Source organism: Aotus nancymaae, unplaced genomic scaffold (genome assembly GCF_030222135.1).
Source record: "Aotus nancymaae isolate 86718 unplaced genomic scaffold, 86718_ANA_hifiasm-v0.15.2.pri h1tg000102l, whole genome shotgun sequence".
Taxonomy (NCBI): Eukaryota; Metazoa; Chordata; class Mammalia; order Primates; family Aotidae; genus Aotus; species Aotus nancymaae.
In genome coordinates this window covers 549,214-693,392 of record NW_026988517.1, presented here as the reverse complement: position 1 = coordinate 693,392, position 144,179 = coordinate 549,214, and the positions used below count along the sequence as shown (strand labels likewise).

The 144,179-nt window shown below is 41.9% G+C and overlaps 2 long non-coding RNA genes and 1 pseudogene across 3 annotated transcripts; 2 read left to right on the top strand and 1 right to left on the bottom strand.

Annotated features, from left to right (window-relative positions):
• Window positions 1-2,673: 2,673 nt before the first annotated feature.
• Window positions 2,674-8,180, bottom strand: LOC135272033 (uncharacterized protein C8orf90-like; annotated as a pseudogene).
• Window positions 8,181-27,306: 19,126 nt separating this feature from the next.
• LOC135272030 (uncharacterized) lies at window positions 27,307-69,286 on the top strand. Its single transcript, XR_010340137.1, has 7 exons — window positions 27,307-27,395; window positions 31,200-31,425; window positions 32,721-32,905; window positions 33,976-34,294; window positions 35,087-35,140; window positions 65,712-65,801; window positions 68,902-69,286. It is a non-coding gene; the product is annotated as an uncharacterized LOC135272030 (long non-coding RNA).
• An 8,849-nt stretch (window positions 69,287-78,135) lies between these two features.
• LOC135272028 (uncharacterized) lies at window positions 78,136-108,745 on the top strand. Of its 2 annotated transcripts, none has more exons than XR_010340135.1 (3): window positions 78,136-85,191; window positions 95,864-96,017; window positions 107,787-108,745. It is a non-coding gene; the product is annotated as an uncharacterized LOC135272028 (long non-coding RNA). The 2 variants fall into 2 exon arrangements; XR_010340136.1 differs by lacking the exon at window positions 107,787-108,745 and adding an exon at window positions 97,509-97,593.
• Window positions 108,746-144,179: the final 35,434 nt, after the last annotated feature.

The following is a 144,179-nucleotide window of genomic DNA, read 5'->3' as shown; positions in this document are numbered from 1 at the left end:
GCCACACATCCATGACTCCAAAAGACACCTGGGTTTGCAGCAGAACTGACGGGGCAGGTGGCAACCTAAGTGGGCACAGAGGACCCATGCTCAGAAGGGCCCAGCCAGCTTTGATGCACAGATACTGCCAAGCCAAATCTTGCTCATTTTTCCACAATGGCCTTGCATTGCATTTCACAGAGGGCCTGCACGCTTCACAGCCAGTCCTGCTTGCTGGATCCTTTGCTGCTCAGAAGAGGCTAGATTACACTGTGAGAAAGCCTTCCCAAACTCTCAGGGGCTGGAGCCACGACAGCTTGCCTCTCACCCACACAGCAGGTCCCTTGCCTTGGGCCAGCCCAGGACTCAGGTTGTGCAGGAGCCACTGTCTCCAGCACAACCAGTGGCAGACAGAAAGAGGGCTCAGAGGGTCTCACACTGGCCATAAATGCTTTAGCCCAGAAGTGAAGTGACAGATGTCATTGTGCCCACAACTCATCGGCCAGCACTGGTCACCTGCCGACTTCCCCCACCACAGGGGCCAGGAGGAGCGGTGTGCCCTGTGAAGTGCCAGAAGCCAGCACAGAAAGCACGCGATGAACTGCATGGGCTGTCACACTGAGCCCGCGGCCCCGGCCTTGGCGTTGAGGTCTTCATCCAGGCAGCTGCCTCCCGGCTCCTGGCCCTCGTTGTCATGTCAGCCCCTCACACCTTTGCCAAGGCTGAACATCTAAAGGGGAGGGACACAGAGTGGGTCCTCACAGCAACTCAGTTAATCCTCCATCAAAAATTCTCACACAATCAATTTGAGGAGCTGGCCGACATCATAACTCAGTAATTAGGAACAACTTTTAAACTCTGGGCTTCCTTTGAAGATTGTAATTGCAATTAATTAAACATCCTCGCTGCACCTCAGAGTCCATTCCCAGGAAACTGGAGCAGGGGCAGGGAGAGGGGGTGCCCAACCCTTGTCTCCAGTGGCCCCAGAATCAAAGGGGGAATCTGTCTCCTTTGAATATCGAAGGGCACGCAGTCTCCTAGGGCAGCTGGGGAGGTGGAAAGAACCTGGCCTCTCAATTCCAGCCAACACCCCAGACTCCTGCCCTCCCTCTGGGGCTCCACCTGTGCACAAAATGGGCGGGACCCCAGGATGCCCTAGCCCCTCTGTTCAGCAAGCTTATATCCCAGGTCACGTTGGCATATTCAGAAAATACTGACTGAGCGACTCCTGTGCACGGTCATGGTTCTCGGAGCAAGGCCTTCCAGGGAATGGAAGAGGTCCAACACCATGACTTGTGGGCTGCTGTGCCCTTGGCGACTCCAGCTCCCTGTCAAGGCTGGTGTGTTCTGGGCTGAGCCAAAGAGACAGCAAGCAGCCCTGGCTCTAGGGAGGATAAGAGGCACCCTGCAGGGCAGTTCTGTTCTCTGGGCAGAGGGGGTAGCCAGTGTGGGTAAAGAAAAGGGGACAAGTAATAGCCACATTTACTGAACATGGCATGGGCAGGTGCCCGTCTGGTCACACCAGCTCATCATGGCCATACACCAGACCTGCTTCTGACTCCCGTTTTACAGGCGAGGACATGGTACCTAAGAGATGTCAAGAGGCTTGTCCAAAGCCACACAGCCGCCAAGAGAGAGAACCTGTGTGCTTCTGACTCCAGAGCTCTCTAAATACAAGGGCCAGCTGGTGATGGGGAGAAGCCCATGGCCCCCTTAGCCCTGGGGAAGGTGTCCGTGCCAGCCTGCATGTGGGGCAGGGAGCGTGGCCCATCACGGGGAAACAACCGCCCTCTCTCTGTGGGGCTCTCACTGTGTGAGACTGGAATTGAAGCCAAGTTCTGTCATCTCGCAGAGTCTGTGCTCACAGCGGCTGGCTCCTGAGGAAATAGCCATGATATTCCCACATATGGAAAGCCAGGCAGCTGGAGGGGACCACAAAGCCAGAGTGAAGGTGCAATCTCCCCAAAATGGCATATTTAGGAAAGTCTGAACAACAGGGCACAAATGTGCTTTGAGCATCCCAGCAGCCATAGCAAAAAGGGCAATGTGAGGGCTATCTGGCTCTCTCTCTGTGATGGAGGGGAGCAGGGAAACTGAGTCCCAGGAGGCATTACCCAGGTTCTCATCCAAGGGGCAATGCAGTCAGTGTCTTGTCTTAATACCCTACCAGCCCTCCATCTGCCAGCTTCTGGCAGCAGGAAGCATCTTCCCTCCATGAATACCCAGCCTCAGCACCGGGCACAGCACAGAACACGTGCTGAGAAAACAGATTATCGACACTGCTCTGCAGCCTCGCCCCTTCTCCCGGCCCCCTCCCCATCCTGCTGCCCCTCTATCGTGGGAAATGGGAAAGCTGCTGGACTTGGAGTCTGCACATGGGGAACTAAATCCCAGCTGTTTCCTGGAGGAGTCGGGCCTTGATCTGCAGGTCTTTGGGATGGGGACACTAGTCCCCACTGAAGAGCTGTGGGGAAGATCCCAGGGCGTGGGCACTGAGGATGGAGCCCGGGCCCCCACCCAGCTTACCCGGGTCCTCTTCCCTCTGGAGGGTCTGCTTCGCTCGCGGTTCCCATTGCGAATGTGCTCACCGCGCCTTCGGACCCACGCGGTTTCTCAGTCCCTGCCAGGCCCAGCCGGCCAGGCCTGCCTGGGTGTGCGCAGCAACGCGCCGGGCTCGGGAGAGCGGATAACTTCTTACTTATTCTGTGCATTCTCGAGGCAGCGGCGGGGCCTGGGCCAGTCTGGGGGTGCCATCGTGGGGTGCACTGGCCTCGGGCTCCGGGAAGGCGGCGGCGGCGGGGCCGGGCGGCAGCAGGACTAAGCTGGGCCCGGGGCCACGCGCGCGGACATAGCTCAGGGCCAGCCACTCCAGGCGCCGCTTGCGCAGGGCTGCCTGTGCCGCGGCGTGCAGGGGCCGCAGCAGCGCTGGGGGCGAAGCGCCTGGGCCGCGCAGCAGGAAGTCAAAGCCCAAGCAGTCGCGGGGGTCGTAGAAGAGCGGCCCGCGGGCAGGGTCGGGTCCGGGCGGCCAGGCGAACGCGAAGGGCAGCGTGAGGTCCTCAGTGAGCAGATGAAGAAGTCAGCCTGCTTGCACAGCGCGCGGTAGGCGCGCCCGATGCCGCAGAAATGCGCCTCCCAGAGCTGCGCGTCCCCGCAGTAGATGTCAGGGAAAGCGGGCTCCGGAGGCACCGCAGGGCCTGCGGGCGGAGGGGACAGTGAACTCTCGGCAGGGCAGGGAGGGCGGGGAGAGTCGGGAGGGGGCCACCGTGCGACAGGCCGAGGCAAGGAGGCCGGGCGCGCAGAGCGGTGGCAAGTCTGGAAGTAGCTGGGAAATGAGCTGGAAAAGCAGAGCTGCGGACGGCCAGGGCCACCTGGTGATAAGGCGAGGTCAGGCCCCGCATTTCTGAAGGAGCAGCGCCAGCAAACCAGGAAGAGTGGGAGGTCCTGGGCGCACAGAAGGGGATGGTCACTGAGTACTCTGGGCAGAGCGTTCCCATGGGGAGGAGGCTGGAAAGTCTGGCCAGCCTGACCCTGTGGGGACTCTGAGCGAGCCTAGGATGTTGAGGTTCCTTCACCCTGAAGACTGGCCAGCTTGGGGCAGGTGGTGAAGCAGTCACTCTCAGTTGAAAGTGTATCCTGGCCGCTGTGCAGAAAATGGACTTTGGGAGCCCAGCGTCCAGATCTGGTCAGATCCAGGGGAGGGAAAGACGAACATGAGGATGGGAAACACCACCTGGGGAGAGGCTGCAGGGCCAAATCGACAGGACTTGTGGACCAAGGCAGGCAGGAGTGTGCGGGGACAGCCTAGTTCCCTGCCTGGACACAGCTACCCTGGGATCCAGAGGGAGGTGCAGCCCCAAGGGGAAGAGGAGGTGGAAGGGGAGTTTGGTTTTGGCTCAGTCATGCTCCCCTTGCAGCCTATCCATGGTCCCCAGAAGGCAACCAGGTTGCTGGCCCATGGTCCACACCCTGCCCGGGCTGCTGTGCCCACGTCTAGGCCCTCCACTGTGGAGAGACTGCTTCATTCTTTATTTCATTCATTCAGCAAATGTGCTTAGCTCTGGGGATCCTGAAGTGAGCAAAGCAGCCATGGGACCTCACTTGGGCACACAGTCCAGAGAGGAATGTAGTCAGGCCCCAGGTGGATGCAGGAGACAGAACAGGCAGCTCCCTGGGGAATGGCCACACTAGGAGGCTTGGAGATGGGAATGGAGGAACATGAATCCTCAGCTCCTCCTCCCAGCACCCCTGGGAGGGGTAACAATATTCAGTCTGGTTTAGTGGTGAAGATACAGACCCAGAGAAGTCATACACAGATGCCAAGCCAAAGCCCCTGGGCTGGGCAATCACTTTCCAGTATGCCATCCTCCTGGATCAAGGGCCTTCTGGTTAAGAGTCTCCTCCCTCCACACAAATACTCACTGAGCACCTACTGTGTGCTAGGCAGGCTCTGTTTGAGCCATCAGCTACAGTCGTGAGCAGCACAGACTCGGGGGCGGGGGTCCTTCCTTCTACCTGTCAGAGACTGGGCTAGTCTTTCACTTTCCATGAGCCTCTGAAAATGGGGCCAACCAACCTTGCAAATAAGATGACATTGACCAGCCTGTTCGAGCAACGGGAAGTACCTTCCAAAATCAGCACCGTGGACAGCGCCATGGTGGGGATAGGAGTGGAGCCCCAGCCTGGAAAGGGTCTGGCTCACAGGGAGCCTGGACTGTTTGGCGTGTAGCCTCTGACCTGCTGAGGCAGCCAGCCTGTCCTGACCACCTGGCCGACTTCCCCTACTGGAGGCTACCCTGACATCCCACCCATTGGCCTGGCTTCCCCTCAATCCCAGCTGGCGGGGCAGGTAGTCAGAAGAGAGGCTGTGGGGTGTTGCCGTAGGTAGGGCAGTAAGGAAAAGCTTTGGAGAAGAAGGGATTGTCCATGGAACCCCAAAGAGAGGAGAAGGCCACTGTTTCACTCCCCATTATGGCCCCAGGGCATGGGAAGAGTGACCTTCTAAGATCTGCATTTCACCAGGTGGATCTGATCACTGTCTTGCAGACAGGTGGAAGGGGGCAAGGGAACCATGAGGTCACCAGGACAGTCATTGTTGGGGAGAAGCTGGTAGCTTGGGCCAGAGCAGGGGTGAGAAATGCTCAGATTCTGAATATGACTTGAAGATAGAACGGGCAGGATTTGATGAGGGATGTAGGGCGGGACCATGGGGAAGAGGGTTTGGGCCTGAGCAACAGGAAGCAAGGAGGTGCTAACTGAGGCAGGGATGGCTGGGAGAGGGGCAAGCTGGGCTAGAAGGTCAAGGGTTTAATCTTGGGCAGGTGGACCTCTGGATGGGCAGGGGAAGGGGCTGCGGGGAAGTGCAGTGGTCAGGTGGCTGTATGAGTCTGGAGTTGGGGAGGGGTTGAGGCTGGAGATAGACATTGGGAGATGATGTTTAAAGCCACAAAACTGGATGAATCACTGAGGGGGTGTGGTTAGAAAGGGAAGATGCCCAAGCACAGAGCCTAGGGTCTTCCCTCCTGACAAGGTCAAGGAGATGAGGAGCCAGTTAGGGCACCGAGAAGGAATGGGCAGTGATGAAAGTCGGGCCTCCGGAAGCCAAGTGTGGGGGGGGCAGTGACCCAAGCCACCTGCTGCCAATACAGTACATCGAATGAGGCCCTGCAAGTGACCACGGACTCCCCAGCACAGAGGTCATTGGTGACCTTTGCCAGAGCTGCTTTAGTGAAGCACTGGAAATTAAAAGCTGGTGAGGGCGGGTTCAAGAGCAAATGGGAGTGGAGAACGTGGAGGCAGCAAAGACAAACGACCTTCCTGAGGTTTGGCTCTGAATGAGGAGCAGAGATGTAGGGCAGGAGCTAGAAGGGAAGTGGGGTCAAGGGACATGATAAATCGCAGCATGCTTTCATGCCAGCGGGAAGGATCTGGGAAAGAGTGGTGTCATGATGCAGGAGAGAGAGGATGAAGAGTTGCTGGAGTGACAGCGTGAGTGGGAGAGAGGGAATGGGAGAAGCTGAATGCTGGCTTTGGCTGAGAGGAGGGTCGGGGCATTCACAGGAGCAGGCCGGGGTGAACAGTGCCCAGGAGCACAAGGGCAGATGGGTGGGCACCTGCAGAGTCCTCTTCCAATGGCTTCAGCTTCTTAGGGAAGGAGGGCACAAGGCCAGGAGCACAATGTGAGGAGAGACAGGATGGGGGCTTAGAGGGAGAGAAGGTGTGAGGTGGTTGCTAGGCAAGGAGAGGCTGGGCAGACCAGGGAGGGCAGTGGAGCCGTCCTCCTTGCTGCTGCAGGCCCAGTCAAGTGCAGGCATTAGCAAGGTGGAGCTCACCCAGCTGCAGCCTGCTGCAAGGGCACAGGCAAGGGTAGCAGGGAGTTGGAGCTACCAGACTAGTACAGGAAAACAGAGGAGGGGCCAGCAAGAGAGTGGAGGGAGTGCTGGCCACAGCAGAGCTGTGAACAGGGGTGGATGGAAGGGGCCCTAAAGAGTGAGGAGGCCGGACACGTTGAAGACGTGTGGGCTTCTGTCTCACTAAAGGAGTGCTGGAGCTGGCCCTCGAGGGCAGGATCTGGGGCAAGAATCCCTAGAGTGTGGTGGGGACAGGGGGACTACAGTTTGGGTACAGTTTGGGGGACTGGGTGGCTGGATGGGAGAACAAAATCCTTGGAGGAGGCCAGGGGGCTGACAGAAATCACCAATGTGATGACAGGAGAGCTGTGGAGGGAAGGGCAGGGGCCAGGGTCTTCAAGAGAGAGGGCAGTGATTGTGGGCAAGGTACATGGATGGGTGGGCAGACGAGTTGTGGAAGGGTGGGTGGATGTATGGGTGGATGGGTGGATGGGTGGATGAGTAGGTGGATGGGTGGGTGGATGGATAGGTGAATAGATTGATGGGTGGGTGGATGAATGGGTGGGTGGATGGGTGAATGGATATGTGGGTGGGTGGATGGGTGAATGGGTAGCTGAATGGGTGGGTGAGTTGAGTGGATGGATAGGTAGGTAGATAGGTGAGTGGGTAAGTGGGTGGGTAGATAGATTTGTGGATGGATGTGTAGGTGGGTGGGGGGTGGATGGATGGATGGGCGGGTGGGTGGATGGATGGATGGTTGGGTGGATGGGTGGATGGACGGGTGGGTGGGTGGGTAGACGGACGGGGAAATGAGTGGATGGGTGGGTGGGTGGGTGAATGGTTGGTTGGATGGGTGGGTAGATGGGTAAGTGGGTGAATGGGTGGGTGGATGGATGTGGGGTGGGTGGATGAATGGGTGGATAGGTGAGTGGGTGAGTGGGTGGGTGGATGGATGGGTGGGTAAATGGGTGGGTGTGTGGATGGATGTGTGGGTGGGGGAGTGAATGGGTGGGTGGAGGGGTGGATGTGTGAATGAATGGGTGGGTGGTTGGGTGGATGGATGGGTGGGTAGATGGGTGGGTGGGTGAATGGATGGGTGGATGGATGGATGGGTGAGTGGGTAGATGAATGTGTGGGTGGGTGGATGAATGGGTGAATGGGCGGGTGGGTGTATGGATGGATGGATGGGTGGGTAAATGGGTAATTGGGTGGGTGGATGTGTGGATGAATGTGTGGGTGGGTGGGTGAACGGGTGGGTCGAGGGATAGAGGGGTGGAGGAGTAGGTGGATGGGTGAGTGGATGGGTGGATGAATGGGTGGGTGGATGGGTGGATGAATAGGTGAGTGGTTGCGTGGATGGATGGGTGGGTGGGTAGGTGAATGAATGGATGTCTGGTTACCCGTACTGCTGCCTCTGAGTTCCAGAGCTGGGTTTTAGAAGAGGCAAGGGCAAGAGAATGATCTGGAAGAGACCCTAAAAAGTAAGAAAGACCCTGCACACCTTCAACTCCTTAGATCCAAAGGCTTCAGGAAGAGAGCCAACCCCTTCCCTGTTAACTTCAGAGCATCGGAGCATTGAGGAGAGTAGGGAGGAGAAGGACCTTTAGGGGGAGGCTTTGATGCCTCCATCGTGGCCTGGCCCCACTGCCACTCTCCTTCACGACCTTGGCAGAGCATCTTCTTCTGGAAGATGGGTGAGAGGGCTGCTTCCTGCTCCCACATTTTCAGTAGCACAGGTGCCCCTGTCTCCCTTCCCCTCTACTCCTCTCCCTCACCAAGTGTCTCACCTGGAGTAGCTACAGAAGGAGGGGTCAGACCTGCCGGGCTCGGGGCCCCAGGACAGGGGGAAGCCATGCCAGCAGCCTGGGGGCAAGCTTCTGTTTACTTGGCTGCCCAGGAAACGGGGAGGGGCCTCCCAGTGGAGGACAGAATGTTACATTTAAAGGGCCTCCTCTCAGGAGCAGGCTGGGGTTGCGGGAGAGGCTGAGTGGGGACCTGTGGGCTTGGTGGCCTCTTGTGCACTGGCCTCTCCATGGGCACCCCTGCAACCCTCACTCAGCACCCTGCCTCTCACCTGGTCCCTGCAGGGGCACCCTCTGGGCCAGCCTCCCATCCTTAACCCTTCCCATTGCACTCAGCAACCCTCCAAGATCAATCCCCAGTCACATCTGCTCGCCTGCCCTGCTCAGGGACCATGAGAACCTGGCAGCCAGAGACCGCCAGCCTGTCACCACCAGCACTCTTCCTCCTGACTCACCTCGGGTCAGTCTGGTGTCCACACCTGCAGCCTGTGAGTGCTCTCAGGGCAGCCGAGGCCTTGATCCAGCCTCAGGCTGGCCTGTCCCTCCAGACCACAGAGCTCCCATATGCATTCCCGGGACCCTCAGAGCCCAGTTCAGCAGTCCCATCTTCAGCAACTCCAGAAGACCCTGTGAAGCGGGTCAGAGCTGGCCCCGGCCACAAAGAGCTCATGCAGGTTTCAGTTCCCCCAAAGTAGGATCAAGCGCTGGTGGGGGTGGGGACATGAGACAGAGAAGAGAACGAAGCCTGGGAAGACACATCCCAGCAAGGGAGGTGGCCTGGGCGGGGGGTCTCCAAGGACAAATGGGAACATGCACAAAGGAGTTTCTTTAGGAAAGTTGGGGGCAGGGTGCATTCCAGAAGGAAGGCACTGCCCACAGCCTCAAACCCGGCTGCAGCCTGGGAACCCCAGGGAGTCGTGCAGGGACAGAGAGAAGGAGCCTGAGAGGAGGCCAGGGGGCTGTCCCACCCTTGAGTCTGGTCCCTTCCTCACTGCAGGCGAACAGCAGGAGGGGGAATGGCCTATGCAAAGGCTTGGCGGTGGGACCCACGTGGCCCCTCCTGCGCTTCCTGCCCCCAGTGGGCGGTGGGATGCCACGCACCCCTACCCACGACGCCCCTTCTGTGGGTCCCCGGCTGGAGGGAGGGTGCAGCGGGGAGGGCGGGTCCTATCACCGCGGGCGCATGAGTGGGTGGCACGTGTGCCGCTCACAGGCCCTCTAGTCCGGGCCGCTGCCCTCCCGCCTGGGCCCCATCTGCTGGCCATGCCCCAGAACACAAACAGCCCCTAGGGTTGCTGGATGCTGGAACCCTTGTGACCTCAGGGGTGAGGTCAGGCCGGCCAGAGCGGGGGAGGGCCAGTGCTGGGGACACGGCCAGCCCACGGTCGTGAGGCCGGAACTAGTGGTGGGTGGGGGTCCGCACAGTGCCCCAACCATGGACAAGCAGTGTTCTAAAAGGCCACATAGCCGCATCCTGGTGGGTAGGACGTCGTCAGCCGTTTCCCCAAACCCCAGGTTAGCTCAGCCCCACCGGGGACCCCCGCCCCCCAACCGGTAATCAGCCTCCTCACCTGTCAGGGGAGCCTCCCTGTACACCATCCAGGGTCCCCTGTGCTGAGGAAGAAGGGTCCTGCCCCCAGGAGCAGCCTGGGGCAGTTGGAGTGGGCACCAGGTTGGAGGAGAGGAGGCCGGGAAGGCAGAAGCATAAACCAGAGTGAGGGCCCTGCCTGCATAGCCTGCACCTGTGTGACGGTGAGTGAGACCATGGCCTGTGTTGCCAACAGCACCTGCAGGCCTGCTGTGTGAATGGGCAAGTGAACGGATGGACAGACCATCCACCTGCTTCTCTCAGCCTTGGCTTCTATTCGGCAGGACGGAGATGATACCACAGCCAGTGTTTCTGCAGAGATTTCAGGGGCATGAGTAACGGAAGGTTCCACCACAGCTTTCCAGGGTCCCCAGGGTCCCCCAATGTCCCAGGACTCTGGCAGACATGAAGGGTATCTCCACCTTCCTGTGTCCAACAGGCAGGTCAGACCTGTCTGGCCCCATCCCAGAGCCCCGCCTGCCCCCTCTATGGGGACCCAAAGCAGGCTCCGCTGTCCAGACACTCGTCCACCGGGACTGGGGCCCACAGCCAGGCCCTGGGTTCAGAGCAGGATTCCTGGTTGCAATCCCTGACACAGTGGCTATTCTGGGAGTGTCTCGGTACCTGCCTGTGAACTCAGGAATCTCGGGGCCCTTGCAGTTCCCCGTCTGAATGTCCCCAGGCCTGCCTCCTTTGCCATAGCTTCTGTTGCTGCTAAGCTGAGAGCACTCCTCTGCAGATGTTTGCTAATAGTGCATTCACATCATTTTTCTATTTTTAAAAACACATTTAACTCCAACCACTTTGGCTCCCCCAGACTTTCATGTCCACTTCCTCAACTCAGAGAGACTACTGGGCTTTATTGGGCTCCCTCTCCCTGTGCTGCAAACTGGAAACTTCCCAGGCAGCTGGCTGTTTCCACGCTAGGCTCAACTTCTTGCTTTTCCAGTTTCACGGATCCTTGTCCTGTGCTGGTGTTGTCTGATGTCTGATAATCATGGTTTTGTATGTTTTTTCCAATTTTTGAGTTGTTTAAGACAGGAAGGTGAAGCTGGTCCTTGTTACTCGCTCATGAATGGAGGGTATCAGTGTCTTACATGTCATTTTCAGGACTTTGAGTTTTACTCTGAGTGAAATGGGAGACAGGGCAGATTCTGAGTGGCATAATCTGATATGCATCCCTCCTATGGTGGGACAAATGAATGGGTAAAATATTGAAAGATGAACTGGCTTCTAATGCACCACAGAATTCACTGATTTAATTTGCTGACTTTGTTTATCTCATTCATTGAGGTATTCCAGGAGAATGCCAGAACATGCCCCACCCATTGCAGGCACCTAGGAAGTGGGTACTGAGAGTGAACAAATGAATAAGGTCAGGAAGTGGGTGGAGCAGGAGGCTGTTCCTGCCCCAGCGGCCCATTGGCAGGAGTTGTGACAGGGGACCAGGCTTGGGCAGCATCCCCCAAAAAAATGATATGGTCTCTTTTGGCCCTTTATGGCCCCTAAAACGGTCTGAGGCAGTGCTTTCCTCACATTTGCAAGAGAAGAGGAAGGAGAGGAGGAGAAGGCAGAGGCCAGTTTAGAGGAAGGAGAGGAGGAGAAGGCAGAGGCCAGTTTAGAGGAAGGAGAGGAGGAGAAGGCAGAGGCCAGTTTAGAGGAAGGAGAGGAGGAGAAGGCAGAAATCAGCTCAGAGGAAGGAGGAGGAGGAGAAGACAAAGGCCAGTTTGGAGGGAAGAGAGGAGAAAGCAGAGGCCAGCCTGGAGGGAGAAGAGGAGGAGAAGGCAGAGACCAGCTTGGAGGGAGGAGAGGAGAAGGCAGAGGCCAGCTTGGAGGAAGCAGAGGAGAAAGCAGAGGCCAGCCTGGAGGGAGAAGAGGAGGAGAAGGCAGAGGCCAGCTTGGAGGGGCTGGATCTCCCTTGCTCTGTTCTCACTGCTTCCACAGCTCTCCCCACTTCCCTTGGGGACTCCTCCAGTGATGTCTGGCTGACCAGGGCAGTCTCACATGTGGTCTGAATGAGGGATGCCATACCCTGAGCCCTGCCATGTCCCATCAGCCATGTCTGTCTCAAACCCAACCTCAGAACGAGACGCCTGCTTGGAGGCCAGGTCCCACCAGGCCTGCAGGTGATACTACCTACTCAACAGTGTCCCTGAGGCCTTGAGACCCCACCCTCCTCCCAGAACCCAGCCAGTCCCTTGAATGGAAGGACAGACACATGGAAGGATGTAGCTGAGCCCAATGGAAGCCAGTGCAGCACTTTGCACCCCACACTAATGCGGAAATATGCGCACCCAGATGCCGACTCCCAGGACCCCTCCTCCATTTCAGAATCTCCCCCACTGTCTTCACATCCCCGAAGGACTCATCTTGCATGGAGGTACCCCAGGACTCTGCCTGCAGGGACAGACAGCCACACCCCACTGCCATCCTGCTCCACAAGTCACAGAGCAGCCAGACCGCACTCCTGCTGCAGGAGCACCAGGTGTTCATGAAGGAGGCCTGCAGTGCAGGTGACTGTCAGCCCCAGCTCAGACAAGACAGGCATGGGTTGGCCCTAGATGGAGTCAGGCTCCAGCAGATCCCACCCTGTCCCTCCAACAAAAGCAGTCCTGAGGGTGACAGCCAGAAGGAGTCTCCACTCCAGGACCTTGAGGGTGTCAAGCAGTGTGGACATAGTGAAGCTTTCAGCAGAGAGTCCTGCACACCCGGCTTGGCCTCTTCTTGCCTCCTGAGGCACCATCCAAAGCCCAAGCAATGCCCAGCTCACCCTACACCCCACCCTCTGCCATCCTCCCATTCCCTTTCACACCTTGGACCTCAGTCCAAGCCTGGCCCCTCCGTTATTCAAACACCATTGACTGCTGGATGACTGGATAGATGGTGAAAGGATATAGGAAGAATGGATGTGGGGAGGGAGGGAAGAATGCATGAGTGGGCGGGTGAACACATTTATGAATAGATGGATGTTGGGTGGATGGGCAGGTAGATGAATGGAAAGATGGATGAACAGGTGGATTAGTAGATGGAAGGATGGACAGACGGAGCATGTGGGCAGATGGACGGATGGCTGGATGGACAGGTGGATGAGGGAGGAGTGGGTAATGGGCAGATGGGAGTATGAATGGTGAGTGAGGACGTGCTCACACACCTGTGCTCCTGCTCCTTACCTAGGTTGAACCCCAGAAAGTCCATTTGGACCGAAAGGAGGTCCCAGACTTCTCGTGCATCCGTTCCCTAGTTCTCATTTTCAGAGCACTCCTTCCATCCCCAGACCCACTCTCCTGCCCACCCAGCCTTGCTGTCACAATGTGACCTACCCACAGCCTGCTCACGCTTATGCCTTCCTGCCCATCTTAGCTGTCTGCTTCAAGATGCTGCAGGACATAAGCAGTGCAGATCCCTTCCGCCTGAAGTACATCATCAAGAAGGTCAAGAACATGGCTCATGGCTCCCCGAGCCTGGTGATGGAAACCATCCACCACTACTTCATAGACAACTGGGAGGTGGGGGTAGCTTGGGCCACTGGGGCAGTCACAGGGGGCAAAAGGGAGGGTGGGACCCAGAGGTGGGCTCTAAGCCAGGGTCCTGCATAGAACAACCACATGACTTGGGGCAAGCCTCAATTTCCTCATATGTGAAATGGGCCGAGTGGGGAGGGAGAAAAGTGGACCCACATGCATTGACTGCCCTTGGAATGCACTCATGAGGTGGATATCCTGACCCTCACTTGGGGGAACCTAAGACTTAGGGAAGCCAAGGATTTGCCTGGAGTCACAGACCATGAAGTGGCAGAGAGAAATGGCTCCTTTGGACCCTCCCCATCCACACCTCTGCCCACATCTCCCGAACCATCTGACCTGATCTGTCCCCAATGCACCATTGCTCTGCCACCCACAGATCTCCAGCAGGCACAAGTTCCAGCTGTTCCAGATGCTGGAGATGGTCTTCAGGGCCAGTGACATCCTGGGAGAAAACCTTCACACAGCTGGCCCTGGATAACATGACCAAGACCATGGTAGGCCTCCTCTCCCCCAGCAAGTGGGTCAACCCCTCACAGGTTTTGGGAATGCCAGTGGCTGCCCCAGGGACACAAGTGTTGCCAGGTGTGCCCAGACTTGTGGCTTACCAAGCAATTCCGTCCAATGACTCACATTCTTGACCCCAGCCACTTCAGCGGACAAGCACACTTTTCCATCTCACTTTCCCATTTCAGGAAGGTGAGGCTCAAAAGAGGGTTCATAAGTGGGGGAGCTCTCTCCCACCAGGAGGTCTATCCCGACAGCAGGCTGTGGTTCTGCCTGCAGCCCAGCTTCTGAGAGGCCTCTGCAAGTCTAACCCAGTCCACAGGCTGTACCTCTGCCCTTGGCCTCCACCTTCCAGCTTCCTGGCCGATGGACACTTGGGGGTCTGGAACTGAACTGCCTCACCCACCCCACCCTGCCCCCAGCTTGCAGTCTGAGATCTGGCCCTGGCCACCAACAGTCTCCACTCTAGAAGCTTGGGAGCAGGTGGCTTAGACTGACTAGGCCAGGGTGGCCCCAGGGGATGCCTCAATACACACACACACTGGGGTGCCTCACGAAGCAGGAGTAGGCACCATTTACCCTTTGTGTGGTGCTGAGTCTTCACTCCTGAGGTCATGCAGAGGCAAACGCCACTGCAAGAATTTCTTCATACTCACAGCTCCCCCTGAAATGAGAGGCACAGCACACCACACTGGGCCACGCAGGCCTGCCCCACACAGGGGTCAGGAAGCAGACAGAGGCCAATCTGGACATGCCTTCAGGGCCATGGTGGTGGGAAGTAAGCAAGTAGAGACATCCCCTAGGAGCTACGGGACAGTGGCAGGTCAGGGCATTGTAACGGGACTTCCATGCTCCTGCAGAGATGTACGCAGCTTTGGCTGCTCATCTAGCCCTACAATTCAGCAAACTCAGGGAGAGGGTATTAGGAATAAGACATCAAACAGCACAGGGTCTGCAAGCATGGCCAACACACCCTCCACACAGGGATCTGTGGCCCCATTTATAGATAGAGAGGCTGGGGTTCAGAACCTTAGGGACTGGCCTGTAGTCACCACCCAGCTTGTGGACAGCAGGTGGGTCAAGCCCCTGAGCTCCCCTAGAGAAGTGAGTGAGGCCACCCTAGGTGTGAAGGACGGGGAACAGGGAGCATGGGCCACGTCCACCTGGTTTTTCTACCTCGTTTCTTGTTGCTTTGGAATCATGCGTGTGTTTCTCACACTCACTGTTGTCAAGACCATCAGGCACCTCTGCAGTTTACAGATTGAGGATCCTGGGGAGCTGGGGTCAGGAAGCAGTGCCCCTGGGAAGGCGAGGGCTTCAGGACACTCTCAGGGGTGTGGTGTGGCCTCAGCCTCCCCAAGGGTGGACAAGGCCCTCCTGGGGCTTCATGAGGAGGGGCCCCTGCACGGAGTCCCACATGAACGAGGCTGAGACCGGTCTACATTTTCTGCTTCTGAACATACCGCAGCCCCGCTCCAGCCGCCAGAGGAAGTGCACACTTCTGTGAGTCCTACCCGCCACCTGGGACACAGAGGGGCATCAGGCACTCTGGCACCTAGGTCAGGCCCCTCGTCTGCCTGCTCCCCGCTTCCACAGTGTGGTTGCTATTGTCGTTTTTAAAAAATCTCCTAAATGGAGTGTTAGCTGACGTAGGTTTTTTGAAATAACAAAATCAGACTCAATCACCATCTTCACGAAAAGCCCCCATAGCCATACTTAGCATAAATTAAAAATGATATATCCATTTCATGTGATGATTCAAGCTGCATGGCAGGGCTCAGAAACCCCCACTTTCAGACGCCCCCCAAGTGCAGGCAAGCCTCCTGCTCACCTGCCTCAGAGCCACAGAAGCTGCCTATGGCTCCCATGAAGACCGAGGAAAGTGGAATTCAAAACTGTATCAAGATCCAGAGGGAACCACACACTTGTTAAGAAAGGGCCTGGGTGTGATCACATAGAGCCTTGGGGCCCACTCAGGTCCTCCTGTTGAAGAAGCCCCTCCCCTGGACAATGGGGGCTTGGCCAGGGTCAGGGAGGCCAGGGTCCCAGGTAGCGGGGCTCTGCCCTTGAGCAGCTGATGCCCTGGGTCTCCTGGACGGGAACATGGCCTCTGGTTCTGAATTCATTGTGAAAGAATTAAAGGAGGTGACCTTATCCTTGGCCACCAGGAGCTCAGGAAGAGGAGAGGTGTTGTGGGCTAGAGGTTCAGGATGAGTGCCTGAACCCAGGCCTTGGAGCACGCTCTAAGGGGAGTGGAGGTGCAGGCAGGCACACAGCATGAGCCAGGGCGCAGAGGCAGGGAGGAGGAGGAGGGGGGGGAGGAGGGGCTCAGAGGCAGGGAGAGGAGGGGCACAGAGGCAGGGAGGAGGAGGAGGGGGAGGAGGGACTCAGAGGCAGGGAGAGGAGGGGCACAGAGGCAGGGAGGAGGAGGAGGGGCTCAGAGGCAGGGAGGAGGAGGGAGGAGGGGCTCAGAGGCAGGGAGGAGGAGGGAGGAGGGGCTCAGAGGCAGGGAGGAGGAGGGGGAGGAGGGTGGTGGTGCAGCATCTGGAGATGGAGCTCTTGATGGGTGTCTTCCCGCACTGCAGCCTCCTCTATGTGATGGGCATCCTGTCCTCCCATGGTATGTGGGTGCGAGGTTGCGGACAGGATGGGGCAGGTCATAGAGTGGCCCAAGAGGGGGGCTTTGAGGCCCCACATGGGCAGGGCACAGTGGCTGCATGTCACTTGTGCAACGTCAGGTAGCTTCATGCCGAGCGGGAACAGGCTGCTGCCCCAAGGATCCCCACTGTCCCCCACCCCTCAGAGGGCCCAGGCCGTGCTCAGGACCTCCCTGGAAAGAGCAACCCAGGCCTAGCCATGCCAGCCTCTCCGATGGCTCACCCACTCCTGCTGTCAGTATTGCAACAGCTGGGCCTGGGTGAAGCCAGGATGACAGAGGAGGGTGGGTCGGTGGGCTAGGCCAGGTGTGACGCTGGCACACGGCTGAGCAACTTCACGACCAGCTGCTGCCTCTGTCTCCTCCCTTGGCCACACATGGCAGGTGGGCACTCAAATGAGCCCTGGCATGTGAAAATGCGAGGGCTTGAAACAAGCCACTCGGAGGAAGAGACGGAGCTCAGAGAGGCAGCATGGTGGGCCAGGGCCACCCCCAGCCTTTGCCGCCTGCAGTGTCTGGGCCCTTCATCCACTGTAGCCATGGCCTCCAAGCTACGAGAAGGGCCGGCCTGGACAGTGGGGCCTCTGAGGACCCCAGAGGAAGGACATACAGGGAGGTGCTGACACAAAAGAGCACGCTGACTGAGCACCCACCCAGTGCCAGGCCCCCAGTCATACAGAGGTGAGGGCCAACCTTCATGAATTCACTCACTCATTCACAAGCACATGCTGCTGTGTTTTCCACTGAGAGGTCCAGGACTGCCTTGAGAGCAGCTGGGGGAGCCCAGAGAGGAGAGGGACCAGCTGCCCAGGAGCCAACAAGGAAGGCTTCCTGGAGGAGGCAGCCAGTGTAGGCCACATCTAGAGATATGCATAGGAGGGTGAGGAGGGAAGCTCCCTCTGCCAAGAGCCTTCAAGAGGAGTTGGTGGGCAGCCACAGTGAGGGGTGGGGTTGGGGTGTGGCAGGGCCTGTGACCTGTAGGGAGGCCCAGGTCCAGCAGGGGCATTTAGACCCTAAGGCTGGGGAGAAGCAGGACCCTGCTTGGCTTGGCCTTGCCCCCCACTCCGCCCCAGGATTGGCAGGCTGGGTGGAGGTCCCTCTGCACCTGGGGGTACTGCTGAGAACTACAGGATCTCTCCCCAAAGCAGACTCTCCCTCTGAGGTGGGTTCCAAAGTTCCCAAAAAGCTCTCCACTCTCACAATGCCTCCCTCCCAAAGCCTTATTTTCCCACTCTTGTGGGTCCATGCTTGGCAATTCCCCTCCATTCACCATGAGTGAGCCCAATGCCCAGAGAGGGAGTCCAGCCCACCTGAGGCCACACAGTAAGGGCAGCAGGGCCGCAAGCCCAGCCCAGCTCTCTGAACCCAGAGCCAACCCGGCTCACGTCCCTCCAGCTCCCATGCCCTACCCACAGAGCCAGGGTGGGCAGAGGCCAGCAGTGTCAGCTCAAGCCAGCACTAACGCGTGGAGGTGACGGTGTCAGACAGGCCCGTGACCCTTCCCTCCCCCCACAGAGGAGGTCTTCAGCCGGGAAGACAAGGCCTGCTGGGAAGAGCAACTGAGCCAGGTAGGGAAGGGGCCCAGCTCCGGGCCACCTGGCCTTCGATGGGGCCAGCAAGGGAGAGGTGGCAGGATGGGTGCCTGGGAGGAGAGGAAGGGAGAAGGAGGGAGGAGGAAGAGAAGGTAGAAGGAAGGAGAGAAGCAGAAGGCAGGGAGGAAGATGGGGGAGCAAGAGGGAGCAGGGAGGGAGGGAGGGAGGATCCCCACTCTGCAGATGAGCACACAAGTCTGGGAAAGGGAGAGGACCAGTCACAGGGCTGGTCACTGAGGCATTGGGATTCACACCTTGGCCAGAGCTGTGGCCATGGAAAAAAGGAAGCAGGCAGGTGGACAGAGGGTGCCCCAGCCAAGAATCAGGCTGTGCAGGCCCTTCTCTGAACACACCCAAGTGAGTGAGGGACTGACATGGCTGAGAGAAGGGACACGACACCCCTGCCGCCTGGGTCCAAGTCCATATTCAACCAGTCACCACTCTGTGACCTGGTGGACCCACTTCACCTCTCAGCACCTTAGTTTCCTCTCTGTCAAATGGGAATCCAAGCACTTCACTCAGAGGGTGGTTGTGACAAGGACAGGAAGTAATCCATGTAGTGTCGGGCACCGTGCCGGTGGCACAGGAAACCCTGGCTGATGGCATCATTGTCCTTTGGTGAGAGCTGTAGTGGTAGTGACAGGAGCAGCTGTGGCAACAGGAGAATAGTCGTATTGGAATGGTATCCAGTAGAAACAGCACCACAGCAATACAAGCAACTCAGAACAAGAAGACAAAACTCACTGAGGACAGAGAAAACTTGAACAAAACATTAACCGATTCATCTAATAAAGTGCAAATAAAATATCTGCCAGGGTGTGGTTGGGGGAAGCGGAGATGATTCATGGCTACAAAAAAATAGGAAGAATGAGCATTCCCTTTGAAATCTGGCACTAGACAAGGATGCCCTCTCTCACCACTCCTATTCAATATAGTACTGGAAGTTTTAGCCAGAGAAATCGGCAAGAAAAAGAAATAAAGGGTATTCAAATAGGAAAGGAGGAATTCAAATTGTCTCTATTTGCAGACAACATGATTGTATATCTAGAAGACCCCATCATCTCAGCCCAAAATCTCCTGAAACTGATAAGCAACTTCAGCAAAGTCTCAGGATACAAAATCAATGTGCAAAAATCACAAGCATTCCTATACACCAAGAACAGACTTAAAGAGAGCCAAATCAAGAACGAACTGCCATTCACAATTGCTACAAAGAGAATAAAATACCTAGGAATACAACTAACAAGGAACGTAAAGGACCTCTTCAAGGAGAACTACAAACCACTGCTCAATGAAATAAGAGAGGACACAAACAGATGGAGAAACATTCCATGTTCATGGTTAGGAAGAATCAGTATCGTGAAAATGGCCATACTGCCCAAAGTAATTTACAGATTCAACACTATCCCCATCAAGCTACCAATGACCATCTTCATAGAACTGGAAAAAAACACCTTAAACTTCATATGGCACCAAAAGAGGGACCGCATAGCCAAGTCAATTCTAAGCAAAAAGAACAAAGCGGGAGGCATCACACTACTGGACTTCAAACTGTACTACAAGGCTACAGTAATCAAAACAACATGGTACTGGTACCAAAACAGAGATATAGACCAATGGAACAGAACAGAGGCCTTGGAGGCAACACAACACATCTACAACCATCTGATCTTTGACAAACCTGACAAAAACAAGCAATGGGGAAAGGAGTCCCTGTTTAATAAATTGTGTTGGGAAAACTGGCTAGCCATGTGCAGAAAGCAGAAACTGGACCCCTTCCTGACACCTTACACTAAAATTAACTCCAGATGGATTAAAGACTTAAACATAAGACCTAACACCATAAAAACCCTAGAAGAAAATCTAGGCAAAACCATTCAGGACATAGGCGTAGGCAAGGACTTCATGACCAAAACACCAAAAGCATTGGCAACAAAAGACAAAATAGATAAATGGGACCTAATCAAACTCCACAGCTTCTGCACGGCAAAAGAAACAGTCATTAGAGTGAATCAGCAACCAACAGAATGGGAAAAAAATTTTGCAGTTTACCCATCTGACAAAGGGCTGATATCCAGAATTTACAAAGAACTAAAACAGATTTACAAGAAAAAAACAAACAAGCCCATTCAAAAGTGGGTGAAGGATATGAACAGACACTTTACAAAAGAAGACATACGTGACACCAACAAACATATGAAAAAATGCTCATTATCACTGGTCATTAGAGAAATGCAAATCAAAACCACATTGAGATACCATCTCTCGCCAGTTAGAATGGTGATCATTAAAAAATCTGGAGACAAGCCTGTAATCCCAGCACTTTGGGATGCCGAGGTGGGTGGATCACGAGGTCAAGAGATCGAGACCATCCTGGTCAACATGGTGAAACCCCATCTCTACTAAAAATACAAAAAAAAATTAGCTGGGCATGGTGGCGCATGACTGTAATCCCAGCTACTCAGGAGGCTGAGGCAGGAGAATTGCCTGAACCCAAAAGGCAGAGGTTTCAGTGAGCCGAGATCATGCCATTGCACTCCAGCCTGGGTAACAAGAGCGAAACTCCGTCTCAAAAAAAAAAAAAAAAAAAAAAAAAAAAAATCTGGAGACAACAGATGCTGCAGAGGATGTGGAGAAATAGGAACACTTCTACACTGTTGGTGGGAGTGTAAATTAGTTCAACCATTGTGGAAGACAGTGTGGTGATTCCTCAAGGACCTAGAAATAGAAATTCCATTTGACCCAGCAATCCCATTACTGGGTATATATCCAAAGGATTAGAAATCGTTCTACTATAAGGACACATGAACACGAATGTTCACTGCAGCACAGTTTACAATAGCAAAGACCTGGAACCAACCCAAATGCCCATTGATGATAGACTGGACTGGGAGAATGTGGCACATATACACCATGGAATATTATGCAGGCGTCAAAAACAATGAGTTCGTGTCCTTTGCAGGGACATGGATGAACCTGGAAACCATCATTCTCAGCAAACTGACACAAGAACAGAAAATCAAATACCGCATGTTCTCACTCATAGGCGAGTGTTGAACAATGAGAACACACAGACACAGGGAGGGGAGCATCACACACTGGGGTCTGTAGGGGGAAAATAGGGGAGAGACAGCAGGTGGTGGGGAGTTGGGGAGAGATAGCATGGGAAGAAATGCCAGATATAGGTGATGGGGAGGAAGAGAGCGAATCACACTGCCATGTGTGTACCTATGCAACAACCTTGCATGTTCTTCACATGTACCCCAAAACCTAAAATGCAATTAAAAAAATTAAAAAAAAAGGAACATAGTTGTAGTAAATCCCAAGCTCATGAAGGAGAGGATCTTCTAAAACATACAATGTGACCATTAAACAATCTGTATTTGAGGATCAACTCTATCTCCTTGAAGATTCAGTTGCTCTCAGGAATGTTGCTTGCTTGAATTTGTGTTATGCCCTCAGTTTATCCAGCCTCTTACCTGGGAAGACATAACTCAAGTTTGGGGTGCATAACCTTGTTTGACTTGGTACCATGCTGCATCTTAGTACCATGCGGCATGGTCCTCTCTTCATCTTCCCACCCTTTCACTTTTTCTACTTTATTAAGCCTTGTCTACAAAGTAGCTCTGCATAGTGGTTCCCTCCAAGAATACTAAATGAGAATCCCAAGCAAGATTCCACCTCACTTCCCTTATCTAAGAAAACTTATCATCTCTACCATGGCATGGAAAGGGAAAAATTTGAACAAAAGTATGACATTTCACTCCTGTGATTTCTTTTTGTTTATTTTTTCACAACTGTCTATGAGTGATTCCTTTTTCATTCTCCTTTTAAACAGCCTCTATCTACGACAAAGCACAAATATCCAGGCTATGATGTTATAGATGAGAGGATGCCTCTCAATAGTAGGAAAAATGCTATGAACCGAGACCTTTTTGACACACTAAATGAAGGAAAATTATTATAGAAAATATTTTATCAAAACAACTTGATGGTCTTTCACATTTTGTTACCTCAAAACCCTTTGCATTTATTTCAAAAATATTTCCAATCCTTGCCCTTATATAAGCAAGAGCACAGTCTCTTTTTTTATATACAAACTAATTTGGCAATGTCATAATCTTCAGCCTCCTCCTGTCTTCTTAATCCAAGAAAGAAAAAACAAACACAGACATCTAGGGCCCACCAGAAAGAAACTTTCATTAGGAGAAAGGCTAGCAAGAAAACTATCTTAAAAATGTTTAAAACACCTTCTTACAGAGAACTTCCTCCTTAGTCATTATGCATACGATTGACAAAGAATATGGATATAATTTTGCATTAAAAAGCTGAAATAATATGTAATTTGAGAAAACTTTAAGAAAACCAAATATCATTTATACATGCTGCATTTTTTTTTTTTGCTGTCACTTAGGAAAATAAATATTAAGAGAAAAACTCAATTTAGATTAACTTGTAACTTCTTTCCATTAGATAATCTAATTTCTCAAAATAATATTTAATGTCCCATAGCCATTTTAGTAAAAACATTGTACTATCAATCCAATTACAGGAAACAATTTCAGAGAACACGCTAATGGGGTAGGTTATGAACATGAATCCTAAAACTACTAGGAAATAGTCAATCTGTTGTAACAAATGTAATGTTAATCTCTGCACAAATCATAATGTGTACTGATTGATTAATCACTGAGCTGCTTGCAGACATGCAAATTATTGGGGATGAAAAGGTTTATGCTAACGGCATAATGTGGAGGTAAATAAAGCAGAATTAGCTCAATGAGGGCAGTGACTTTTTCTTGTTCACTATCGTTATATTTAGCCCAAAGCTTAAGGAGTCTTAACCAAACACTGAATAAATGCTTTTTTCCCCTAAAGAGAGAATATAATTTATAGTTTTCATATACATTCTCCACCATTGCTATGATAAGTTACCACAATGTTATTTATTATCTCACAGTTCTGTAAGTTGGAATTCCGACAAAGGTCTCAAAAGGCTAAAATTAAACCATCATTGGGATTGTGTTTCTTTCTATGCTCTGAAGATAAATCTGCTTCCAAGATTATGTCCTAAGAACGTAATGGAGCTAAAAATCTAGAAAACCAAGTGTGTGTGTGTGTGTGTGTGTGTGTGTGTGTGTATTTAAAATAGCTGTGGCAGTTTAGTGCAATATAGACTGCATAAGGGGGCATAATGCTAACAGACTAGAAAACAAAATAAGGAAATAATTTAGGTATTTAATAAATAGAACACCCCATGGTAAACTTCATAGCTAATGTAGTTCAACTCATTTTTATCTGTGAATGTCACAAATATAAATATAGGTTAAAGCAGAATTCAACTGATTCTTCGGACAGAGATTTTACTTTGGAATCAGAGTGGCTTCTTTATCTTCATGCTGCTTTTTCATTTTCTTTGCTCATGTTGGTTGGGCATATTTACTGCTTTCATATTTTAATTTTTATTCTATGCATTTACTTATGTTAGTGTCAAATTTTGGACGATAATTCAATTATGCACAGATATTTTTCCTTATTATTTCAGTATCAAAAATTTATTCAAGTATTAAATGATATTGATTCAATTCATTATTACTGATGAAAGCAAAAAATTGTCATCAGGTGAATTTGTGTTTACAATTCATGGTCATGGGAAGAAAAAATAATACAGTTCAGGAAAATGGATGCTAGTTAAAAAAGCATACTTTAAAAATCTGTTTGTATGTTCACAGTTAAAATAGTACTTCAAGGATATTACTTTATATGGATCCATGACAATAACCATCCTGCCATGAATTTATTTTGTAATTGCATCATAGTATTGCAAACTCATCACTGCTGATCTCAGACAGCTTTCACAAACGTGCACCAACAAACACAGTCACAACATGCTGGCCTTGTTCCATATGCTATTGATAAAACTGCATACCACCTCAATAAGAATAAGCAAGGGAATAATTGATTTTTAATGAAATACTGAATTTTTAAATACCTACATGACTTTAAATAGATAGCTTTGAGTTATTGTATTTTACATAAATTAAAAAAGCCTTTCTCTTTTTCTAGTGTATTTTATAGTACATGAACTATTATACCTATTTTACTGCATCATCATAACAGAAACAACAAAAAACAGAGAAAATATACAATAGATTGTTGGTTTTAAGATATATTTTTAAAAATCAATTAAACATCATATGTTTAATGTTTGTTAAATGACTTTAGTGCATCAGTTTTATTGTTACATATACATTTCACATTGGTTGGGGCAAGCAATAAAGCAAATAAGAAAAAAGTATAGTAAAACATAGGATGATATATACATGGAGAGGATGAGAAATAAAGCAAAAAATGGAACATGGATGGTCAAAAAATTGGGATATGGAGTGTGTGTGTGTGCATGCACACGCATGTGTGTGAGTGTGTGTGTGTGTATATGTGTGTGTGTGTTTTATGGGGTTGGATGCAGAGAAACCTTAAAACATTATAATTATAAATGGTGAAAGCTTTCTTGAGTTCCTGACATAGGGGTAAGACCTAAACTTTGTATGAGGATGAGCTTTGTAGATTTCTGGGAATGAGCATTCCTAAAAAAGAGAAAGCAAATGCAAAATCCTAATTTTAGAAGACAGCAGTGTGATGGTAAAGAGACTCTAAAAGATTAAAAAGCCATGCTTCTTGGTGATTGATAATTTCTATTGTGTAAATATTCACACCACAAATAATTTTCAAGCTACTGACGTAATACTTCAGAATTTGGAGTTGGAATGAGATGTACACAGTTGGAATGAGAGCTTGTTCCAGTGGCTTGAGCATGCCACTGGAATAGAGTAATAGGATTTGAATTCAAGGATGTAAGGGCCAGATGGGGATGAGATAATATAGAGGCTTCTAGTTCATTAAAGGTTCTGAGTTTTTCTCTGTGGAAATTAGAAAGTTATTGGACGGATTAAAGTCTGCTTAACTCACAAATGATATAGTATAAAACTATAGGAATCATTAATTCCCCAATTAGAATTTATGAAGTATTCCTTCCTCATTAAATCAAAAGAACTTGTGAAAGTTCAACAAATTTCAAATTTATAGTTTTAAACATCACACGGAGAGCCAGATTAAATGGTGAGTCAATTACGGAAAAAACTACAGAGGGCACACAAGGTGCCATTTACCTTGGTTTTTAATTTTGATGAAATCTACAAGAACTACTCATTTTCACCTTCCTGGTCATCAGTAAATTTACATTGAATTAATAATTAATGCTATAGGATCAGAGAAGCAACAACTGTTTACCTTGTTTACCATGGTTGGAAAATGTGTTGTGCTAAACATCATCTACATATTATTGATAGCTTCTTCTGCTTTTCTGATTGTGTCCATCTGAAAACGTAATATTTCATCAAGCCTACTATTCTTATTACACTCTGCCAAACATTCCTAATTGGCAGTGATAGCAAAGATTACCATGCAATATGACAATATGAATGACATCACCTTCATTATCTCATGTAAAAAAAAAAGGAGTCTATATCAATTAATCAGTCTCACATGACCCCTTAGTATCTCAAGAGAAGGTGGTCATTTTCTCCAAGGCCAAGTCTCCTACTTGTGCTCTACTTTCCTGTCCTTACCATTTGTCCCAATACTGTCTTCCATCATCTAGTTTATCAGTCCACCCATCAACAGGATCTAATATAAACATGATCAAATCACTGCAATATTGACAGAGATTCTTATCTATGTTCCATAGAGCTAAAGCGATCTGTTTCCCTTCATGATAAAGCTCCCAATGTGAAAACAGAGGTTGATATGGTTTAGATCTGTGTCCTCACCCAACTCTCATGTCAAATTGTAACCACCAATATCAAAGGTGGAGGCCGGTGGGAGTTGATTGAATCATAGGGCGATTCCCCCTCAGTTCTGCTCTCCTAATAGTGAGTGAGTGCTTATCAGATCTGGTTGCTTAAAAGCATGTAGCACCTGGCCTCTCTCTCTCTTCCTCCTGCTCTGGCCATGTGAAGATGTGCCTGCTTTTACTTTATCTTCCACTATGATTGTAAGTTTCCTGAGGCCTTCCTAGGCGTTCTTGCTGTACAACCTGTGAAGCCATTAGCCAGTTAAACCACTTTTTCTTATAAATGATCCATTCTCAGGTATTTCTATATAACAGTGTGAAAATAGACTAATTCAGAAGTTTTAATTTTGCTATTGCCATTCATAGATTATCATTCCACTGCCATCTGTCTTCCAACGCACTAGCTCACTGAATTCACTAACTGGAGTCATCAAGCATTTCTTTCTTTTCTTTTCTTTTCTTTTTTTTTTTGAGACAGAGTTTCGCTCTTGTTACCCAGGCTGGAGTGCAATGGCGCGATCTCAGCTCACCGTAACCTCCACCTCCTGGGTTCCAGCAAGTCTCCTGCCTCAGCCTCTCGAGTAGCTGGGACCACAGGTGTGTACCACCATGCCCAGCTAATTTTTGTACTTTTAGTAGAGACGGGGTTTCACCACGTTGACCAGGATGGTCTTGATCTCTTGACCTCATGATCCACCCGCCTTGGCCTCCCAAAGTGCTGGGATTATAGGCGTGAGCCACCATGCCCGTACAACAATTTTTAAAAAAGGACCATATGACTGGGTGTGGTGGCTCACTCCTGTAATCCCAGAATTTTGGGACGCGAGGCAGGTGGATTACCTGAGATCAGGAGTTTGAGACCAGCCTGGCCAACATGGCAAAACCCCGTCTCTACTAAAAATACAGCCAGGCGTGGTGGTGTGCACCTGTAATCTCAGCTGCTTGGGAGGCTGAGGCAGTGGAATCACTGGGAGTGACTGCTGCAGAGGGTACCAGAGTGGGTCCACGAAGGCCGCTGGTATCAGGGCAGGGGCCGGAATGGGAGGCAGCAGAGGTCTGGACATCCTCACAAGGCAGACCTCGGGAAGAGCTCTGGGTGGGCTCAGTAAAAATGGTGGGGTTGCGGGGAGCCATTGCGTGCGTGGCGGTTGGTGGGGTATGGGCGACTCCACTGACCAGACTCGCCCGCTGACCGGTCGGCGGGCGCAGCCAAGGCAAACACATCCTTCCGCCTTCAGTCGCGCCTCCCGAGGCGCTCCAGCGGACCAAGCCCTCACGCGCGTCAAGTCGCCCCCGCGCAGGCGCGTTTAACTCCTGCGCGCCTCCCGCCCCTTAGCAACCCTCCGGCATCGTTGGGCCCGGCAATAGCCAATGAGACAGGAGCCGCGAGTACACGGGCCAATCGGCGGCGGCGACAGTGCGGAATGAGGTTGCCAGGAGACGGGACGCCGCGGCGAGCCAGCCTCGCCACTCTAGCGATGGCGCCGAAGAGTGTGTAGGTCGTGGTGGGCGCTTCTTCAAGGCAGGCATGGAGTCTTCCAGCGACGACAGGTCAGATAGGGCCGTGGCAGGTCTCCTCCTGAGTGAGGCAGAGGGGTGAAGCCAGAAGGCGGAGGGGCGAAGCCAGAAGGCTGAGGTCCTCTCCGGGAGTCCTGCGGGGAGAGGGCGGGACTCGGGACTTGGCGACCCAGGGAGGGACTGGGTTCAACTGACCCCTCGCCCCACTCGCATGTGGGGACCCCTTTCTTCAGTGGAGCCGCATCTCTACATCTCGCGCCGTGGGCAGAGATCTTGGTTCAGGTCCCTACTTTCTGTAGTTTTCGTGTCGGGCTCCCTCGGCCCCTCTGGGCCTCGGGTTTCTCTCGGAGGAGACGCGCTGGCCCCACTCCACTTATACGCCCAATGGTGTCACAGCCGAGAGGGGTACCCAGCCCTTCCGGGGAGTCGGAGCGGGAGATTGCGGGTGACGTTTAGTAACTTGTTCTGACGCCGCTGCTTTGGACGGGTAACGCTGAATTTTATTTTTATTAGAGACCGTTTCACCATGTTGACCAGGATGGTTTCGATCTCTTGATCTCGTGATCCACCCGCTTCGGCCTCCCAAAGTGCTGGGATTATAGGCGTGAGCCACCGCGCCCGGCCCCCACCACCTATTTCTAACAACAACAACAAAAAAATTGGCTATGCACGGTGCTGTAATCCCAGCACTTTGGTAGGCTGAGATGGGCTGATTGCCTGAGCTCAGGAGCTCGAGACCAGCCTGGGCAACACGGTGAAACCCCGTCTCTACTAAAGTACAAAAAAAATTAGCCGGGCGTGGTGGTGCGTGCCTGTTGTCCCAGCTACTCGGGAGGCTGAGGCAGGAGAATTGCTTGAAACCGGAAAAAGGAAGTTGCAGTGAGCCGGGATTGTGCCACTGCACTCCAGCCTGGCGACACAGAGTGAGACTCTATCTCAAAAAAAAAAAAAAAAAAAAAAAAAATTCCTGTGATGTGTAGAAAATAAAGCTCTAACAAGAAAACAAGAAATATTTATTTATTTATTTATTTATTTATTTATTTATTTATTTATTTTTTTACTAAGCCATTAACAGTCTAGTATGAAATCCTTAGGAGGTATTTATTTTTATTTTTATAGAGACTGAGTTTCTTCATGTTGGTCAGGCCGGGCTCCAACTCCTGATTTCAGATGATCTGCCTGCCTCGGCCTCCCAAAGGGCTAGGAATTACAGGCGTGAACCGTAACACCTGGCCCGAAATATTTTTGAAATATGCTTCTGGAAAAATAAAGTTATTACTATTTAGCTTTGCAGGAAGCAACTTCAATAAATCTGCAAGGTAGGTATTATAATCTCATTTTACAGCGAGATATGAAACTCATATGAAAGGAGTTCACCTCCTTTCTCCCCAAATTCATTTAGAGCATCTGTGAGTTTCATATCTCGCTGTAAAATGAGATTATAGTGCCTACTTTGTAAAGATTATTGTGAGAATTAAATAATAGATATTTAATGTAATTTCTGGCATGCAGTATTAAGTATTCACTAAGTGGAACTGTACTTAAGTGCAACTAGCAGAGTGACAACATATTTTAACAGTGTTTCAGTAACAATACAACTTTTGACTTTCAAAGATTTATTTTTTTTTTGAAATGGAGTCTTGCTCTGTTGCCAGGCTGGAGTGCAGTGGCACATTTTCAGCTCATGGCAACCTCCACTTCCCGGGTTCAAGCAATTCTCCCTGCCTCAGCCTCCCAAGTAGCCGGGATTACAGATGCCTGCCACTATGCCTGGCTAATTTTTGTATTTTTAGTAGAGATGGGTTTTCGCCATGTTAGCGAGAAAAGCAAGTTTGATTGGTGTACAGAAAAGCCCATTTGTTTATGGATTGTCTGTGGCAGCTTTTGTGCTGCTGAGTTGAGTTGTGACAGATCCGCATGGGCTGTTAAGCCTAAAATATGTGCCATCTGCCTCTTTACAGAAAAAATGTGTTGACCTCTGTTCTGAAGTGTTGGACAACTACACTGTTTACTCATTTGTTATTCTACTATTTGTTTTCTGGGGGTTTTCTGTTAAGTTTGTTTGTTTTGAGACAGGGTCTTCTCTGTCATCAGGCTGGAGTGCAGTGGTGTAATCTCAGCTCACTGCAGCCTCGACCTCCTGGGCTCTAGTGATCCTCCCACCTCAGCCTCCGGAGTACCTAGGACTACAGGTGCACACCACCACATCTGGCTGATTTTTGTGGGTTTTTTTCCTCTTTTCTTTTCTTTTTTTTTTTTTTGTGGAGACAGAGTTTCCCCATGTTGCCCAGACTGGTTTCAAACACCTAGGCTCAAGCTCCTGCCTTGGCCTCCCAAAGTGCTGGGATTACAGGTGGGAGCCACCAGACCCATCCTATTCTGGTATTTGTATTACGTATCTTTAAAAGATTTTTTAAGACTTTAAGTCACAAGTGTTCTTTGCAGAAAAAGGAAAATACATGGAAAAGTATAAAAAAGAGGCCGGACACGGTGGCTCACGCCTGTAATCCCAGCACTTAGGGAGGCTGAGGCAGGTGGACCACTAGGTCAGGAGTTTGAGACCAGAGTGGTCAAGATGGTGAAACCCCATCTTTACTAAAAATACAAAAATTAGCTAGACATGGTGGCATATGCCTGTAATCCCAGCTACTTGGGAGGCTGAAGCAGAGAATTGCTTGAACCTGGTATGTGGAGGTTGCAGTGAGCCAAGATCATGCCACTCCACTCCAGCCTGGGCAACAGAGTGAGACTCCATCTCAAAAAAACAAATCAAAACAAAAAGAAAAAAAAGTATAAAAAGAAAATGGAAATTGCCCATAGCCTCACCAGCTAGAGACCACTGCTGATACCTTAGCATGTTTCCTTCAAGTCTTTTTTCTGTAAGATAGCATTTCTCATAGTCACAATTATATGCTACAGAGCATTCTGTATCCTGATTTTTTTACTTGACATTACAATAGGTATTTGATGATGCTGTGACAGACTCTTTGGCACAATCTTTTAAATGCATGAAATACTCCACTGCACAGATGCTCCCTTTAGGCTTAACTGTTCTTTTATTACACATGTGCTGGTTACAGCCGGGCACAATGGCTCATGCCTGTAATCCCAACACTTTGGGAGGCTGAGGCAGGAGGATCACTTGAGCCCAGGAGTTTGAGACCAGCCTGGGCAACATAGTGAGACCCCATCTCTACAAAAAACTTTTTAAAAGTTGGATGTAGTGGTGCACAGCTGTAGTCCCAGCTGCTAAGGAGGCTGAGTTGGGAGGATCACTTGAGCCCCAGGAGGCTGATGCTGCAGTGAGCTGAGATTACACCACTCCACTCTGACCTGGGCAATAGAGTGAGACCTGTCTGGGGGGAAAAATGGTATATATAATCTCCAAGTTGCTTTTTCCAAAAAGATATCTTACTGCATTTAAAAACTTGAATGTGGCTGGGTGCAGTGGCTCATGCACAGTGTAATCCCAGCACTTTGGGAGGCCAAGGCAGGTGTATCAAGAGGTCAAGAGTTCAAGACCCTCCTGGCCAATATGTTGAAACCCCATCTCTACTAAAAATAACAAAAATTAACGCCTGTAATCCCAGCTACTCAGGAGGCTGAGGCAGGAGAATCACTTGAACCCAGGAGGTGTAGGTTCCAGTGAGCCAAAATTGTGCCACTGCACTCTAGCCTGGGTGACAGAACAAGATGCCGTCTCAAAAAAAACTTGAATGTTGGTGATCTGGTCCAGAATGTGGTCAGTAGCTGCTCCAGGTGGCCAGGCATCTCAGTGAGATGTCTACAAACGACACTCATTCCTAAAATGCCCTTTTCATGCTCCCCTGCTGCCAGACTATCAGTCGTGCCTTCCTGAACAGGAGCTCGGTGGAACATGTGGTGGAGTTTGGCCTTGACTACCCCGAGGGCATGGCCATTGACTGGATGGCAAGAACCTCTATTCAGCCGACACTGGGACCAACAGGATCGAAATGGCTTGGCTGGACAGGCAGTTCCAGCAGGTCCTCATGTGGAGGGACCTGGACAACCTGCGGTCGCTGGCCCTGGATCCCGCCGAGGGGTAAGAGTTTGCCTGTCTGGGGCGTCCTCGTGTCTGCCTCTCTGTGTGAGACGGTGTAGGAGTGCCAGCTGGGAAGGTGGCAGGCTGCCCATGTGGCCCTCGGTGATCACAGCTGTACCAATGTCATTCACCCTGATGGTGGCCAGGACTAGTAGGCCCCTCGGAAGTCATGGAGTTCCTTCATGGGGCAGGTGCTGAGGCTGTGTCAGGCACAGTGCTGGCTGCTTTCACCTGGGCCATCTCACCAAAGCATCCACGGGGCCTGCATCGGGCAGCATCTGTGTCGATTTTACAGATGCAGAAACAGGCTCAGAGAAACTGAGGGGCATATCTAAGACACATACCCAGTTAGAGTGGAGCTGGGCCAGGAAGTGCTATCTCAGGCTCCCAACCAGGCCTCGTGGCTTTGCACCGTTTTGCCAAAACCAGGATCCAGAACTGGCTTTGAGGTCCCTGGACTTCAGGCCACTCTGAAATGGCCTCCTGGAGGCTGCTGAGCCACAGCTTAGGACCAACATTGAGAAGTAAGTGTGCTTTTAGCTGCCGGGCATCCTAGGGGCCCTGCCTTGGGCACTGGGGTCAGACAGGCCCCAGATGTGTGTGAGTGTGGGGTGTCTCTCTGGACTTGAGTTTTGTTTTCTGTGCAGTGGACCCAGTGCCCACCCCAGGAAGCATCTGTGTGTGTGTGGCAGCCCAATCCCTACCTGCTGCACATTCTATCAGGGAAGGAAAGAAGATGTCAGGATGGCAGGACATCAGAAAGAGGTCTGGTTTTAGAGCAAGGGCAGGTCAAACTTAGAATCTGGAATGAGGATCTGCATTTCCTCTTGTGGATCTGCTGAAGGAAGGGACACAGGGGCTGCTGGGGAGGAGCCCAGAGCTGAGTTTATATCCTGATCCTGCAAGGCCTCCCCTGCTCTGATGTCTTGTTTTCTTCTATGCTTGTGTTCATCCTGGTTTCTGCCGTGTCCCCGGCATCCGGCAAAGCTTAGGGGGGTATTCTAGCACACACTTGGCCTGGCTGTGTGCCTGTTTTTGTGTCTGTAAATGGGTGTTTCCTCACCTTACGAGTGAGCCACTGTGGGAATTCAGGGAGGTGGTACAGTGACTGCCCTGGAGGGATGTTTGTGTGGCAGGGGGAAAGGGTCTCGCCCTTCCCTGCTTCCTGCACGTGGCTTTCTCCAGGATGGGAAGGGCCGAGCTGAGGTGACAGGGAAGGTGCAGCCCCTCCCCACTCTCTGTTCTGTGGTGAGAGTGGACTCACTGAGCCTGCCCTTCTCCCTCATGCCTTCCAGCTACATCTACTGGATCAAGTGAGGCGGCAAGCCAAGGATTGTGGGGGCTTTCATGGACGGGACCAACTGCTTGATGCTGGTGGACAAGGTGGGCCAGGCCAACGACCTCACCATTGACTACACTGACCAGCGCCTCTACTGGACTGACCTGGACACCAACATGATCGAGTCATCCAACATGCTGGGTGAGGGCCAGGCTGGGGCCTGCTGGGCATGGAGGGTGGGGCAGCTGGGCACTGGCAACCTCCCAGCCCCACCACATGTGCCTTGTCGCTTGCAAGTCCCCAACCTGGCAGGAGCTGTGGCCACTTCCACAACTTCCCAGCAGCCTCACCCTCTGCTGTGGAGGTTGCCTCTGCCCACACCTGGGTGCCATTGCTGCAGTGGTGTCAGGAGAGGCTCTGGTGATGGCTGTTTCCTGTGCACCTGCTGGACACCAAGTCCAGCTAATCCCTGTGCCAGGAGTCTCATTTGACCCTACCACATGCAGTGGAGGTTTCCATTGCTGGGGAACTTGAGGCCCAAGGAAGTCACATGATTTGCTAAGGTTACAGAGATGCTGAGTTCTGGATCCCCCCGGGGCACCAGCACTCAATCCCCACCCAACCCTGAGCCCCACCATGTGCTGGGATTGTGCTGAGAGTGTCCACAGGCTGGGGACCCTGGGACTGGTGCTCTCACCTCCTTTCTCTAGATCCTGAGAATGAGGCTTAGGGAAGTTTGAAAAAAACCTGTTCCAAGTCACGCAGCAGCAGGAGCAGGATTTGAATCCAGGATAGGGGACCGCACACTCTGTCCTGCTAGAGTAGTTATGTAGCCATCCTGGGTGATATGACAGGGGCCACTGTGCTCAGCAAAGGAGCCCCCCCTACCCCCTGCCAAGTTGGGAGAGTGGAAGGTTGCGGGCAGAAGCTCTGAGGGGCCAGGTGCAGTGACTCACACCTGTAATCCCAGCCCTTTGTGAGGCCAAGACAGGTAGATGGTTTGAGCCCAGGAGTTCAAGACCAGCCCAGGTACATAGTGAGACCCCATCTCGACAAAAAATTTTTAAAAAAGTAACCAGCCATGGTGGTGCATGCCTGTAGTCCTAGCTACTTGGGAGGCTTAGGTGGGGGGACTGCTTGAGCCTAGGAGGTTGAGGCTGTGATGTTGCATGATCGTGCCACTGCACTCCAGCCTGGGCAATCAAATAATTAAAAGCAGCCAGAGATAGGGGAAAGCACATTATCTTAAACATTGACAACTGTTCTGACAGAATGACAGAAGCCAATAGACAAGAATGGACTCTTGACAAGGTGTCCCTGGAAGAGACAGCCCAATTCCCCAGTGCTCCACAGGGCTCCAGAGCAGCCCCCACAGCTGCATCTGACCAGCCTGACTCAGCTGCCATCACTGAGAAAGCCAAGAAGATAAAGAACCTAAAGAAAAAGCTCCGGCAGGTGGAAGAGCTGCAGCAGCGGATCCAGGCTGGGGAAGTCAGCCAGCCCAGCAAAGAGCAGCTGGAAAAGCTAGCAAGGAGGAGGGCACTAGAAGAGGAGTTAGAGGACTTGGAATTAGGTCTCTGAGGCTTTTAGGTAATAGGGAATGGACTGCAGAACAAACCATGGGGCCATCTGGGGTCCGGGGGAATATGGGCAACAGCAGTCAGGAGGGGGACCCCCATACTGCCTTACTTCCACTTCTTGTAGCCCAGCTCTGTCCTCCAGAGCCTAGCATCTCCCTCGATCCTTCCCTTGTCTTCCCAACTTCTACTTTTTGGACGTTCCCCCTCTTTTTCCCGGTGTTCAAAATCTCAGTGACTACCCAAAGTACATTTGCTGCTGATTTGGGTGTCTTGTTTAAAAGAAAATCAGGTGGGTGAGAATCTCTTGGAGAACTGAGGCTGAGGGTAGAGGTAGTATGCTCAAGTCTTGGAGTCTTGGTTCCTGTTTGCATTGTTTATGGGTTATTTCCCTCTCCGTCCCTCATCTTTTTTTTTAAAAAAAAAAACAAAAAACAAAAATAAGAATAAACACAAGTAAACATGTCAAAAAAAAAAAAGCAGCCAGCCGCTTACTTTTGACTTCAGGTGATCCGCCCACCTCAGCCTCCCGAAGTGCTGGAATTACAGGCATGAGCCACTGCGCCCAGCCTTTTCTTTTCTTTTCTTTTAAAACCAGTCCTTTATTCATGGACATTCAGGTTGTTTCCAATGTTTTGCCACCACGAACAATGCTGTGATAATAACAGCCAGCATGTCCTGAATGCTTACCGTGTGCCAGGCCCTTGTTAAAATCCTTCCTATATATCATATTTAATTCTCACTATAACTGTGACAAAAGCACAGGGAGGTGAATGTCTCAAACCACATCTGTTTTTATCCACAGCTGGGAATGTGTCCGTAAGATAACTTTCCAGATAAAGATTGCTGCTACCAAAAGGTATGTCCATTTTATTTATTTATTTATTTTTATTTTTGAGATGGAGTCTTGCTGTGTTGCCCAGGCTGGAGTGCAGTGGCGCAATCTCGACTTACCACAACCTCTGCCTACCAGGTTCAAGTGATTCTCATGCCTCAGCTTCCCGAGTAGCTAGGACTACAGTCACCATGCCTGGCTAATTTTTGTATTTTTTTGGTAGATATGAGTTTTACCATGTTGGCCAGGCTGGTCACGAACTCCTGGCCTCAAGTGATCTATCTGCTTCCACTCCCCAAAGTGCTGGGATTACAGATGTGAGCCACCATGCCAGGCCAGGTATGTCCATTTTAAAGTTATATAAATACTGCCAAACTGGCCTCATCAAGGATGTGCCCATCTGCATCTCACTGGCAAGTAGATATATGAGGGCCCATTGCCTTCCTCTCTCATTGTTGAAAAATTTCTTGATATCTGTGCTGATCGTTCCACAGGCTTGCCCCCTGCAAGTTGCACAGTGACCCTGAGTGGGCAGAACTTTCATTATCCCTGTTTTATAGAGAGGAAACTGAGGTGAAGGGGAGCAAGTAGCTTGCCAGGGGTCAAAGCATGTGGGTGGCTGAATCTGGATTACAGTTCAGGCCTGTCTGACTCCCCACTTGTGGGCTAATGGACTTTGTCTTCCCTTCCTCATTTTCTCAGCCCTTTCTCTTTCAGTCTCTAACTGCCAGTGACTATTTTGACTTCTAGGGGAGGACATAGGTCTGGATGCAATTCTGTTAGGGTCGGAGATATATGGGGATAACTGCAGAGCCCAGGATGCCTATCCAAGATTGACGGGGAAGGAGGACATTTCAAATGACAAGGACCCACCCTGGGTTATTATGTCTTAACACCTCTGAGGGGCCAGGGCCTGAAGCCACTGCCTACCCTGAATGAGGGCCTCACCTGCCCAGGGTAGGCAAATAGACAGGAGGAAAGCTGGGCAGGGTCTTCTCAGAGGCCCAGAAGGGAGAGGCTGTCTTCTCCACACCCTGGACAGGGTCTACATCCAGAACCCCTACCAATGGTTGCTAGGACCAGACCCTCCACGAGGGCCTATCACACACACCTGTGGAGCCCTTGCCAAGAAAGCTTTATGGCCTCCAGAGACCTGACTGTCACCAAAGGCAAAACACATTGTCTCTGTCTCTATTCTCTTAGCATGTGGATCCACAAAGACCTCTGCACTACAGACCCTGTGATGGAACTGAGAAACTGTAGATGAGGATGTTTCTAGAAGGAGGCTTCTCCTAAAATATAAATGAGGAACCGGCACAAGTTCCTTGTGGCTGGACTATAGACCAAGAGGCTGGGAATGGCAGGGCTGATGATGATGTGGGTTCTATGCCAGCCATGTTGTAGTGTTTGGTGGTAGTGTCTAGCAGTTACCGTCTGCAAAGTGGTGGGTTTACCTGCAAAGCAGACTTTCTGAAGATGGCATCTGAGGAGGTCCTGGAAGAAAGGCCATCAGGACCTTAGGATAACATGGCTGCAACCAGCAGTGAGAAGAAAGCAATGACTAGAAGTTAGGAAAGTGGCTGAACCCAATTCTAGGCAGATCCCAGAGAGGAGTAGCTTGAAGGCCAGTTTGGGGACAGGAAAATGTGAGAGGAGAGATTTCCTGACTTCTGCTCTACCCTCTTCTACTCTCTATAGCTAACCTCATCTGATTTCCAGATAACTGTCCAAGGTATGACCAGCAAGCCCCTAGTGAAGTCAGAAGAGGGGTCTGACCATTGGCCAAGAAGCCCACCATGGCCTGGACAGTTTTGCTGGGTCCTTCTCCAGGCAAACTGCAAGTTTAGAGGTGCTTGGGTCAGAGCCATTTGAGGCCTGTCACTCCCACAAAAAACCCAGAAACCAGTTTCCTCAGTTGACAGGCTAGTGGTTCCACTCAGGGAAGCCAGAGATCTCAGACATTTCGAGGAATCTAAGAATCAGCAAATCATAAAAGGTTCTGGGCCTCCTTGGAATAACAGGAGAAAATGATGGGGAGTAGGATACAGCCCCTCACACAGACACTCAAGCTCCGAGAGCATTATGGGTCCCGCAATACCCATGTCAAAGGGAATCAAGGAGGGAACCCTTTAATAAAAGTATTTAATTTGCTGCAGGGAGTGTTTACTTTATTGAGTTAGGAGAGTAACAGAGTGAAAATCTCAAATCCACAAGGAATTTTTCCAGTCGGTGCTTTGTCGGGAGTTATTAGTTTGGGGGATGTTTCAGGCCCTTGTGGGAGTCACTCCTGGAGGGATTTAAATGGCTTTTTGAGCTCTGCTGAGCCTTGCACCATGCACATAATGGGGACTGTGTGTGCGGCATCATTTCTAATGTGATCAATGCTGGTAGGTCAGGCTGTTAATAAGATAGATTTTTATTAACTCTGTCTCTGACATTCCCATGAGGGAAATGCAGCTGGCTGTTTGCTGATAATGACCTTGCCTGAAGGGAGGGCTAGATCAGGTTGGGTGGGGGCGACCATCTGACTGTGAGCAAACTATTTACCCAGAATTCCATCCTCTCTCATGCCCACCTCTGCCTGACTGCAAGTGGAGAGGTGGGAAGGAGAATGACCTGGCTTGGAACCTACCCAAGTATGGAGGGCTCCTTCTGGTTACTCAGAAATAACCAGAGCTTAGCGCCTCCCAAGAACTGTGAAAGCAAATTCCAAATCCAAGCTGCTTTGGGTCTCAGAGCAGACCACAAACACAAACTTGCCAGAAGATTCTTAAGAGATACATGCTTTGAGAACATTCTTGCAATGACCAGGAAGGGGCAGGAAGTGGGGCAGGAGAAGTGGGTCAGTTTGTTGGGTCAAACCAGATCAGTACATTTTTGAAAGCCCAGAATAGTTCTATGCACATAGGCAGGGATGCTTTCTCACTCCATACAGGATGGAGAAAGCTGAACTTTCTGTGTCAACCCTGAACTCACCCTCATTGAGATCCTGTATAGACCAGGTGCAGTGGCTCATGCTTGTAATCCCAGCATTTTGGGAGGCCAAGGTGGATGGATCATCGGAGGTCAGGAGTTCAAGACCAACCTGGCCAATATGGTGAAACCCTGTCTGTATTAAAAATACAAAAAAATTAGCTGGGCATGGTGGCAGGTGCCCGTAATCCCAGCTACTCAGGAGGCTGAGGCAGGAGAATTGCTTGAACCTGGGAGGCAGAGGTTGGAGTGAGCCAAGATAGCGCCATTGCACTCTAGCCTGAGCAACAAGAGTGAAACTCTGTCTTTAAAAAAAAGCCTATATAATGTCCTCTTAGCATCATTTCCCATCTTAATGTGTGGCAGTAGGCATCCCCAGCCCTTTGTCTCACACCCATCTGGAATCAACCTTTTGCTGGAGCCAGAGCTGCCTGCTTAATTTAAAGGGGAGTAGGAAGCTGAGAGCTCCCAGTGCAGAAATCAACAGTTTGTTCATTCATTCAATTAACATTTATTATCTGCAAGCCCTGAGCCTGCTAGAGATATAAAAATGGAACATGGCAAATGCTGCCCCTGCTCTCTTGGGCTCTCAGTCTCATTGGACACAGAGGCAAATAAGGGGGCATTTGGTAATGGGGGCACTGTGAAAGCAGAGCATAGGGGCATCTAATCCAGACAGGAGGGGTCCAGGAAGGCTTCCAGGAGGAAGAGATGTTCACATTGAGACCTGAAGCATGGGTCAGAGTTAGCCAGGAGAGGGTAGGGAAATGGAAAGAAGTCCCTGGAGCAGGGCAAACAGACACATAGAGGAAGAGGCATAAGTTCTCTGTGGCTGGACTATAGACCAAGAGGCTGGGAATGGCAGGGCTGGTGATGCAGGTTCTATGCCAGCCATGTTGTAGTGTTTGAACTTGGTGCTGAGAGCTTCAGAGGACCACTGAAGGGTTCTAGGTGGGAAAAGGACAGAATCATGTGTATGCTTGAGAGAGATCATCTGGGTTTGGTGTGGAGAATGGATAAAAGCGGGCAAGACATGGCCAGTTAGGAGGCTGGTCCAAGGGAGAGATGCTGGCATTGGCAATAAAGAGAAGGGTGGACTTGAGACAAATTGTAAAAGGTAGAATTGACAGGACTTGATAACAGATGACATGTGGGGGCAGATAGTCAGGGAGACTCCCAGATTTCCAGCCTGAGCTAGTGGATGCCTCATGGTAGCAGCTTAGGAAACACAAACGTAGTAGTAGTTTTGTTACATTGGGTATTTTTTGTTTTGTGTTGGGGGTAGTTGATAATGAATTCCACTTTGGATACGTTCTATTTGAGGAGAAACTCCAAGTGGAGATGTCCAGAGGCCATCATGCAGCCACCATGTCTGGAGTTGAGTAGAGAAGCATAAATTTGTGAGGCATCAGAATCTACATGGAAATCAAGCCCACAGAAAAGGATAAGGTTGCCTTTGGGTCTGTGAAGTGAGAAGAGAGCCCAGACAGAGTCCCCAGGAGCTTCAGTGTTTACAGGATGGGCAGAGGAAGAGGAACCCACAGAGGAGACTCAGAAGGGGCAACCAGGAGGTTAGGAGGGGAATGGAAGGAGGGCTTCATTCTGGAAACAAAGGGCAGAGAGATAGTCAAGATGGACCCGCTTCTGCAGGATGGGCATCACAGTCTGGGGAGGGGTAGGGCAGAAGCTAGAAGGCAGTAAGTTGAGAAGAGTCAAAAGTAAAAAACTGGGTTCACTTGGCAGTTGTTCCAAGATGCTTGTCTGTGAATGACAGGAGTGAAAGAAGCCTCTTAAGGGAAACATAGGCCAAGGGAGATCCTTTTGTTTTTGAAGGTCAGCAAAATCAGAACATACTGTAGGCTTACAAAAAGGGGCCGGGGAAAGAGAATGATTTAAAGGGAAAAGCAGCTCAAGGAGGCTGCTGGATGGAGCAAGGTGGCCCTGGGTGCAGGTGGAGAGGCTCCTAGCAGGGAGTTGAGAGAATTCCAGGCCGGTCTCTGGTTTGAGGAGACAGGTGGGGTGGAAAAGCAATTGTAGGAGCTGTGGATGGCTGGTATACATGAGCCAGCCAAGCAGCTCAGGCCTAGCAGCCATCACTCTCCTGTTTTATTGCAGTGGAGTCACACATGGAAATTTGTGGTCAGATGAAGGTTGTTAAGGTTGTTTGACTTCCACCTTCTGCTGATCTACCATTCTGAATAATGATACTCTTTGTCTTTATCAATCTGCTTTTATGTACAGTATCTAACTTGGTCCTTCTCTCTCTCAACACTAGTCCAACACTGATACTTGAGGCTTATGTTGGCCAAGTAGGAAAAGGGATTTTTATATGAATCAGAACCTGGATCAAGCCCCAGATAAAAGGCTCCCTGAAGCCTCAGAGGCCCTGGGTTCCAACCAGTGCTCTCATGGCTGGCAGTGTAAACATAGAATGGGGGCTATGCTAGGGGTTTTCATCCCTCAGGGACTTAGGATAACTTACAGTTAGCACAGCCCAGGGTGGGGCTGCATGAGAGACCATCAAAGTCCTGCAGTTGGACTGGGGAAGCACAAGTTCACACTCATGGGGACAGCCAGGCAGTAATTAAAGGCCATCACATGGTTGACCCAGGATAGAACGATCAGATTAGTTGGCCAGTGAGTGTGATTGGAAGGCTAATTAAGTGGCGAGAGATGGCAGGGGCTTGAGCACTCAGGGAGCTCTTCCCAGATAGGGCAAAACTGGCTGGCAGCTCCTTAGAACCCTTGGAGGTGGTCTGCAGGAGCAAATACCTCCCCCACCCAAGTCATCCCTGGATAGCTCGCTCAGTTGCAGCTGTCAGGAGGGGAATAACTCCACCATTAACCACCTTCATGTCAAAACCCCTACTTGATTTACCTAGTCATATATATATATTTATATACACAAGTATATATTTAAACTTTTTATTATGAAAACTTTTAAACATCAAAAGTAGAGAGAATGGTCCCCATCACCGAGCTTCATGAAAGATTCATATTTATCTATTTTCAACACTTTTTGTGTGTGCTTTTAGGGATTTTTTTGTCAGACTCCAGAGGTGCCAATGGAAGAGTCCTGCCTAAAAATCCTTTGGCAACAGTACTTTCTGTTTTGAGATAGGGTCCCACTCAGTTGCCCATCCTGGAGTGCAGTGGTGTGATCTCAGCTCACTGCAACCTCCATTTCCTGAGTTCAAGTGATTCTCCTGCCTCAGCCTCCTGAATTGCTGGGATTACAGGTACCTGCCACCACACTGGCTAATTTTTGTATTTTTGATAGAGACAGGGTCTCACCATGTTTGTCAGACTGGTCTCAAACTCCTGACCACAGGTGCTCCACCCACCTCAGCCTCCTAAAGTGCCAGGATTACAGGTGTGAGCCACTGCCTCCAGCCAGCAACAGTACTTTATGCTAGAGTCAAGAGCCCCCACCCAGCATGTCGACCTCTGGCTCCCATAACCTAATCTTAAGTGAGCTCTTGGGACCTGTGTGCAATGCCCAAGGGGAGAGAAATGCCAGTTACAGAAGCCCACTCAGGCTAACTCTTACAAATGGAGGGAGCATCACTGGGACACTGGAGTGACTTCATGGTCCCCAGGGGCATGATCTCTCAAGGGCTGGGCCTGGGAAGCTGGCTTGTCCTCTCTCTCTCTCTCTCTCTCTCTCTCTCTGCTTCTGGTCTCTGCTTCTCTTAGGGCATCTTCTTTACTCTTGTGCAACCAGCTTCTTCTGATTCTCCCTGCCTGTGGCCAATCCTAAGCTTCCATGTTTACATTCACCCTACTCGAGGGACCATCCCACAGCAGGTGGCTGTCTCCCAATCCCAGTTCCAAATTCTTCATGGAGAATCTGATCTGTCCAACTTTGATTGTTCTATCACTGGGACCCAGATCAGAGGACTGAGGAGGTATGGGGAGGCCTTGCTACATCCTGGAGAGCACATCCCCATGGAATACAGGCAGAGCAGACACCCCAAATATGTCTTTCATACATTGATAGTAATGAACTTCCTTAATGTAAGCAATCCTTTGGCCATGGTTCTGCCTCTAATACCAACCAGAACTTTCAGAATTCTTCAAGTTGCCTATGAGAGTATAGGTAGTGCGATTTTACAAACTCATCCTCCTCTTGGAGAAGAGAGAGACCACTCCCTATCTTTGTCCATGGAGATCTGCCGATGTCACTGCAGCACTACATCAATCCCTAGAGCAGTGGAAAGGTGGAAGTTCTAGCCTCTGAGTCTAGGAGAACTTTGGAAAGGTTGTTTTACCCACACCTCTCTTCTTTCATTTCAAAAACAGTTGAGAAAATGTTGTGTTAGGTCCTGCGGGAGAATTAAAATGAGTAAATTATGAATCTGTTTTCTTTTTTTTTTTTTTTGAGACGGAGTCTCACTCTGTTGCCCAGGCTGGAGTGCAATGTCACAATCTTAGCTCACTGCAACCTCCGCCTCCCAGGTTCAAGCAATTCTCTCCTTCAGCCTCCTGAGTAGCTGTGATTACAGGTGCCCACCACCACACCCAGCTAATTTTTTTTGTATTTTTAGTAGAGGCAGGGTTTCACTGTCTTGGCCAGACTTGTCTTGAACTCCTGACCTCGCGATCTACCTGCCTTGGCCTCCCAAAGTGCTGGGATTACAGGTGTGAGCCACCATGCTCGGCCTGAATCTGTTCTTAAAATGCTTATGATCTAGTACAGGTATCAGTAAATGTGTTCTGTTAAGGGCCAGACAGAAAATATTTTAGGCTTTTTGTGCACAAATGATCTCTTTCCCTGCCCTTTTATTTTCCCTCCTCTCTCCCACTCTTTTTCTCCTCTTCCTTTTTCTCCCTTTCTCTGCTCCTTTGTCTCCTCTGCCTTTTCTTTCTCCTTCTTTTTTTTTTGAGATGGAGTTTCGCTCTTGTTACCCAGGCTGGAGTGCAATGACACGATCTCGGCTCACCACAACCTCCACCTCCTGGGTTCAGGCAATTCTCCTGCCTCAGCCTCCTGAGTAGCTGGGCTTACAGGCATGCACCACCGTGTCCAGCTGATTTTTTGTATTTTTAGTAGAGACGAGGTTTCACCATTTTGACCAGGATGGTCTCGATCTCTTGACCTCGTGGATCCACCCACCTCAGCCTCCCAAAGTGCTGGGATTACAGGCATGAGCCATTGTGCCCGGCCTCTTTCTCCTTCTTTACAACTCTTTAAATATATAGAAACCATGTTTAGCTAGCTTGCCAACAAAAACAGGCTGTGGGGTGCTTGGAGCCTATGAGGCATGATATTTCAACCCCAATCTGGTATAAAGCAGGCATATGCTTATACACACAGGTAACTAAAACCTAGGTGGATGTACAGAGACAAAGTGGTGGGAACACAGGCTATATAGTCTAAAGACGTCCCTTCAAACCCTGTCTCTTATAAGCTACATGACCTTGGGCAGGCTCCTTATCCTGTAAGGATCTCAGTCTCATCACCTGTACAATGAGAATAGTCACAGATGTACCTCATGAGATAGATTAAAGGATTAAATGAGATAATACATGTTAAGTGCTTAGCATAGTGCCTGGCACATAGAAAGTACTCAGTGAGCTTTAGCTGTTGTAGTGATTAGGAAGTGTTCTGTGATAAATGATTAAAAAAACATGTAATGAGAGTCAGAGGAAGGAGAGGTCTCCTCAACTGGGCCCCTTGGGAAGACATTGTCATGGGAGAGGTGGGCTTTGAGCTTGGCCCAGAATAGCAGAGGTGAGGAGAGGGCCTAGGTGAGGAGAAGGCCTCTCCTGGGAGCCACTGAAAGGAGGTACCAGCAGACTCTGAGGGAGGCAGACAAGTCTGTAGATGACAGTCCCATAGGACAATTACAGGGACTTCTGCATACACAGTCAGGTGGCCCTCAGAGAGATTTTGGCTTCAGAAGCCTCTCTCTCTGAAGGAGCCTGTTCAGAATTTGCCAGTAACTTTGTCTGATAGCATTCACTTAGCTGTGAGCTCCCCTTCAACTCTGAATGTAAGGACATGATGTGCAGGAGGATGGACCCTTTACCAAATGCATGAGCTTGGGAGCAGAGGCCACCCCCATTCTGTTCACAAGAGCTCCCTGGAATGCCACACCTCTCCCCCATCACCACTAACTGTGCCACTGCAGTTCAACACTGTCTGGGAAGGAGTGGTTCTCCTGTAATGCCCAAACTGCACTGCATCACCAAAGGTCCTCAGCAGAGGTTCCTAGGCCAGCAAAAGGAAAGACTTTCATTCAGAGGGAGTCAGTCAACCATGGGAGGAAGTGGGGTTCATTACAGAACAATCTAAGATAGAAGGCCTCATCTATCTGGTCCCAGTCCCAGGCATATCTCATCTGTAGATATGAAAGATTCCAGGCCTCTCATCCTGAGTCTAAAAACCCTGGAATAACTTAGCTAATGATTAACTCATTCTGATTCTATATTCAGCAATTTTTTGGTGATAATTTGGCTTATCCTGTATATGTGCCCATACGGAGAGAATGCAAAGGCTAGAGGATGAGTGTAACTAACTCCTATAACTATTGTAAATCTCATTGTAAATTAAATAAATTGGCCTTCAGGTTTATGCATCAGCCTTCATGATCTGGGTTAGCATTAGACAGTGTCACTGAACCTAATCATCTTTGGGACACAAAAAGATATAATGTCTGAGCCTGGACTGGGATGGGTGCCCCAAGAGGCCTGTGAGGCCTTTCTGGTACTCATCAGCCCCTTCTGGTACCTTCTGAACTTCTCCATATGTGGGCTGACCCTTGACCCATGCCTACCATAATCTTTTAAATTCACTGCCAAATTTGGTTTATAAACATATATACTGGATGCAAAGTCTTAATCAGTTGTAGAAAAAACTTGTACTATCTCACATACATATTTTCATGAATGTGATTTTATGTAGCATGAATTCAACAAATAAATTGTAAGAATGGGCCAAAATTTGCTTAGGTGTTCCCCCCATTTTTTTGAGGTGAATTCTTGCTCTGTTGCCCAGGCTATAGTGTAGTGGCACAATCTTGGCTCACTGCAACCTCCACCTCCTGGGCTGAAGTGATTCTCCTTCCTCAGCCACCTGAGTAGCTGGGATTAAAGGCACATGCAACCACACCCAGCTAATTTTTGTATTTTTAGTAGAGAAGGGTTTTCACCATGTTGATCAGGCTGGTCTCAAAACTGACCTCAAGGGATCTGCCCACCTCAGCTTCCCAAAGTGTTCACAGGTGTGAGCCACCAGTTCCAGCCTCAGGTGTTCCCCTTTTGAAAAACCTTCCTCCCACAGATCATTTCTTGGTGACTCTGTCAAAGACAGATGCACGGGAGCATCTGATGATTCCTCAGACATCTCTAGGAAAATTCGTAATGGGCTTGTAAGTGAATTAATACTGGTCTTCAGTTTCTGTTGGAAAATTCAGTGTCCTGATATGACTCATATGAAGTTAAAAAGCTTTGCTGGATAATGAAGAAAAACTTAACATTTCTTACTTTTAAGAAATAAATTTGTTAGAGTCACAAAATGTATTACAGACAGGCCTTAGGCAGAAAGCACAAACATGTCTTGATGCTTTGTAACTAATACACAGAAGTCAAGCTTTTGGGTAATGGGGTGGCATGGGAGAGTTACAGAATAAAGTCAGTGAGGCCACATAGAATCACCACAGTGTGAATATATACTTTACAGATTTTAGCTGAGTAAACTTAACTTTATGTAAGAAATGAATTCACACAAATATAATTCTTAAAACAAATGTTTAGAGGCAAGGTAGCCTTAGCATTAAAGGTTGCATACAATGGAAGATTACACTTTTAAAAACATCTTTAAAATTAGAATGTCCTAAGGGGGATTTTGCAAACAAATGAACCAGGATACAATTTAATTATGACGATATTCAAAATAAGTATAGGTAGAAAGTAGCTTCTCTTCAATCACAATGTTTTTATATATATCCTCCAGATTTATTCTTATCTAAACACACAATAATGGGCAGCCTGTTGTTTTATCATCTCAAAGATCTGTGTCTTCCTTTTAAAAAATATTGACATCTTGTCTCAAGAGTTCTGATAAATTTAAAACAAAAAAATACCCACAAAAATATTGACGTCTGATTCTCAGTCCCCTGAGATTCTGATGTAATTAGTCTGAGATTCAGCCTGGGTTTTAGAATTTGTAAAACACTCCCAGATGATCCTAATGCAGCTGTTGGAAACTGCTGATACTTACCCTGCCCCAGCAAGATCAGTGGGAGTTAATTTACGTTTCCATCTGAGGAGAGAACTAGAATTCAGGTCTCTTGGTTTTCAGCCCTTTCTAGATCCTCCTTGAAGGAGAACCTCCTCTTCTCCCATCCTGTGGTTTGAGCATTGGAAGCCTTGGCTGCACCTGGTAGCTAGCCCCATCATGCTTTCTCCTGCTCTTGTTATTAATTGAACAGCAGTGTCCTCTAATCATATCTCTGACCAAGTTACTAGGCACAGAAAAGGCCTCAGTTCTGGCACTGCTTTGTGTGACAGAGAGTTGCTTTCTGTGACATGTGACATTTTGAGGTTCCTTTTAGCTCCATTCCAGTCAGGAGGGGGGCACCTGGCACCTACCCTGGCATGCACAGAATTGGGAGTCTACACTCAGGCTTGTGCAAAATCCCTAAAAGTTAAAGCTTTGCTGGGTAATGAAGGAGAACGTGGAGATTTTCTTTCCACTTGACCTGCTTCTCCAGCTCTAATTTCTACTTTTTGAAGCCAACCACAGTATAAAGTTAACTTTGCAATGAGTCATTTGGGATTACACATGAACCTTTTTATCAGGCTTCCACAAGTTTTTAAACCTGGCTTTGTCCAGAGGCTTTTTACAGAGGCCATTCCTTTTTTCATTCTGGAAAATGTTTGATTGTGGAAAATTCAAATTTATACAAAAGTAGTATGTAGGGTAATGAACCCTCACATGCCCATCACCCAGATTCAACAGTTACCAGCTAACTCATAGCAAATCTTGTTTCTCTGTCCCCCACCTACTACCCCAGACACACACATTAGATCATGTTGACACAAATCCCAGACACCACATCATTCTATCTGTAAAATATAAGGCCTCTTTCTTTCTTTTTAAAGATAGGGTCTTGCTCTGTCACTTAAGCTTCAATGCAGTGGTGCAATCACAGCTCACTGCAGCCTCAAACTCCCGGACTTAATCCTCCTACCTCAGCCTCCTGAGTAGCTGGGACTACAGGCATATGCCACCACACCTGGTTAATTATTTTATTTTTTGTATAATGGAGTCTTGCTTTGTTTCCCAGGCAGGTCTCCAGCAATCCTTCCACCTCAGCTCCCAAAGTGCTGGGATTACAGGTGTGAGCCACCATGCCCAGCTTCTGAATATTTAAAAATATATTTAAACAAAATGAGCTTCAAGCTTTTTTTCCCCAAGTCATTTCCTCATAGGGAGATCTCACCCAAAGTGATCAGCGAGGTCTTGCTACCCTCAAGCGGGAGGGAGCAAGCATTTAATGAGGTTGATCTGGGCAGGAGACCATAAAGGGGCAGCAGAGAGGAAGTAATGGCACCTGTCCTCAAGAAGCTTAATGTATATTTGGCATTTGTTATATAACAAACCAATCATAAAACAAGATTGACTATAATTATTAATTGAGGCACTGAGCCTGGATTAATTAATTATTTTAGGCTCTGAGCCTGAGAAGTTAGAAACTTTACCTAGAATAGTCTGGAGCACAGAGTTGCCTGGATCCCACCCATTTTTATTCTAATGTCAACTGGTCTAGGATATGACTGAGACATGAAGATTTTAAAGGCATCTAGGGTATTTCTGTATGCAACCGAGCTTAAGAATCACTGTCCTAGAACAGTGTTTCCTAAAGTGTGGTCCTAAAGGCATGTAATTCTAATGCATGCTTCAGTTTGAGAACCATCCTAGTGTGTTATAGGAGAAATAAGCAGAATAACTGGCAGAGGCTTTGTGGAGGAAGGGGCAGTGAAAAACAGAGAGGAAAATAAGACATTCTACAAGATGTCAGAGGTGATCTGCAGACCAGCAGCATGAGCACACCTAGGAGCTTATTAGAAATGTAGAATCTTTGACCTCATTCCAGACCTGCTGAATGAGGATCTGCATTTTGACAAGATCCCCATGCACATTAGAGTTTGAGACACACTGATGTAGTAGTATATACCATAAATGGACTTCCATTATAAAATCAGAGAAAATAAAGCATAGCCTGACTGTGCTAGAAAGGAGAGCCTTTCAGCTGGTGTTCTTGGAGCCATTCTAAGGGAAAGGGGCCATATTCCTTTGTATAATGAGAATCAGACCCATGTGAGCTATGTTTGCCTGCATTGAGACCCCATGTAAGTTGAACTATCCCAGCTGGGTGCGGTGGCTCATGCCTGTAATCCCAGCACTTTGGGAGGCCGAGGCAGGTGGATCAGGATGTCAGGAGTTCGAGACCAGCTTGGCCAATATGGTGAAACCTCATCTCTACCAAAAATATAAACATTAGCCAGGCAACTGCTTGAATCTGGGAGGCGGAGGTTGTAGTGAGCCAAGATCACACCACTGCACTCCAGCCTGGGTGACAGAGCAAGACTCCATCTCAAAAAAAAAAAAAAAAAAAAAAGTTGAACTATCCCTTAGTCACACCTTCCTATGTGCCTACAGAGCAGAGGTTCAGGTGCAGTCAAATAACCTGGGAGTTTCCATGGCAGGGCCACCCTCCTGGTGGGGTAACCATCCAGGCCTTGGTATTTTTATAAATCTCTCCAAGTTATTCTAATGGACAGCCAAGGTTGAAAACCACTGCTATGGATCTTTGGTCCTCCACGTTTCCTTGTTTCATTCAAGGTAAAAGTGAGCTAAATTTCTAGCTGTAGCCATTAAAAACACAAAATTAAGTTCCAGGTGGCAGGCTTAATGGTTCAACATCTGGATTCCCAAAATAGGTATAGAGGGGACTAGAGAGGTGTTCCCAGTTAAGTGGTTTTGTATTCTGGAATTTCTTAAATTCTCTGGATTCTGAGTGTAGTTCTGGCATTGGCTTAAACCTGGAGACAAGTAATTTAGTGTCTCTGCAGGCTGTTCTCATGTGGGTTAGTGCCCTTGTCTGTGTGTGTATGAGGTTAATGTTTGGTGTGTGCCTAACCCAGTACAAATAGTTGAAGTCCTGAGAGGTGGAGAGGACTGCTTGTCTTTGCTACCTGCTATCTGGAGTTAGTAGAGGATGTTTCAAAGAGAAAGCATGCTCTTATCACTCCTTCAGGTGGAGTTACATTTGTATAGGCGGAAGACTGAAGAATGGGATGTCAGGGGAGAGAGCTGCCTGAGAATGTCCAGCCTAGGGTGTTTGTGAGACAGTGAAGAGAGAAACTCACCCAGGTGGCCCTGTGCATGGGCCACATCACACCTTTAGGTAGATGGGGTAAGGCCATGGAGTAGCAAAAGAGTCTTTGAGAGCAGGGTGACAATTCAGTTTATCTTGTGTATTATTTTTGAGCAAAAAAAAAAAAAAAAAAAAGGCAATCTGAATAGGAAGTCAGTCCTCATGGAGAAAGGTTGAGCATCCTCTCAACTAAAACATTTGGACTGGCTGGCACAGTGGCTCACGTCTGTAATCCCAGCACTTTGAGAGGCCGAGGTGGGTGGATCATCTGAGATCAGGAGTTCGAGACCAGCCTGACAAACACGGTGAAACCCCATCTTTACTAAAAATACACACACACACACACACACACAAATTAACTGGGTCTGGGGGCAGGTGCCTGCCTGTAATCCCAGCTACTCAGGAGGCTGAGACAGAAGAATCACTTGAACCCAGGAGGCAGAGGTTGCAGAGCGAAGATCACACCATTGCACTACAGCCTGGGCGATGAGAGTGAAACTCTGTCTCAAAAACAAACAAACAGACAAAAAATTTGGACTTATCCTTCGGTATATTCCTTGTAAACTCTTATGTTAATATACCCTTTAGACACATCTTACTCTCGACATCACATAGTCTTGGATCTGCCATAATTTAAATGATGTTTCCCAAACAGATTTTCCCATGGAAAGGTCAGCTATGACTTGTCTGCCTGGTCTCTGGCTCCAGCCCCAATGTTTTAGTTCTTTACCTCCCAGTCCTTCTCTAATTAAACCTCCCCATCCTGTGTCTGTCTGATCCCCCAGGGTCGCACCAGGTGCCTGGTTAACTTGTCTCAAATAAATGTATGGAATGAAGATATTAACCATCGATAATGCAAAATATACAGTTATGTGAAGAGGAAATCTGACAAAGGAAAAGATGTTCAATCTCACTAGCAATCAGAAAAATGCAAATGTGAGATAATTTTTCAATCACCAAATGAACAAAGGTGAAAAAGAATGAAAATACCAGAGTCTGGGAGACTAGGGAAATGGAGTATCTCATTGGTAGCAGTGGTCAGTGACACCAACTTTCTGGAAAACAGTTTGGTAATGTTTGTTATAAATGTAAAAATGTGCAGACATAGCAATTCCACTTCTGAGAGTTTATCCTGGAAAAATTGTTGAGCAGGGACCAAGGATGTTCAGAACAGCCTTAATTGATAATAAAGAATAATTAGAAATAATCTAAATGTCCACCAATTGAGAAGTGTTCATATCAATTATGGTATGTTCAGACAGTGGAATACTAGAAAGACTTCAGAATGATGTTAGTACTAATAGACATGAAAAGATGTCCATTAGATATTATGCCCTTATGGTCCTTGTGGTGCCATTAATGTAAAGTTAATGCAAGCTTGGGCATGTGTGCATGTATGCACAGGGACATCTAGAATGGCAGTTACCAAAACATCAACCCCTCCTGCTTGGAGGAGCTTTGAATGACTTTACTTTCTTCTTTTTTATTGTTCCTAACATTGAAAATTTTATTTTTAACTTAATAGCTAACATTAGCAGAGTATATCTTATGTGCTGGTCACTGCTCTAATTCCTGTACACTATTATTATTACTGAAGAAATCAAAGGTGATGAGAGATTAAGTAACTTACATGAGATTCTCAGCTAGTAAATGATAGAGCTAGTATTCAAAACCTGATAGTGTTGCTTCATAGACTGCACTCTTAAAAAAAAAAAAAATTCAGTTAGAGTCTTACTCTGTCACCCAGGCTGGAGTGCAGTGGTGCAATATCAGCTTGCTGCAACCTCTGCCTTCCAGGCTCAAGTGATCCTCCTGCCTCAGCCTCCCAAGAAACTGGGACCATAGCTGTGTGTCACCATGCCCAGCTAATTTTTATGTATTTTTTGGTAGGGTCAGTGTTTCAACATGTTGCCCAGGCTGGTCTCGAGCTGCTGAACTCAGGCCATCCACCCACCTGGACCTCCCAAAGTGCTGGAATCACAGTCATGAGCCACCTCACCCAGCCTAACAGACTGCACTCTTGCTACACTAATTAGTTTCAGTAGAGTGAAAGTCTTAAATCCCGCCCAAACAACAATCCTACTCCTCTGCTCAAAGTAGTCATTGTTTACCATTTGACATGGATTCCTCCAAAACTTTTGCTTTCTCCAGACACTTGTGCACACACACACGTGTGTTTTTCTTTTTTATAAAATGGGATGGTAGTGTCCGCCCTGTCAGTATGTAAGTTCACCGTCATATTTTTTATTTATCTCTGGGGAATATTCCACAGCATGACCATACAGAATTGATGTAATCATACTTCTACTGAAAACCTGGTCATTTCCAGTTCTTCAGCCTAACAGACAAAGCTTCATCGAGCATTCTCATATACATATTACAGGGTGTGGCAGTGTAATTATATTCCTGTGATCATTTCCTAGAAATGGAACCACGGGTCAAAAGGCATGCACACTGAATGTTGAAAGAGGCTGCCCACACCAGGAAGGCTGTGTCATTACACCTGCAGGAGATGAGAGGCCATCTCCCACATTTTCACTGACACAGGAAGTTGTTGATCTTTTTAACTGATGCTAGTATAAGAAATGAAGAATATTATTTCATTTGTAGTAATTTAAAAGTTCGTGATTACTGGTAAAGTTGAGCATGTTTTCACATGTGTATTGGCCATCTTCATTTCTTCTCAGAATTGTTTACTTTCTATAGGATAATTTGAGTTAATTGGATAATCTTATGAATTCAAAGGAGCATTGTTGTATTATAAATAGTAGTCTTTTGATGCTTTCTTGTGTTGCAGATATTTTTCTCAGTACATTACTTTTCTTTGAACTTGATTTATATGTTATTTACTATACAGAAGTTTTCATTTATTTTAGTTTTGGGTAATCAAATCTGTCCCTTTTTTTTTCTTTATGGTTTTATACCTTGTTTAGGAAGTCTTTCTCTACAATATTCTCCAAGAATATAAGAATACTCTCCTATAGTCTCTTCTAGTACATTTGCATTTTTGCTTATAGATTTATTTTTATGTTTAGACTTTAATCCATGAAGAACTTAGTATTGTGTTTGGTGAAAAGTAGAGATTTAACTTTCTATTTTTAGGTTGGTTGTCTTTAAGCAACTCCTTCATCAAAACCCAAATTCCGTGATGGGCATGGTGATACATGCCTGTAATCCTAGCACTTTGGGAGGCCAAGGTGGGCTGATGACTTAAGCCCAAGAGTTCAAGACCAGCCTGGGCAACATGAAGAAACCCCGTCTCTACAAAAAATACAAAAATTAGCCAGGCGTGAGGGCATGTGCATGTAGTCCCAGCTACTTGGGAGGCTGAGGTAGGTAGATTGCCTGAGCCCAGGTGGTCGAGGTTGCAGTGAGCTGAAATCATGCCACTGCACTCCAACTTGGGTGAGACTCTGTCTCAAAAAAAACCTGAATTCCCATAGATATGCAGGTCTGTTTCTGGACTGTTGTGCCATTGGTCCCTTGTCTATATCTGGCCTGTAATCACACTGCTTTAATTATTGAAGCTTCTCCACAAGTTTTTTCATGTGCTAAGCCATCCCCATTTCTCTTCATTTTTGAATGTACCTCAACCATTCTGATACTTTTCTTTTTTAAGAGGATCTTTAGAGTTAGATAGTCATGGTATAAAAGTCCTCCCTTGGGATTTCAGTTATAATAGATTGGAGCTACTCATGCATTTGTGGTTGGTTGACATCTTACAAAGGGGAACTCTCTGAGGTCTTTCTTCTTGCACACCTCCACTCCAGCCTATGATTCCAAGGCTTCTAGAAAGGACAGATCACTACACATCATTGATTTAATTTCTTTCCTTCCCCGGATGGCCTGTGGATTTTTACATGAACTTTCAGAGGGAAAAGAGTGAAAAGCATGGAAACCTCAGACCTTGCAGAGAAACTCAGAGAGAAATACTTTTCATCAGGGAATATTTTTTCTGCTCCTGGCAGACCACACTGAACACTCATGTGTGAACAGCCTGGGGTAATCAGGTTCCAGTTGAGGCTTTTTTTAAAAAACAGCTTTATTGTTCTAGAATAACTTAAAATTCTCTCATTGTTAAGTGTACTGGTAAATGATTTTTAGTAAATGTATGGAATTATGCAACCGTCACCATAATCCAATTTTAGAATATTTCCATCACTCCCAGAAGATCCCTTGTGCCCTTGTATAGTCATTCTCTGGATGCCACTCTGTCCTTAACATGACAGCATCAGAAGTGGGGGACAAATGAGGGCATCCCCAAGAGATCCTCTGCCTGTGAGTCTAGGACCAACACCATAACCACATACATAGCATGACCCCACATGATACCACTCTCTTGGGGAGACCCAGGTGGGGCTTCCTCCTGAGGGCCCTGGTCACACTGAGCCCCATCCTTACCCTTCTAGGTGGATAAAGTTTGAAGAAATGGTAGAGGAAGGCGGCGAATGCTGGAGCAAGCCCCATGTGTCCACGCTCTCCCTGCACAGCCTCTTTGAGCTCTGTACCTGCCTGCAGACGGGGACGGTGCTGCTGGATTTGGACAGTGGCTCCTTACCACAGATCATAGGTGAGGCAGGGGCCACTGTGTGCATCTCTCCTGTGGTTCCTTGCAAACCAGGGCAGCTCCCCTGACCTCGTGCCTGCCCTCGAGCCTGTGTGACTGGCCCATCTCTGACACCTGATTCTGCAGAGACCAGCTTTGACTCTGTTGCTCCCAGGGCAGAATCAAAGCTGCCCCAAGTTTCAGTTCCACAGAGACCTCCAGCAGAGAGGAAAAGACCATCCTCCAAAATGCTATCCAGAAATGTAGCAAAAGGGGAGAGGGCCTCTTGGCATGGTCAGAGACACCTCTTGCCATGACAACCTGTTTCTTTTCAGGGTAAAATGGGTCATTATCTTCTTTAGGAAATTAGCTATCATTTAGTGGTGTGTCAAAGGGAGGAGGTAGCTTGCCTTAACACCTCTAAAAATTTTTGTCAGTTTTGTTCCAGCACATTGGGTTTTTCCAGAAGTATTTTACCCAAAATGCTTTTCTAAAAAGAATTCATTTTAGGACTAAAATCATTGAACACAATACCTTTATGCTTCCTAGGGCAATTTCGTATGGACTGTTTATTTTACTTTTCATAAGAACATTGACAGAGCAGAGTCTTACATACATACACACACACACAGACACACACACACACACACACACAGACATGCATGCGCCCTTGAACAGGAGGCCAAGAGTTGGTGATGCACCCAGTTTTCCACAGTTAGTGGCAAAGCCAGAAGTATTTCCACACTCCCGCTGACACCTCCAACTCACATTTAATTCCACTCATAACAGGTGAAACTGAACACCCCCACACCCTGGGGATGTTCTGTCCACAGGGACGAAGTATGTTTGTTTTCCATGCAGATGATGTCATTGAGAAGCAGATTGAGGATGGTCTCCTGTGGCCAGAGCTCTGGGAGAGGGTCAGTTACGTCCTCCTGAGGAGGCACCGTCACCAAACCAAGAAGCCCATCCACTGCTCCTTAGTCGACACTGGGAAGTCAGTCTCCACCACAAGTGAGTTGGGGTTTACGCTGCTGGGCATGGGACATGCAGGGCCAAGTATCAGGCCCTGTTATCCAGGTGAGCCCACTTTAGGGGCTGGGAGTTTCTGGAGAAATTCTGATGTTTGGGGATCCCTCAGCCTCCTTCTCTGGCAGGCCTGCAGGGATCCCAGCCACACTCCCATGTTGTTCCCACCACCAGAGCAGAACACTTTCTAGGAAGAGAGTTGGTTCTCAGCCAGGGCTGCAAATTGTAAATCATTTTGGGGCTTGAGATGTGTCCTAATGCCTTGGCCCCATCCTGGAGAATTAGAGTCGGTTGGTCTGGGGTATGGCCTAGGAAAGGAGAGAGAGGTTAGAACATACCCCAGGAGATTCCCATGTCACACAGCATTGGGAAATGCTGGTAGAGATGGCTTGCTTATTCAAAAGACCCAAAAGTTTCACATCAAACCCCCTGGAGAGGTCAAGAGCCTCAGCAGAAAATGGAACACAACAGGGTGATAGAAGGGGCTGGGCTTATCTCAAGAGTGCCAGGGCTTGTAGACCGGGTGGCTGATGTCACTCTGATTAACAGGATCTGGGACCATTTAGAGAGGGTGGATTGTTCCATGCACACATCTGAAATATCCAACACTCCACTATCCTATTTGAGCCTAGATGCCCAGAGACATTAGCCCTGCTGAGCCTGTCAGACAAACACAGTAACCAGAGCTAAGTTGCTAAATTAAAAACACTGAGGAACCTCTTTAAATGAATTACTTAAAAATGGGAAGTGACCTGGGCATGGTGGCATACACCTGTAATCCCAGTACTTTGAGAGTCCAAGGTGGGTGGATGGCTTGAGCTCAGGAGTTTGTGACCAGCCTGGGCAACATGGCATACACACAATCTCTACAAGAAATACATAAACTCTATGGTTTAACCCCATCTTTACAAAACCCCATGGCATAAACTCCACCTCTACAAAAAATTAGCCAGGTGTGGTGCCACACACCTGTAGTCTCAGCTAATCAGGAGGCTGAGTGGGGAGGATCACTTGAACCCAGGAGACAGAGGTTGCAGTGTGCTGAGATCATGCCATAGCACTCCAGCCTGGGTGAGCGAGCAAGACCTTGTCTCAAAAAATCCCCCAATAAACAATGGGAAGTGTTTAACATACCATAATAACAATAGTTACATACTCAGCACTTACCACATTCTGGGCACTATTCTGAGTGCTCTTCCTGTTTTAACTCACTTCATCCTCACAAAAACACTGTGGTGTGTAGGTACAGTTCTTGTCCCCATTTTACAGATGAGACACCTGAGGCACAGAGAATTTAAGTAGCTTGCCTAAGGTCACACAGCCAGTAAGTGGTAGAATCAGGGATGAACCCAAGCAGTCTACTACACTTTGTACCCATTTAATCAATTGTGTAACTATCTCACTTTCAACAGTACAGATATTCTCTCTGTAATTTTTTTTTGTTTTTTTAAATGGAGTCTCACTCTGTCACCCAGGCTGGAGTGCAGTGGCACAATCTTGGCTCACTGCATTTTCTGCCTCCTGGATTCAAGCGATTCTCCTGCCTCAGCCACCCAAGTAGCTGGGACTACAGGTGCCCACCACCACACCTGGCTAATTTTTGTATTTTTAGTAGAAACAGGGTTTCACCATGTTGGTCAGGCTGATCTCGAACTCCTGACCTCAGGTGATCCACCTGCCTCAGCCTCCCAAAGTGCTGGAATTACAGACATGAGCTACTGCACCCAGCCTATAATCTTGTTCAGACTATTGACTTGCTTAAATGAAAAAAAAAAAAAATTCTTCCTGAAAGGGGAAGAGACATGTCTCGTAGCCCAGTTTTATTTAGTTGAGACTTTGCTATACCAGAAAGACTGTTGAAGCCAAGTCCATTCTGATTCTCCTCTCAGTCCTGGCCAGAGTCCTGGTGCTGGTCTGAGTCTACACCACTCCACGGAGGACCTGTGGATGCAGCAGAGTGTGTGCTCTGCCCCTCTGTGGCAGCTTTGTTTAGGCTGTGGCATCTGTGACATGGCCACATTGCCATAGGTGGGGGAGACAAAGCCCAGGATCTGCCAAGAATTCTCAGGGCATGTATCAGGAGAAGCCTAACTTTCACTCTAAACCCAGGCTGCTGTCAGGGCCTCATTTACTACGTTAGTATTCAGGTCATTCCTCTGAAAAATGAGGCTCTCAGTCACATCCTGATGTAATCAATACCCACTTCCATGTTCTAGGCATTTTTATCTCAGTTTTTATCTTCATCTTCACCAAACTGACATTAACCCTGTTTTTTTGGTGAAAAACTTTCCCGGAAACAGAATTAAAAAAAAAAAAAGCAAGGTCCTTTCCTTCAGTTCAGTCAGGCAGCATTCCCATCACTGGGTGGCAGTCTCGTACCACCACATGAAGAAGAAATGTGGGCGGAGTCATGGCCCCTTTTTGCTGGGCATGGATGGTGTGGGGTGGTGGTTTGAGGTGAGAGGTCACAGACAGGCTTTTTACACAGCTTTTCAGGGATACACAGACAGGCAAGCTGGAGGAAAGAAAGGAGCCAACTTAGAAAATGAAGAGAAAAAGAAAAAGCAGTGAAGGACTATTTTCCTTCTGGTACTTTTGCTAAAATGTCAAGATGTTAACAAGTGCAGCCCAGTGCTGTGCCCCATCCATGCCCGAGGAGTGACTTGGGGGGCAGTGCAGCCCCTGCCCATGGCCTTGGCCATAGCAGGTGTTTTCTGCAGTCTTCTCTGTCTGTCCTGATGGCCCAAGTCCACTTAGTCTCCCCTGGCCTGGTTATTCCACATAGGGATGCCCAGTGAATGTTCAGTGGGTAGACAGTGGCTTCGGGAAGACCTTCCACTCAGTTGTCATTGTATATGAGGTCACCTCCCTACTGACACTGCTCGGGGGTGGGGAACCACTGGGACAAGAGGCATGAGTGGATGGTTACAGCTTTGTGTGAACCAGGTCATATTCAAGGTGGTCACCTGCCCTGAGGTGGCCCAGCATGCAGAACACAGGGGACAGGAGAAGGATCAGAGAAGAGGAGATGCTGACTGAGTCTTGGAGCATAAACAGAAGTTTTCCAGGAGCAAGGAGGAGGAAGAGGGGGTTCTAAACAAAGGAAACAAATAGCAGGTTGGGGGAGGGAAGAGAAGGAGCTGGAGGTAAAGAACATCAGTTCAGTTTACAGGAAGTGCAGGAGTTAAGGGGAAGAGAAGGTCAGAGAAAAGAGGGCCTTGTACACTCAGCAAAAGAACCCAGATTCTAGTGGGGCATGGTGGCTCACTCCTGTAATCCCAGCACTTTGGGAGACCAAGGCGGGCAAATCACCTGAGGTCAAGAGTTCGAGATCAGCCTGACCAACATGGAGAAACCCCTTCTCTACTAAAAATACAAAAATTAGCTGGGCGTGGTTGTGGGTGCCTGTAGTCCCAGCTACTGGGGAAGTTGAGGTAGGAGAATCACTTGAAACCAGGAGGTGGAGATTGCAGTGAGCTGAGATTATGCCACTGCACTCCACTCTGGGTGACAGAGCAAGATTCTGTCTCAAAATACATATGTATATGTATGTAAATGTAATTTCTATTCCTGCATGTAATTATTCTACTCTGGCTTCATGTAACAGGAAGACCCCTAGCCTGAGAGTTAAAAACTTCTAACTTCTTTACCAAGCACACCATCTGGCTGTCTTTACCCTGGTCTCTGCCACTGACTACCTGCATGGCCTCAGTCACATAATTTCTCTATCAGGGCCTCAGTGTTGTGGCTTGATTGCGTGGTGGTGGTGGTTAGGGTTAGTTTTGTCAATGCCAAAACTCTTCCAAATAGTTGAAGAGATTTATGAACTCTTTTTCCAGAGAAAAAGCACACTCAAATAAACATTTTTCAAATGATTTCCAAGTGTTTACAAACTTCCTAGATTCTGTCTATGGACTTCAGTTTAACATTCCTTGGACTGGCTCCCCATCCTTTTCTTTAAATAGCTCTCTCTGGCTCTAACTCTAATTCCTCTTAGAAATAAAAATAGAAAAGAAACAATTTTGCCAGGTGCGGTGGCAGGTGCCTATAGTCCCAGCTACTTGGGAGGCTGAGGTGGGAGGATCGCTTGAGTCCAGGAGTTCTGGGCTGCAGTGCACTATGCCTATCGGGTGTCTGCACTAAGTGCGGCATCAATATGGTGACCTCCCAGGAGCAGGGGACCACCAGGTTGCCTAAGCGGGGGTGAACTGGCCCAGGTCAGAAATGGAGCAGGTCAAAACTCCCGTGCTGATCAGTAGTGGGATCATGACTGTGAACAGCCACTGCACTCCAGCCTGGGCAACATAGCGAGACCCCGTCTCTAAAAAGAAGAAAAGGAACAATTTTTATCTCTGCTAAGAACTCACTTCTGATAAAAATGGCTCTGACATGTCTCAGCCACATTCTGAAAATCAGGATTCTGGAAAGTCTTGTGCTCTAAGACAAGTGATCTAGGCAAGAAAACTCTATACATCTGTTTATTTGCCCCTTAGAAATCAAAGCTAATCACTTGTACAGTTTGATGGCATTCTCCCGTCGGTAAGAGGTGTCCATCTTTCAATCTCCATAAAATGTAACTGATATATTTAGCGACTTGGAACTCTCACTTCTGGTACATTTAGTGGGGAATGTTGTGTTGAATTTAATAGATATGTTGTTCCTAAGATTTTTTTTTTTTTTTTGAGATAAAGTTTTGCTCTTGTCCCTCAGGCTGGAGTGCAGTGGTGCCATCTCGGCTTACTGCAACCTCTGCCTCCTGGGTTCAAGTGATTCTCTGCTCAGCCTCCTGAGTAGCTGGGATTACAGGTGCACACTGCCACACCTGGCTAATTTGTGTATTTTTAGTAGAGATGGGTTTCACCATGTTGTCCAGGCTAGTCTTAAACTCCTGACCTCAGGTGATACGCCCACCTCGGCCTCCCACTCCTTTCCTCCTCACATCTGGGAAGAGGAGAGGGGACTGAAGGTTAAGTTGATCACCAATAGCCAGTGACTTAATCAGTCATGCTCATGTGAAGCCTCCATAAAAACTCAAGAAAGAACCTGGTTCAGAGAGCTTCCAGGTAGTGGAACATATGGAGGTTCCAGGAGGAGGGTGCACGTGGGGAGGAGTGTGCATGTGGGAAGGAGGTTGCACGTGGGGGGGAGTGTGCACGTGGGAAGGAGTGTGCACGTGGGAAGGAGGGTGCATGTGGGGAGGAGGGTGCACCTGGGGAGGAGGATGCACCTGGGGAGGAGGATGCACCTGGGGAGGAGGATGCACCTGGGGAGGGCATGGAAGCTGTGTACTCCTTCTATACCTCATCCTCTGCATTTTTTCTTCTGTATTATTTGTGATATCCTTAAAATAAACTCCATCTCAAAAAAAAAAAAAAAGATGCTTTTTCATTTTCTGTTTTGGGTTCCTTCTCTGATTCAGTATTCAGGAGTGTGTTGTTTAATTTCTACATATTTGTAAATTTCTGAATTTCCTCCTGTTACTGAATTCTAATTTAAATTTAATATTGTGAGTGGAAAGGATGTTTAATATTATTTCAGTCTTCTTAAATTTGTTAAGACTTGTTTTGTAGTCTAACATAGGATCTATCCTAGAAAATATTTTATGTCCATTTGAAAAGAGCATATATTCTGTTGCAGTTCATTGAAACGTTAGGTTTATATTTGATAGGTTCATTTGGTCTATAGTGTTGTTTAAGTCGACTGAGTCTTTATTGTTTTCTGTCTACTATTACTGTATTGCCATCTGTCTCCCTGCAGATCTGGTAATATTTGCCTTATGTACTTAGGTGCTTCAGTGTTGGCTGCATATACATTATAATAGTTATATCCTCTTGATGAATTGAAACCTTTGTAATTATGTAATGGCCTTCTTTATCTCTTGTGACAATTTTTGACTTAAAGTCTATGTTTTTGTGTTTTGTCTTTTTTAATTGTACTTTAGGTTCTGGGGTACATGTACAGATCATGCAGGATTGTTGTGTAGGTACACACATGGCAATATGATTTGCTGCCTCCATCTCCCTGTCACCCACATCTGGCGTTGCTCCCCATGTTATCCCTCCCCGACCTCTCCAACCCCCTGCTGACCTTCCTTGGCCCCCCACAACAGACCCCAGTGTGTGATGCTCCCCTCCCTGTGTCCACGTGTTCTCATTGTTTAATACCTGCCTATGAGAAATATGTGGTGTGTAATTTTCTGTTCTTGTGTCAGTTTGCTGAGAAGGATGGTTTCCAAATTCATCCATATTCCTACAAAGGAAACGAACTCATCATTTTTTATGGCCGCATAGTATTCCATGGTGTACATGTGCCACATTTTCCTTGTCCAGTCTATCGTCGATGGGCATTTGGGTTGGTTCCAGGTCTTTTCTGTTGTAAACAGTGCCACTATGAACATACATGTGCATGTGTCTTTATAATAGAATGCTTCATAATCCTTTGGGTATATACCCAGTAATGGGATTGCTGCGTCAAATGGAATTTCTATTTCTAGGTACTTCAGGAATCGCCACACTGTCTTCCACAATGGTTGAACTAGTTTATACTCTCACCAACAGTGTAAAAGTGTTCCTATTTCTCCGCATCCTCTCCAACATCTGTTGTCTCCAGATTTTTTAATGATCACCATTCTAACTGGCATGAGGTGGTATCTCAATATGGTTTTCATTTGCATTTCTCTAATAATCAGTGATAATGAGCATTTTTGATATGTTTGTTGGCCTCATATATGCCTTCTTTTGAAAAATGTCTGTTCATGTCTTCTACTTTTAGATGGGTTTGTTTGTTTCTTGTAAATCTGTTTTAGTTCTTTGTAGATTCTGGATATTAGCTCTTTGTCAGATGGGTAGATTGCAAAAATTTTTTCCCATTCTGTTGGTTGTGGGTTCACTCTAATGATTGTTTCTTTTGCTGTACAGAAGCTCTGGAGTTTAATTAGGTCCCATTTGTCTATTTTGGCTTTTATTGCCAATGCTTTTGGTGTTTCGGTCATGAAGTCCTTGCCTATTCCTATGTCCTGAATGGTTTTGCCTAGGTTTTCTTCTAGGGTTTTCATGGTGTTAGGTATTATGTTTAAGTCTTTAATCCATCTGGAGTTGATTTTAGTGTAAGGTGTCAGGAAGTGGCCTGGTTTCTGCTTTCTGCAAACTGCTAGCCAGTTTTTCCAAAACCATTTATTAAATAGGGAATCCTTTTCCCATTGCTTGTTTTTGTCAGATTGTTAAAGATCAGATGGTTGTAGATGTGTGGTGTTGCCTCCAAGGCCTCTGTTCTGTAATTTTGTTTGATATGTGTATAGACACCTATGCTCTTCTTTGGTTACCTTTTTAATGGAAAATCTTATTCTATACTTTCATATTTAGCCTATATGTTTCCTTATAGCTAATGCGAGTTTCTTGTAGGGAGCATAGAGTTAGATCTTTTTAAACATTTATTAAGATTGCAATGTTTTCTCTTTCTCCAAACACAGTAAGTTTGGACTCGATTATTTTTACTTCTCTGGAGGACATTATTTGTCAGACTACAAGTTGGTTGGGAAAATACCAGATATTAACTTTACATTTAATATCTGACAAGTTAACAGTTTCTTACATTTATGTAGAATTTTTCAAGTTTACAAAGTTATTTCACATAGATGATTTTATTTTATCCTCAAATAGCAAAGGAAAGGAAACCAAAAGTAAAAAATACTAAGACATTGCATTTTTATTTCCCCGTTTTACTCAAAGTGTTACAGATTTGGATAAAATAAATAGAAAAAAGAATAAAAATAGCCACTCAATATTGTTTTATATCTGCTCATGAGTATTTATAGTAAAATGAATGCCTTCTAGATCAAAAGCAAAAGAACAAGGTCTGCTTAGGAGAGAACCAAGTCGCTGACCTGTCACTTTAGCATATCATTCTACTATGTAGAATTCAGCTTCTGACCTGTGAGAAATAGATCTCAAAGTTTTCAATGAAAGTTACTTTCAGTAGCATCCAGTTTAGGAGCTGTTGAGACAAGTCCAAACTAGCAGTTGGACGGAAAAAATACATATAAGAACCCATCAATGAAAGGGTAAATAAAACACAGGGATGGAAGGGTTTCTAAACTGGTTAGTCATGGAAAATTAAGGCTGACAGCTCATTTCAGATGTATAACAGATATAAAACAACATTTTAAGGCTAAACTTTGTATGCATTACTTTTCAGTCATTTAACATCACACACACACACACACACACACACACACACACACCCCTACTGAATGAATAATTGGAATACATGAATGAATATAAATGAATAATTGGAAACATATTTGAATAGGTAGAAAATAAAATATAGTGTGCAATAATTTGCTCCTGCAGAGAAAGTTGTAAAAATTTATGTAATGAGAAACCTGCATGAATCTGGAAGGCTATGTGTTATTTTGATGCCAGTTTCTGACTCTGCAGAAGTGGCCAGATTAGAAAGTGATGCTTCAATCACAGAACTCAGATGATCAGATCCATGAGCCAGTGGGTAGAAATCTAGAGCAGAAATCTCAAAATCACCTTAAGAATTGGAAGGGCTCTAAGAAGTCTCCTTGATTTATCAAATGTCAGAAAAATTATGATGTGAAATTGTTTATTTCCTTCAAAACATACAAGTTAAATGGTTGCTAATTACTGGCTTTTGTTAATAACAAAGAAAAGCATACCTCTTGATGGCAACCATGCAAAAAAAAGGTAACAATAATGAACTTCAGTGCGAAATTAACCGTAAGGAAAGTGAAGGTTGAGGGCTGAAAAATTACTGATGAAGTTCTGATTCAGACCCAGTGAAAATTAGGAAAGAAGTCTCAAAGAATGAAGTGGGGTTACCACCTGATGGGAAACCTATAGCAGGTTGGAATAGGAGGCTAATAGGAGAGGACAAGTAGTGCCGAAGTAACAGATTCATAAATTATTAAATGCATTAGTAGAAGAAAAGTGGGAATGAGTGTGGGCCTAGCAAGTGGGTACAGATGAAAGAAAAAATAAAAATCAAATTAATGGAAAGATTCAGAAAACTAAAACCAAATATAGTAGATATATGCAATGAATTGTCTTTTTACAGGAAACAAATATTTTACAGTGCCTGGTATATAAGAATTGCTCAACAGTTTTTGATATATAAATAAAAGGATTATAATATAAAGTTTAGAAATTTTCTAGGGAAGCAAGATGAAAAGATTAAGTGAAAGAAATTAGGAAATAAGATGGGAAAACTTCAGGTCAAATCAAAGAGGATGATAACTCCTATTATTCAAACAATAGGAGTTTAAGAAAGAGAAAATGGAAATTGAGAGGATATACATGAGATAATTAACTCAAGAAAATGTGCCAAGGCATAAGTTTCCAGTTTGAAACAGTTCACTTAGTACCTAGGTCAATGGTTGAAATTAGATCCACATCAAAGAAAATCATGAGGACATTTCCGAATACCAGAGACAAAGAGAGATCTTTTGAAGGATGCAAAATTAAAAAAATATCAAATTACTCACAAGGATTGGTAAACATGTCATGTCCCCAGACTTTTCACAGCAGTACTGGAAGTTAGATGTCATACCTTCAAACTTCGGGGAGAAAATGGAAATAAGTCTAAAATTCAGTGCCATGTCAAGCTGTTAATTAAATGTGTCTAAAATCAAGATATTTTCAGATAGCCTGGGTATGATAATAATTACTTCTTGGCTGTGTGAGGTTGTTCAGGCCTCTAATCCTAGCACATTGAGAGTCTGAGATGGGCAGATCATGAAGCTAGGAGACCGAGACCATCCTGGTTAGCACAGTGAAACCCCGTCACTAGTAAAAATGCAAAAATTAGCTGAGTGTGGTGACACACACCTGTAGTCCCAGCAACTTGTGAGGATGAGGCAGAAGAATCACTTGAACCCAGGAGGTGGAGGTTGCAGTGAGCCGAGATCACACCACATCCTTAGCTAACTTCTTAGCTTTTCTAGTGGGATATCAATAAACGTTGTTTAAAATTAAAAAGTATAGAAGTAGCAAAATGAACCTTATTTGGGTTTATGAAGTTGTTGACCTAAAAGGAAGAAGCCAAGGCACAATTAACATAAGTAAGAGAGTTCATTTGGGCCAAGCTTGAGGATTGCAACCCAAGAGCATAGATTCAAGTTGTCCTGAATATACACTGATTACACTGATTAGAAACAGTTGCAAGTGGATTTTCAAAGGCATTAAAAGGGGGCAGGGTGTGGATTGATGCAAAGTTATTTGTCAGGAAGTCTCAGTTTACAAAAATAACATTGATTCATGATTGGCTATACAGGCAGTTTCAGGAAAGGACTACATAGCTCAAAGAAGGAAGTAGGGCATGATTGCTGTCTCATTTTAATGTCTCTCTGGGCCTGGTAATTAAAAGCACTTTATATTCTTCAGATAAGTGTTTTTTTCTTTATTTTCTCAGAGTTTATTTAAGAGAAAGCTACAATTGTTGAGAGTGCATTTCTGTAAGACTTGTGAAATGTAGTGGGAGCATAGGACTACTGTTTCTTTGTAATATAATTTTATAAACTATTGGATGCTTTAAACTATGTGATGATAAGCAACCTCAACAAATGTAAAGATAATGTAACTGAAATATAAGGAATATTTTAATATATATAAAGATAAAATTGTTGTTTTTGTTATTACAGATTCCTAATCTGAAAATCTGAAATCCATAGTGCTCCGAAATCTGAAACTTTTTGAGCACCAATGTGACACCACATGTAGGAACTTGCAGTGTGAGTACTTAACACAAACTTTGTTTCATGTGCAAAATTACTTAAAATAGTTTGTAAAATTAACTTCAGGCTATATGTATAAAGTATATATGAAACATAACTGAATTTTGTGTTTGTTGGGGGTTCCATTCCTATGATATCTCATGTATATGTAAATATTCCCAAATCTGAAAAAATTAGAAATCCAAAACACTTCTTGGCCCAAGCATTTTGGATAAGGATACTCAACCTGTCATTTGAAAATGAAATATTTTTCTTTGATAGTTCTACATGCCACAAGTTTTTCTGATTCCAAACAAGCCCATGTCAACTGTCATCTCCGAGATGTGTGATTTGAAGCTTAGCAGAAAACCTGCCTCCCGCTTTTTCTGGATTGTTTTCTAGGTATAATGCAGATAAAAGGCAGAAATTCTAAACTCTTAAATCTTGCTTTGGGTTCTATCTAAACATGACTCAAGGGCAATCTTAGACAACCTTTATCAATCTTTAGCCTTCCTTTTCTCCTTTTTAATGGTCACCTACTTTAAAACTATTGAACTGTTTTAAAATCAACACTGAAAAAATTGGGAGGCCTAGTGGGTGGCAAATATTTTGAAAATGTTGGGAATGAAGGTAGAAATGTAAGTGGCTATGCTTATAGAAACCATTTTCCCATCAATGAATTATATTTTATATAAAGCAATGTATGAGGCCTCTTTTTCAAGTAGCTACAAGTGTACTCATTGAAGAAATAGGTAGGTTCCAATGAGCGTAACAATTTTGGGCTTTGGATTGAAAGCGTAATACAAGTATCACTGGTGCCATTGACTATAGAAAGTATCATGGCTAGCACTAAATTGTGACTTGAATTTTTTTCTTTAGATTTTTCAAGATTTATATGATTTATTTTGTATCTCTGTCTTGCTGAATTTAAGATAAAGCTGACACACACTCCTTGTTTTAAAATGTGTTATTAAAACATATATCTCATGCTGGTCTGAGTTACATTTTCAGTATCTTCCAGTAAGTTATGGAAGGTACTATTGTTTAGTTATGTTGAATTTTATGGAGGTATTTTAAAGACATTTCCGACTACATTTATCCTGAATTATTCAGCTTTTTTCTCGAAGTAAATTTCATGATGCCATGAAACATACATGATCTTTCTTGCCTAGATATTCTTTGTACTTGGCAGTTTGGGGTTGATATTGCATGTGCATATTTAACTTCACCTTGATCTCTTAACATCGCTGCAATGATAAATCTGTAATTAGAATCACTTTTCTGTTTGTTAATTTAACAGGCTAACATGACATCCTGTTTTTAATATTTACACTCCCATCTACTTGATGTAGTTTAGAAATCAGAACACCATGAAAGATAGAACACAGAAGGTTAAAACAGAATCTAGCCAAAGAAAGCAGAAGAGATAAATAATATGCAACAGAAATGAGTTGATTATAGTATGGGAAAAAGTGTGTTTCTAAAGTTTCTCAAATTGAAGGCTCCAAATGAAATAATTATTTGATCGTTTTTTTTCTGGCAGCCCAGTGCCCACATACAAATCTACAGAGATGAAATTTTTCCCTAAGCAAAATTAGCTCTCTTTTAAAACAGGACATAAAGGACATGCAGAAACCTAATGTGTAGAAATGACATTAAGTCAACCTATAACCGGTGTCTTGAATTGCTATTTTATAGGACTGAGGCAGAAATTCTATTTAATGAGATGATTTTTATGTGTCCTTTCTGTAAAAGGTGGAAGAAAGACTCATTCAATGAAAGCATTATTTGAGGAGTTGGAAGAAGAGGATTTAGTAAATATAGTACAAGCATGATTACTAAGAAAGAAATAATCAGGTTTCTAGTAATAATGAGTGACTAAATATAGAAGCAGGTCTGGGTATTGTTTTTCTGGGCCAGGCTACAAAATGTCAAAAAGATCAACAAAATAGACCACTAGCCAGATTAATAAAAAAGAAAAGAGAATAATCAAATAGATGCAATAAAAAACGATAAAAGGGATATGACCACAGATTCCATGTTTACTGTGTCATCAATTTTACCGTGTCACTTCCCTGCTCACAAGTTTTCAGTGGTTCCTTACCTATCTCTCAAATGTTGTCCCCAGCTATTCCTATATACAACCCCTGGACTTCAGGCAAGCCCGTCCATTTCTCCTTGCATTCTTGCAGTCATGCTTTAATCATACAACTGTGCTGCCTGAAATAATTTCTCCCTTCCCTTTGTAACTATTCAAGCTCTAGCAGCTGGCACTTAATACATACTAAACCTATTATTGTTGTTGTTTTTACATACAGACATCATCTCATAACTATAGATCTATAGTGTTGGTCCTCATTATACTCAGAGATTGCTTAAGAATATAACCTCCAGGAGTGCAGAAATCTTGCCTTCCTTGATCACTGACTTAGCTCCAGCACAGAGGAAATATGTATTATTTTGGGAATAAATTAATAGTGTGCTCCAGGAAATTCTAACTTTCTTTTTACATTTTACGTTGTGATATTTTCCACATATGCTCGTATGATTCTTTCCCCTCAACAAAAGGATGAAATATTTTCTAACATCCACAATTGTCAGGAAAGAGTATCAGACAGAATACATGTTTGAGATATGAGAGATACTGTAGATCCTCCCCTAAAAAAGCAAACTCTTAGGGAACCCAGTCAAAATGCAGACACATATATAGATGGTAGTAAGTTAATACATATGGAGAAAGTCCAGTTGTTAGTACCTTAAAGACAAGGTCCAGGGGGACCTTGTAATAACTGTTTATGATTATGACAATGAACCCAATATTTCCTCACCTTTACCCCTACATCTCACCTTCATCACTGAGACTCTCAAAAGCCATCTGCATCAGTTCACACATGCCTTGATTTCTTTTTTATTAATCTGGCTAATGGTCTGTCTATGTTGATCTTTTTGAAAAACCAGCTCCTGGATTTACTGATTTTTTTGAAGGTTTTTTTTTTTGTGTCTGTCTCTTTCAGTTCTGCTCTGATCTTAGTTATTTCTTGTCTTCTGGGTTTTGAGTTTTTTTTAATTTGCTCCTCTAGCTCTTTCAATTTTGACAATTTGTATATTCCTTTTTTAGGACCACTGTTCATTTGCTCCTGTTTTTAGGCTCATCATAAATTTTGACTCTTGGACCCATCCCACCGCAGAGAACTAGGCACATGAGAATTGCTACTTGAAGAATTCACTGATCCAAAATCAAGATATTTTCAGTATGGGTCCCACGCTTACTCTTTTACTCACTTCCCAGAAAAGTTGTTTCTGTCTGTTCTCCCAGCTCGCCTAGATTCTCTTTATATATCTTGATTTCAGACGTTAAAATGGTCAAAAGAAAGCTCAGTCTAATAGAAAAAAGTTAGGATTAAGTTTAACAACCATCCCAGTGCCTGAAAGTCCAGGCCACTAATATTGAAATCCTAGTGGCCTTGTTTGGTGGATTAAACAATATTACTCATGTGTGTCTGTTCTCCCCTGCCTTCCTTATTCTCTGTCATTATATTTGTATGCACATGCACGTACGTGTGTGTGTGTGTGTGTGTGTGCATGAGCACATGCAGATAAGTGTACACACAAAAAAAACTTTCACACCTCATATTCTGACCTAGCCTGAGGCTTATGTCAAATCGGTGATTGGAGAGATACAGATTGGCCTCCAGAGAGAATAATTACAGTTTGGCTTCTTGGGCACAAGATGGGATGTGGGGATATCATACTCCCATCTACATGATTAATTGTATTATCAGATTACAAGCAGTCTTAGAAATTATAACTAATGAAACACCTAAAGCTTTAGATTTGTCAGCTGTACAATCTACACAAATAAGAAATGCAGTCTATCAAAAGAGATTAGCATTAGATTATCTGCTGGCCTCAGAAGGAAGAGTCTGTGGTAAATTTAACTGTTGTTTAGAAGCTAACAACAATGGACAGGTAGTTATGGAAGTCACTGCCAAGATGAGAAAGTTATGGCCACATTCCAGTCTGAACCTGGAAAAGGTTGAACTTCAGACTCTCTTTTTGGTTGATGGTTCTCATCCTTTGGACAAATTCAAGACTCTCATAGGGAGCATAGTACTTATGTTAGGTGCTGTCTCGTATTCCTTTGTTTATTGCCACTCCTTTTTAGGAGTATACAGTCAACGGTAGAGGCAGTGGTGACAAAACACACCACATATAATGGCACTAAGTAGATATCGGCCATTACCCACAGAAAAAAGCTTATCTCATGAAAAGGCAGAAGGCTATTAAATTGACAAAAATACTTTATAGGATATTTTCCTTTCCTATCTCTCTCCTTCCTCACCTTCTATGTGACTTACAAGACACAGATGTGTGAGGATGGAGTAAAGAGGCTAAGCCTTAAATATCACTTGTAAAATAACATGCTAGGGTGTAATACATAACTCCTACCGAGGCAAAAGCAAATGGTGCAGGAAAAAACTCTAGTTTTAACTCCGAACTGGCTTACTCATGCTTCTCTCCAAGAGAAAAGCCAAAAATGAGCCCCCGAGGTGGATGGCTGGTTAGCCAATGACGGGTAAGACTCTCTGAAAGATGAGAGCAACCTAAGACAGGCACAGCCACGGGCGGGCCAGCAAAGACTAAAGTCACAGCAAAAGCCAGTCTGCTGCCTGTGTGCCCCCCAGGTGGATGGCTGGTTAGCCAATGACGGGTAAGACTCTCTGAAAGATGAGAGCAACCTAAGACAGGCACAGCCGCGGGGAGGCCAGCAAAGGCTAAAGTCACAGCAAAAGCTGGTCTGCTCCCATGTAGAATATGAGCAGCGTTAGGAGTAAATACACAGGCAAGGTAATTCCCAGATAAGCAAATAACCTGCGAGGAGACTTGGACTCTGCATTCTGTGCATAAAAAAGGATGTAAAAGCTTTCTGATAATAGTATCTAGATTTTAAAAGAAAGCTTTTAAAGGGCGAAAATGTGGAAGGAAACTAAAATGAAATAGAATAGAATCTGGTTTAAATAATAAGCATAGAAGTGGTAGTTAAATAAAAGTAAAAGCAAAGCAGACTGGGAACCCCCCTCTTTACATAGATAAGCGCACCAGAGCACATCTTTAGGTCTGCAACCAGCATATTCCTGCATTTCCTGTTCTTCTGATCTCCATGGATCACCCCCACACGTTTTTACCCCCTACCTCAATTGCAAGGTTATAGAGTCAAATGACCAGGAAGCTGAATTTTGTAAAACATGATTGACTGTCTTTGTCTGAAACCCACTTCCTGTCTCAATTTCCATTCTCAAACAACATATAAGCTGAACTTCCTTCTTTGTTAGGCTCCCCGACCATTTTAGGCATGAGCCTGTTGCCATCCTGCGTGCCCAGGCATCCGAAATAAAGTTCTCTTCTGTCTCAAAAAAAAGAAAAAAGACTAGTAAACTTTTATATACCCAATACATCTAGATTCAACAGTTTTCATTTTGTCGTATTAGTTTTATCTATGTCTGTCTATCTTTTTGACTGAACCATTTAAAAATAACTTGCGGTTGCAATAAAATTTCATTTTTAAACACTTCAGGATGTATATTCTAAGAATGTCAACTTTGGTTTTGAAAGAAATCAAGAGCAAATGTGTTTCACTTAGTGATATAGGTAGGCTGTATTAGACCCTTAGGTTGCCTGATGATCAAATACACTTCTTTCCTCCTACCATATAATACCTTCCATATTCATATTTGATAATTATTGCTTGGAGTGTTCAGATGTATGAACTAGATTCATGCAAATAAAAACACTCTGAGTATAAAAGAGGCCTACTGGATAAGAAGAGAGCTAAGAAAGAGGATGAATGAAAACAGAACAGTGGAGCAGAGAGTGTATTTGCATAGGAGAAATTTAATGATTGGATCAAGTGGTCCTTAGTATGTCTGACCATAGCTGATCATATGGCCTCAAAAATTCAGAAATAGGCCAAGATCATGTTCTGAGATGGACTTTATGGACCACTTCCTTTGTTTTCTTAGGACATCCACATCACTCACTGAAAAAAGCAGTATTTCAGGTTATATATATGCAACATGATTGTGATATTATTTTACTAATAACCTAGTAAACACAGACATATAATTATGAGTTCATGGTAGATATGGGATTTGGGTGAACATATAAGGTCTGTGTCAGTAGAAGGGATTTCAAAATCGCCCTGTGGGCTCTTACTGGGTTACAATTGTGTTGTTAAAGTGCTTTGCAACTTGAAAGAGCTATTGAGAGAATAAAGCTTGTTAATGAGAGATCATTGCAGCTAATGGTTGTTAATGTTGTGACAGTGGAGAACATGGCCTTTTGGGAATGGGTTTCCAGGGACCAATGTATGATGTATATGTTTGAAATAGGGGAAAAAATCCATGAAGTATTCATAGTTGCAGGACAAACTGTGTTAGTTTTAGTATTTTTAGTGTATTCACGTTTGGAATTTGTTTTATGTTTTTTGTTAGAGATGGGTTCTCATTCTATTGCCGAGGCTGGAGTGCAGTGGTATAATCATAGCTCACTACATCCTTGAACTCCTGGGCTCAAGCAATCCTCTCACCTCAGCCTCTTGAGTAGCTGGGACTGCATGCATGAGCCACTGCACCTGGCTAATTAAAAATTCATTATAGAGATAGGTCTCACTATATTACCCAGGCTGGTCTCAAAATCTTGTGCTCAAACAATTCTCCCACCTTGGCTTCCAGCAACCCCAAAAAAACATTCTTATGTCCACACTAAGAATATCAGAATGTGACTTTATTTGGAAAGAGGGTCCTTATGGATATGACTAGTTAGGTTAAGATTGTCATACTAGATTAGAATGGGCTCCTACAGGAAGAGAAGAGGACACACAGATTCATGGAGGTATAGAGAGAATGCCATGTAAAGACATTGGCAGGGATTGCAGTGATGTGCTTATAAGCCAAGAAACACCAAGGATTAATGGCAAACACTGGATATATATAAAGAGAGGTATGGAACAGATTATCCCTCAAAACCTCCAGAGTAAACAAACCTGCTAGCACTTTGATTCTCGGACTTTTAGGATCTAGAATTTTGGGAGAGTAAATTTTTATTGTTTTAAGTTACCTACTTTGTGATTATACATATTTTTATTTAACAAAATTTTTAAAAATTTGTACAAATTTATGAGGTACATGTGAAATTTTATTACATGTATATAATGTATAAGTCATTCAAGGATATTTAGGGTGTCCATCACCTGAGGACAATACAGTTCTGTCAACTATAGTAGCCATATTCTGCTATCAAGCATTAAATTTATTCCTTCCATTTAACTATATGTCTGTACACCTTAACCCAATTCTCATCTTCCCCTTTTCTCTCATGTACCTGTCCCAATATCTGTTATCTCTTTCCACTCTCTACCTCCCCTGATGTGACGAAATGTTTTAGCTCCGACTTGTGAGAACCTGTGATACTTGTATTTTTTCTTGTTTTCTTGAGATGGAGTCTTGCTCTGTCGCCAGGCTGGAGCACAGTGGCTCAGTCTTGGCTCACTGCAACCTCTCCCTCCCGGGTTCAAGCAATTCTTCCACCTTACCCACCTGAGTAGCTGGGACTAGAGATGCGTGCCAAACACCCAGCTAATTTTTATATTTTTAGTAGAGATGTGACTTTTTACACTTGTCTTCAAGTCTGATGAGGTCACGTTTTAATTGTTTGAATAGCTTTCAAGATAGCACTTGATACCTTCTTTGCAGGCATGTATAAAGCAGACAGAAATGATTCCCTTTGTCAGGAGGGCCATGCGGGGGCCATGGGCAGTGCTCGCTGCGCCGGGCGCCAATTGATGTGAGCAGCCCGGCCGGCCATGCCGCGGCTCGCGGACACCGGCGGCACGGGCGCCCGGCACGAACCAACAGTATTTTTTATTAAGAGTATAAAATGCTGAAGTTAATTTGGCTCTCTTTAAGTCTGTTCTTGGTGTATAGGAATGCTTGTGATTTTTGCACATTGATTTTGTATCCTGAGACTTTGCTGAAGTTGCTTATCAGTTTCAGGAGATTTTGGACTGATTCGATGGGGTCTTCTAGATATTCAGTCATGTCGTCTGCAAGTAGAGACAGTTTGACTTCCTCCTTTCCTAATTGAATACCCTTTATTTCTTTTTCTTGCCTGATTGCTCTGGCTAGAACTTCCAGTACTATATTGAATAGGAGTGGTGTGAGAGGGCATCCTTGTCTAGTGCCAGATTTCAAAGGGAATGCTTCCAGTTTTTGCCCATTCAGTATATTTAACAGGACAAAGTTTTAGAAATTACTTAAAAGATGGATGAACCCTATAATTCTAATTAAAAAGTGTCTTTGAATATAATTAATTTGAAATAGTTCAGTGAAGATTACCCAAATTGTGATACTGGATTTTGAACAAATTTTAAACATAAATCTAGAACAATGTTGAAATCTACCTCTAAACTTTAAAAACATTTAAAATCATATATTATGGGGTTCAAAAAGAGGAAGAACGCAGATACAACTCTGATCAATTAGGTATCTTGCCAGATCAGTCACCTTAACACATATTTTGATCTATTTGTTGCAAAGTCATGTGTACTTCTGAATTGAGCAGTGTTATATTTCTGTTATTTTCTGTAGTTCATCTAAGCTTTCTTTTTACCTTAGAATCACATCAAATGGATAATCAAGAGAATGTCCTCATCAGAATATTAAAAATAATATATTCTCCAAAAACATGTTACGGTATAGATTTTTGGACAGGACTAAACTCAAAAGGTCATTGAGACCCAGACCATCATTTGAGGGTTTGGAGCCAGCAACAAGAGATGTTAACCATGCTGATAGCAGAGATTATGGGCTAATTGTAAGGGTGATATTTAAAATATATAAATTATCTTGTTAAGGTTGGGTAAGTTGGTTATATAGCTTACCAAAAGGTCACCTAGCTACTAAGAGTCAGGATTCAAACCTAAGCATTCTGAATCTCTGTGGATCTTTTTTTCTTCCGTGGAAACCAATTGTTTTTAATAATCAGTTTACATTTTTCTTAACGGTTTCATTTTCTCTTTTCTTTGAGATTCTAATTAATCTAGTATTTCCCCTATTATCTGCTTTCCTACAGTTGAGATTCACAGCTGTGCCTGGTAATTATTTCCCTCATTCTGTAAACATCACCAGGCTTGAGAATGAATTCATTCTTTTCTGACTGACTAAGATAAATTATTGGGCCATATTTGTGAAGCTATCTCCCCTTTCTTGTCACTAACTGTCATGTTTCTCACTTACCTCACACAGTGGCTTTTCCTCCCAAAATGAAGAGGCTGTTTCAGACATGGCTTTTTTTATGGCCATGTCAAGCTCAGCAACAGCTCTTTTAACATGTGTCTCCTTAGATTCTATTACCTGATTTGAGGTTGCTTCAGTACTTTCAATATTTGCACTGGCTGTGGTCTGACAACAGTTAAATAGTGACAAAAGCTTTTTCAGTCTGCTAGTGCTTCGTGTTGACTTAGGAGAAGCTTTGTTTTCTTCTGGCTTCTTGACTTCTTTTACTTGATCTTTAAATACTTTGAAGCCTTCTTCTGCCACAGTCTCTCTTAAAACAACTTCATCTTCATCAGAATCGAGTTCTTCATTTATGTAATTTTTCAAATCCACTCGATCAATATCATGAGCCACTAATTGAACAATAAGATCTTTGCTTTGCACATCTTTTAAGAGCTCCACCCTTGTAATATCAGGCTTTCTTATATTCTGAAATGAATTTCTGCCAACAGCCTGAAAATAAAGGTATAGCAAATATTAAAAACAAATGTCTAAATCACTTTTCCTGTAGTTTGATTATAATGTAGCTATTTTCTTGTGATTTCTAATTTTGATTTCAGTAATATCTTCAATTATCAATTATATATTAGCAATATTTTTAAAAGAAATAAAGTCAAATAAAAAAAATTTGTTGGCATGCATCACTTTTTTACATTTATATACATTAATCTAATCTAACTTACTCCAAAAGTCAGAGCAAGATCTAACATAATTAAATGACGACTTCTTTGTCATTTATCTTGAATGTTTTGTGACAGAAGGAGACAGGGTAACCTATTTTCCAAAAATCCTAGGTAAGGAATTATAGAAAAATCTAAATATACATTCTTTTCTTTCTTTCTTTTTTTTTTTTAGATAGAGTCTCTCCCTGTTACCCAGGCTGGAGTGCAGTGATGCAGTCTCGGCTCACTGCAACCTCTGACTCCCACGCTCCAGTGATTCTCCTATCTTGGCCTCCCGAGTAGCTAGGACTACAGGAGTGCCACTATGTCTGGCTAATTTTTGTGTTTTTTTGTAGAGACAGGGTTTCATCACATTGGCCAAGCTGGTCTTTCTTTCTCTTCTCTGCTGTGCCCTTTGTTGAAGATAGATAATATTGGTAGCCAGACTGGGGCAAATAACATGCCTTAACTGAGTTGCCCGTGTCTGCTGCTTTATTGTTTTGTTTTTAGGATGGCTTTTCCTTCCTTGAACAGGACAGTGGTATGTTAGTTTAAATATTCCTTTCTTGCACTCTGTGGTTATAAATGACTCAAGTAAAGAAAGCTTGTAACTAAGAGTAAGATTTGTGGCAGATAATTCTATAGATAATTAACTGAGTTTAGTTAATGTTATTTTAGTCTGTTCACTTAATTTTTTTCCCAGGCAATAATTTATATATGAATGAAGACTACCAAGTATATGCTAATATAACGATGAGAACCCAGATTAAAAATAAAATTTCAGAGTTGGAAGAGACCATCATTTCTTCCAAAAAAGCAAGAGTAAAGAAGATTAAAGAAGTTTTAGACCATGATAAACTAAGAATTTTGGTGTGTGTTAGGTCACTCTTGCACTGCTATAATTACCTGAGACTGGGTAATTTATTAGAAAACACATTTAATTGTCTCTCAGTTCTGCAGGTTTTACAGAAAACATAGTGGCATCAGCTTCTAAGAAAGCCACAGGAAGCTTCCAATCATGGCAGAAGGCAAAAGGGGAGCAGGCACGTCACATGGAGATAGCAGGGGCAACCGAGAGTTGGGGGCAGTTGCCACACAATTTTCAATGACCAAGTAGCGTGAGAACTCACTCACTATCATGAAGACAGCATTAAACCATGAGAGATCCGTCCCTCTGACACAAACATCTCCCACCCAGGTCATTATATTCTGCGTTATAATATTCAGTTCTTCAGAAGTTACTATTTCTTGCAAGCAATTTTGCAGTGAGTTCTGCTGCATATTTGTGTTAACAGGACAAGAAAACACACTCGAGTCTGTAGCCTGAGCCTGAGGTCCTGATTTGTAGAGATAGCTTGATCTCTTGGTTGGTTTTCCATTACAATTAGCATTTGTCCCCTCTTCTTTTGAAGGATCCAAAAATGCTGGTGAAAATCTGCATTAATTTCTTGTGGGTGACACCTGGGCTGAAATAATTGAACCTTGGCCTGAAATGTTACTCCTCTATCATCGACAATACTTGAGTGTTTAGATATCCCGTCTCTCTTTTGATTTATACCATTATCCTGTTCCTTTGCCTGAACAGCAGAAGTTGAGGTTTTTTCCATAAAATTCTCTGGACTATTTTGATTCTGATGAGTAGCAGCTGCTGTATTTCCAGATATTTCTTCATATGTATTCTGGTCTCCAGCAGGATAAACTGATATGATATCTTCAGAAGTCTTCCTTCTATTCTTTAGAGAAGATTCACCATGTGTTCCATCTTGACCTTTGTACTTCAATGTATTTCCCCCATATCTTTTCCTTTAAAGCCATTATCTTGCATTTGTGGTAAATGATGGGCCATTTTTTTCGCTAGAAGGTGTTGTTTCTACCTGTCACTCTCTTCTCTGTTTCTGACGAGATCGGGCGCGTTCAGGGTGGTATGGCCGTAGACTCTTCTCTGTTTCTGTGCCGTTCTTGTCTGGCAGGAGACCCTCGGGCCCCCCTCTCACCCCACCCAGGTCCCAGCCACGTAGAGAGTACTCTCGGCTTCTCCACTTAAAAGGCCCCTCTTCCTTTTCTGCCCAGCAACAGGCCTGACCCGTCAGCTCTCCAGCAGCTTCCCGCCCAACTAACTCCTGCCCAGCAAACTTTCGCGCGACATCCCACCTACCCAATCGCCACCCGACACGCCAGCTTTCCCACTCCCCCAGTCACTCTACCTTTATAAAAGCCGCAGAACAAAGAAAGCTGGTGCGAGACTGCTGACTCTTCCCCCGGCACGAGTCCAGTGCCTGAACTCCTCTTTCATCTGGTCGAACTCAGTCGCGCCTTGGGGTCCAAGTTATGAGGGTCCGGGCGGGTCAGACAGTTCTTCTATCCTCTCTTCCCTTTTAACATCTTCTACCATCTTTGTCAGAAGTACCATCTCTTTTGTCTTCCATTCCTCTTCAGTTTTTCTACGAAGAGCAAGTTTTCTTCTTGATCTCTTGGTTGGTTTTCTTGCAAGCAATTTTGCGGTGAGTTCTGTTGCGTATTTGTGTTAACAGGAGAAGAAAAAATACACCCGGGTCTGTAGCCTGAGGCTGAGGTCCTGATTTGTAGAGATAGCTTGATCTCTTGGTTGGTTTTCCATTACAATTAGCATTTGTCCCCTCTTCTTTTGAAGGATCCAAAAATGCCGGTGAAAGTCTGCATTAATTTCTTGTGGGTGACACCTGGGCTGAAATAATTGAACCTTGGCCTGAAATGTTACTCCTCTATCATCGACAGTACTTGAGTGTTTAGATATCCCGTCTCTCTTTTGATTTATACCATTATCCTGTTCCTTTGCCTGAACAGCAGAAGTTGAGGTTTTTTCCATAAAATTCTCTGGACTATTTTGATTCTGATGAGCAGCAGCTGCTGTATTTCCAGATATCTCTTCATATGTATTCTGGTCTCCAGCAGGATAAACTAATGGTTGGTTTTCTTGCAAGCAATTTTGCGGTGAGTTCTGTTGCGTATTTGTGTTAACAGGAGAAGAAAAAATACACCCGGGTCTGTAGCCTGAGCCTGAGGTCCTGATTTGTAGAGATAGCTTGATCTCTTGGTTGGTTTTCCATTACAATTAGCATTTGTCCCCTCTTCTTTTGAAGGATCCAAAAATGCTGGTGAAAGTCTGCATTAATTTCTTGTGGGTGACACCTGGGCTGAAATAATTGAACCTTGGCCTGAAATGTTACTCCTCTATCATCGACAATACTTGAGTGTTTAGATATCCCGTCTCTCTTTTGATTTATACCATTATCCTGTTCCTTTGCCTGAACAGCAGAAGTTGAGGTTTTTTCCATAAAATTCTCTGGACTATTTTGATTCTGATGAGCAGCAGCTGCTGTATTTCCAGATATCTCTTCATATGTATTCTGGTCTCCAGCAGGATAAACTAATATGATATCTTCAGAAGTCTTCCTTCTATTCTTTAGAGAAGATTCACCATGTGTTCCATCTTGACCTTTGTACTTCAATGTATTTCCCCCCGTATCGTTTCTTTTAACGCCATTATCTTGCATTTGTGGTAAATGATGGGCCATTTTTTTCGCTAGAAGGTGTTGTTTCTACCTGTCACTCTCAGAGCTCTGTTTCTGTGCTGTTGTTCTTGTCTGGCAGGAGACCCTCGGGCCCCCCTCTCACCCCACCCAGGTCCCAGCCACGTAGAGAGTACTCTCGGCTTCTCCACTTAAAAGGCCCCTCTTCCTTTTCTGCCCAGCAACAGGCCTGACCCGTCAGCTCTCCAGCAGCTTCCCGCCCAACTAATTCCTGCCCAGCAAACTTCCCACGCGACATCCCACCTGCCCAATCGCCACCCGACACGCCAGCTTTCCCACTCCCCCAGTCACTCTACCTCTATAAAAGCCGCAGAACAAAGAAAGCCAGTGCGAGACTGCTGACTCTTCCCTCTGCACGACCAGTCCGCCCGGAGACTCTCCAATAAAGCCTGAACTCCTCTTTCATCTGGTCGAACTCGGTCACGCCTTGGGGTCCAAGTTATGAGGGTCCGGGCGGGTCAGACAGTTCTTCTATCCTCTCTTCCCTTTTAACATCTTCTACCATCTTTGTCAGAAGTACCATCTCTTTTGTCTTCCATTCCTCTTCTGTTTTTCTACGAAGAGTAAGTTTTCTTTTTGTGTATTCCCGTTGTTGTCTTTCTTCTCTATTCATCATCTATAGGCGTTGTTCTGCTGTGCATTCAAAATGTTCTAGTTTTCTACCTATCATACCCAAATAACTGTGCCTTATTAACCGTTCCTGGTGCTTGATAGATTCAGTGCCCTCCTTTAACAACCAGTTCTGGACTTGGGCAACATCAGAATATTGAGGGATTTGATTGTTTTCTGGTATGTTACGTAGTTGTTTTGCAAGTATTTTCTATTTAAGAAATGTGTATATTACCTATATATAATGTTTTTTACAATTACCAGAAATAAAATCATATAAATTCCTATATTTTATAAATGCTTAATTCTGTTTAATTGCATTTACGTCTATTTTGAATCCATTAAAGACACAGACACGTAAAACAAAATTTGGATCACTCCATTGTAGAGACCCCAAATGTCTCCACCATAAAGGAGTTTGGGCCCAGACACAGTTCTCCCCTTCTGGACGCAGTCGAGCTAAGGGAAAGAAGGAAGTGCAAGAAGTTTGATTTTGCAGAAGTTTATGTCTGGTTTACTGATCTAACAGTTTGGCTGGGTAAAGGCTGTGTGGTTTTACCGCGCATTGTATTTCTTGAAGTTTCTGTTCTGGGCTAGTTTTTATGACTCTTACCAGGTACTCACTGAAGCTTGTAACTATTCATATGACATTTGAAATTGTTACCTTTAAGATTTATACCTTGGTTTGACCGTTGTAAAATGTGATCTTGTTTCTCTGTTTTTGATTATCGGATAAGTAGAAAAGGTCACCTGTTTGTTTTATGACTTCTTGATCAACCTTTATGACAGTTGATTGTATGCTTCTCCTTTTTCTAGTTTTGTCTTAAACCTCAGGCTTGCGATGTTGTAACTTTCCCTTCTCCTTTGTTGTAGTAACCTCACTAAGATACTTGACGTCAGCCACTGCAGGCTAAAGGGTATATAATGAGACCCTGTGCACAAAATTAATTGCTGACTTGGGCAGTCCTCGTCAGTCCTCCAGACCCCATTCTGTTCTATCTCTCTTTTCCATGCAGTCTCTCTTCCAGGTATTGGGACCATCTTGCTGGTCAAGAGACCCCTGGTAGACATGCCGATTTCACGGACCACAACATCTGGCGACCACGATGTGTGGCCTGGACACGGGATATCAAAGTGATGCTCAATTCAATTATGTGGTGCCGGTGTTCAATAAGCGAGTTTTTGGTTAATTTTTAATCTTGTATATGTAAGTTTTGGTTTTTAATTCAAGTCTTCAATCTGGAGTAAAAACATGGGGAATATTGAGTCAAAGGAACATAACATATTTATTCAGTTGTTACAGTCTATGATTAAGTCTCATGGTCATAATGTTAAACAGAAAACTGGAGGAATTTGTGCACATTATTCATGAAATTTGTCCGTGGGTACCTGAGGGTGGATTTCTAGATGAAGCCGCTTGGCTTGTCATTGATAAAAAGATTGATCAGTTTTGTTTCTATACTAAGTCTTTACCTCAGTCTGAAATTTTACTTTCTGTTTGGAGTAAACTCCAGGGTTGCGTTTGTCCTTCTCAGACTTCTCTCCCTTCTGTGCCACCTTATACTTCTACCACATCCATTTCACATTCTGCTCCTGCCTTATCTCCTACTGTGTTACATTTGTATGCCGAGAGCCTCATCCAGCGCAGCAAGATGACGCTTCTGACCAACGCTCTCTCAGCTCCCACAGTGAGTGCCAACATACAGATGATTTGTCTCCCTTAACAGAAGTCATTGTTCAACAGCCTGTAACCAAGACTGCCACTCAGTGGGTCCCTGGTCCGTTTACATTTACTTCGCCTCCTGATCTTGCTCGTCAGTTTCAGGATTTACTTTCACTGTGCTCCCGTGCTATCTCTAATCATCAGTGCTTTCCTGTAGTACAAGGAAATGAAATGGGTGCGGGAAGCTATTCTACTGGGAGTGTGCCTATAACTTAACAAGCCACAGATGCTGTTTCAATGACTCCCCTAACTCATGCTTTATTGTTTAATCAGAAAGAATTTGCTAATGTAAATAGTATATTCCCTTCACTTTTCCCTATTATAGAAGTTCAAAATGCTCAGGGACAAATAGTCTGTAAATATCAGTCTATCCCACCTGAAACTTTGAAAGAATTAAGAGAGACTGTTGCTCAATATGGCCCTACTGCCCCTTATACTATTTCTTTATTAGAAGATTTGGCTAAAAAAGCCTTACCCCCGCATGATTGGGGCCACCTTACAAAAGCTTGTCTCTCAGGTGGAGATTATCTCCTTTGGAGAACTAATTATGATAATCGTGCTTTAATCAGGCACAAAGAAATCATACTCATCAAATGCCAGTTTCTTTTAATATACTTACTGGGAAGGGTCAGTTTGAAGATCTTCATTTACAAGCACAACTCCTCGAAATAGCCTATGGGCAGATTAACACGTTAGCCTTGCAGGCTTGGAGGCAGCTCCCGGCAACCAGGGTTAAAATGGAGTAGTTGGCAAAAATTAAGCAGGAACCTGATGAGCCATATCAAGATTTTGTGTCCCACCTTATACAGGCAGTAGGCAGGTTGGTTCAGGATGGAAAGGCTGGCACTTTGTTAGTTAAACAATTGGCATTTGAAAATGTTAATCCAGCCTGTCAAGCAGCCATTCGGCCATGGAAGAAAAAACGCACTCTTGCTGATTACATTCATTTGTGTGCCGATATAGGGTCTGCCTATCAGCAGGGGCTGGCTATGTCCACAGCTCAAGCCGGTATGTCTGTAACTGCTTATGTTAAAGATCAAATGAGCAATGCTCACTATCAGCGCAGCAACCAAAAATGTTTTCAATGTGGTAATACCTCCAAAATGGAAATTTATTGTTATTGATTTTAAACACTGCTTTTTTATCATACCTCTTGCCCCACAAGACTGTAAAAGGTCTGCTTTTAGTATTCCATCTACTAATTATGAACAACCTTGGGATAGATATGTATGGGTAGTGTTGCCTCAGGGCATGGCTAACTGCCCTACCCTTTGTCAGACTTTTGTTGCAAAGGCTATTCTTCCAGTCTGACAACAATATCCTGACATTCTTCTTATTCACTATATGGATGATATTTTAATTGCTACTTCGACTGATGTTCTTCTGCCGTCCCCTTTTGTGCAATTGCAGAAATGTTTGACTAGTGTTGGCCTTGTGGTTGCTCCAGAGAAAATCCAATCTTCTGTTCTTTATCACTATTTAGGATGAGTAACTGAGTCACAAAAAATATCTTATGAAATTCCAAAATTAAATACCTCTCAATTAAAAACTCTCAATGATTTTCAAAAATTTTTAGGTGATTTACATTGGATCAGACCTAGTCTCAAACTTACCACCGGAGACTTAAAACCCTTATTTGATATTTTAAAGGGACCTTCCAACCCTGCTTCCCCATGCCAGCTTACTCCTGAAGCCATACAAACACTCCAGATTGTTCAAAAAGCCTTGGCAGAACAAAAATTAAATTGAATTCAAGACAAGACACACTGGAACTTTTGTGTGCTACGTACACAGTACACACCCACAGGTGTTTTCAGCAGCAGGGGATATTAAAATGGCTACACCTCCCTGCTAGTCATGGAAAGGTAGTAACTCCTTATTATGATTTAGTTGCAGCTTTGGTTGCTAAATGCAGGACTCGTTCCCTTACTCTGTTTGGATACGAGCCTCCAAAAATTGTTCCTTATTCAGGCCCTCAACAAACTTGGCTTTGGCAATTCTCAAAAACTTGGCAAATTACTTTTACTGGATTTCCCAGAAACATTAGTTGTCATCTTCCCAGTGATAAAAGTTTGCAATTTTATACTCTTAATTTGCTCATTTTTCCTCAGATCTTTGTCAAGACACCTTTAACACAAGCACACCTGGCTTTCACGGATGAATCTTCATCTGACATTGCTGCTGGCTCAGTTAATAACCTTTTTCTTTTCAGACTCAGGAAACCTCAGCCCAATGAGTTTAACTCCTTGCAGTGCAATTTATCTCATTGGAATGTTCCTCTTAACATTTACTCTTATAGCCAATACATTGTTCAACTTGTTCAGCACTTAGAGACTGCTCCCTTGTGCTCAACTGATTCCTCCTCTATCATTCACCTTTTAATCCCTCTGCAGGAATCTCTTCAACAGCACTCTCATCCCTTTTTTATAGGTCACATTCGAGCTCATTCTAATCTGCCAGGACCTCTTAGTGAAGGAAATCAACAGGCTGATCTTCTTGCTCATTCTATTTTTTCCAGTGTTAACTCCTCTTCAACAGGCACAGGCATCTCATGCTTTGCATCATCAAAATGCTCACAGTCTTCATTTACAATTTAAAATTACTCGAGAACAGGCTTGACAAATTGTTAAACAATGCCCTGCATGTCTTCCTCACTTGCCAGTTCCTTTTCATTATGGAGTTAATCCTTGAAGACTACCGAGTGGCCATGTATATCAAATGGATGTCACTCATTTTACACTTTTTGGTAAATTTCAATATATTCATGTAACTATTGATACTTTTTCTCATTTTTTAGTGGCTTCTGCTCATAAAGGTGAAGCTGTTAAAGGTGTTATATCCCATTGCTTATTGATCTTTTCTATTTCAGACCCTCCTAAAATCCTTAAAACAAATAATGCTCCTGCTTACACCAGCAAACGATTTAATCATTTTTGCTTTCAGTTTCATATTCAACATCATACAGGTATACCCTACAATCCACAAAAACAAGAAATTGTAGAACGTGCTCTTGCAACTTTAAAATTAACTTTTCAAGAAATAAAACAGGGTGAGTCAGGAGCTGATTTACATAAGACTCCTCATACTTGGCTTAGACATGCTCTATATATTTTAAATTTTTTGACTTTTGATCCAGAAAGACATTCTGCTGCTGAGCGTTTTTGGCATTCTAGTCCCAGAGCACAAGCTGAGGTGCTGTGGAAGGATGTCTTAACTAACAAGTGGAATGGACCTGATCCCGTCCTAATATGGGGACGAGGACATGTTTGTGTTTTCCCTAGATCTGCTGAAAGCCTGTTGTGGGTACCGGAGCGGTTGGTGAAACATGAACCTCCTGTCAATGGGAAAAACCAGAACCTTGATCCCGAGCTTCAGACGGCTGCGTCTAACACCACCACCTCCACCTCGACACCGCCGAAGAAAGTGTCACAGAACACCCAATGTCTTCCCTTGCCTACCTGGGGCCAGATGAAGCATTTTTGCATTGAAACATCCCAACTTGTGAACTCAAAGGTAATTTCAAAAACTCCGACTATAATGTTCATAGCCATGTTGGCTATTTTGACCTACAAATCATTTATAAACAGGCTTGTGTAGCCTCTCCTTATGCTATTCTATTTGGGAATACATCTATAGATGAGAGAAGTGGACATTATTTTATAACTTGTCCCAACTGTGTTCTTACTAACTGTATTGATTCAACTGTATTTCCTACTTCTGTTATTATGATTGTACATCAAGCTCCTTATGTTATGCTTCCCATTAACATCTCTGGTTATTGGTATGATGAACACAGCATGCACATCCTCCATCAAATTTGGGACCTCATTGTCCATCCCAAACGTTTTATTGGTCTTCTCATTGCTAGTATTTTGGCTATTATTTCTATTGTAGCTACTGCTGCTACAGCTGCAGTTAGTCTAGCTCACAGTGTTCAAACTGCTACCTATGTTAACCATTTGGCTCAAAATATTTCTGTTTCCATAGGTACTCAAATTGATATTGTTAAAAAATTAGAAATCAAACTTAATGCTTTGAAGCAAACTGTTACCGTTTTGGGAGATAAAGTGTACAATATGCAATCTCGCCTGCTACTACACTGCCATGTTGATTTTAAATATATCTGTGTTACCAATACACCTTATAATGACACTGAATGGTGTTCGCCTTTAGTCAAGGCCGACTTACAAGCTATTTGGAGTCATAATAACTTGTCCCTTGATGTTCTCAAGCTTCAACAACAAATTCATGCTATTGATTTTTCATGCCAGGATCTTCCGTGGGATGACACTATCGCCTGTGATATTGTTAATACTTTGTTTTCCTGGAACCGTGGTTTCCACCTGCCATCTTTTTCCACCATTCTGGCCATTGCTTGCTGTGTCCTTCTGCTTGTCATCCTTCTGCCCTTTCTCTTTCGCCCTGTGTTCTCCTCCCTCCAGCGTATGCAGCTCAAAATATTTGAGCTTCATTTAAAAAATAAATCAGGGGTAGATGTGGGGATTGCTCGAGCGTAGAGACCCCTAAGGGTCTCCGCCATAATGGAGTTTGAGCCCAGACACATTTCTCCCCTCCTGGATGCAGTCGAGCTAAGGGAAAGAAGGAAGTGCAAGAAGTTTGATATTGCAGAAGTTTATTTTTGGTTCACTGATCTAACAGTTTGGCTGGGTGAAGGCTGTGTGGTTTCACCACGCATTGTATTTCTTGAAGTTTCTGTTCTGGGCTAGTTTTTATGACTCTTACCAGGTACTCACTGAAGCTTGTGACTATTCATATGACATTTGAAATTGTTACCTTTAAGATTTATACCTTGGTTTTACCGTTGTAAAATGTGATCTTGTTTCTGTGTATTTGATTATCGGATAAGTAGAAAAGGTCACCTGTTTGTTTTATGACTTCTTGATCAATCTTTATGACAGTTGATTGTATGCTTCTCCTTTTACTAGTTTTTACTTGAACCCCAGGCTTGCGATGTTGTAACTTTCTTTTCTCCTTTGTTGTAGTAACCTCACTAAGTAACCTGACATCAGCCACTGCAGGCTAAATGGTATATAATGAGACCCTGTGAACAAAATAAATTGCTGACTTGGGCAATCCTCGTCAGTCCTCCAGACCCCATACTGTTCTATCTCTCTTTTCTTGCATGCACTCTCTCTTCCAGGTATTGGGACCCTCTTGCTGGTCAAGAGAACCCCGGCAGACGTGCCGATCTCACGGACCACAACAAGTTTGGTGTTTTTCTTCTGCTGGATGGCAGAAGGTTTTCTTCTTGTTCTTCAGGCTCTGGAGCGGCTGGGTCTCACTGGTCCTCATCTGAACTGCCACTGCTGGTGCTGGGGCTCTCATCATCAGACCTTTGCCTATCACTGGACATCTTGGTGAAGTTTTCTCTTGGAAAATTTCTGCAAAGCTCCCAATGCCACCAAGGTTCCTCGCTCAATTTTTACATCACGGGCCGACATTTTGTCCAAAATAACGAAAAAAATTAAAAACCCAAGGGAAAAACAAAGCCCCAATAAGTGCAACAAATTCCCACGCCTGTGAACGCAAGCCGCAGCTGGCGGCAGCAGCCACACAGCTCTGCGGCTCTTTGTCGGGAGGGCCGTGCGGGGGCCGTGGCAAGCACTCATTGTGCCGGGTGCCAAGTGATGCAAAGAGCCCGGCCGGCCCAACCGCAGCTCACAGACACCGGCAGTGAGGGCACCCAGCGCAAACCATCAGTATTTTTTATTTAGAGTATAAAATGCTGAAGTTAATTTGGCTCTCTTTAAGTCTGTTCTTGGTGTATAGGAATGCTTGTGATTTTTGCACATTGATTTTGTATCCTGAGACTTTGCTGAAGTTGCTTATCAGTTTCAGGAGATTTTGGGCTGAGACGATGGGGTCTTCTAGATACACAGTCACGTCGTCTGCAAATAGAGACAGTTTGACTTCCTCCTTTCCTAATTGAAGACGCTTTATTTCTTTTTCTTGCCTGATTGCTCTGGCTAGAACTTCCAGTACTATGTTGAATAGGAGTGGTGTGAGAGGGCATCCTTGTCTAGTGCCAGATTTCAAAGGGAATGCTTCCAATTTTTGCCCATTCAGTATGATATTGGCTGTTGGTTTGTCATAAATAGCTTTTATTATTTTGAGATACGGTTCCATCAATACCTAGTTTATTCAGGGTTTTTAGCATAAAGGGCTGTTGAATTTTGTCGAAGGCCTTCTCTGCGTCAATTAAGATAATCATGTGGTTTTGGTCTTTGGTTCTGTTTGTGTGGTGAATTACATTTATAAACTTGCATATGTTGAACCAGCCTTGCATCCCCAGGATGAATCCTACTTGATCATGGTGGATAAGCATTTTGATGTGCTGTTGCAATCGGCTTGTCAGTATTTTATTGAAGATTTTTGCATCTACGTTCATCATGGATATTGGCCTGTAGTTTTCTGTTCTTGTTGAGTCTCTGCTGGGTTTTGGTATCAGGATGATGTTCGTCTCATAAAATGATTTGGGAAGGATTCCCTCTTTTTGGATTATTTGGAATAGTTTTAGAAGGAATGATACTAGTTCCTCTTTGTATGTCTGGTAGAATTCGGCTGTGAAGCCATCTGGACGTGGGCTTTTTTGGGTGGTAGGCTCTTAATTGCTGCCTCAACTTCAGACCTTGTTATTGGTCTATTCAGGGTTTCGACTTCTTCCTGGTTTGGGCTTGGGAGGAGGCAACTGTCCAGGAATTTATCCATTTCTTCCAGGTTTTCTAGTTTATGTGCATAGAATTGTTTGTAATAATCTCTGATGATGGTTTGAATTTCTGTGGGATCTGTGGTGATACCCACTTTATCATTTTTTATTGCATCTATTTGGTTATTCTCTCTTTTCTTTTTTATTAATCTGGCTAATGGTCTATTTTGTTGATATTTTCAAAAAACCAGCTCCCGGATTTATTGATTTTTTGAAGGGTTTTTCGTGTCTCTATCTCCTTCAGTTCTGCTCTGATCTTAGTTATTTCTTGTCTTCTGCTAGGTTTTGAGTTTTTTTTGATCTTTCTCCTCTAGCTCTTTCAATTTTGACAATAGGCTGTCAATTTTAGATCTCTCCTTGCTTCTCATGTGGGCACTTATTGCTGTCTATTTTCCTCTAGAGACTGCTTTAAATGTGTCCCAGAGATTCTGGTATGTGGTGTCTTCGTTCTCATTGGTTTTGAAGAACATCTTTATTTCGGCCTTCATTTCATTGTTTATCCAGTCAACATTCAAGAGAAAGTTGTTCAGTTTCCATGAGGCTGTGCATTCTGGGTTGGTTTCTGAATTCTGAGTTCTAACTTGATTGCACTGTGGTCTGAGAGACTGTTTGTTATGGTTTCCGTTCTTTTGCATTTGCTGAGGAGTGATTTACTTCCAATTATGTGGTCAATTTTAGAGTAGGTGTGATGTGGTGCTGAGAAGAATGTATATTCTGTGGATTTGGGGTGGAGAGTTCTGTAAATGTCTATTAGGTTTGCTTGTTCCAGGTCTGAGTTCAAGTCCCAGATATCCTTGTTAATTTTCTGTCTCATTGATCTGTCTAATATTGACAATGGTGTGTTGAAGTCTCCCACTATTATTGTGTGGGAGTCTAAGTCTCTTTGCAAGTCATTAAGAACTTGGCTTATATATGTGGGTGCGCCTGTATTAGGTGCATATATATTTAGGATCATTAGCTCTTCTTGTTGCATTGATCCTTTTACCATTATGTAATGTCCTTCTTTGTCTCTTGATCTTTGTTGCTTTAAAGTCTATTATATCAGAGATGAGAATTGCAACTACTGCTTTTTTTTGCTCTCCATTTTCTTGGTAAATCTTCCTCCATCCCTTTATTTTGAGCCTTTGTGTATCCTTGCATGTGAGATGGGTTTCCTGGATACAGCACACTGATGGGTTTTGGCTTTTTATCCAATTTGCCAGTCTGTGTCTTTTGATTGGGGCATTCAGTCCATTTACGTTTAGGGTTAATATTGTTATGTGTGAATTTGATCCTGCCATTTTGATGCTAGCCTGCTGTTTTACCCATTGGTTGATGCAGATTCTTCACTGTGTTGATGCTCTTTGCCATTTGGTATGTTTTTGGAGTGGCTGGTACTGGTTGTTCTTTTCTATGTGTAGTGCCTCTTTCAGGAGCTCTTGTAAAGCAGGTCTGTTGGTGATGAAATCTCTGAGTACTTGCTTGTTCACAAAGGATTTTATTTTTCCTTCACTTATTAAGCTTAGTTTGGCTGGATTTGAAATTCTGGACTGAAAGTTCTTTTCTTTAAGGATGTTGAATATCGGCCCCCACTCTCTTCTGGCTTGTAGGGTTTCTGCTGAGAGATCTGCTGTGAGTCTGATGTGATTCCCTTTGTAGGTAACCCGACCTTTCTCCCTGGCTGCCCTTAGCATTTTCTCCTTCATTTCAACCCTGGTGAATCTGTCGATTATGTGCCTTGGGGTTGCTCTTCTTGAGGAACATCTTTGTGGTGTTCTCTGTATTTCCTGGACTTGAATATTGGCCTGCCTTGCTAGGTTGGGGAAGTTTTCCTGGATAATATCCTGAAGAGTATTTTCCAGCTTGGATTCATTCTCTTTGTCACATTCAGGTACACCTATCAAATGTAGATTAGGTCTTTTCACATAGTCCCATATTTCTTGTTGACTTTGTTCATTCCTTTTTACCCTGTTTCCTCTAATCTTACCTTCTCCTTTTATTTCATTGAGTTGATCTTCGACCTCTGATATCCTTTCTTCTGCTTGGTCAATTTGGCTGTTGAAACTTGTGCATGTTTCGTGAAGTTCTCGTGTTGTGTTTTTCAGCTCCATCAATTCACTTATATTCCTCTCTAAGTTGTCCATTCTCGTTAGCATTTCATCAAATCTTTTTTCAACGTTCTTAGTTTCTTTGCATTGGGTTAGAACATGTTCTTTTAGCTCACAGAAGTATCTTATTACCCACTTTCTGAAGGCTGATTCTGTCATTTCATTACACTCATTCTCCATCCAGTCTTGTTCCCTTGCTGGTGAGGAGTTGTGATCCCTTGTAGGAGAAGAGGTGTTCTGGTTTTGAGTGTTTTCATCCTTTTTGTGCTGGTTTCTTCCCATCTTTGTGGATTTATCCACCTGTCGGCTTTGTAGGTGTTGACTTTCTGCTTGGGTCTCTGAGTGGACGTTCTGTTTGTTGTTGATGAAGTTATTTCTGTTTCTTAGTTTTCCTTTTAACTGTCTGGCCTCTCTGCTGTAGTACTGCTGAGGTCCACTCCAGGCCCTGCTTGCCTGGGGATCACTTGCAGCAGCTGCTGAACAGTAGAGGTTGCTACCAGTTTCTTCTTCTGCTTTGTCCCAGAAGCATACCTGCCAAATGTCAGTCTGAGCTCTCCTTTATGAGCTGACTCTCCTGCAGAGGCTTCGCTGAGCTGCATGGGCTCCCCTCATTTGCCATGTGAACTTCCCTGCAGTCCTGTTTATATGAGTGTGATTAGAACTGCCTTGGCAATTGTGGCCTGCCTCTGTAATGAGCGACTCTCTCTGTAATGGCGGGCTGCCTTGGCAATGGCAGGCTACCTCATGAATGGTGGACTGCCTCCATAGTGGTGGAGTGCCTCGGTAATGGCAGACGCCCCTCCCCCATGGAGCTGGACCATCCCGGGTTCAGCTGTGCTTGCTGTGAAACTCTCAACCCAGAGCATTTCCAATTGCTGTTTTTTTGTTTTCGTTTTTTTGTGTGTGTGTGGGAGTGGGATCAGCAGGGCCTGATCACCTGGCTCCCTGCCTCAGAGCCTTTTGTTTTTTAGTTGAACAGTCTGCTCTCTACCAGGTGTCCTGGTTGCCTGTTGAATAGTCACCGGGATATGTGTCATTTCCCATGCGGTGACGCACTGCTCTGGCTGAAACCATGTCTGTGAGATTTGTGGCACTTTTATGCCCAGAAATCTCCTTGCCTGGCTCCCTGTTTCAGCTCCCCTTGCTGGCTAAGTGGGGACACAGTCCCATTTACTCTGCACTTGGAACCACTGCATCAGGATGCAGGCAAAACAGCCATGCCGGCCAAAACAGCCACCCTGGCGACCCGTGGGGCTCCTCTGCCTGGGAATCTCCTGGTCTGTGGACAATAAAAATCCATCTGGAAATGCGGCGTCCACTCACCCTCTAAGCTTTTACTCAGAGCTGGAATCCTGAGCTGCTCCTAACCAGCCATCTTGGATCTTCTCCTGGAATGTTTTATATATGTCTGTTTGGTTCTTGTAGTGTATAGTGTTATTCAAATTAACTGTTTCATTACTGATTTTTTTTTGATCGGATGAAATCTCCCTTATTGAAAATGGTTTATTGCAGACCCCTACTATTATTATAGTGCTGTCTATTTCTTCCTTCAGTTCCCTTAGTATTTGCTTCACACATTCAGGTGCCTGCCCAGAGATTCTGGACAGACTGTCTGGAAACATCTGTAGGCAGACTTGCTGCTGAAGTTTTTGAGCAAGTCTGGACTGGTGCCTGAGTACACAAGGATGGATTTGTACCCTGAATCTGCTGAAGCCTGGGAACATGGGAAGCAGCCTGGAGCCCGGGGCTGTCTGGCAATGGGATGGGCTTGGAACCTGGGTCTATGAGAACTAGAAGAAAGCCAGAGTCACTGGTACTGGTCTAGTGCAAGTGTCAGCCTAGTTAGTGCTAGTGCAGAGCTGGAAGTTGGGTCTGTAGGTTCTAACCTGGAGTCTGGGGCTGTAGATGTCAGCATGATGGCAAAGTAGGCTGAAAGTCTGTGTTGACTGGAGCCTGTCTCTAACCTGAGGCCTCGGGACAGCTTGGCAGTTATGTAGACCTGGAATCTGGGGCATCAGGCCTAAGCTTTGTCATTATTTATTCTTACCATTTGAAATAAAATAAAGATTTTTAACTACACATCAGTATTATTTATAGGTAAGTATTTTATAATTCTCATTTTCCTAATACAAATCCAATATTAAATGGCTTTTTATTCATTAAATGGGTAACAAAGAAAACATGAATTTATCAATCCCCAAATAAATCGACTGTCTACCATAATGGATTCAATATTTTGACCATAAATTTGCCATTTTATTAAATAGTTAATTCTAAAAAAAATTAGAAATGTACACTTTTCCCTGGTGATACAGTTTTATCACTTACATTTCTATAGGTTTGCTAGTAAAGCTTTACAATTTTTACCACTATTGAAAGAACCTCTCAATTTGTTTAATAATCATACATGTTGACTGTGGTCTTACTGATCTTTGCATGATAGATCACTATTAAATCACACATCTCTACTTGATCATTATTATCACATAGATTAATTTTAACCTCTGCATTTATATCTTATAATTTCTTTAAAAAACAATGAGCAAAATAGTTTGCTCTTTCATATTTGTCTATTTTGTATAATTATTCCTTCATCAATGAACCAGAGGTTTACAAATAAGCAGAAAATAAACATATTTCATACATATTCTATTATCATGTAGACTCAAAAGATTCCTTCTGCTTCATTTTCCTCTAAAAATTCCTCAGGGATATGTAGGAACATTGTGGAGAGAACTAGCTAGCTTTACCCTCTTGACATTTAATAGGATGGTTATATTCTTTGCCATCATAAGTGTCAGCATCACTCAGCTCCAAGGTTGAAGACTTCCCAGATCACAGGCATCTGCCAGGTAATATCATTTATTCCCAAAGGATGTCTGGAAGAAGTTTCAGGAGCAGACTGCAAGGAAATACTCCAATTCTCTGACTGCTCAAAGCTCTCCATTCGCATTGTTTTCTTTATTCATAGATGGAGCAACTGAGATTTGGCAAAAAGAATCGTTGTATTTTTCAAAAGAAAGTTTCTCTAGCTGTTAGACTATGACTCCATAAATAAATTAAGCTAATTCTAGTCCCTAAAAATATTCAAGCTACCAGGTTGAAGTAAAATAACGCTTTGCTGGAAGGTTGCTAATTCTTAAAAAATGGCTGGCTATATTGTAATCTTGATTTTTCTCTTTACAATTATTTATCCTTTGAATTTTCGTGATCTTTCATGGGTACCAGTATTATTAACTACTAAGCAGCTGCAATCATTAATTAATTCAGAAAAAGCAATATTAAAATATTAATGGCAATTGTGGGATTTTTCATCTTGCTTTGAAATTTAATCTGAATATTAGGGGAGATGATTCAGCAGTCTGACATTAATATTCTTGGTTTCTATATATGTATTTATTAACATAGTAAGGGCATATTCATATAATCCTCTGTAATACGGACTTTTACAATTAAGAATAGATTCTCAAATTTTTCAGATTCTTTTTGACACCAATTGCAATTTTTTTTCTCACTTAAAGTGTTTATATAACTCATATAATTTATAATTTCAAATTATATTTGAAAATATACCTATCATATATATAAATATAAATATAATTCAAATTTTATATATATATTATATGTAGGTATATATATAAGTATACCTATATTTAAATACCTATCATATATGCCTATAATATATATAATATATCTATATATACCTATATTTATACCTATAAATATACCTATAATTACATATACCTATATATAAATATACCTGTATATAGGTATATAAATATGTGTATTTATAATATTTATATATGATAGATAGTTCTAAGATAGTTTAATATCTTCACATATGTAGCTTCAGAAATGTGCTTTTATAACATATTAATTTTTGAGCTATCTTTTAAAAGTTTTATTTCAGATCATTTTAATTATATAAAATATGTTTTAAAATATTTATATTTTCTATGCCCATAAATGTTATAAGTGATACTGTAATTATCTGCTTATGAAGTTTTGAACATATTTGCTTGCAATCCCATCTGCCACTGAATCTTTTTTCATATTACTTGTGTAGATCTTGGTAAACTTTCTTAATTTCTTCAAATGTAATTTTATTTTTGTTCATGATTTTATATCCACCATGTCTTCCAGGCAAACTATTGATAAAAATAATTCTTTAGTCTCATTCTAATATTTCATCATATTAATTTTGCAAATTTTCCCCAAACATCTTTTACATTGATCTCTACCTCGGATATTTTTCTCAATTATAATTGAAGCTATGTGTATTTGTGTTTTATCCTTCGTTATTTTTATGCTTCAATAACTTAGCTAAGAACTAATTGTTTTATTACTTTTGTTTCCTCTGCCACACCTCTCTCAAAAAATGTTCTAGAATTTATTTAACAATGATCATGTTTGTATTTTAAAATTTTATTTCCTATTTTGGCAACTCTTTTGATTAAGATATTTCCTCTTTCCTGTCTTAAGGGTTTTTGTTTCAGTTGTAGAGAATTGGTGTTATTTCTTCCTTAAATGTTTGGTAGAATTCACCAGAGAAACCACCTGGGCTTGATGCTTTCTTTAGAAATTTGATAACTACTGATTCAATTCTTAACAGATATAGGCCTATTCAGATAATTTATCTTTTCTTTAGTAACCTTTGGTAGATTTTTTTTTCCAAAGAATTGTCCTGTTTTATCCAGAGTATCAAATTTGTGAACAAAGAGTTCTTCATAATATTTACTATCTTTTTAATGTCCATGGGATCAGTAGAAATAAAATCTTTTTGTGTGTCTGTATGGTGTGAATAATTTTTGTCTTCACTATTCCTTTCTACATTAGCTTGGCTAGAGCTTTATCACTTTCGCTGATTTTTTTTAATGGACCACTTTTGATTTTATCAACTTTCTCTATTGATTTCCTGATTTAATTTTATTGATTTCTCCTTTAATTTTTTATTACTTACTTTACTCTGTTGTTTTTAGCTTTAAGTTTAGGTGCTTTTCTTCTACTAGTTTCTTATGGTAGAAGCATAGATTAATGATTTTTAGATCCTTCCACTTTTCTAATATATGCCTTTGATGCTATAAATTTCCTTCTAAGCACTACTTTTGCTGCATTCTAGAAATTTTGAAGGTATATTTTCGTTTTCATTAGTTCAGAATATTTAATTTCCCTTTATATGTATTCTTTGACCCATATGTTTTCTAGTATTGTGCTGTTTAATCTATAAATTCTTTGAGATTTCTCAGCTATTTTTCTGTCATTCATTTCTATTTTAATTCCATTGTGGCCGAAGGGCATATTTTATAAAATTTGTATTTTTTAATTTTGTTAAGTTGTATTTTATGATACAGAATACGATCTATTTTTTCAGAATGCCCCATGTAAGCTTGAAAAGAATGTACATTTTGGTGATGGATTAATTTTCTTCAAATGTCCAGGAGAACTAGTGCTTTGATGGTGTCTTTCAATTCAGCTGTATGCAAACTGACTTACTCCATGCCAGATCTGTGAATCATGGATAGCAGGTATTAAAGTCTTCAGCTATTGTTATGGGCTTTTCATTTTATTCCCAATTCTATCAGTTTTTGTATCATGTACTTTAACTTTCTGATTTTTAGGTCGATAACATTAAGAATTTTTATATCCTCTTGGAAAATTGACATCTTTATTATCATGTAATGTATGTCTTTATCCCTGATAATTTCCCATGTTCTCAAGTCTGTTTTGTATGAAATTAGTATAGCTACTTCAGCTTTCTTTTGATTAGTGTTAATATATGTTTCCCAACCATTCTCCTTAATCTATGTCTTTATATTAAAACTATTTCTTGGCCAGGTGCCTTGGCTTTTGCATGTAATTGCAGCACTTTGGGAGGCTCAGACTGGCAGATCACTTGAGGTCAGGAGTTTGAGACTAGCCTGGCCAACATGGTGAAACCCTGTCTCTACTAAAAATACAAAAATTAGCTGGGCATGGTGATGCACACCTGTAATCACAGCTACTTGGGAGGCTGAGGTAGTAGAATCACTTCAACCCAGTAGGTGGAGGTTGAAGTGAGCCAAGATAGTGCCACTGTACTCCAGCCTGGGCAACAGAGTGAAACTCCATCTTAAAAAAGAAAAAAAAAAGAAAGCAAACAACTATATTCTATATTTCTTGTAGACTCTGACAAACTGTTTTTAGACACCAATTGAAGTGTTCATTGAAACATTTAAAGTACTTATAATTAACATCTCATGTTTTTTAACTGCTTTCTGTTCATTGCACTTTTTTGTGTGTCTTTTTCATCTTTGTCATTTTGTCTGCCTTCTAGTTTTAATTGTGTGTTTTAGCTATAACGTCTGCTATTATACTGGTTTTCTTAATGTGATGGTATATGTCAGAGAAGGGGAAGCATTATATACTCCTTTGAAATTAAGTATTAGCTTTGGGCCTCTAATTTGAGTTTTGACTTTGACTGATAGATGATGTTGAATCCATCTTTGTAGCTAATCTTGTCTCTCTTAATTTTATCTTCTTTATTATTTCCTGAATCTGATAGTTTTAATCAAATGATATAATATACATCTGCCCTACTCAAGGAGGAGAAGGAAAAAGACAAGGAAGAAATAAATTTTCATGCCTTCAAATATGAAATATTAGAAATGAGCAACCATAATTTTTGAAAATATTTTCTTCTTCCTTGACCTAAATTAGGAAAAGACAAAATCAGTTAAAAAATTTAATAATATTTTCTATTAGCTTCATTTAGATTCTTTGATGGTTAATATTAAGTGTCACCTTGATTGTATTGAAGGATGCAAACTATTGTTTCTGGGTGTTTCTTGGTATTGCTGGAAGAGATTAATATTTGAATCAGTGGACTGAGAGAGAAAGACCCACCCTCAGAAATGCTCACCCACATTCCTTAGGAAGACCCACCCACAATGTGGGTGGGCACCATACAATCTACTGCTAGTGTGGCTAGAAAAAGCAAGCAGAGGAAGGTGAAAAAGCTAACTTGTTGAGTCTTTCAGCCTTCATCTTTCTCCTGTGCTGGATACTTCCTGCCCTTGAACATGAGACTGCAAGGTCTTTGGCCTTTGGACTCTTGGACTTATACCAGTGGTTTCCCAGGGGCTCTCAGGCCATTGGTCACAGACTGAAGGCTGCAGTGTTGGCTTCCCTACTTTGGAGGTTTGGGGACTTGCACTGAGCCACTACTGGCTTCCTTGCTCCTCAGCTAGCAGATGGCCTATGGTGGGACTTCACCTTGTGATCATGTGAGTCAGTTCTCCTTACTAAATTCCCTTTCATACATACATATATACTATTAGTTATTTCCTGTAGAGAACTATGACTAATACAGATTTCATTTCATTTACAGCTTGTTCATGATTTTCTCTTGGCTCATTAAATAACCCAGGATAATGAATTATTCTCTTGACAGAAAAGTTACTGTTTATAAAGTAATGGTTCATGATCATTCAAAAATATGTTCAAAATTTCTTTATCAAGTTTTAATTTTCTTTTATCATTTAAGGTCTTCATCTTATGTCTATGTTACTCCTTTTAAAAGAAGAAATAGGATCTATTATTTGACAAATTTTAAAGAGTTAGAAAGAGTTGTATAGGTATAGAGTCAGTATATTTGAAGTATATGGAAAGTTAGAAACAATTACCTTTACTCAGACTAAAAAGCATTCCTTTACCACATTGGTATGAAACTCCCTCTCTTAGGCATTAAATAAGCATCTCATCTACTTCCAAGATGAGATCAGTAGTTGACCAGAACAGAAAATGAAGACTGTTAAAAAGTCATGAGAAAAATCTACAGTACCACTAACAGTGTAGAAAGACAGGTTACACAATAGGTGTGTTGTCATGTAACTGTTACTAGAGAGCGATATTTCTCTCTTCATGCACAAGAATGGACCAAAGAATGTTTGCTTTGATGAAAAGAAAGAAAGCATTTTAAACATGATAAATGAAATTGGCAGGGACTCTCTCTTTTTATCCAGCAGAATTTTGGACTTTGGTGACTTAGCAGCCTTTGGACTTTCTGTGTGCTTTCAAAGTGTTGCTGATCCTTGCCTATCAAGGCAGATTGGAGAGGACATAGTATTTAAAGGCAGAAGCAGGTTCAGATATAGAGTGTACTCCTGATGCTGCATCTCTTGAGTATGTATGGATGATGGCTAACTAGAACCCCTGGAAAGTAGGGTAAAAAACAATTTTATTTCAATGACTAACTTGATTTTTCTGGGTTATCATTCATAAATATTACCAATTATTCTATTTTTAAATTTGTTGTTGTTATTGTTTTGGAGATGGAATCTCACTCTGTCACTTAGGCTGGAGTGCAATAGCATGAACTAAACTTAATGCAACCTCCATTTCCCAGGTTCAAGCAGTTCTCCTGCCTCAACCTCCAAGTAGCTGGAACTACAGGTGCGTGCCATCACATCCAGCTAATTTTTGTATTTTTAGTGGAGACAGGGTTTCACCATGCTGGCCAGGCTGGTCTCAAACTCTGGACCTCAAGTGATCAGCCCACCACAGCCTCCCAAAGTGCTGGGATTATAGACATGAGCCACCACACCTGACCTATTTTTAAATGTGATATTTTCTTATAAGAAATATTTAAAGTGAAAACTTACATACAATCCATAGAATAAAACATTAACTATAATGCACAGATCTTATTCTTAGTAAAGTTTTTTGTTTTTTGTTTTAAATGTTCTAGGAACCCATATGCTGTAATTTCATGTTTTAACAGAAAGTGTTGTCTTCAGGAATGCTGCCCAGTTGACAGTTTGGTTATATTTGAAAATCACATTAATTTTTTCTATAATGCTAAACTCAAGAGAATTAAAATCTTATGAAAGTAAATTTTCTAAATGCTTTAAGAAAAGAAAACTAGACATATATATTTCAGAAATACAATCATTAAAAATGGAAGAAATATTTAGTTTAAAAAAACAAATTTATTCATGGTACATATAAAATTTATCTTCAATCACTAATACTAATATTTACATACAATTATACACTAAAAATATTTGAAAATATATAAGGAATTCCAGTTCTCTATGAAAATCTCTCAGTTTGAAAAATCGTCTTCTTTTTATATGGCTCTTATTTCCATTTTGTTTTGAATATATATGCAATCACATTTTTCTAATGCGTTCACATGTATTATTTAGGATTCTCAAAGATCCAGAGACATACTCAAAAACAATTTCAGGAGGGTTTAATAAAGTCTATCCACAAAGATGTAATCAACCAAAAACCATATTGTATAGTATTGTACCCAAAAGGTAGTGATGGTAGGATTTCATTAAGACACTGGGTCTTCAAGAGATGAGACTAAGGATATTATTGATTTGGCAAGTCAAGACACATTATTATATTGTAAAAAACAAAAATGGCTGTAAGGAGAGGGTCATCTGAATGCTGAAATCTGTCTTTGAAGGGATGCTGCCAGACTGAAGCAGACCTATACGGAGGGGCGGAGTGGAGACTGAGATAATCAGTGACTTGAATTAGCTCCTCTTCCTCCCCCCTATCTCATGCCAAGACTTCTTTTGGCCCAAAGCATCATGAAACCAATGGACAAGTAAACCCCGATGCAGTATGTAAATTTCAGCCTCTCAGGGCACAGAGCAGGGAGTAGTAACATGAAAAGTGGATCTATAGAGGCAAACAGGAGAAAGTCAGCATATATAGATCTCTTTGTGTCATTTTATGTATTTCTATCTGGAATCTTCCAACTTTTTAACCAAAAAGACTAAATATTCTACACCTATGGAAAAGGAGAAGAGGAAAGTGTTATGGTTTTTACTTATGAATTACGGGTCAAGCACTGTGTTAAGCACTTTACAAATAAAATCAGTAAACATAATTTACACTTCAGATATGGAAATAAGGCAGAGAAAATACATATCTTGCTTGGGGCTATAAAGCTAGTTAGGGTATAAACTCAATTCCAATCTTTACTTAATTCTGAAGGACTTGCATTTAAAACTTTCATGTTAAACCTCTAGTCCCTGCAGCATCCCTGCTCCTTCCTTTTGTTTCAGCCAAATTTGATCACTGTTTTCTAGACCACTCCTGACAGTTCCAGTCTTTGTGTGTGTGCATATTTTTCACATATATTGTACATATACATATTTTTTGCATGGAATGCTGTTCTTCTTTATATCTAAATATTTAAAAATTCTACCATTTATTTTAAATTTATCCACCAGAATTTCCCAAGACAAAGACAATCAGTCTCTTCCTGGCCCAACAATATCTTTACTTTTATATATATTTCATGACACAAAGCTTGGTCATGTTATAAAAGTAAATGTTTATACCTTATTCTTATTCCCAGTGCAAAGTGTGCTTCTGGAGTGTAAGCCCCAGACATGACCTTATGAGCAGGAATGATTCTGATGTGCTGGGTATCTGCTTTTGTAGGATTGCAAGGGGTAGATAAAGTTAGCTTGCTTTTCATGATAAATAACTATTATTTCAGGCAGTGGTAAAGAATGAATGCTATTGTTGTCCCAAATTTATAAATGAATAAATTGAGACTCAGAGTGTTTAACCTTCCCAAGTTCATGTTGTTGGCACGTAATAGGGCAGCATTGCAACCCAGCTAACTGGTTTAGATATCATGCTTAACCACCATGCTATATACCACATCTTAGAACGGAATACAAAGCGAAAATACAGAGAGTAACAGTGTTGGAGTAAAGCCAAGCTACCTAATATCTATAGGAAGTTGTGCTGTCTGATGTGGCGGCTTCCAAAACACTTTCCTATCATAAAAACTCAAGAGTTCATTCATGAGTGTGTGCTATGACAGATCTTTCAATGTCAAGGATGTGCTTGATCCACTGCAACCAACTTTTTCTGTGATCACTGGCAACAAAAGGCAACAAGTGAGTAAGCCCTAAAGTAACCTAATTTGCATAGACAGTATTTCAACTTGGACAGAAGTAATTGATGGTAAGGAAAAATTATGTTCTGCCTTAAAAAATAAATATTTGCTCTTTCTAGCAGTTTGTTTCAGGGCATAGTATTCATTAAAATGTCCCTCAGGAAACAGTAACACTGTTACTCTCTGTTTGTTTGGTTTGTATTCCGTTCTAAGATGTGGTATAGCATGGTGGTTAAGCATGGAATCTAAACCAGTTAGCTGGGTTGTAAGCTGCCCTGTCATGTGCCATAATATTAATTAAAATGCTCTGTTGAGGTAGAGGAGGGAAAGTTCTTCAATGGTTATGAAATTAATTAATTAAGACACACCACAGGGGCCTATGTAGCCTTTTATATATACCTTTGTTCAACAATATTTATCAGTTGCTGTATGCCCTGTACTGCCCTGGATGATAACAAGTCAAACATTTTAGGAACTCAATTTTCTATGGGTGGAGTATAAGGTGTATGTGTGTCATAAAAGGAGATGAATTTGAACAGATAGGAAAAGGAAAGGTGATAATGAATTTTGAAAATCCCACCAGAGTGAAAAGACCTATTCTGTAGACAAGGGTCAGGGGATCTTTAAGTTATAAGCTAATGTGAACATATTTACATTTAGAAATGTCACTCTGGCTTAGCTGAATCAAAGGGGTCAATAGTTGCAAACAGAATAATTTGAAAATGTATGAAATGATACAAATAGGAGATAACAATAATGTGTGACTGGTGCTGGCCAAAAGAGATGTGTGTGTGATTGAAATGTTGGAGTGAGCTGGGTGAAATAACATAAAATGAAACTGTACTGCTTAGAAAAATGACCATTCAGGTAGTATTTATTCAGTTACTCTGCTAATTAGAATATTGTATTTTGCTTCTTGTGTTATCAAAAATATCATCTCTGACTGCTTAATGATATAAAGACACTGGGTTATTTATTCTTTCATCAATAGGATGAAAAAATAGGAAGTCTAATATTTTATTCAACATAATTTTGTGTACTCTGTTGAAATATAATCTCTGAACCTAAGGATCATCCAAGCCCCAGTGAAAAACAGTTTAATCTCTCTGTGTTCTGTGCTCCCGAAACACCTTGTGAATGTACTCTTACTATAGTTACCATACTGTACAATTACTTACTTTTCTATTTTACCCTGCAGAAGACTGACTCTTCTAGGATTTAGTTTTCTAACCTTTGACTAAGATTCAGTGGGGGCACAGCCTTATCTTAATCTGGATTTAACAATCACAAAATGCTTATTGGAATATTTGTTCTCTGATTAACTTTCCCTTGTCTCAGTTCACTTCTTAATGAAGATAACACTGCCTCCCACTCTATTATGGATGAAGTAAACTAATGTATGTAAAGCACTAAGCAAACTGTCTAATTAGCTAATTAAGTCATGTAATTAATTAATAGGATAGGATAATTACTATTAGAGCAGATCTATTAAGAACATGTTAATAGGTGACTAATATTAGCTAAAATAGTAGTACTTACTACATGCTAGATACAAATCTAGGCACTTTACATGCACTGACTTATTCAATCCTTATAGAAAAGCCTAGATGTCACTATTATTTTTTTCCAAGTCTGTATGTGTGTGTGTGTGTCACTACAATTCAAGGAGGCTGAAATTACTCCTAATTTTATACCAGTTTTACAGTGAGAAAAGTGAGACCAAGAGAGTTTGTAATTTGCCAAAGGTTTATATTACCCATTAATTGGCAGAGCAAGATTTAGAATATTGTTATTTATTGCTTCTGCAGATGGATGCATGGAATGAATGAATCTCTTTTCCTTTTTTTCCATAGCTCTTAAAAATAAAAATATTTCAAAAAATGAAACCAAAACGTTATTGATATAATTCATGAACAAAGGCAGTCAAGAAAGGGTCTATTTTCCTCAATAAAGTGTTCATTTACCAAGCACTCTGCCTGATACATGATAAGAGTAAGGCTAATGAACTATTGAATCAATTAGTGCCTGTTTATATCTGACATATACAATGAATTCCCTTTTAATAGTTTCAAATGATTATTATAAATAATAACAGTAACAAAAAAGGCAAACCATCTATCAAAAGGATGGGATTAAGTTTCATGAATTGAGACTAGCATGGAGGATAGGAAGGTGGTGAAAATGCAGTAACAGCAAGGTGGAAATAAAAACATCTCCCTTGCCCCTTTGATTACTTACCTTAATTCAGATCTGCCACTTTGATCCAAGTGCAGTAAAATGTTCATATTCTTGAATTTTCAGGGCAAGCACTCAACATCACTAGCCTCCTTTGGAGGAAAAAAGTAGTGAAAATGTTAAGACTTTACACAGCTGTGACTTTTTAGCAATAGTAAGCAGATGAATTACTGCTTAACACAAAAATCTCAATTTTTTCTTATACTTGTATTTTCCAATAGTGGGATCCAATTTGAGAAATTTTAAATTATTTTTGAGCCAGGAAAGTAAGAGTGTTGAATTTTACCTATTCTTCTTTGCTTTGTATGAATTTCATTAAGATTATTAACAGAATAGATGCCTGAGCACACATTCAGACTGTGAGCATTTGGTAGCATTGTCAGGTCTACATTTCTAACTTGTTAGAAATTGGTATTCTAGACAGCAACATTCTAAACTTCTGTAAGAGACATAAATGGAAAATGTTTAGTTTATGCCACTAGACATAAAGGAGACCACATCAAGCACTGATTATACTGCTGTTTCCAGAATCCAGACAGGCTTTTTTTTTTTTTTCCTGATGTTTTCATTCAGAAGGGTTAAAACAGTATTAATACTTTTTACTTCAGAGTGGAGAACCAATATTTATCTTGGATCTGGGCAAACAGCTCAATTTTTATTGTCAATAAATATTCATTGTCCAATTTCCTCCAAGCAAAATTGGAAGAAGTACTTGTTTCCATTTATTTTTGACAGTTTTCCTGCTTTTGAACACAGTGGAAAAAGATATGTTTCACTTATCCTTTGCTCCTGTCATTCACTACAGCAGACATACAAATACTAGGGTTCTAATTCATAATCAATCTCACCTGAATAGTTATTTAGTCTGAAAGATGTTCTGTGGTCAGAATTGTAAACACATCTGATTTCTGACTTGAAATAAAACTGACTAAACTCCAAGTGATCAAGCATTTTCAGATTTGTAAATAGGAGAACTTGGCCTACTTTCAAAGCTGTTTTTATCTTGGCTTATTATCAGAAAGATAAATATCAGATATATAAAAGATACAGGAGAGTGGACATAGCTACTGACTGACTCTTTTTCTCATGGAGGTAGACCACAAATCTGATGATTGTTTTAGCCCTTGCAAAGTTAGTATCTATACATATTAAAGAGACTTAGAAATGTAAGTTTGCTGCCTTTTGCAGCCTTAGGCTATGAGAGATCCTGTATCAGTCATCAAGTCTAATCAATGCTCTGAAGTCTGTATCTTGTAGCATCAAAGGAATATGTATGTATTCTATTTCTTTCTGAACAATTACACCTAGAGCAAACTTTTACCAGTGATCTACAGCTTACTCGTTTAATATACTGTCTACTATATTCACCAACTTTAGGTAAGACATTCTGCAATCAGGACACTCAGTGAATTTTTTTTTAAAAAAATTTTAAAATGTAGGTGTGATTTCACAATGAGATATGTAGGAAAGTACAAGGGATGTGAATCAGAAGGCAGCTTGGCTGCTTGCTAATTGTGTACTTTGGGCAAGCTGATGAGACTGTCAAAGCATTGGGTTTTTCGACAACAGAAATAACTATAAAGCCCACTTCCATATTCTTCAGCACAGTGTTTTCAAGGTTTATCTGCATAATAGCATGTACCTATACTACATTTCATTTTATGAGTGACTAATGTCCCATTGTATATAACATATTTTATTTACCCACTGCATCAGTTTGGAGACTTAATATGGTTTTAATGCTTTCTCCCTCCAAATCGCATGTTGAAATGTAATTCCCAGCTGGACACAGTGGCTCATGCCTGATGCCTTATGCCTCTAATCCAAGCACTTTGAGAGGCCGAGGTGGGGGGATCACTTGAGGTAAGGAGTTAAAGGCCAGCCTGGCCAACATGATAAGACACTGTCTCTACTGAAAATAAAAAAATTAGCCAGGCATGGTAGCAGACACCTCTAATCCCAGCTACTTGGGAGGCTGAGGCAGGAGAACTGTTGAACCCAGGAGGTGTAGGCTGCAGTGAGCTGAGATCATGCCACTATACTCCAGCCCAGGCAACAGAGTGAGACTCTGTCTCAAAAAAAGAAAAAGAAATGTAATCGTTAATGTTGAGGGTGAGGTCCAGTGGGAAATGTTTGAGTCATGGAGGTGGTGCCCTCATCATAGTACTGAGTGAGTTCTTGCTCTGAGTTCACCAGAGAGCTGATTTTTTTAAAGGAGCCTGGCTACTGTGCGTATCTCTCTTGCTCCTTCTCTATATAATGTTGCTATTCACTTGGGGTGGTTGGCAAAATATTACAGAAAATACTTAGGGAAAGTTTTAGATTATAGTCTCAAACCTTTTGGAAGGCCCAAAGGTTTTATTGAGGCAGGTTGAAGGCAGCCACCTCATTAACATTAGCATAGGAAAAAGATAGACACTGATCAAAGGCCTTACCCCATACCTATTTGTCTTCACTTTGTTTACTCATGTTAATTTTGTGCTGGCTGACCCTCTCCCTGAAAGAGCAAAGGGGAATTACCTGTTAATAGCATTTACTCTGGGCCCCTAACCTAAAGCTTTTACCAGTTGTAAAACCATTCTCTTAACTATGTTAATTATCCAGAATTGTGTTAACTTAAAACCTATCTTGTAAAATCTTAAGGGAATAAATGTGTAATGGACAAAGGGTCTTGGTCAATTGGTTGCATTTCACTCTCTAAAAGCAGCCAAGGCCATCCCCCCATCCATATCCCACTTAAAACACTGCAGTGGTGTAATAGTGCATTCATTCACCCATCCTTAAGTCAGGGTCTACAGGTCAGATTTCCGCAGGTGGTAACCAGCTTCTCAATGTAATATGCCTAGTCCCGCTTCCCCTTCTGCCATGAGTCAAAGCTCCCTGAGGCCTCACTAGAAGCCTAGCAGATAACAGTGTTATGCTTGTACTGCCTGCAGAACCATGAGCCAGTCAAAAGTCTTTTATTTATAAATTACCCAGCCTCAAGTGTTTTCTTACAGAGATAAAACAAAGGACTAATATAGTGACAATTGGTTATTTTTACTATAAACTATTATGAATAATTTTAATATGAACATTGATATACAAGTTTTTGTGTGGATATGTGGTTTTTTGTCATTGATAATCTCCTTGGGGTTGGGGAGTTAAATTTTATTCATTTTATTTTTTATTAATATTATTTTAAATTGACAATTTATAGCTGTATACATTTATGGGGAACAGTGTGATGTTCTGATATTCACATATACAATGTGGATATGGGTTTTTATTTATTTCTCTTGGGTATTCATCTAGAAGTTGAATTGCTCTATTTTTAGGCTTTTGAGGAAGTCCAGACTATTTTTCAAAATATCTTCACTATTTCACACCCATGCCAGCAGTATATGTAGGAAGTGTTCAGTTTCTCCACATCTTTACAAACTCTTGAAATCATCTTTCTCTTTTATTATAGTCATCATAGTGGGTATACAGTGATGTCTCATTCTTATTTTTATTTGCTAGATAATGATGTTGAGCATATTTTGATGTTCTTATTGATCACTTGTAATCCTTCCTAGGAAAAGGATCTATTAATATCCTTTGCCTATGCTTTAGTTGTAGATTTGTCTTTTCATTATTGAGTTGTAAAAATTCTTCATGTATTCTAGATATGAGTTCTTATCAGGCAGATAATTTATAAATATTTTATCTCAAGCTGTGAAATGGTTTTATATATCTTGATGGTATCCTTTAAAACATAAATATGTTTAATTTTTTATTACTTTCAATCTACCTCTTTTTCTTTTGTCATTTCCTTTTTTTTTTTTTTGAAAGAAAGAAAAAAAGAGAAAGAGAAAGGGGGAGAGAGAATAGGAGTCTTGCTCTATTGCCCAAGCTGGAATGCAATCTAAAAATAGGTATTAAAAACCTCTTTTATGCCGATACTTGTGCTTAACAGTGGAGACAGGAAGGAATAAGGGAAGAAAATAACAAACAGCCAACCAATATTTCATTTAAGTCTGTGAAATGCTATGCAAATGCTGAAGAGTGATTTACTTCCAATTATGTGGTCACCTTCAAAATAGGTGTAATGTGATACTGAGAAAAATGTATGTTCTGTGGACCTGGGGTGAAGAATTCTATAAATATTCACTGAGTTTACTTGTTCCAGGTCTGAGTTCTAATCATCGATGTCCCTGTTAATGCTGGAAACCAGCATTCTCAGCAAACTGACACAAGAACAGAAAACCAAAGACCACATGTTCTCATAAGTGAATGTTGAACAATGAGAACACATGGACACAGTGAGGGGAACATCATAAACTGGGGCCTGTTAGGGAGTAGGGGGTAGGGGAGAGAGAGCATTAGGAGAAAGACCTAATGTAGATGACAGGGTGATGGATGCAGCAAGCCACCATGGCATGTGTATACTTGTGTAACAAACCTGCACTATCTGCACATGTACCCCAGAATGTATACTAAAAAAATTAAAGAATATCCAAATATCTTTTTAAAATTATGAATGGTTTTTAAAAATTCATTTAATTGATCAGTAAATATTGTGTATATTTATGGTATATAACAAAGTTTTCATATATGAATACACTGAGGAATGGCTAAATCACACTAAACATTTCCTTGCATACCTATTTTTTGTATGTGAATACTTAAAAATTGCTAATAGATTTTAAGTAGAGATTATATTGTTATCGACTGCAATCACCATGATGTACAAATATTCATACCCATTGACCAAGTTATGCATCCCCTAATAATTTAACATAAGAAACTTATTTATGGTAAATTATTAGGGGAAGCATAACTGATTTAATAGGCATAAATACATGCTTTATAATATTTCCATATGGTTTCTCAAAAAACTTTTTAGAACTACAATGCCACCAGTAGTTTATAATTATGTTTATTCCAAAATTTCACATTTGCTGCTAAATTTCTAAATATTTAATAACAAACATTAGCTTTTAATTTTATTAAAAATTTTACTAAAAAATTTTGAAATTCATTATATTTAAATAATTGAATCATTTGATTGCTATTTCTTATTTTCATATTTTTGTACAATGTACATGTATTATGTTTATAATACAAAAATAAAATTCTATAAACACTTTTCTGTTTTCTAATAACATTTTATCAACTTTCTCTGTTTGCTATTTATTAAACTAATGACTATTGATTTTATTAGACTGCATGTTTCCATTAAACAAAAAATTTAGTATTTTTTTAAACCATGGGAAAGAGAATACCTTGAAAAAATGCTTCTAACAATATAAATTTCAGTTAATTTCCAGAGAATAATTCTTTTCTTCACATATCTGGGGCAGATACTACCTTCAGTTTTATTTTTGTAGAAAATGCCATTTGTCAGCAGATGTGCTTGTTTATGGCAAAGCTTATAATGCAAAGCAGCTTATCCTCCTGTAGAAATAAGCATATTTAGTTTACCACACCTTACAGAACAATGGAACTTTCTACTGGTCATCCCTAGAAGTACAAGCTGGAATGGATAATCTTTTAAATTCAGTAAAGATGAGAAAACATCATAGTAAGCATTTTTTTATGCAACATACATGGCTTGCAATTAAAGTTTTAAATGTATGATTCAAAATCTATAACGTTTTTCATATGTGATTTAGGTCTGTTTTTCATGTTAGTGAAAACAGACATAATTACCCATATTTTCAGCATATCTAAATTTTTCAGTACTACTACAAGAAATACTTCAGATGGAATCTGGCCTCAGAATCTCTAATTTGATGACTTCTGAAAATTTGCTTTATATGCAATTTATATGTAAAGGTGATCACTAAAATAACAATCACTATACTATACTGCACTTAGCTTGCACGGTCTACTCAACCATGAGATCTCTGAAGGCAAGAATCACAGCTTAATTATCTATTCCCACCAATTAACAGAGTACTTTTCACAGCATGTGTCCCATAAATGATTATTGAATCACTGAAAGAATTATGACCAGAGGGTAAATTCCACTGTGCAATGTCTTTCACTGGAATTTATCTTTTGGGAGATCAGAAGGCTTGCTTTTCTTAAAGTTGTATATGAGTCTGTACTTTTTCATGATGTATTCAGTCTTCAGACTCCATTATGTCATCTGCTGCTAAAGCTTTTTATCAAATATTAAAAAGCCAACACATTTTCTGTATGATAGAAGTTTTCTTAATGATCTTAATTATAATTCTGTCAGTTTAAAAATCAAAATAGCTCCTATATAAGAGAGAAGTGTGCTATACTACTCAACCATGAACAAGGCCAAAAAAAAAAGGCATTTTTTTCCCCGAGATAACAAAAGACAACACAAGATTTTTGAAGGGTGGTTTTTGTTATTACTTCCTTGTAACTTCCTTGTACCTTCCTCAAGTCCCAAACGCTGGCACTCATAATTGGTTCTGGGAATTTGTTGTTCTGTTCCTGAACATGCATAAAAGACTCAATATCAAAAGTGAAAAATGTACATCTAAGAAATACAAATTTAAACAATAATAAGATATTCATATCTATTAGGATGGGCAAAATTTGGAAGACAGATAATGTCTAATGCTGGCAGGGATAAGGAACCACAAAAATTCTCATCCCTTGCTGGTAAGAATATAAAATGGAACAGCCACTTTGAAAGTTAGTTTAGCAGTTTCTTACAAAACTAAACACACAGCAATTATGACCTCAATATTTTCCCAGAGTTGTTGAAAACTCATGTCCACATGAAAATGTGCACAGGGATGTTTATAGCAGCTTTATGCATAACTGCCAAAACTTGGAAATAGCCAAGGTTTCCTTCAGTAGGCAAATGGGTAAATAAATTACAGTATATCCACACAAAAGAATGTTATCCATTGTTAAAGAGAAGTGTGCTACCAAGCCATGAAAAGACAAGAAGAAAACTTAAATGTATATTACTAAGTGATAGATGTCAATCTGAGAATGTTAGATACTGTATAATTCTAACTATATGACATTCTGGGAAAGTCAAAACTGGAAATAGTAAAAATATCAGTGGTTGCTAAGAGATAGATAAGGGAGGAATGAACAGGCAAAGCATATGGGATTTTTAGGGCTGTGAAACTACTCTATCGGAATCTATTAATAAAATGGTGGATATATGTCATACATTTGTGCAAGACTGTGAAATGTACAGCGCAAACAGTGAACCCTAATGTAAACTAAGGACTTTGAGTAATAATGATATGTCAGTGTAGATTCATCAACAGCAACATATCTACCATTTTGGAGAAGGATGTTGGTAACACGAGAGGCCATGTGTGTATGGGAACAGGGAATATGTGGGAAATCTCTGTAACTTCTTGTCAATTTTTCTGTGAACTTAAAAGTGGTATTAAGTCTCATTTTTAAAATACAACTGAGATATATTTGAGGAATATCTATAATTACATCTTATGAGAGATAAAATCTTATGAATGTATCAAAGAAAATATCAGCAATGTACCAAATTTACTAAGTCATAAAAGAACTCAGAAAACATGACAGGACCCTACTCTAGTGTGACTGAACATCACCCATCTGCTCCATGTATATGAGATGTAGGCTGAGGAGGGATGCTTACCAACTAGGTACATAGTGCCTGACACCAATGAAGATTTCTTGGTATAGCTTTACTAATATACATAAATTGCTTTTTCTAAACATTGGCTAATAAATGTTTAAAGTATAAATCTTTAATCCATCTGGAATTAATTTTTGTATAAGGGGTAAGGAATGGATCCCGTTTCAGCTTTCTGCATATGTCTAACACCATAAAAATCGTAGAAGAAAACCTAGGCAATAACATTCAGAACATAGGCATGGGCAAGAACTTCATAACTAAAATACCAAAAGCAATGGCAACAAACGCCAAAATAGACAAATGGGATCTAATTAAACTTAAGAGCTTCTGCAAAGCAAAAGAAACTATCATTAGAGTGAACCAGCAACCAACAGAATGGGAAAAACTTTTTACAATCTACTCATCTCACAAAGGGCTAATATCCAGAATCTACAAAGAACTTAAACAAATTTACAAGAAAAAACAACCCCATCAAAAAGTGGGCAAAGGATATGAACAGATACTTCTCAAAAGAAGATATTTATGCAGCCAACAAACATGAAAAGCTCATCATCACTGGGCATTAGAGAAATGCAAATGAAAACCACATTGAGATACTATCTCATGCCAGTCAGAATGGCGATCACCAAAAATACAGGAATCTGTTTAAGTACATGCTGGAGAGGATGTGGAAAAATGGGAACACTTTTACACTGTTGGTGGGAGTGTAAATTACTCCAAACATTGTGGAAGATAGTGTGGCATTCCTCAAGGATCCAGAACTAGAAATACCATTTGACTCGACAATCCCATTACTGGGTATATACACAAAGGATCATAAATCATTCTATTATAAAGGCACATGCACATGTGTGTTTATTGTGGCACTGCTCACAATAGCAAAGACTTGGAACCAACCCAAATGCCCATCAAAGATAGACTGGATAAAGAAAATGTGGCATATATATACCATGAAATACTATGCAGCTGTAAAAACGGATGAGTTCATGTCCTTTACAGGGATATGGATGAATCTGGAAACCATCATTCTCAGCAAACCGATACAAAAACAGAAAACCAAAAACAGCATTTTCTCCCTCATAAGTGGGTCTTGAACAATGAGATCACATGGACACAGGGGAGGGGAACATCATACACTGGAGCCTGTTGTTGGATCGGGGCCTAGGGGAGCAACAGCAGAGGGTGGGGGATAGGGGAGGGATAGTATTAGGAGAACACCTAATGTAGATGATTGAGTGACTGATGCAACAGTCCATCATGGCACATGTATACCTATGTAACCTGCACATTCTGCACATATACCCCAGAACTTAAAGTATAATAAAAATAAATAAATATTTAAAGTATAATGTGGGAAATGTTCATGTCCTGAAGAAATCTGATTAAGATGAGCTGTTCTTTTAATATCCTATATCATCTTAATGTAAATATGGATTATCTGTTTTTTTTCTTTTTATATTTTTTTCAGGAACCATTTTTACTCTCCCCAACTTGCTGTAATTAGTGTAATTAGAAAGAAGCTAGACTGTATTGACTTACTTTTCACCAGAACAGTTTTCAGCCAATCATCTGTAAATAAAATTGAAATAAGTGTCTGCAATGGATAGAACACTATAAATTTTATTTTACTTCTACTTTCTGTGGTTGTTTTATTTTTAAAGTTTTGTATGATCATAGGGATTAATGTGAGGTCTCAGTTTGTTATAGAAATATCTACTTTGAAGCAAAGAAAATAGCCAATGTGTAGGCAAAAGTTACTCAAAGTTTCATAGGTCATAGGGAATTAACTGCTAATTAGAAAATAAAAGATATAACAAAATTTCAGTTTATGCCATATTATTCTAGACAGTATTATATAAGATAGTGTCTCATGTACATAAAAACATGTAAAGCATTCAAGGCCATAGTTTGAGTGTATTATTAAGTTTGAGTCTCTTTTTTAGATGAAATAAGCATGTATTCGAAGTACTATATCTATCAAGAGACAGTGGTTAGGCCAAACACAGTGACTCACACCTGTAATCCCAGCACTTTTGGAGGCTGAGGCAGGTGGACTGAATGAGGTCAGGAGTTTGAGACCAGTCAAGTCAACATGGTGAAACCCTGTCTCTACTTAAAATACAAAAATTAGACCAGTAAGGTGGTGGGCACCTGTAATCCCAGTTAGAAGGCTGAAGTATAAGAATCTCTTGAACTAGAAAGGTAGAGTTTGCAGTGAGCCAAGATTATGCCACTGCATTCTAGCCTGGGCAACAGAGTGGGAATCTGTCTCAAATAAAGAAAAATAGACCAGGCACAGTGGTTCATGCCTGTAATCCTAGCACTTTGGGAGGCCAAGGCAGGCAGATGACCTGAAGCCAGGAGTTCAAGACCAGCCTGGCCAACATGGTGAAACTCCATCTTTAGTAAAAACATAAAATATTAGCCAGGTGTGGTGGTGGCTGCCTGTAATCCTAGTGACTTAAGAAGCTGAGGCAGGAGAATCACTTGAACCCAGGAGGCGGGGGTTGCAGTGAGCCTAGATCACGCCACTGGACTTCAGCCTGGGCAACAGAGGGAAACTCTGAATCAAATAAATAAATAATGATTAAAAAGATGGGTTAAATTCTGAATTTGGATTAAATTTTAGTTTCTTTTGAATTTTAAAATGATTAGTGCTTCATACTATTTAATTTCCTACAACATGATCAAAATCTGAAAGTATTTTACTATCTATCTCTTTTCCAATGTTGTTTGGGGATGGTCTTGACTCTATCACATGCATTTTGTCTCTTTATTTAGGCTCAGTACATATAATAAAATATACCCACAGTACAAGCTTTAATAATATTGGTTGAATAAGTGACTAAATTACATTTCTTTAGGGATAGACTATTTAAAATTAATGCTATTCAGAAGAGATGATTTCAAGATATGTTTCATAGGATATATTTCACTGTATGGTATGCTGTTTTCTTCTTCTTTTGATGGAGTCCCACTCTGTCTCCAGGCTGGAGTGAAATGGTGTGACTTTGGCTAACTGCAACCTTCACCTTTGGGGTTCCAGTGATTCTCCCACTTCAGCCTCCTGAGTAGCTGGGATTACAGGCATGTGCTACCAGGCCTGGCTAATTTTTTGTATTTTTTTTTTTAGTAGAGACAGGGTTTCACCATGTTGGCCAGGCTGGTCTCAAACTCCTGACCTCAAGTGATCTGCCTGCCTCGGCCTCCCAAAGTGCTGGGATTACAGGCATCAGCCACCATACCCAGCCTGGTATGCTTTTATCATAGGTAATAATTCTAATTTATGTAGTTTGCTAATGATTTTAAAAGAAACTTTTATGAAGGTAATTTTAAGAATTAAAAAATACAGGCTAATAAACAGGCAGATGAATAGCAAACTTTAATTACATTTTTTCATCTGTTCCTCAACTACCTTAAAAAAATCTTTGAGACAAGGAGTTCCATCATGGCCGGTTAGATCCAGCTCAAGATTGCAGCTCCGATTGAAAGTGCAGAGGGTGAGTGGACGCCACATTCCCAGATGGATTTTTATTGCCCACAGACCAGGAGATTCACAGATGGAGGAGCCCCACAGGTCACCAGCATGGCTGTTTTGGCCAGTGCAGCTGTTTTGCCTGCACCCCAGTGCAGTGGCTCCCAGTGCAGAGTAAACAAGACTGTGTCCCCTCTTAGCCAGCAAGGGGAGCCAGGCCAGGAGATTCCTGGGCAAAAAAAGCGCCACGAATCTCAGAGCCGCAGTTTCAGCTGGAGCAGTGGGTCACTGCACGGGAAATCACACATATCCCGGCACCGATTCAACAGGCGACCAGGTCACCTGGTAGAGAGCTGACCTTCTACAAAAAAATAAAAGGCTCTGAGGCAGGGAGCCAGGAGATCAGGCCTGGCTGGTCCCATCCCCACAAAAACAAAAACAAAAACACAAAAACAGCAATTGGAAATGCTCTCGGTTGAGAGTTTCACAACAAGCACAGCTGAACCCAGGATGGTCTGGCTCTGTGGGGGAGGGGCGTCTGCCATTACTGAGGCAGCCTGCTGTTGCTGCGGCAACCTGCCATTACAGAGAAAGTCCATGATTACAGAGGCGGGCCAACATTGTGGAAGCAGCTCTAACTACACCCATACAAACAGGACTGCAGGGAAGTTCACACAGCAGCTGGGGGGAGCCCACAGCAGCTCAGCAAAGCCTCTGCAGGCTGAGAGTGACTAGGCTGCCTCCTTGTGGGCAGGGCAGCCCTGAAGAAAAAAAAAGGCAGCAATACAGCAGAAACTCATAAAGCCCTAACTCCCTCGGACAGAACACCTGGGGAAAAAAAGGGGGGGGGGTTTAAGAGTTCTGCTGCTGCAGACTTAAATTTACCAGCCCAGCAGCTCTGAATGAACAACGGGGTTCACAGCTCATCACCTGAGCTAATATAAAGGACTGTTTCCTCAAGCAGCTCCCGATCCCCGTATATCCAAAGAGTTACCTCATAAAGGAGAGCTCAGACTGACATTTGGCAGGTATCCTTCTGGGACAAAGCAGAAGAAGAAACTGGTAGCAACCTTTACTGTTTGGCAGCTGCTGCAAGTGATCCCCAGGCAAACGACCTGGAGTGTACCTCAGCAGTACTACAGCAGAGAGGCCAGACAGTTAAAAGGAAAACTAAGAAACAGAAATAACTTCATCAACAACAAACAGAACGTCCACTCAGAGACCCAAGCAGAAAGTCAACAACTACAAATCTGACAGGTGGATAAATCCACAAAGATGGGAAGAAACCAGCACAAAAAGGATGAAAACACTCGAAACCAGAACACCTCTCCTCCTACAAGGGATCACAACTCCTCACCAGCAAGGGAACAAGACTGGATGGAGAATGAGTGTGATGAAATGACAGAATCAGCCTTCAGAAAGTGGGTAATAAGATACTTCTGTGAGCTAAAAGAACATGTTCTAACCCAATGCAAAGAAACTAAGAACCTTGAAAAAAGATTTGATGAAATGCTAACGAGAATGGACAACTTAGAGAGGAATATAAGTGAATTGATGGAGCTGAAAAACACAACACGAGAACTTCATGAAACATGCACAAGTTTCAACAGCCAAATTGGCCAAGCAGAAGAAAGGATATCAGAGGTCGAAGATCAACTCAATGAAATAAAAGGAGAAGGCAAGATTAGAGGAAACAGGGTAAAACGGAATGAACAAAGTCAAGAAGAAATATGGGACTATGTGAAAAGACCTAATCTACATTTGATAGGTGTACCTGAATGTGACAAAGAGAATGAATCCAAGCTGGAAAATACTCTTCAGGATATTATCCAGGAAAACTTCCCCAACCTAGCAAGGCAGGCCAATATTCAAGTCCAGGAAATACAGAGAACACCACAAAGATGTTCCTCAAGAAGAGCAACCCCAAGGCACATAATCGACAGATTCACCAGGGTTGAAATGAAGGAGAAAATGCTAAGGGCAGCCAGAGAGAAAGGTCGGGTTACCCACAAAGGGAAGCCTATCAGACTTACAGCAGATCTCTCAGCAGAAACCCTACAAGCCAGAAGAGAGTGGGGGCTGATATTGAACATCCTTAAAAAAAGGAATTTTTAACCCAGAATTTCATATCCAGCCAAACTAAGCTTAATAAGTGAAGGAAAAATAAAATCCTTTGTGAACAAGCAAGTACTCAGAGATTTCATCACCACCAGACCTGCTTTACAGGAGCTCCAGAAAGAGGCATACACAGAAAAGAACAACCAGTACCAGCCACTCCAAAAACATACCAAATGGTAAAGAGCATCAACACAATGAAGAATCTGCATCAACCAATGGACAAAACAGCTGGCTAGCATCAAAATGGCAGGATCAAATTCACACATAACAATATTAACCCTAAACGTAAATGGACTAAATGCCCCAATCAAAAGACACAGACTGGCAAATTGGATAAAAAGCCAAAACCCATCAGTGTGCTGTATCCAGGAAACCCATCTCACATGCAAGGATACACAAAGGCTCAAAATAAAGGGATGGAGGAAGATTTACCAAGCAAATGGAGAGCAAAAAAAAGCTGGAGTTGCAATTCTCATCTCTGATATAATAGACTTTAAAGCAACAAAGATCAAAAGAGACAAACAAGGACATTACATAATGGTAAAAGGATCAATGCAACAAGAAAAGCTAATGATCCTCAATATATATGCACCTAATACAGGAGCACCCAGATACATAAGCCAAGTTCTTAATGACTTGCAAAGAGACTTAGACTCCTGCACAATAATAGTGGGAGACTTCAACACACCATTGTCAATATTAGACAGATCAATGAGACAGAAAATTAACAAGGATATCCGGGACTTGAACTCAGACCTGGAACAAGCAAACCTAATAGACATTTACAGAACTCTCCACTCCAAATCCACAGAATATACATTCTTCTCAGCACCACATCACACCTACTCTAAAATTGACCACATAATTGGAAGTAAATCACTCCTCAGCAAATGCAAAAGAACGAAAACCATAACAAACAGTCTCTCAGACCACAGTGCAATCAAGTTAGAACTCAGAATTCAGAAACCAACCCAGAACGCACAGCCTCATGGAAACTGAACAACTTTCTCTTGAATGTTGACTGGACAAACAATGAAATGAAGGCAGAAATAAAGATGTTCTTCGAAACCAATGAGAATGAAGACACCACATACCAGAATCTCTGGGACACATTTAAAGCAGTCTCTAGAGGAAAATTGATAGCAATAAGTGCCCACATGAGAAGCAAGGAGAGATCTAAAATTGACACCCTATCATCAAAATTGAACGAGCTAGAGGAGAAAGATCAAAAAAACTCAAAACCTAGCAGAACACAAGAAATAACTAATATCAAAGCAGAATTGAAGGAGATAGAGACATGAAAAACCCTACAAAAAATCAATAAATCCAGGAGCTGGTTTATCACTAGCCAGATTAATAAAAAAGAAAAGAGAGAATAACCAAATAGATGCAATAAAAAATGATAAAGAGGATATCACCACAGATTCCACAGAAATTCAAACCATCATCAGAGATTATTACAAACATCTCTATGCACATAAACTAGAAAACCTGGAAGAAATGGATAAATTCCTGGACAGTTGCCTCCTCCCAATCCTAAACCAGGAAGAAGTCAAAATCCTGAATAGACCAATAACAAGGTCTGAAGTCGAGGCAGCAATTAAGAGCCTACCACCCAATAAAGCGCAGGTCCAGATGGGTTCACAGCTGAATTCTACCAGACATACAAAGAGGAACTGATACCATTCCTTCTGAAACTATTCCAAATAATCCAAAAAGAGGGAATCCTTCCCAAATCATTTTATGAGACCATCATCATCTTGATGCCAAAACCCAGCAGAGACTCAACAAGAAAAGAAAACTACAGGCCAATATCCATGATGAACATACATGCAAAAATCTTCAATAAAATACCGGCAAGCTGATTACAACAGCACATCAAAAAGCTTATCCACCATGATCAAGTAGGATTCACCCCGGGGATGCAAGGCTGGTTCAATATACGCAAGTCTATAAATGTAATTCACCACATAAACAGAACCAAAGACAAAAACTACATGATTATCTCAATTGATGAAGAGAAGGCCTTCCACAAAATTCAACAGCCCTTTATGCTGAAAACCCTCAATAAACTAGGTAGCGACAGAACGTATCTCAAAACAATAAAAGCTCTTTACGACAAACCAACAGCCATTATCATACTGAATGGGCAAAAACTGGAAGCATTCCCTTTGAAATCTGGCACTAGACAAGGATGCCCTCTCTCACCACTCCTATTCAATATAGTACTGGAAGTTCTAGTCAGAGCAATCTAGCAAGAAAAAGAAATAAAGGGTATTCAATTAGGAAAGGAGGAAGTCAAACTGTATTTGCAGATGACATGACTGTATATCTAGAAGACCCCATCGTCTCAGCCCAAAATCTCCTGAAACTGATAAGCAACTTCAGCAAAGTCTCAGGATACAAAATCAATGTGCAAAAATCACAAGCATTCCTATACACCAAGAACAGACTTAAAGAGAGCCAAATCAAGAACGAACTGCCATTCACAATTGCTACAAAGAGAATAAAATACCTAGGAATACAACTAACAAGGAACGTAAAGGACCTCTTCAAGGAGAACTACAAACCACTGCTCAATGAAATAAGGGAGGACACAAACAGATGGAGAAACATTCCATGTTCATAGTTAGGAAGAATCAATATCGTGAAAATGACCATACTGCCCAAAGTAACCTACAGATTCAATGCTATCCCCATCAAGCTACCAATGACCTTCTTCACAGAACTGGAAAAAACCACCTTAAACTTCATATGGAACCAAAAGAGATCCCACATAGCCAAGTGAATTGTAAGTAAAAAGAACAAAGCAGGAGGCATCACACTGCCAGACATCAAACTATACTACAAGGCTATAGTAATCAAAAACAGCATGGTACTGGTATCAAAACAGAGATATAGACCAATGGAACAGAACAGAGGTGTCAGAGGCGACACAACATATCTACAACCAACCGATCTTTGACAAACCTGATAAAAGCAAGCAATGGGGAAAGGATTCCCTGTTTAATAAGTGGTGTTGGGAAAACTGGCTAGCCATATGCAGAAAGCAGAAACTGGACCACTTCCTGACAACTTACACTAAAATAAACTCCAGATGGATTAAAGACTTAAACATAAGACCTAACACCATAAAAATCCTAGAAGAAAACCTAGGCAAAACCATTCAGGACATAGGCATAGGCAAGGACTTCATGACCAAACCACCAAAAGCATTGGCAACAAAAGCCAAAATAGACAAATGGGACCTAATCAAACTCCACAGCTTCTGCACAGCAAAACAAACGTCAATAGAGTGAATCGGCAACCAACAGAATGGGAAAAAATTTTTGCAGCCTACCCATCTGACAACAGGCTGATATCCAGGATTTACAATGAACTAAAACAGATTTACAAGAAAAAAACAAACAAGCCCATTCAAAAATGGGCAAAGAATATGAACAGATAATTTACAAAAGAAGACATACATGAGGCCAACAAGCATATGAAAAATTGCTCATCATCACTGGTCATTAGAAAAATGCAAATCAAAACTACATTGAGATACCATCTCACACCAGTTAGAATGGTGATCATTAAAAAATCTGGAGACAACAGATGCTGGAGAGGATGTGGAGAAATAGGAACACTTTTACAATGTTGGTGGGAGTGTAAATTAGTTCAACCATTGTGGAAGACAGTGTGGTAATTCCTCAAGGACCTAGAAATAGAAATTCCATTTGACCCAGCAATCCCAATACTGGGTATATATCCAAAGGATTATAAATCGTTCTACTATAAGGACACATGCACACGAATGTTCATTGCAGCGCAGTTTACAATAGCAAAGACCTGGAACCAACCCAAATGCCCATCGATGATAGACTGGACAGGAAAAATGTGGCACATATACACCATGGAATATTATGCAGCCATCAAAAATGATGAGTTCCCGTCCTTTGTAGGGACATGGATGAACCTAGAAACCATCATTCTCAGCAAACTGACACAAGAACACAAAATCAAACATCGCATGTTCTCACTCATAGACGGGTGTTGAACAATGGGAACACATGGACACAGGGAGGGGAGCACTACACACTGGGGTCTGTTGGGGGGGAGTGGGGTGGGACAGTGGGGGGTGGGGAGTTGGGAAGAGATAGCATGGGGAGAAATGCCACATATAGGTGAAGGGGAGGAAGGCAGCAAATCACACTGCCACGTATGCACCTATGTAACAATCTTGCATGTTTTTCACATGTACCCCAAAACCTAAAATGCAATTTAAAAAAATCTTTTTAACTAAAAAACAATTCTTAGAAATAACTGAAAATGTATCAATAAATTTTAAAGCTTTAAAAGTTATCAATAATTTTTAAAAAACTCTTCAAATATCTATAACTGACCCTAACTCTATAGTCTTGTATGTAATGTAATATATTTCATTCTTATTTAAACCTACTTAAGTCATGATTTTCTGTTACTTATGGTACCAAATATGCCAGTAATGACCTAATATTCTTGAAAATAATATTATTGCTTTATTAATCATTAAATCCTCCTGATATCTGAAGCAGTTCTTGAGATCAGTAGATTAAAAAATGTTTTTAAATATCATAAAAGGATGAGTGAATTCAACGAGTAAAATAATTGAGTTACTCATAGCAAGAACTAATTAAAAATATAGAGTGTTGAAAATAAATCTCAATAAAAAGATAGTCTCACCTGAATATCAAGATGAGAGCAGTTTTCAAATACAAGAAGTGGCATGAACCATAAACATGGATAAATGTGAATAAGCTATACTGGAGAAGTTAAGAGAAAGAACTGGCTGTAATGAGGGAAACTGTTGACAGAGTATAAAAACCAAGGGGGAATACATTGTGCCATTTTTAATCTTTGATACTATTCTGTGAAGAAAAGTATTTTCATAAATAAAAACAAATGTAAAATAAGGTAGTTATTAAATATTAGAAAAATTGTTTTAATAAGTAATAGTTGACTAAATTGATAAAAAATATGATTTTTAAATATAGATATGATATTAAGTGAAAGATGAGTATAAAATGGTATATTTGCTATGATTATAATAACTGTTGTAAAATAACATATGCAAGGGAATTCTTACATAATAGCAGATTATATTGTCTTACTAAATTTCTGTCAGATAAAATATATACTCTGGACAAAACATAAAACTATTTGAAAACATGAGAGAGCAAGAAAAATATTCAGAAATTGAAGTGGTTTCAACTCCGGAAAGAAAAGAACTATGTTTGTTGACATCAAATTTCATGCAGTTTTTCATTTCAAATTTTCTGTCTACATGGCATTAGTGGAGGGTGGGAGGCTGGAATTTAATTAGAAACTGATTCTTATTAGTTATATGAGTCAGGATAAATTTGAAGGGCTTAAAAAACAGTAAGAATTGAGATGAGATATTAGGGAGAGGAGGGAGTCATAGAGGAAGATGTTTCAATAGCTACATACAAAATTACTGGCTATGACTTATCAATGTTTATCCACTTATACCGCTTTACTTAAACAGTTGTTTTTTGGAGAGTTCTACTTTTGTTCACATTTTTTCTTAGGATTGATAAGATATATTGCCATATTCGAGGTATTGTATAAAATACAAGATGTCAGTATTGCTAAGTATATTTTGATGTGAACAAAGATGCTGTTCCTGTTTTTCTATGCTTTTGAGTATCTTAGGAACAATTTCTCTTGACTGAGGACTCATGTTCCACTCTTGAGAATACTAATTTTTAGAGAGGGATTCTTCTCTTTCAAGAGGCAATATAATGTTAGGAGAAAAGCTGCCCTAGATTGAGTTCAAATCCCAAACCCATTAGGTCATGTTATATGTACAGCTTTTATTTTTTCAACTGAAAAAATCTGAATCCAAAGTGCGGTAATACCTAAGTTATCTGGTTGTAATGGACCTTAAATGAGATACACACATAAACAACAAAAGACATTATCTGCTATCCATAAACTACTCATTTTTTACCTAATGCACAATACTGAACAAAAATGTGTCAGTTAATGCTGTGTGTCACTTTGACTAGAATCATTGGATGCCCAGATATCTGGCCAAACATTGTTTCTAGGTACACCTCTGAGAAATTTTCTGGAAGAGATTAGCATTTTAATCAGTAGACAGAAAACCCTCAAGATTCATACAGAAAGCTCCTAGAACTGGTAAATAAGTTCAGCAAAGTTTCGGGATACAAAATTTATGTAGACAAATCAGTAGCTCTGCTATGCACCAACAGCAACAATCAAATCAAGAACTCATCCCCTTTCACAATAGCTACAAACAAAAAAGGAAAAGAAACATAAAATATGTAGAAATATACCTACCAAGGATGTGAAATACCTCTACGAGAAAAACTACAAAACACTTCTGAAAGAATAATAGATGACACAAATAGAGACACATCCCATGCTCATGGATGGGTATAATCGATACTGTGAAAATGACCATACTGCCAAAAGCAATCTACAAATTTGATGCAATTCCCATCAATATGCCACCCTTATTCTGCACAGATTTAGAAAAAGAAAATCCCAAAATTCATATGAAAACAAAAAAGAGCCTGCATAGCCAAAGGAAGACTAAACAAACAGAATAAATCTGAAGGCATCACATTACCTGACTTCAAACTATACTAAACGGTGATAGTCACCAATACAGCATGGTACTGGTATAAAACTAGTCACATAAACCAATGGAACAGATTAGAGAACCTAGAAATAAAGCCAAATCCTTACAGGTAACTGATCTTCAAAAGAGAAATAAAAACACAAAGTCAGAAAAGGACACCTTATTCAACAAATGTGCTGTTATAATTGGCAAGCCACATGCAGAGAATGAAACTAAATCCTTGTCTCTAATCTTGAACAAAAATCAATATGAATCAATTATTAAATTCTTAGATCTGAAACTATACAAATTTTAGAAGATAATATCAGAAAAGCCCTTCTATATACTGAAGCAGACAAAGACTTTATGAGGAAACACCAAAAAGGAAATACAAAAGTGAACGCTTTTACACCATTGATGGTAATGTACAACCAATATGGAAAACAGTGTGGATATTCCTTAAAGAACTAAAAGTACATCTACTGTCTAAACTAGGAATCACACTCCTGGGGATCTACGCAGAGGAAAAAAGTCATTATATGAAAAAGATACTTACACAAGTATGTTTGCAGCAGCACAATTTGCAATTGCAAAAATAGGGAACCAGCCCAAATGCACAACAATCAATGAATGGATGAAGCAAATGTGGATATATACACCATGGAAGACTACTCAGTCATAAAAAGGAACTAAACAATGGCTTTCACAGCAACCTGTATGTAATTAGACACTATTATTCTAAGTGAAGTAATTCAGGATGGGAAACCAAACATAGTATATTTTCACTCATTAGTGGGAGCTAAGCTATGAGGATACAAAGGCATATGAATGATTCAGTGGACCTTGAGAACTCAGGGGAAAAGGTGGGAATGGGATGTGGGATAAAAGATAACAAATTGGGTACTGTGTACACAGCTTGGTTGATGGCTGCACCAGAATCTCAGAAATTGCCACTAAATAACTTATCCATGTAACCAAGTAGTACCCCTTCCCCAAAAACCTATTGAAATTAACAACAACAATGGAAAAACATTGTCTAAGCTCAGGAATGCTCTGCTGTGACTGAAACTCACTTTGTGTATAGTATCTCTCCAGGAAGTTCCATGTCATCCCCATGGACAAGAAGATCTAATGTAAACATGAAGCTTATGTTGCCTGCTATATTGTGAGTAATAAAGTTTATCTCTAACTGAATGTCTTGTATTTTCTGTTAGTATCTAGGATAACCTGTTTTCTTAGAAGTAGGGTAAAATCTCAGACTCTTTGTAATTCTTGACATTATTTTCTTCTTTTACCACCTCATTGTTAGGGTGATGGACTCAGCACATAATGTGCATTGGAAACTCTATAAATATTGCTCTGTGAGATGTGAATGTTATATTAAACTAGTAAATATAGCATCCTTCATGCATGAGAATTGCTTCCACTCTTCCTTACAAAGTACTGCAATAGTAAAAAATGGCAAGGAATCTGAAGACAAATGGGAGAAATAGAAGACAAAAGGGAGAACTAGATGATACAGATCTCAACAGCTTTAGAACTACAACTGGCCATAAATGCTGCTTAGGCTTACAGATAGGCTTTGAACTGGACAATATCTGATTTTACCTAAAAAACAATCTTTAATCAGAATGAAATAAAATAAATCAAATTTCTAATTATTAATAGATTGTGGCTCGAACACAAACTTGCTAACACATCAGAAATCTAAAGTGATTTTCATTTTATATACATTACTTTAGAAACTATAGTTTTTATCATTTATACCAGCTCAAACTAAAGATATGTCATGTCAGCTGAAGAGAAGTTAACCATAATCTAAGGTGATGGAATGAGAGGAAAACAGAGAAGGTGTAGGTATAGCAGATGTTTATTAACTGGAATAAGAAGTGGACAATGTTTGGGTACAAAAAGTGAGTTAAAAGCAGAAGTGGAAGATTTAGGACAATGAATTTGTCTTTTAAAATTTTATGACAAAAATATTTCATGTAATGCAAAAACTAGAAGGGAACTTTGAAAACATCTAATCCAGAATGTTCATTTTGCAGATAAACAGGAAATTGTCCATGGTCATACAGCTAATTACTAAGTAATGGTCTTTAAATTTGAACTCAGATCAAGACAAAACTCACTTCTCATTAAACCTTCAGCCTTCCATTAACCTATGTCATGGTCTTTTATTAGAATTTCTTGATTGTTCTTAAGTTGAAGGACATAATTTTATTTATGTTATTCTTTGAAGGCACAGGGTGAGAGAGAAGAGGTTGAACAGATTTAAAGGGATAGAATAAAAACTTTATAGAAAACAATCTATATGATTTACATGTCATTTGTACAATAGCAACACCAATATCTTTAGATGAGAATATGCTAATTTTAAGATTTATGTATAAATTTTAGTTAAAAACTGGGAATCCACGTATCACTTGGAAAAGTATCCTCAATAAACCATATTTTTGTCATATCCTATGGCTTGCTAAAAAAAGTTAATTTATTTACAAGTATTTATTTTTTACATTTTATTCCATTTGGTGTTCCCTAAAAATATAGTAACATATAATTCTTAGAAAATCATTGTTAGACCTTTAATTCTGTTTAGTTTCCCAAACTCTGTATTTATTATGTTTCTCTATTCACTATTCAGTAATACCTGAGTCACCTTGTTCACTAAGAAATAATGGATTAGAAGTAGTCTGCTTTCTTATCCATTATTGAATGCACATAAGTTTTCCTTTTTGGGGCACATTAGTATAAAGGTCAATACAGTGTTTAAATTGGCTGCCCAGTAAGCATCATCAATTGAGATTATGAAGGTGCTACCTATATCTTATGGGACAAATACAATTCTTTTCAATTTTTAGCACGTCTCTTGCAAGCTTACATATGTAAGCTTCCTCAACAATTTAGAAAAGCTAGAAATGAATAAACTACTGCAGTCTGTGTATATTAATAAATGCAAACTGAATTTTACATTTTTATTTCTGAAAACACACAAGCATGTATACAAAAAAAAATTAGAAATTTCCCTTAATCTCACAACATTCTGATTAAAAGCCTTTACTCAGGCCTTTTTAGCTTCATCCTACTTTTCTTCTTTTTCTTTTGTTAGAGACAACATCTTGCTCTGTCATCTAGGCTGGAGTGCTGTGGCAAAATCATTGTTCACTGTAACCATGAAATCTTGGGCTCAAGTGATGCTCTCACCTAAGCTTCCCAGGTAGCTGGAACTATAAATGTGGACCACCACCTTCAGCTAATTTATTTTATTTTTTGTAGAGACAGAGTCTTGCTATGTTGCTCAGGCTGGTCTCTAATTCCTGGCCTCAAATGATCCTCCCACTTCAGCCTCTCAAAGAGCTGAGATTACAACCATGAACTACCACAACTAGCCTCATCCTACATATTTCTTAACAGGCATATAATATGTCCAAACAACCTTGACAATTGCATTTTCTTACTTCTGAAATCAATTTAATGTCAAAAATTTTTAATATCTAATACAACCATCCATAGGTCTCCCAAATAAAATACTGACAATGGATGAAACTAGAGTTAGATGGTAACCTTTGCCTAATTACTAATATATACCTTCTATTTTAGGTTACACAGACAAAGTAGCCAAGGGAAGTTTTCACTTTGGACCAAGAAGCCTACTGACTACTGAAAACATTCAACTGTTAAGGTGTTTCCAATATTGATAAGTAGTCTGGTATAATGTAATATATGATAACAAATTACTACCAAATATATCGGACCATTTTATTATTGCTTTTCTTAGTATTTTTCTGTTACTTTTTTGTTCTATGACCACTATTTTCATTCTTCTATTGTCAGTTAATTAATTACAGTACCATCTGTCACAGCTGTCTCTAGCTTCTTTTCATCTTAACATTTTTCATACAACTACTGTCAGTTATACACAAATAAACTAGAAAATCTAGAAGAAATAGGTAAGTTCATGGACCATGTACCCTCCCAAGACTAAACAAGGGAGAGTAACAAGTTCTGAAATTGGGGAAGTAATTAATAGCCTACCAACCAAATACAACCCAGGACCGGATGGATTCATAGTTGAATACTTCCAGAGGTAAAAAGAGAAGCTGGTACCATTCCTCCTGAAACTGTTCAAAAAAATAGACAAAGAGGGACTCCTTCCTAACTCTTTTTATGAGGCCAGCATCATCCTGATTCCAAAACCTGGCAGAGACACACAAAAAAATTTCAGGCCAGTATCTCTGATGAACATTGATGCAAAAATCCTCAATAAATTACTGGCAAACCAAATCCAGCAACACCTCAAATAACGTATCCACCATGATCAAGTTGGCTTCATCCCTGGAATGCAAGGCGGGTTCAACATATGCAAATCAATAAATATAATTCATCACATAAACAGAACCAATGTCAAAAACCATATGATTATCTCAGTAGATGCAGAAAATACTTTGATAAAATTTAACCCCCCTTCATGCTAAAAATTGTCAAGCTGGGTATTGATAGAACATATTTCAAAATAATAAGAGCTATCTATGACAAACCCCCAGCCAATATCATACTGAATGAGCAAAAGTTGGAAGCATTCCCTTTGAAAACCAGCAGAAGACAAGGATGCCCTCTCTCACCACTCCTATTCAACATAGTATTGGAAGTGCTGGCCAGGGCAATCAGGCAAGAGGAAGAAATAAAAAGGTATTCAGATAGGAAGAGAGGAAGTCAAACTGTCTCTGTTCGTAGATGGCATTATTGTATTTTTAGAAAACCTCATCATCTCAACTCAAAATCTCCTTAAGCTGATAAACAACTTCAGCAAAGTCTCAGGATAAAAAATCAATTTGCAAAAATCACAAGCATTTCTATACACCCATAATAGACAAACAGAGAACCAAATCATAAGTATACCCCCATTCACAATTGCTACAAAGAGAATAAAATATCTAGGAATACAACTTACAAGGGATATGAAGGACCTCTTCAAGAACTACAAACCACTGTTCAAGAAAATAAGAAAGGACAAAAACAAATAAGAAAACATTCCATGCTCATGGATAGGAAGTATCAGTATCATGAAAATGGCCATACTGCCAAAAAAAAGGAATTCAGTGCTATTCCCATTAAGCTACCACTGACTTCCTTCACAGAATCAGAAAAAAACTACATTAAATTTTATATGAAACAAACAATAAGCCCGTATATCCAAGACAATCCTAAGGAAAAGAACAAAGCTGGAGGCATCACACTAACTACCTTCAAACTATACTACAAGTCTACAGTAACCAAAACAGCATGGTACTGGTACCAAAACAGATATACAGACCAATGGAACATAACAGAGGCCTCAGAAATAATGCCACACATCTACAACCATCTGATCTTCCACAAACTGGCTAAAACAAGCAAAGGGGAAATAATTCCCTATTTAATAATTGGTGTTGAGAAAACCAGCTAACCATATGCAGAAAACTGCAACTGGACCCTTTCCTTACACCTTATACAAAAATTAAGATGGATTGAAGACTTAAATGTAAGACCTAAAGCCAAAAAAAACCCTAGAAGAAACTAGGCAATACCATTGAGGACATAGGCATGGGCAAAGACTCCATGACCAAAACACCAAAAGCAATGGCAACAAAAGCCAAATTAAAGAGCATCTGCAGAGCAAAACAACAAAAATAACAATGACCAAAAATAAAATAAAAAAAAACTATCATCAGAGTGAACAGGCAACCTATAGAATGGGAGACAAGTTTTGCAATCTATTCATCTGACATAGGGCTAATATCCAGAATCTACAAGGAACTTAAATAAATTTACAAAGAAAAAAAGTGAACGAAGGATATGAACAGAAACTTTTCAAAAGAAGACATTTATGCGGCCAACAAATATATGAAAAAAAGCTCATCATCACTGGTCATTAGAGAAATGCAAATCAAAACCATAATGAGATACAATCTCATCCAATTAGAATGGCAGTCATTAAAAAAACAGGAAATGACAGATGCTGGAGAGAATGTGGAAAAATAGGAACACTTTTACACTGTTGGTGGAATGTAAATTAGTTCAACCATTGTGGAAGACAGTGTGGTGATTCCTCAAGGATCTAGAATCAGAAATACCATTTGACCCATCAATCCTATTACTGGGTATATACCCAGAGGATTATAAATCTTTCTACTATAATGACACATGCACACGTATGTTTATTGCAGCACTGTTCATAATAGCAAACACTTGGAACCAACCCAAATAGCCATCAATATAGATTGGATAAAGAGAATGTGGCACATATATACCATGGAATACTATGCAGCCATAAAAAAGGATGAGTTCATGTCCTTTGCAGGGACATGGATGAAGCTAGAAACCATCATTCTCAGCAACCTAACAGCAACAGAAAACCAAATACCACATGTTCTCACTCATAAGTGGGAGTTGAACAATGAGAACACATGGATACAAGGAGGAGAACATCATACACAAGGGTCTGTTGGGGGTTGGGATCTAGGGAAGGGATAGCATTAGGAGAAATACCTAATGTAGATGATGAGTTAACCAGTGCAACAAACTACCATGGCATGTATATACTCAAATAACAAACCTGTACATTCTGCACATATATCCCAGAACTTAAAGTATAATAAAAGTAATAATAAAGATTCACCAGATTTCCAACACCTAACAACATATTCCTTCCTGTTCCCAGATGAGGGCCCCTTTGTTTCCTGCTCCTGACTCTTACACACACATATGGTGATACTAAGTGGGTATGAGGCTGTCCAGATGGATCTACAAATGAAGACTTGCTTAGATAGACCAGCCCTTGATAACAAGATGAATATGTTCATCTGTGACTGAGCATGGAAGAGTCTGAGCTTGTTTGTACCCATCTTTCTTGAGAAGGCTTTTTAGGTATTCAAAAGGACTTGGGTGTTATCATCTTAGCCTGCTTTGGGGTCACCGCAAGCCCAGTAATGCTGGGCTCTGTAGATTCATAGAGGTACTGCCTTGGTGGTCTTCAACAAGATTCAGAAGAAATATCTGAATTACCAAGCACAGACTCTAGTTCTCTTCCCTGACTTTCTCCCAAATAAATGAAGTCTTTGTTCTAAGCCATTTGGATCTGTATTTGTGGTGACACAAGCACTTCCATGGCTATGATTATTGGGTCTGTGCTTGGTCAGACAGGAAGCCAGCAGAGCACTGTGTCTCATCCAAGGCTCACTGTGATCACTGCCTGGCTACCACCTACATTCACTCAAAGCACAGAGGTTCTACATTCAGCAGGTGGCAGTGCCAGCCAAGCTTGTGTCTTTCCCTTCATGGTGGCAAATTACTCCAGGCTCCTTGTACATCCAGAGGTACAATGTGGAAAGTGGGGCCTAGAGTCAAAAACCTTAGACATCTGCCTGATATTCTATTGTACTGTGGCTGAGCTGGCACTCAAACCACAAGAGGCAGTCCTTGCCATTTTTCCTTTCCCTTTCCACAAGCAGAGGAGGTTCACTCCATTGCCAGCACCACCATAGCCCCATGGGAGTACTGCCAGGCTACCAACAATGTTCCCTTCAGGCCCATGGTGCTTTATTCAGCTTGTGGTGAATGCTGCCTAGCCTGGGACTCACCTTTCTGGGCAGTGTACTCCTCTCTGGCTCAGCGTAGGTCAAGAAAGCTCATCCAAGTGCCAAGATCTGTAATTGAGGATTTCAAGGGCCTTCCTAAAGCTCTACCACCATGTGGCTAAGCTGGTTCCTAAGGTGCAAGACAAAGTCCCCTTTACTTTTCCCTCTGCTTTTCTCAAGCAGTTTTGCACCACTGTCACCACAGCTGGTAATATGCTAAATCTCATCATAAGCCAGCAAGTCTCAGAGACTCATCTAAGGCCCACAGTATATTACCTCAGTATTGCTGTTGGTTATTCAGGGCCCAAAGGCTGTTTTGTCAGAAGTTGATGGGGTTCTACCAGGACTAGGTCCTTCCCTTCAAGGCAGTGGGTTCTATTCTGGTCCAGGATATGTCCAGAAATATTGTCCAGGAAGTAGGACCTGGAAAGTGGTCCTCATGACTTTGATTCATACCCTATCCAATTGTGGCTGAGCTAGTATCCACGATGCAAGGCAAATTCCTCTTTATTCTTCACTCTCCTCCCCTCAAGTGGAAGGACAGAGTCTCTTTTAGAATCTTGAGCTGTGCAGCCCGCGGTTGAGGGAGCAGAGATGAAAGCACTTCTTTGGCCACAGCTGCTGGTCTATCAGTAGGTCATGTGATCCCTAAGTCCACTGGATCTGAGCTCAGTTCAGCACTAGGATTTGCCTAGGACTTGCAATCCATGTGTCCCAGACTGCCTTTCAAGTTTATTTAGTTCCCCCAAGCATTTTAGACCATGGTGGTGAGAATTGAAGCCCATGACTGGAATTCAAGATCTGACCACTGGAATGTGTGATTTCCCTCTGGCTAGAGCTGCTTTAAATATTCTTTCTCCATGGGTGGGCATTAGCTGAGTTTAGTCCAGTTTTCCTTTCTGCTTTGACAGGGCAGCACTGGTTTCAATGCAATATATCACAATTGCTGCACTCTCCCTCTCCCCAAAGCACTGATTCTCTCTCTCTGTGCCATGAGGCTGTTGCCAGGAAATAGTGGAGGAGTGGTGTCAGCAATTCAAGACTATCTTTTCTGTTCTCTTTAATGCCTTTTTCAGTTATACGAAGTCAAAGCTAGGTTCTGTAAGTGCTCACTTGATTTTTGATTCATATAAATTTGCTTGCTTTGTGTAGAGAGTTGTTAAACTGGTGTCCTTGTGGGGTGCGGGGGCAATTAGTGGATCCTTCTATTCAACCATCTTGCTCTTCTTCTTTCCTCCCCTTCAACATTTTAAGTTCTTTTTACTTGAGTTGGGCTCTTTACCAGTCTTCCAAAAAGTATATAATAACCACCTGTCCTACTTTTCTTTCAAACTTTCAACTTTATTACATGATTCAGTTTCCACTATCATCACATTTGCATCAGTTAGATTGTATTTTCTAATTATGGATGAGGCAATGGTTCATTCCTTTTCACCTGCTTTTACTTCTGATTGTTGTGATCTCTTCTTCATATCATATTATGAAATCTTTTTTTTTGGTAAAATGGCAATTTTTTTATAATACACCTGACAGGAACATCATCTTCCTATTCAGAACTTCTGTAATTCCTTGAGCTGAAAATGTGTCCATGTCTCTTTCTCTTTAGAATGGTAATAATTAGAGAACAGGTACATGTCCATCATTGTTTCTGCTTCATCCTCTAAAATAATATATGCTCATTTAACTCTGACCTCTCTATAGCATGGTTAAATTAATGTTTTCTTAAAGCATATAGAACTTATTTATTGTGAGAGTTCGGTTCTTCTAATTCCACATTAAAAATTAACCCCAGGTATAAAAATAATTGCTTGTGGTCTTGTTACCTAAATAAAATATATACTAACTCTCTCAGTACCCAGAGCAGAGATACCTGTCAACCAGCACATTTACTGAATAGCTGTTGCATTTAAATGAAGGTTTGAATTTCTAAACAATTTATTTCCATATCATTCTATGCTAATCATGTAATTAAATGTTTTTCTTTCTGTTTTTGTTTCTGTAAAAACAGTTTAATCTTATCATATTGAAAAGGACAATGCCTCCAAATGAATATCCTTCTTAGAGATCTCAAACAGCTTGGGGGATTAAAAGATGACAGTTCTTGGTTTCAAACATCTGACTTACTTTTTCAGGGTCTAGATTTTAAAGATTAAGTGACTGAATTCCTCAGACAGAAGTTCTTGTTCAGAATGACTTGTTATTTTGTTTCCATGTGTATCCTTTGAGGGTATTTGTCTAAGGAAAGGAGATTTTTTTGCCATTTGTAAAACTAAATCTTAGATAAGAGCCAAGATAGACACATGCTGGGATTCATAACCTTAAGGAAACCACAGTGGAAGGGTGAATGCCTGTGAATCAGTGTTGCTTCTGAATGTCAAAAGTTTGATGAGAAGTTGTAAGGTGAGGAGCAGTCTTCATGGTGAGACTAGTAAAGTAAGAATTTCACTAGATTATCAAAGCAGGGACACTAATTTTAGAGATGTTCTCTAATAGAACCTAATACTGCCCTGACATATATGACAGAAGAATGGTTATTTTAGCCTTCAGTAATTTTATTAATTATCATTATGTAATGCAATATGCAGTCCTCATTGCTGTTACATTTTTCTTGAGGAGCTCAACTGCAAACTTTAGCAAAGCTACTGACCTTCAGTTCAGAAAAAGTCATGTGAGTTTCATTATGAATAGCATTGTAAATGTTTGTCAAATGTAAATGGAAAGCAGTATCCATTTGTAACACAAAAAACTGATGCAACTTAGTAAGCTGAATGTTCTTTCAAAAGTTAATTTTAAAAGTGTTTTGTTTAAATTATATGACAAGAGCTTCCTTGGCATATAATAGCCTTGAATCTATTAAGAGGTAGATAGAGGAGTTCAATAGAATCTGTCCAGTATGCATTCCATTATTAAAGCATTTACTATAAACACTGTGACTGTATAACTCTGCGTGCCTATAACACTGTGTTGTAAATGAAGTTGTTATTTAAATATATTTTTTAAATGTTGACAATTATGTACTTAGAATAATGGAAGTAACTTGTAATAATAATAAAACTGAAGTTACCACCTATGCTTTCTCTTGTTTGATATATGTTGTCCAGAAAAGTAAATTTGCATTGTTTTCTTGAAAAAACACTAGTTTCTGACCCTATGTGATCCACTGTTGGCTCCAAATATAGTTATAGGGCTTATCCCTTTAAGAGGATTTTAAATCAGTTTGAAATACAGTAGACACTCAAAAGCAAATGTTAAATTAGTTTCAAATTATATATTAGTTTTATTTAGAATGTGGCAAATACATAAATTACTTATATTTTCTTTTACATTTTGTTTTCTGTATTCAAACAGGAAATATATATAATGTGGAGTCCCACATGTGCATTATTCAGGATGACCCATACTATGGAACCACTGGGAAATAGCTTTAAAGGAGTTTCAGTAGCTAAACTTGGCATTTGGAAAGGGTACTTTGTGTTTAATAAAATAAACACAAGCCAAGATTTCAGGCAAACAATGAGCAAGAAATTTCCCTTCATTTTCAAAGTGTATTACAAATCCACTGAGCAGTCTAGAGTGTATGGAATCGGAGAGCAAGGATCAAGAAAATGGTTGAGCAGGAAAAATTAGGAATCTGGCTACTGATCCAAGTTTACCCTTAAGAGAAATACCACGGTATCAAGCAAGAGTGAAATAACAAAGTTGACAATGATGGGTTTTGAAATATTTAAGGCAAACTGTAAATTTTAATTCAGAGGTATTATTTTTTGGATTGTAAGTACATTGACTGAATATATGTTTATTATGTTATTACTGATTTTGTTTATATTGTTGAAAATATAGAGGTTATCCTAAGAAAACACAAAAATGAAATATAAAATATTCCTTTAGTCAGTTTAAAAGCTCTAGAATAGGTTCCATTTTGGAATAATGTAGAATCAACAGAATTTCAGAAAGATTGTTAAGTACATTTTTGCTTCTAGAGACTTAGAGATTGCTGATCAATAGAATTTCTGTTATCCTTTCTCTAGACTCTCATAGCCACCTTCAGCTGAAATAGCCCCATTTTAATACACACTGAGCTTTTCAAACAAATAAATTAAACATTGTACTATTTTAGATAATGTTATACAGGGTTTTTTGGGGGGGAGAGGGTTGTCCAGTGTTGTAGAAAATATCATCAATGACAATGTGACTTGTGTATTGTATACTTGTGAACTATTTGCTTGTACATTTAAGCTGCCAATATCACTCTGCATTTGTAATTGTTCAATTCCAAGTGAGTCTGCTTATATATGAGCATCTGATTGCTTCACTGTGTTTTCCAGAACATTAATGTTGAACACTTATGTATTAAAATACAAATTATTTTATTGTATTTTTATTTCCTTCTACTTCTCTTCTGGATGAAAGTTAAAACATTGTTTTACTTTTTTATGAGACAGAGAAGCTATATTGTCTATGGATTTTATCACAAGATGTAAAATGTTAAAAAAATGGTCTTGTCTCTCTGATAAGGCTAAAAATCACTGGTGTAGGAGATGCAAAAAAGGTGATATTAGCCTGTTTTATTTTCTAAACTATTGTACATTCCCCTAAAGATCAAATTTAGCAAACACAATGAATTTCCTGCAAGAAGTTAAACATTATTCAGATTATAATAGGTACAATAAATATTGAATGAATAACAAATGAATGCAATTCTCAAGGTTGCAGAAGGATAAATTTTGACCTGAAATTGTAGAAATAAGGATTGGTGAATATGAGGCCATTAGAAATGCATCACAATTTTTAAGCTCCACAGAATTACAATGATGAGAAAAAAGGAAGAGTGTATTAAGGGGGCAAATAATGTCAGAAGTACTGAAAGAGGAAAGAGAGGTGAATTGGAATGCAGAAGATACATATGCTTGTATACATGTATGTGCTAGTGGAGTTTGCCCAAGTTTAGGAAAATTAAGGTGAGTTATTCTTTTTGTCAAAAATATCAGGATAAACAAGTAATTAAGAAAGAGGAAAAAAATCAGAAGTATGGATTTCCCTTACATTATATTATTCGTATAATGGCTATGAATTTACAACTAGTGTAATATGATTTTTTTCATTAAGAATTCCAGAAAACAGAGCTTGCTCTCAGCTTTTAATAGTAGCAGTCAATTTTTTTTTCATCAGTTTTTGTCTGATGAAGAGAACAAGAAGTAATGATTTCCTTTTATTTGTCAATTACATATCAGTAAAACTGCTTTTAAAAAGAATGATTTTCTAGGATGCAACTTTTTTTGCTTGGAGAATAAAACAGTAAGATTTAAAAATATATATATCTTAGTGATGCAGAAGTTGCTGAGACAAACCTTTGATGTGGATGTTATGCTGAGAGTTCCAGATTTTTTTTTTTTTAAAGATGTCAGATTCCAGCTAAGAGTTGATTTTAGAACAGAATACTCTGTGACTAATGGCCTTTCATTTATCAAATAACTGGGACATAAGATATTAGCAGGACATACAGCAGAAGCTTCAGATGGGCTACAAGATTAAAATTATTCCAGTGTATCCAGAGACATGATTGATGAGAATGGATATTTCAAAAAGTAAACTTGTTTATTTCCTTATGAAATAACTGCTATTATATGACATAATGTGTGGTCATTTAGTTTACTTTTGTTAATAAACTCCCATTTTGTTGTGTTATGGTTGAACATAAGAGTGGGGAAAACTCAAATGTATACATGCACACACACCATTATTTAATCTGCTGATCTAGGATGAGGAAGCAAATAATGTGAGAAAATGTACAACTTCCAAGAAAACCAAACAGCTGTAAAACCTGTCATTCATTCATTAGTATCTATAGTGTAGAATGGGTTTGACACACTACATCTCACTTAATTCTGTTAAGCTGGAACTCATTCATCTATTTGGCTCTATGTGCTGTTTTTATTTTTTGTTATGAACCAAGTTTTTATGAAAAGTTTGAATAGTATAAGCAATTGAAATGATTTATGGAACGATTCAAACTGCAAAATGAACACATCAACATACATACTTATGTACATATCAATATGTGATTACAACACATTACATCATAGTCACAAAAAAGCTAGTTTCTTTGTAAACTTGTCTCTTGGTATCAGCAGGGGATTGGTTCCAGGACGCCTGTGGATACCAAAATCTGTGATGTTCAAGTCCTTTACACAAAATGAAACAGAATTTGCATATAATCTATACACATCCTTCTGTATATATCAAGTCATGTCATTAGATATATTTTCTATATTGAATACAATGTAAATGTTAAGTAAATTATTATACTGTATTATTTTGTTACTAGTTTTTATTTCTATATTGATTTTTTTTCATTTTTTGACTTGCATATTTTTTTTTTATTGCATTTTAGGTTTTGGGGTACATGTGAATAACATGCAAGGTTGTTGCACAGGTGCACACGTGGCAGTATGATTTGCTGCCTCCCTCCCCTTCACCTATATCTGGCATTTCTCCCCATGCTATCCCTCCCCAACTCCCCACCCCCCCACTATCCCCCCTCCCCCCAACAGACCCCCGTGTATAGTGCTCCCCTCCCTGTGTCCATGTGTTCCCATTGTTCAACACCCGCCTATGAGTGAGAACATGTGGTGTTTGATTTTGTGTTCTTGTGTCAGTTTGCTGAGAATGATGTTTTCCAGGTTCATCCATGTCCCTACGAAGGATGTGAACTCCTCCTTTTTAATGGCTGCGTAATATTCCATGGTGTATATGTGCCACATTTTTCCTGTCCAGTCTATCATCGATGGGCATTTGGGCTGGTTCCAGGTCTTTGCTATTGTAAACTGTGCTGCAATGAACATTCGTGTGCATGTGTCCTTATAGTAGAACGATTTATAATCCTTTGGATATATGACCAGTAATGGGATTGCTGGGTCAAATGGAATTTCTATTTCTAGGTCCTTGAGGAATCGCCACACTGTTTTCCACAGTGGTTGAACTAATTTACACTCCCACCAACAGTGTAAAAGTGTTCCTATTTCTCCACATCCTCTCCAGCATCTGTTTTCTCCAGATTTTTTAATGATCGCCATTCTAACTGGCGTGAGATGGTATCTCAATGTAGTTTTGATTTGCATTTCTCTGATGACCAGTGATGATGAGCATTTTTTCATATGCTTGTTGGCCTCATGTATGTCTTCTTTTGTAAAGTATCTGTTCATATCCTTCGCCCATTTTTGAATGGGCTTGTTTGTTTTTTTCTTGTAAATCTTTTTTAGTTCATTGTAAATTCTGGATATCAGCCCTTTGTCAGACGGGTAGGCTGCAAAAATTTTTTCCCATTCTGTTGGTTGCCGATTCACTCTATTGACTGTTTCTTTTGCCGTGCAGAAGCTGTGGAGTTTGATTAGGTCCCATTTGTCTATTTTGGCTTTTGTTGCCGATGCTTTTGGTGTTTTGGTCATAAAGTCCTTGCCTACGCCTATGTCCTGAATGGTTTTGCCTAGGTTTCCTTCTAGTGTTTTTATGGTGTTACGTCTTATGTTTAAGTCTTTAATCCATCTGGAGTCAATTTTAGTGTAAGGTGTCAGGAAGGGGTCCAGTTTCTGCTTTCTGCATATGGCTAGCCAGTTTTCCCAAGACCATTTATTAAACAGGGACTCCTTTCCCCATTGCTTGTTTTTGTGAGGTTTGTCAAAGATCAGATGGTTGTAGATGTGTGGCGTCGCCTCCGACGCCTCTGTTCTGTTCCATTGGTCTATATCTCTGTTTTGGTCCCAGTACCATGCTGTTTTGATTACTGTAGCCTTGTAGTAGAGTTTGATGTCCGGTAGTGTGATGCCTCCCGCTTTGTTCTTTTTGCTTAGAATTGACTTGGCTATGCGGGCTCTCTTTTGGTTCCATATGAAGTTTAAGGTGGTTTTTTCCAGTTCTGTGAGGAAGGTCATTGGTAGCTTGATGGGGATAGCGTTGAATCTGTAAATTACTTTGGGCAGTATGGCCATTTTCACGATATTAATTCTTCCTAACCATGAACATGGAATGTTTCTCCATCTGTTTGTGTCCTCTCTTATTTCGTTGAGCAGTGGTTTGTAGTTCTCCTTGAAGAGGTCCTTTACGTTCCTTGTTAGTTGTATTCCTAGGTATTTTATTCTCTTTGTAGCAATTGTGAATGGCAGTTCGTTCTTGATTTGGCTCTCTTTAAGTCTGTTATTGGTGTATAGGAATGCTTGTGATTTTTGCACATTGATTTTGTATCCTGAGACTTTGCTGAAGTTGCTTATCAGTTTCAGGAGATTTTGGGCTGAGGCGATAGGGTTTTCTAGATATACAATCATGTCGTCTGCAAATAGAGACAATTTGACTTCCTCCTTTCCTAATCGAATACCCTTTATTTCTTTTTCTTGCCTGATTGCTCTGACTAGAACTTCCAGTACTATATTGAATAGGAGTGGTGAGAGAGGGCATCCTTGTCTAGTGCCAGATTTCAAAGGGAATGCTTCCAGTTTTTGCCCATTCAGTATGATATTGGCTGTCAGTTTGTCATAAATAGCTTTTATTATTTTGAGATACGTTCCGTCGATACCTAGTTTATTGAGGGTTTTCAGCATAAAGGGCTGTTGAATTTTGTCGAAGGCCTTCTCTGCATCAATTGAGATAATCATGTGGTTTTTGTTTTTGGTTCTGTTTATGTGGTGAATTACATTTATAGACTTGCGTATATTGAACCAGCCTTGCATCCCCGGGATGAATCCTACTTGATCATGGTGGATAAGCTTTTTGATGTGCTGTTGTAGTCGGCTTGCCAGTATTTTATTGAAGATTTTTGCATCTATGTTCATCATGGATATTGGCCTGTAGTTTTCTTTTCTTGTTGAGTCTCTGCCGGGTTTTGGTATTAGGATGATGTTGGTCTCATAAAATGATTTGGGAAGGATTCCCTCTTTTTGGATTATGTGGAATAATTTCAGTAGGAATGGTACCAGTTCCTCTTTGTATGTCTGGTAGAATTCGGCTGTGAAACCATCTGGGCCTGGGCTTTTTTTGGGTGGTAGGCTCTTAATTGCTGCCTCGACTTCAGACCTTGTTATTGGTCTATTCAGGGTTTCGACTTCTTCCTGGTTTAGGCATGGGAGGAGACTACTGTCCAGGAATTTATCCATTTCTTCCAGGTTTTCTAATTTATGTGCATAGAGTTGTTTGTAATAATCTCTGATGATGGTTTGAATTTCTGTGGCATCTGTGGTGATATCCCCTTTATCATTTTTTATTGCATCTATTTGGTTATTCTCTCTTTTCTTTTTTATTAGTCTGGCTAGTGGTCTGTCTATTTTGTTGATCTTTTCAAAAAACCAGCTCCCGGATTTATTGATTTTTTGTAGGGTTTTTCGTGTCTCTATCTCCTTCATTTCTGCTTTGATCTTAGTTATTTCTTGTCTTCTGCTAGGTTTTGAGTTTTTTTTTATCTTGCTCCTCTAGCTCTTTCAATTTTGATGATAGGGTGTCAATTTTAGTTCTCTCATTTCTTCTCATGTGGGCACTTATTGCTATATATTTTCCTCTAGAGACTGCTTTAAATGTGTCCCAGAGATTCTGGTATGTGGTGTCTTCATTCTCGTTGGTTTCGAAGAACATCTTTATTTCTGCCTTCATTTCAGTGTTTATCCAGTCAACATTCAGGAGAAAGTTGTTCAATTTCCATGAGGATGTGCGGTTCTGGGTTGGCTTCTGAATTCTGAGTTCTAACTTGATTGCACTGTGGTCTGAGAGACTGTTTGTTATGGTTTCTGTTCTTTTGCATTTGCTGAGGAGTGATTTACTTCCAATTATGTGGTCAATTTTAGAGTAGGTGTGATGTGGTGCTGAGAAGAATGTATATTCTGTGGATTTGGTCTGGAGAGTTCTGTAAATGTCTATTAGGTTTGCTTGTTCCAGGTCTGAGTTCAAATCCTGGATATCCTTATTAATTTTCTGTCTCGTTGATCTGTCTAATATTGACAATGGTGTGTTGAAGTCTCCCAATATTAATGTGTGGGAGTCTATGTCTCTTTGTAAGTCTTTAAGAACTTGCCTTATGTATCTGGGTGCTCCTTGACTTGCATATTTTTAATCCCCCATTGATTGAGTCCATGGATATGTAAATCACAGATACAGGGGGCTGAATATACATTTCTAATAGTTTTTGGTTTTATATATTTACATTCTTATTCAAAAGTTAATTCAGTTGAGTTTTTCTCAGCTAATAATCTCCTGGTATGCTCTCCCAGTGAAAGTATAAGAGTTTCTGAATTGAACTGTCTATGTATTCTGTATATTCTCTCGCTTTGACATTTTGGACTATTATTTCTTTCTCAATTTACAAAGACCCTCTCTACCATCACTACCTTTTCACCATTTCTAGGTTTTGAGAATTAGCTATTCTTCTTCCCTGCAAAGAAATAGACCATTAAATGTATATTAGTTAAGTTACTGGAGCTTAAAGCTCTGCAAGATGATGATATCTTCCAGTGCACATTCCTTTCCTCATAAACTCAATTATCTAGAAAAATAAAATGTCTAACAAAGATTCTGGCCATATGATTGATTGCCTCATGTTGGATTTGATTTTTAATCTTACTCTTTAGTTGATGCCTCAATAATTTGGATGAATTCTTTATGAGACATGACAATTTTATTCTAAATCTGAGCCTCTCAAAATTTTTCCCCTAGCTCCTGGACCATCCTAAATGCATAAATCTATGGTGCTATGACATTGAAGTTCTAGTCAGAGAATAGTATTCATAGTTAGGCTAATACAATAAGAAAGAAGAAATTTAATTGAAATGAATTCAAAATCCAGAGAAGAATGGAAAAAGAACAGGGTGTGATATTTCCTAGCTTGAGTTTTCATAGATCTTCATTTTAGAGAAGAATACTACAGGGGCACTGATTTTTTTTTTCTGTAATACAAAACTATATAACTATTATATGCATACATATACCTATATATATACACACACATATATATACACATAGACACACACACACACACACACACACACACACATATATATATATATGAAATTAGGCCTGCAAGGCTGGCTCAGTTTCTCACTAATTACCAGTAGAGATTTTACTTAGCCCTGAGCCATGCTGCCAAAGCTACCTACATGAATCTCTTCATAATGACACTACTTATACATTGAAAAAATAAAAACACTATGCCTCCTCCATTTCTGTTCTCCATGTTCCTCCTATCTAACACTTACAACCTCTATATCGAAACCTACTCAGAAATTGTGAAAATTCCCTTTTCAGAAATAAACAAATAAATGGTAGCTGTAAGTTAGTCTTTATTGCTGTGTTGGAAATCTTTCCAATTCAGAAACCAGAAGACTTTTCATGCTTTTGAGTTTAAATATTGGACAGCACTTTAGTAACAAATGGAAAAGACAACAGAGGGCACCCTGGCCCAACTTTCCATCTAGTTAAGAGTCCTGGGTTGTTAGGATAGGAAAATATAAGGCTAGATTCTTTTCTTTGATACTCATGTAATGCATACTCTTCTCAAGCACTAAAGAACAGAAAAGTAGTCATTGAGAGACCCTTCTCTATAGAAGAATTAAATCAATGGTTTTTGCTTAAGAGTCAGCAGCATGAAGACTTTCCCATGAATCATGGTACAGTGTTGTCTCAACCTCATATATCTGCAGTAACAGATCATCAAACAAGTCATAGGCACAGTTATATGATATTAAAAATTGTCCTTCAATTGTGGCCTCTGTACATGGCCTTTACATTTCCTTCACACAGTTGTTGGGGGAATGGTGGGGCGTTGATTTATTAATGAGATATGTTGTCCCAGAAACTTGTAATCTCTTTGTATCAAAAGAATTATTTAATCTTTTCCTGCAGTTGATGGGGTGTGCAAATGTTAAGCTTGGGTTAAATGATGCCATTAGCATATGGCACTGACACAGACATGTTTTACAACCCCTGATGTAGCTCTTAAGCCCATGAGTGATCTATAGCAAAGCAGTAAATAAGGTTTACATGATGTCTTTGAATAGGTCACAACATAGAGAATGACAAATGAAGATGAGCCATAATCTAGTTAACACCCAGAAATGATCTTCAGCAAGGCTAATCTAAATCTAATCCCTTTAGATTTAGATTAAATCTAAAGGGATAATCCTAAGCATAACCAAGCATATAGCTTTCTACAGATATTTTAGATATAGGTTTCATTTTAAAAGGTATTTTTTTAAATTATATTGTTTTCAAAATTCATTTTAGTCATTGTAATTAAAAAAATATTACCAAAATGGGAAAAATGCTTACACATATTGATTTATTCAGATTTTCCACTAAGTATTCTATACACGGTCGGGTGCAGTGACTCGCGCCTGAAATCCCAGTAGTTTGGGAGGCCGAGGTGGGTGGATCACGAGGTCAAGAGATTGAGACCATCCTGGTCAACATGGTGAAACCCCCATCTCTACTAAAAATACAAAAAATTAGCTGGGCATGTATGAACACATGACTATGCTGTAATCCCAGTTACTCAGGAGGCTGAGGCAGCAGAATTGCCTGAACCCAGGAGGTGGAGGTTGCGGTGAGCCGAGATCGCGCCGTTGCACTCCAGGCTGGGTAACAAGAGCGAAACTCCGTCTCAAAAAATAAAAAATAAAAAAGAATACACCATTATGTGGAGCTGAACCCTTGGCGGCACTAGTCCTACAGAGTGAAGGAAGGCTATGTGTTTTGGTGTAATGAGGAAGATGAAGTGCGCTGAGTTGGAAGTGGCATGACACTACCTAAGTGAAGATTTGTGTTTATGAAGTTACCTTTTGCACCATTTGAGAAGAAAAATGACTGGAATCACCCGTTGATGTGACATTGTGAAAATATACCTGGACCACTAGGTGGAGGTAGGACAGTTTATGAGGACCAGTTGGGAGGATCTGAAAACAGGAAGTCGATTTTGGTAAAGCAGACAGATTGGGTGTTGTAAGAGAAGTAATGGGCACTGCCATGAGAAGTAAATGAAAGCGCTTGGTAGATGACTTTCTAGTGGTAGTAAGCTTTTCCCTCTGAGAAACAAAGCCAGTGCTCAGTGGTTCCCCCCTGCTCATCTCTCTGTCCTGGTTTCTATCTCTGTCTCT